Source organism: Xylocopa sonorina, chromosome 6, assembly GCF_050948175.1.
Source record: "Xylocopa sonorina isolate GNS202 chromosome 6, iyXylSono1_principal, whole genome shotgun sequence".
Lineage (NCBI taxonomy): Eukaryota > Metazoa > Arthropoda > Insecta > Hymenoptera > Apidae > Xylocopa > Xylocopa sonorina.
In genome coordinates, this window is record NC_135198.1 from 13,299,218 (window position 1) to 13,437,378 (window position 138,161).

General features: G+C 43.6%; 17 protein-coding genes and 1 long non-coding RNA gene across 23 annotated transcripts; 9 read left to right on the top strand and 9 right to left on the bottom strand.

Moving 5' to 3' along the window:
• Nucleotides 1-285: 285 nt before the first annotated feature.
• On the bottom strand, nt 286-8,050 carry LOC143424799 (uncharacterized). 3 transcript variants are annotated; one of them, XM_076897109.1, is made up of 11 exons: nt 7,713-7,946; nt 7,090-7,241; nt 6,295-6,361; nt 5,943-6,190; nt 5,515-5,824; nt 2,445-2,910; nt 1,845-2,162; nt 1,657-1,715; nt 1,102-1,274; nt 716-878; nt 286-628 (listed from the first exon to the last, which is right to left on the bottom strand). In XM_076897109.1, the coding sequence occupies exons 1-11, from the start codon at nt 7,809-7,811 to the stop codon at nt 572-574; spliced, it is 2,112 nt and encodes a 703-aa protein (XP_076753224.1). In that variant the 5' UTR covers nt 7,812-7,946; the 3' UTR covers nt 286-571. The 3 variants fall into 3 exon arrangements, 2 of the variants coding, with proteins under 2 accessions (XP_076753224.1, XP_076753223.1); XR_013101979.1 differs by lacking the exons at nt 286-628; nt 1,657-1,715 and having other exon boundaries at nt 738-878; nt 7,713-7,973; XM_076897108.1 differs by lacking the exons at nt 286-628; nt 716-878; nt 1,102-1,274; ... (1 more) ...; nt 1,845-2,162; nt 2,445-2,910 and having other exon boundaries at nt 3,566-5,824; nt 7,713-8,050.
• Nucleotides 8,051-9,873: 1,823 nt separating this feature from the next.
• Nucleotides 9,874-12,137, top strand: Def8 (differentially expressed in FDCP 8 homolog). Of its 2 annotated transcripts, XM_076897142.1 has the most exons (7): nt 9,874-10,137; nt 10,216-10,507; nt 10,575-10,745; nt 11,088-11,141; nt 11,243-11,484; nt 11,555-11,790; nt 11,865-12,137. In XM_076897142.1, the coding sequence occupies exons 1-7, from the start codon at nt 9,937-9,939 to the stop codon at nt 12,109-12,111; spliced, it is 1,443 nt and encodes a 480-aa protein (XP_076753257.1). In that variant the 5' UTR covers nt 9,874-9,936; the 3' UTR covers nt 12,112-12,137. The 2 variants fall into 2 exon arrangements, with proteins under 2 accessions (XP_076753257.1, XP_076753258.1); XM_076897143.1 differs by lacking the exon at nt 11,088-11,141.
• A 98-nt stretch (nt 12,138-12,235) lies between these two features.
• On the top strand, nt 12,236-12,558 carry LOC143424845 (uncharacterized). The gene is made up of 2 exons (XR_013101980.1): nt 12,236-12,337; nt 12,454-12,558. It is a non-coding gene; the product is annotated as an uncharacterized LOC143424845 (long non-coding RNA).
• On the bottom strand, nt 12,319-17,616 carry Su(r) (dihydropyrimidine dehydrogenase su(r)). 2 transcript variants are annotated; one of them, XM_076897086.1, is made up of 16 exons: nt 17,502-17,616; nt 17,051-17,161; nt 16,644-16,976; nt 16,258-16,566; nt 15,836-16,159; nt 15,546-15,756; nt 15,287-15,471; nt 14,976-15,191; nt 14,743-14,907; nt 14,507-14,659; nt 14,322-14,442; nt 13,988-14,250; nt 13,732-13,908; nt 12,892-13,116; nt 12,647-12,804; nt 12,319-12,575 (listed from the first exon to the last, which is right to left on the bottom strand). In XM_076897086.1, exons 1-16 carry the CDS (start codon nt 17,544-17,546, stop codon nt 12,491-12,493), a joined length of 3,081 nt encoding a protein of 1,026 aa, XP_076753201.1. In that variant the 5' UTR covers nt 17,547-17,616; the 3' UTR covers nt 12,319-12,490. The 2 variants fall into 2 exon arrangements, with proteins under 2 accessions (XP_076753201.1, XP_076753202.1); XM_076897087.1 differs by lacking the exons at nt 12,319-12,575; nt 12,647-12,804 and having other exon boundaries at nt 12,918-13,116; nt 13,737-13,908.
• An 806-nt stretch (nt 17,617-18,422) lies between these two features.
• On the top strand, nt 18,423-21,666 carry Yip2 (yippee interacting protein 2). The gene is made up of 9 exons (XM_076897154.1): nt 18,423-18,555; nt 19,076-19,242; nt 19,330-19,461; nt 19,566-19,830; nt 19,969-20,144; nt 20,234-20,434; nt 20,519-20,673; nt 20,766-21,186; nt 21,345-21,666. Exons 1-8 carry the CDS (start codon nt 18,537-18,539, stop codon nt 20,848-20,850), a joined length of 1,200 nt encoding a protein of 399 aa, XP_076753269.1. The 5' UTR covers nt 18,423-18,536; the 3' UTR covers nt 20,851-21,186; nt 21,345-21,666.
• Nucleotides 20,927-22,693, bottom strand: LOC143424843 (odorant receptor Or1). Its single transcript, XM_076897202.1, has 5 exons — nt 22,320-22,693; nt 21,701-22,239; nt 21,532-21,631; nt 21,356-21,463; nt 20,927-21,259 (listed from the first exon to the last, which is right to left on the bottom strand). Exons 1-5 carry the CDS (start codon nt 22,593-22,595, stop codon nt 21,002-21,004), a joined length of 1,281 nt encoding a protein of 426 aa, XP_076753317.1. The 5' UTR covers nt 22,596-22,693; the 3' UTR covers nt 20,927-21,001.
• A 448-nt stretch (nt 22,694-23,141) lies between these two features.
• Nucleotides 23,142-34,220, bottom strand: LOC143424786 (E3 SUMO-protein ligase RanBP2). The gene is made up of 10 exons (XM_076897059.1): nt 34,019-34,220; nt 33,275-33,500; nt 33,035-33,211; nt 32,633-32,945; nt 25,865-32,547; nt 25,538-25,774; nt 25,114-25,458; nt 23,859-24,214; nt 23,651-23,776; nt 23,142-23,583 (listed from the first exon to the last, which is right to left on the bottom strand). The coding sequence occupies exons 1-10, from the start codon at nt 34,088-34,090 to the stop codon at nt 23,530-23,532; spliced, it is 8,589 nt and encodes a 2,862-aa protein (XP_076753174.1). The 5' UTR covers nt 34,091-34,220; the 3' UTR covers nt 23,142-23,529.
• Nucleotides 34,221-34,349: 129 nt separating this feature from the next.
• LOC143424828 (RNA pseudouridylate synthase domain-containing protein 1) lies at nt 34,350-35,726 on the top strand. The gene is made up of 4 exons (XM_076897181.1): nt 34,350-34,829; nt 34,898-35,141; nt 35,211-35,487; nt 35,550-35,726. Exons 1-4 carry the CDS (start codon nt 34,623-34,625, stop codon nt 35,713-35,715), a joined length of 894 nt encoding a protein of 297 aa, XP_076753296.1. The 5' UTR covers nt 34,350-34,622; the 3' UTR covers nt 35,716-35,726.
• Nucleotides 35,727-35,732: 6 nt separating this feature from the next.
• Nucleotides 35,733-36,895, bottom strand: LOC143424831 (DNA repair protein XRCC3). Its single transcript, XM_076897187.1, has 5 exons — nt 36,840-36,895; nt 36,546-36,743; nt 36,301-36,431; nt 36,018-36,227; nt 35,733-35,942 (listed from the first exon to the last, which is right to left on the bottom strand). The coding sequence occupies exons 1-5, from the start codon at nt 36,853-36,855 to the stop codon at nt 35,733-35,735; spliced, it is 765 nt and encodes a 254-aa protein (XP_076753302.1). The 5' UTR covers nt 36,856-36,895.
• A 263-nt stretch (nt 36,896-37,158) lies between these two features.
• On the bottom strand, nt 37,159-39,264 carry Riok1 (RIO kinase 1). The gene is made up of 5 exons (XM_076897129.1): nt 39,167-39,264; nt 38,063-39,105; nt 37,760-37,971; nt 37,379-37,651; nt 37,159-37,298 (listed from the first exon to the last, which is right to left on the bottom strand). The coding sequence occupies exons 1-5, from the start codon at nt 39,220-39,222 to the stop codon at nt 37,197-37,199; spliced, it is 1,686 nt and encodes a 561-aa protein (XP_076753244.1). The 5' UTR covers nt 39,223-39,264; the 3' UTR covers nt 37,159-37,196.
• Nucleotides 39,265-40,212: 948 nt separating this feature from the next.
• On the top strand, nt 40,213-42,937 carry LOC143424803 (uncharacterized). Its single transcript, XM_076897124.1, has 10 exons — nt 40,213-40,334; nt 40,411-40,618; nt 40,720-40,963; nt 41,023-41,134; nt 41,211-41,377; nt 41,443-41,558; nt 41,640-41,859; nt 41,940-42,261; nt 42,328-42,627; nt 42,700-42,937. Exons 1-10 carry the CDS (start codon nt 40,235-40,237, stop codon nt 42,819-42,821), a joined length of 1,911 nt encoding a protein of 636 aa, XP_076753239.1. The 5' UTR covers nt 40,213-40,234; the 3' UTR covers nt 42,822-42,937.
• Nucleotides 42,938-43,154: 217 nt separating this feature from the next.
• LOC143424823 (glycerophosphodiester phosphodiesterase 1) lies at nt 43,155-45,038 on the bottom strand. The gene is made up of 5 exons (XM_076897160.1): nt 44,588-45,038; nt 44,179-44,354; nt 43,899-44,100; nt 43,571-43,800; nt 43,155-43,477 (listed from the first exon to the last, which is right to left on the bottom strand). Exons 1-5 carry the CDS (start codon nt 44,921-44,923, stop codon nt 43,336-43,338), a joined length of 1,086 nt encoding a protein of 361 aa, XP_076753275.1. The 5' UTR covers nt 44,924-45,038; the 3' UTR covers nt 43,155-43,335.
• A 795-nt stretch (nt 45,039-45,833) lies between these two features.
• Nucleotides 45,834-47,351, top strand: LOC143424826 (40-kDa huntingtin-associated protein). The gene is made up of 7 exons (XM_076897179.1): nt 45,834-45,978; nt 46,059-46,105; nt 46,183-46,385; nt 46,466-46,667; nt 46,740-46,842; nt 46,924-47,042; nt 47,120-47,351. The coding sequence occupies exons 1-7, from the start codon at nt 45,893-45,895 to the stop codon at nt 47,287-47,289; spliced, it is 930 nt and encodes a 309-aa protein (XP_076753294.1). The 5' UTR covers nt 45,834-45,892; the 3' UTR covers nt 47,290-47,351.
• Nucleotides 47,352-47,502: 151 nt separating this feature from the next.
• On the top strand, nt 47,503-50,346 carry LOC143424822 (UDP-glucose 4-epimerase). Its single transcript, XM_076897159.1, has 7 exons — nt 47,503-47,876; nt 48,749-48,998; nt 49,073-49,186; nt 49,253-49,429; nt 49,548-49,728; nt 49,829-50,110; nt 50,187-50,346. Exons 2-7 carry the CDS (start codon nt 48,753-48,755, stop codon nt 50,282-50,284), a joined length of 1,098 nt encoding a protein of 365 aa, XP_076753274.1. The 5' UTR covers nt 47,503-47,876; nt 48,749-48,752; the 3' UTR covers nt 50,285-50,346.
• Mettl4 (Methyltransferase like 4) lies at nt 50,329-52,168 on the bottom strand. 2 transcript variants are annotated; one of them, XM_076897156.1, is made up of 5 exons: nt 51,827-52,168; nt 51,383-51,747; nt 50,894-51,068; nt 50,637-50,808; nt 50,329-50,558 (listed from the first exon to the last, which is right to left on the bottom strand). In XM_076897156.1, the coding sequence occupies exons 1-5, from the start codon at nt 52,082-52,084 to the stop codon at nt 50,377-50,379; spliced, it is 1,152 nt and encodes a 383-aa protein (XP_076753271.1). In that variant the 5' UTR covers nt 52,085-52,168; the 3' UTR covers nt 50,329-50,376. The 2 variants fall into 2 exon arrangements, with proteins under 2 accessions (XP_076753271.1, XP_076753273.1); XM_076897158.1 differs by having other exon boundaries at nt 50,438-50,558; nt 50,631-50,808.
• Nucleotides 52,169-60,825: 8,657 nt separating this feature from the next.
• LOC143424809 (lariat debranching enzyme) lies at nt 60,826-62,930 on the top strand. Its single transcript, XM_076897138.1, has 5 exons — nt 60,826-61,203; nt 61,303-61,594; nt 61,671-61,771; nt 61,845-62,683; nt 62,766-62,930. The coding sequence occupies exons 1-5, from the start codon at nt 61,007-61,009 to the stop codon at nt 62,846-62,848; spliced, it is 1,512 nt and encodes a 503-aa protein (XP_076753253.1). The 5' UTR covers nt 60,826-61,006; the 3' UTR covers nt 62,849-62,930.
• A 326-nt stretch (nt 62,931-63,256) lies between these two features.
• On the top strand, nt 63,257-65,132 carry LOC143424837 (uncharacterized protein C16orf52 homolog A-like). The gene is made up of 3 exons (XM_076897195.1): nt 63,257-63,440; nt 63,608-63,820; nt 63,892-65,132. Exons 1-3 carry the CDS (start codon nt 63,338-63,340, stop codon nt 64,077-64,079), a joined length of 504 nt encoding a protein of 167 aa, XP_076753310.1. The 5' UTR covers nt 63,257-63,337; the 3' UTR covers nt 64,080-65,132.
• A 756-nt stretch (nt 65,133-65,888) lies between these two features.
• Nucleotides 65,889-70,078, bottom strand: Usp10 (ubiquitin specific protease 10). Its single transcript, XM_076897090.1, has 9 exons — nt 69,708-70,078; nt 69,062-69,248; nt 67,597-68,970; nt 67,316-67,514; nt 66,993-67,242; nt 66,831-66,917; nt 66,590-66,754; nt 66,287-66,515; nt 65,889-66,186 (listed from the first exon to the last, which is right to left on the bottom strand). The coding sequence occupies exons 1-9, from the start codon at nt 69,735-69,737 to the stop codon at nt 65,900-65,902; spliced, it is 2,808 nt and encodes a 935-aa protein (XP_076753205.1). The 5' UTR covers nt 69,738-70,078; the 3' UTR covers nt 65,889-65,899.
• Nucleotides 70,079-138,161: the final 68,083 nt, after the last annotated feature.

Here is a 138,161-nt window from a genome sequence, read left to right on the forward strand (position 1 = left end):
TTCGCGTGAAACGCGCTTGTCACATGGATCATTTCGTCGAAACGAGGCGATTTAATCGCAATTCCAATTAAAACATTAATTTCGTTTAAATTCTATCTTCGCCGATTCGAGATCAAGGGGTTGTTTTACGCGTGAATCTCATTATCGTGACACACGACCTATGACGCTCAGATAAAGTGTGTTGACTCGAAATAAGAGAATCATAATAGGATCATTTATCACTGTACGTATTCCTTGATTGTACTCCGTGAATCACTAGACGGAAAGAATTATATCGGTGAAATAACGTTTTACGAAAAAGAATCAATCATTTTATTATAACGTACTTCTTTCTGGACAATGCTTGTACTTGGAGACACGTATATACGACACGCACACGTACTTAATGATTAACTTTACGTTTTACTCTTGATACCCTTGGCCATAGCGCACGTATTATATCGGTTTCTTTATTCTGATTATTCTTCGTCTTGGGACCAACGAATCCCGTCTGTTTGTTTCTCCGTTCAACGCTCTTTCTTGCGCGAGGAAAAATATTTTTCTTCCCTCGTTGTATTAATGCCCCACTTGTTCAATGACTGACGCTTCGGGTGCTCCTGTCGTCCGCGATGCTCAGTGCTGGGGATTTCTGAAATAGAAGAAGATGATAATGAAATTCATCCTCGGATGTTTTTTCAGGACCCGAAAGATTCTTTAGATCCTATCAGATACCCACGACCCTCTCGATTATGTCCTCGGCAGCGTTCACTTTGGCAGGCCTAGCTGGAATTCCACGCTTCGGCTCTCGTTCCATCTTATGAATCATCTTATAGACACTCGAGTTCATTAAGTGATCGTAGTTCGGTAGATTCGTCTTCTCGTATTTCTTGAAGTTTACGCTACGTTCATAAATCACGAAGATTAGTAATAGTTTGCCTCGGGTAATTAATCATATAACGCAACTTGTACGGCTGTTCTTCCCCTCGCGATTGCTCTCGATAAAAAGCAAACGGCCATCGTGTTGTGTGCGCGTGTAAGTGTACGAAGTGATAGGGTTGGATTATTAAATTAGCGTCGCCGGGTTGCAGATGCATCAAATTGGTAAAAAAAAAGGGAACTCACCCTAGAGCTCTGCCTCGAATTACTTCCGCCTGGGAAGATAAAACCTCGGCAATCATTTCGTCATTGAAGAAATCATTCGGACACCTCCATCTGCGGCCGAGCGTAAGTTCGACCTGTTTAGCCTGGGGCCAAAGATCTTGCGAACGCTTCCTCCCTCGTTGCTTTACTCTCTCCTGCAATAGGTATATAAAACGTTATTCCGCGCTTCACGGCCATTCGAATGAATGTTTCTTCACGATCCAAGAATGCTTTTGACATAGAGTTACGAAGGAATTCTCGTGCTTCCCGTTTAGATCTCTCGGGAATGTGCATGGCACGAATAACTTCAACTTGACGAAGTTTGAGGATACAGTTGGGACAACAAATTGATACCCTTCGAGTGCATGTTACTGCGCTTTCGGTTCGAGTGCTTCAGGTATATTAAAATAAAAAGGAGACGCATTCTTTAATGCACAAACAACGATGGAATTCTTAAAAGTATATTGGGTGACACAGTGTGGGAGGACAGAAGTTACTGAACATTCAATTTACATTCCGTAGCATTCTCTAAAGTACCTGCAATTCCTGAATAACTTGATCTTTTGCCGATAGATTTGGATCTGGTTCGAAACTGCCTATAATACATATCGCATCGTTTCCGTTATCGTTCTAGAACGTTATCTATCTTTTCTTTTCTTTCTTTTCTTTTTTTCTTTGTCTGTTACAGATCGTATCAGAAGAGGAAAGCTTTTTTAAATATTTACCATAGGAAGGTGCAGGACTTGGTGATTTCAAAACTTTCGTCTCGTACGAGACGACGAATTTCTTCACCCTGCTCCCCTCTTCGCTCTTCACTGACAGAGTGCCTTCCAGTTCCTGCGTCTCAGTCTCTTCCTCTTCTTCCTCGCTGGGCTGGACTATTCGTACATGCTCCTCCGAACGGGCTGAGTACGAAACATCCTCGGTGTACTCTGTCACATCCTGTTCCTCTGTTTCTTCCCGTTCTTCCTGTTCCTCACGCTCGTCGTGTTCCTCGCGCTCATCTTCCGATTCTCTTACCTCTCCGTTCGTTTCGTTTGCCTCTGGAAAACGAAATTGATCATTCGTCACCGCATCGCGTGGTATTCTAGAGCAACAGCAATGCCGATGGAATTTAGCGACACGCGAAAGAAACGAGAGCAGCTGGTGGGTCGAATCGAACGCGGCCCGGCTCGTTTCGCAATGAAACGGTGCGGCCGAGGCTTGGCATCGCTTCAAAAGTCTGAAACGCGTGAAAATTGAAAATATGCACACGCGTAGGCTTGCACGAGATACCGATCGAGGTTCATTCGCTTGCAAAATATAATCTTAGCGAGCGAGCCTACCTCGCCTGGCCTGATCGTTGGTAGTGGCGCCGTTTTGGACGCCGCTCAGCTCCATGATCTTCTTCAGTTGCTCCGACACGATTCTCAGGTGACACTCGATCTCGCTCGGTAGTTGTTTCAACGAAAGCAGTTGTCGTTGAACGTTCTCCAGCTGCTTCTCCAGGTTAATCTCCGTGGTGACCAATTCCTTGATCTTCTCTTTGTCGACTTTTGCTGCGACGTCCGCCATTTCTTTCTCGATCTCGTTCAGAATGTTCTCCCGTGTGGTTTGCTCCTGGCGCGTCTCCTCCTCGCAAGTGTAGGCGTTCTCCTCGTCGCAGGGTGCTGTTTCCTCCGGTTGTTGCTCGGTTTCGCTTTCCTCTGGCTTCGAGTCAGCCTTCGATTCAGCTTTCGATTCGGGACGCGATTCGGGCTCGGGCTCCTGATCCGATCGACAGGCGGGCTCTGGAGTCGCCGATGGTGTAGCCTGAATTCAAACAACAAGCTAAAGTGTACATGGCTCGCGGAAGGATGACAGGGTGAACGTTTCTCTACTCTGTCGTGCAAAGAAGTGGCGTAGAAATGCATACGGAACAGAAATTGTCGTCTACCTTGCGCGAATACGAGCTACATGGTGTATCAATTGAATCATAATGGGCACGTAAACGCTATCACAGTTCGCTCGATTGCCTGTTACATATGCATTTCGAGTGATTCGTTATCGTTCGTATTCGAGTTAGTACTCGTTTACGTTTTTAGAGCAGGATTTTTAGGAGAACTATCATCCCGGATGAAACGCCGCGTCCCAACAGCATTGTTTGATATTAAAGGGTTATCGAGAATTTTAGCATTCGGTGCAGATATTTTATTTCGAATATCCTTTTCCTCTCGAAAATCCATCGTGAGTACAATTGACAATGAGATAACTATATGTAGATATTACATGCATCGATCTGCGCGTGCATGATAACGCGAGATTTCAACAATTTTGTTTCGTACTCTACACTCGTTACACTCGTCACTAGATGATAAGTGAAATCGACGTGCGAGTTGAATTTTTACAGGTATATACTACGTTACATGTACTCGCAGGGCCATGCATTTTTTTTTTTTTTTTATTTCGCGAAAGTCGTGATACGAAGTAAGAGATGCAATGTTACTTTCCATGCCAAGAAAGTTTCATTGCTCTTAATTAAACGTTTTTTAGTTAGTGGACGAATTTTTACCGTTTTTCTGCATAGGCCCACGGTCAAGTACAATTGCTACCTCTAGTCACAAGAAACATGTTACAGTTACACTGGACAGAAGATACAACACACATTGCTCATTCGAACGACGAACACTTTTTCATTTTTTTTATACGTTTACAGATGGTCCATGATGCTCTATCGTCTGTTAGGGATGTCCTAGAACAAGTGATGTGGTTTTTAAATCTAAACATAATCGTAATCATTAATAGTACCATCTGAACTGAACATATTTAGATAAATGAGTGTTACTTGTAGATGTACAACAAGATAATTGAAGTACAAGGCACAAACGCGTATGCTACCAATCTCGTGAAATCGACTCCTATACGATTCGTCAACTCCTCATACAGAATGGTCGGCACGAAAGAGAGTCTACGACCGTCACGATCGTTATCCTGAATGATCTTCTTGTCGTTAATCGTACGATCCGTTGATTCCCTGGCGAACTTCAGAGGCAGCCAATTGAACAGATAACTCCTCCAGATACTCGATAAGCTCCAGGAGTTTACAGAAACGCTACCTCTGGATGATCTTGAGAGTCGTCTGCTGCCACGGTGAAAAATCTCGGTTGAGATGAAATCTTTGAAGCAACGTATCAAATTGAAAAAGACACCGTCCTTCTTTACAGGCAAAACGCAAGACGCGTCTTCTTTTTGGCGCGCCTTCAAGGATATACAGCTTGAGCTAACGATGGAAGAATCGGAAATACTTTGGAGAACCTGGCAGCGAATGTAGCCTATGATTAGGCCGAGGGACTCAAAGTGCTTTTTAAGGATACGCTCGACGTAACGAGTTCGAACGAAGAATTTCGTTTTTGGCGAGACGACGTTAGAACGTCGTATGATCGAAAAACGATCGCTAAAATTATGCAAGCCAGGGAACGTGTTTTCGAGCAGATAGGTCTCCAAGTAACGACCTCTCATCTTGAGCATCGCCGAGCTCCTTCTTCTGTTCCTGCTGCCAACATCCTTCGAGGACACAATACCTTTGATACAATTTAACAGCCGGCCAACGTTGCGCCAGAATATACGTTGAAAGTAACGACCCTTAAAATATAGACGTTTATCGATCCGCGATTTCGATTCTACCGTGTTTGCAATTCGCATCGAGCATCCTTGCCCGATGCGCTCGACAATATCGGAACGAAGCCGAACCGCGATAAATTCTACGCTTCGAACGAGAATCTTCTCCGCGTAACGAGCCCTTCTCAAAGAGATCTGTTTGTTCGACAACAGCCTATCGAATAATTTACTCGAGGAAAAGGTGACAGGTTTTTCGAATAGCCCGTCGATCATGCGCCTCATCCAATTATCTTCCCGTTTCAAGTACGTTTCAAGGTAACGACCTTTGATCCTGGATTTCGAACATCTCTCGACGCTACTGCGACGCGAAAGCTGTTGAAACTCCTCCACGCTGCGATCGCTTTCCTGGAAGCGTTCCCTGAACGAGGGCTTTACTTTGACTGCCTTCTTAACGTCACCGCAGCTTCTCTTTCCGAACAGACACCTTCGGAAGTAATGAGCTCTAGTGTACAAGCCCTTGAATTTGCGCTTGTTCGATGCACGTCGCGCTAACGCAACGTTTTCTCTGCGCTTCGACAACCGTATCGGTGCAACGTCCGATTGCGAATTCGTATGAGTTTCAAATTCAACATCAGGATGGGATTGACTCTGGCAGGTCTCGATTAATGGTTCGAGAGATGGAGAGGACACCACGGGACACGTGATAGTCGGTTCGAGCGGTTGTTGCAAGCATAGACTATCGTCGAGCGGCGTCAACGAAACAACCGACGAAACGTCTTCCTCGATTTTCGTCTCCGTTTCGTTATTTTCCATGTTTACCTCGGGAGTAGGGGGTTCCGGAGTGCTTGCGTCCCCGGGTCTCAACAGGCCCCTCTCCAGCAGCCGATCGGTGACGCTCCTCTTTTTCTGCTTCTTTATCACGACTTTGTACGTCTCGCCTTCGTCCTCTTGTTCTTCGGGTTTCTTACGCGGCGCCGGTATCGGGCGCTGCGGTTTTTGCAGAAACACAGAGGTACGTCTCAGCTGTTCGACCAGAGGTGGCTCAGATTCAGCGAGGTTCCGGAGTTCCTCGATTACCTTCGACTGTCTCAGAACAGTGGCGCGAGGCTTGAGCTTTTTGAAGTTTACCCTGAAACATGCGAACGATAAGAACCGTCTCTGTCTTACGACTCTTCCGACACGCTGAAGCCTTTGCTTCTTTCGGTTAGTAACAAGACAAGTAAACAAAGATGTTGGCGAACGTGTACCCCAATACGCCTTTGTCAGTGAGAAGTTCTTCCTCCTCAAGGATCAACTGAGCGATTTCGTCGTCCGTGAGATTTTGATTCGGTACAATCTCGCTGTTGGCGTCTTTAGGTTTGTCCGGGAGCGGTTCTACTTCTGGCTTGATCTCCTCTTCGACCTGTTGTGTCTCGCACTTCAGCTCCTCGTATTGCTCGATTACAGTTTCCTCTTTCAAGATTTGCTCCGGGAAGAGGGGCGGCAAATCTGCGAGCTGATAAAGTTTGCTAACGTTTTTACAAATGGCAATTAACAAACAAGTGACACGCGTAAAATCGTTCACATTTTCGAGCAGTTTAATACTTGTGCGATACCTACAGGAATCTTGTAGGGGACTATATTTTCTTCGGACAGCGCCTCCAAAGCCTTGAGAGGATCTTCTTCTCTGTGCAACACAGTAGCGTTCGATTAATGCTTTTCGGATTGTAATTTCGTTCGATCGATCTGTCGCGCGTGGTCGGTACACTTTTCCGCGAACAACGATCTGTTACATGGAAGGTGACTGTTGCGGACGATTTTAACTTGCTTTTAGAAGCCTAGTGCTAGCCGGTTCACGCGCGAAAGGGTAATGAGGGATTGTGGAACATATGTGTGCAGTGTAAATGCCAGCAATAAAATCGCCAACCAATGATAAACAGATTTCATTCTGGGTCACCTATTTATAAGTGTTGCAATTCGTTACCACACGTTGCCTGTACGCCGGGATATTCTGGCTGCGTCGCGTTATTATAATACGCGCGAGGCGTGCAGGGACATCGCACTGTTTTCGCTATTTCTTTTTCTCCGGTACTTTTCCTTTTACCCGAGAAGATATTACCGATAACTCTTCGACTGGGTCGCTTCGAAATGTAAATTCCAGTTGCTTCGAAGAAGATCCGACCACGTGTCACCGCGGTAACCGAAATAAAATTCTTGCACTAAAAGTAGTTCAAGTCAAGCCTGTCCTCGACTCGGGTCGATTTGATGTAACGATGCAACGTGTCATTGACATTTGTATCGTATTGTTTTCATAGCTGACTCGCGAGTCGGCTTCCGTTTGAAATAAGGAAGTGGGCAACACCTCCTTCGAAGGCTCGATTGTTTTTACGTTTTGCCTCTTAATCGTGTACTTACCTCAGAACCCCCAACACAAAGTTATTCCCAGCTCGCATTAATTCTTCGTGTGCTTGACCGTGGGTCAGATTGCTGATGGGTTGATCGTTCAATCTGACCACAACATCGCCAACTTTTAGGCCCATGCATTCCGCCAGGCTCCCCTCTGTGACCTAAGAAATGTATCACCAATCGATTCCCTTATTCGTTTAATCATTCCTCTGTTAGAAACACGTATAACATATGATCAAATAAACGTGTTTCTCTTTGCATTAGTTGAACTTTACGATCGAGTATTCCGATTGCATTTGCAGTTGCAGTTGCATAAAGTCGATAACGTAGAAATCGGTGTAGTTGTTCTACTATATCGACATTTCTAGAACTGCACGCCTGTACGTATGCAACCCTTCGTACTCCCGAGCATTCACGTACATATTATACAAATATTTCTAATAAAATCTCAAAGTATATACAAAACCTGGTTATTAGACCTTTCTTATCATTCGTAAAAACATACTCAACTAATGGATTGTTATTCATTTGTTGTGTTTAACGTGCGTGCATTGTATTAACGATATGAAAAATAATATAGGATCACGTTTAAAATATTACGAACACTGCAATGATAATACAAGGATACGTACTCTGATAACAGTCAATGGCTGCGGGAAATCGCTTCCACCTGCCAGTCGAAATCCCCATGGTGTGTTGTCGAATTTTGTAAACTTTATGTTGATTGCCATGTTGTTCTACATCTGAAATTCATGTATTCGCGATGACGTTTGAACGAGAGCAGACACATCCGACATTGATAGCAGACCGTCATTGGTTTCGGTGAAACTAGTCTTGACGGCAATTCCCGTGTCGGTTCGAACCGATTATATAATACGAAACAAACAGAATTAGTTCACGAGCTTAGATTTCCCCGTGTCGTTTACCCGTTCTAAATGCACGAGCCGTCTAGATCGTTCTTAATAAAATCTAAAAGGATCCTCGCAGAGTATCGCTCACAGAGAAAATAGCAATTATTAACTTTTCATTACCGGCTATTAAGCTCTGTATCTGCTTTTGACACTGACATTTTCATATATCGTACGATACGCATATGTATACATATATGAAATGGAAAGAAGCGATGACGCGTTAAATATGAACTGTAACAATTTACGAATTTCTCTAAATTTCTAATTACGTAATCCTGAATTAAAAGGAGAAAGTGGCAAATAAGGAGAGACCGGTATTTTTGTTCAACACCGATAACATTTATCGGCAGAACGAATTCCCGGTGTACGTTTATTTTCGACATTCGGATCGAACGTTAAACTCTTTTGAATGAGTAAAAAAATAAGGAATGCGACGGCAACCGAAAGGTATTCGTAGTACGTACATACGCGGAAGTGGTCGCGCGTTGGCCGAAACGAATATAGTCTAGTTGGTGGCGAGAATTTACTCAATGATTCACGGTTACTTGCCAGTGAACCGCGCGTGAAAATCGCCGCAGGAACGTTGCACCACGATGCACGGTAAATGCACACCGAGGGAAATTATAATATCACTTGATTCATGGATCGAAATCGCTGTGCTACCAATCGGACCGGTCGATACAGGGAAAGAATCGATCGAACGGACCCTCGCAGCTATTCAACACGCACAAAACGGTGTCACGTTAATGTTTGCCAGAAGGCGATCGCAGCTACCGACTTGAACGCCACAAATACACAGCCTCTTCTCCCCTCGACCACCCGTCCTCTGCTCCCCTTACCATCCAATCGCAAAACAGTAGGAAGCAGGCTCGATCTATTTACTGATCGATTTATTTAGATTCTGGTCCCCGATTTCCATCGCCGTTACTCCTTCCTCGACTAACGCGATGCCACACCTCTCTAACCTGCTACGAAGCTGAACAACTTTTTTCGTAACTTCGCGCCGAAATCAGGCGGGCCGCGGATCGATTTAAAAATTGATTACGCACTACACCGCCATCTGGCAGTGATTTCCTACCGTTTAAATTCGATTCAGTGTACCGAAGCCGCGCGGTTTTTAAATGTTTACATTTTTCGTACATGTATGGATTCCAAAATTCCAAAAAGTATGCATTATAGTCAACGAGAGACCAATTTTGCTCCAGAGTAATTCGCTGCAATATCGATTATCGCCGTTATTCCATAAGTCATTGTAACTTCGTAGTTACAATAACTTAATGGAATTTTCTCTACCGTTTGTTGTTCCCCTGTGTTAGATCCTTCATCACGTTTGTCATTATTATTTCTTAAGTCTCGCTTTCATCACATTTCGTTTTACATACTGTGTTACTAATCTAACCTGATCCAAGTGTACATCAAGTGTAACAATTAAGGTTATGGTACTTCGTTTAATCTATTCTTTTTTCTCTGGATCATATATTATCGAATTGATTAATTCTGTCTAACTATTTGAAAACATCTTTCATATCTATTTCATTGAAGGAAAAATTCTCTATTTGCTTTAATCATCTGTAAATAGAACCAGATGATATTCTTATTTTAGATGGTAAACAGCACGCATGTGACGTTTCTATTGACAGATGTCAGTAGCTCTCAAAATCATGAATGTTCTAGTCGAACATGTTTTTGTTACGAGGAATATGTTAAAACGTATATATGCTGCATCAACGTATTAAGAATTTGTTCGAACATTAAATTCTATGTAATTTAATGTATTTACGAATTGAAATGCAATGATGTATCAAATATAAGTGCCACTCCTCTTCTAAGGACTTAAATGAACAGTGCTACTTGTGTGCCTATAACCAAGAATATTTTATAAGAAAGTAATCAACGCTAAGGAATACGTTTAGTGCATAATTTGCTATACGTACTGTTGTTAAAGATGGTAGATATAAAAAATAATATAAATGAAAATGATTGCAATCATGAACCGAGGATCAGAGCTGACAGTTCTGAAACTATGCCCTCGACACCTTCCTCTTCGTCTGATTATATGACAGGAGAAGCAGATGATAGCTCGGATAGCAAAGCTGCTATACCTTTTAGTTTAAAGTCAGTAGAAAATGTGCTTTCATTATCAAAGGTATAAAGCAAATCCTAAAATATTTTATGATGGAAATTTTCTAGTTACTTCAACTTATTAGTATTTTACTTTTTTCAGGCCACTTGCGAAGAGGATCTTAAAGACATGGTAGAAAAATGTAAGCATATGGTGTTGGAGAGTGCCGAATGTTCGGATGAAAGAAAGTGGCTTGTCAGGCGTTTAATTGAATTACGTCTGAGAGTGCAAGAATTAAGAGAAACATCAGAAGAGAATTTACTTGAGACCCAAGTAATTTTAGGGCATCACTTGGTGCCGCAAAAATATTATATAACTACTTCTGGACCTGTATACTGTGATCATTGCAGTGGAGCTATTTGGACTATGCTTCAATCATGGTACATGTGTAGTGGTAAGTAAATAATACAGGTTATCATTTATATGCAAGATCTCGTGACATTTAATACTGATTTTTACAGATTGCAAATTTTGTTGCCATTGGAAATGTTTGAATAACATATGTAGAATATGCGTGCATGTGGTTGCCAGTGAAGCGGGTGGTTATACTTATACAAAAGATATTTGCCCTGAACAAGGTTTATCAAATCAAGGATATAGATGTGCAGAGTGCAAAGTACGCATAACATTCAGTAAGTATACTCATTCAGTAATGACAACATATTTATATAAGTGGCATAGTGTCACATTAACTCTTTCCGAGCAATGTCCATTTAATTGGCAGTATTATAGTCTTACTTTTAGTCAAATGAATATGTATCAATTGTATTATAATTTAATAGTTCACTACTGTTTAATAACTGTTATGGATATATCCGTTAATAATTTCCAGAACTTGTCCTCAGTTGCGGATATATCCGTGTAAAGCTCGGAAAAGGTTAAAACAAGCTTAGTTCTTTGGGAAAAAGTAATATTAGTTTTTTTACATACAAAAGTTTATTTGGAATGTAGACAAACTATACTTTTATTACAAGCTTTCTCAAAAGGATTATCCTTCTCTTGCTTCGGCAGTCCTTTCAAGAATACAGGTAATATACATAAGAGGAAGTCTGGAAAGTGTAAATTGGAGATTAATAAATAGGATTATTCTATTTATTTTTTTTTCAATGTACTTTTTTTATGAACACAGAGTCAGCATGGATAGAACCACGACTTTGCGATTATAGTGGATTATATTATTGCCAAAGATGCCATTGGAATACTGCAATGGTGATCCCTGCAAGGGTAATTCGTAATTGGGACATGGAGCCACGTCTCGTATCTCGTGCCGCTGCACAACTTTTAACACTTTTAGAAGAACGTTCCGTTCTATTACTCGAAGAGTTAAATCCGAAGTTATTCACTCTAGTCCCTGATCTGTCATTAGTAAAGGTAAACTAAATCACAATTTTGCATTTAGAAAAAGGAATTATTTTACGAACTTAAAATAAATAATAAACAGAGAATGCGTGAAGAAATGCAGATGATGAAACGTTATTTAGTTCTGTGCCCAGAAGCGAATAATCAAGGATTACCATGGAAAATTGGAATACGTACACATATGATAGAGAATTCCGGAAGTTATTCTATTAAAGATCTCGTTGATCTTCATAATGGAATGCTTTTAGAAGAAATTCGTACTGCATATGACAGTATGCATACTCACATCACAGAACAGTGTGAATTATGTAAAGCAAGGTAAACTTTAATGAATAACAATAAATTCTGTAATATTTTATATTTAAGAAACAAAACTTTATTGAAACATACAGAGGTCATTTATGCGAAATATGTGGTAACGATGAGATTATATATCCGTGGGATGCAAGCTCGATTAGTTGCCATCAATGCTCGGCTGTTCATCATCGTGCTTGTTGGTCGAAACGTAATCATTGTTGTCCACGATGTACGAGACTTCAAAAGCGACGTGCTCTACAGGATCAACAGACTTCTGACACAGATGACTGTATCACAGAAGATGGTTTGGACACAAGCGAATCTCCAAACGATACAATATAATCAAAATACCAAATTACGGTTCGTCACCCTTTTCTCAAATATAAACGATCAATTTGTATGGTTTGTAAAATAGATTGGTGAGTAATATTAAAAAATATAATATTGTTTTACAGATTATCAAAAAACAACTAATGAACATGTTATATTGCTCTAAGGAATAAATTGGGATGGAGTTACAATTGAATGACTAATCATTACTCTGAAGAATATGATACCGGAAAAGACAGTACGTATTTAACTTTTATTTCGAAATTTTATCATTTGTTATCACTTTTATATGTTAAAATAGTTTTTCTAGTATTCAATTTTTGTAAAATATATGATATTTGCTATGTAAAATAGATTTATGACCATGTATGGAAGAAATAGCAGTTAATACTCAAAGAAGAGTTGTTGGTAATTCAAACATTCCTTTCGGCGGAATACCCCTTTTAATAACATGAGGTATCGTTTTAGGCACCATACTGAAAGATAATGTAAGATTATAATTAAGCTATTATGGTTCTGTCTTACGATGGATAAAATAAAAACATACGTAATGCAATCGATGATAGGGCACACTGAAAGACAAAGAGTACAGCCTGTACAGTCATCTGTTACTGTTGGGATGTGAGTCTCAAAATTAAATTTGATTGCCTGATAACCAGAATCAGCGCAAGCCATGTAACATTTTCCGCAGTTTATGCACATATCCTAATGTAATAAGTTATTTTCTACGTTAAAATTGATACAATAGAAACGTATAGAAATTGGAATGATTAAAATATAATTAAAACGTACATCGTCTATAAGCGCTACCACTTGTTCTTTATTGTTTAAGTCCTTAAACGTGCTAATATAATTTATAGCTTTACCGATGACATCCTTTATTGTTGGGACAGGCATAACAGGTTTCGGAGCCGGTCTCGTTATTTCAACAGTCTTATCGAGCGGATTTGAATTATTTTTTATTTCAGCTATCTTTTGTTCTCGAAGTTTTTGATATTCTCCGAAGTATGGTATGTTCTGAAGTACAATTCGATTATAAGCCAAAAAACACAGCAACATTTCAGTAGTTTTATCGCAATTTATTTGATATTTCCCGCTTTAGAAGTGAAAGAGAGAAAGATATATATGAAACCTATAAGAAAGAGTGAGACAGATATTGCCTACTCTACTCTAGAACCCGTGGCGCCATCTCTGCGAAAAGTGCTCAAACTGGTCGCACAGCGTTATCGACAGCGAAGTGAACTACTGAAGAGCTAGCGCCATCTCTCGGAGAAGCGCTGAAACTAGTCGGGCATTAGTTTCAGTTCTTCCCGCAGAGATGGCGCTAGTAGTCTTCAGTAGTTCACTTCACTGTCGATAACGCTGTGCGACCAGTTTGAGCACTTTTCACAGAGATGGCGCCATGGGTTCCAGAGTAGGGTAGGCAATATCTGTCTCACTCTTTCTTATAGGTTTCATATATATCTTTCTCTCTTTCACTTCTAAAGCGGGAAATATAAAATAGATTAGAATAAAACTTGAAATATACATCTTGACAACTCAACTTTGTCACAGTAAGAGACATGTCAGGGTAATATACCTTATTCTTATGTACTACTCCAACATGTAAATTTAACTAAAAATTGTACATACCTTACCAAGGGCATGATGTAAGGTAACCGGTTTTCCTTTTTGATGTTTAAACGTCGGTGGACTTTGTCCGTCCCAATCTTTCACCTGCTTCAGACTCTTCAAGTATAGCAAAGTTTTTAAACCAGTTACATAATCATTGATCAGAGTAAAATCTTGATTCTGTACAGCACTGCAAATCTATGCGTTGTTTAAAAGTAGTCCGATATAAGTAATGTATGTACAATGTAACGTAAAATTGGAGGATCGGTTATTATACCTGTAGAACGGATGCACCGCAATGTAAAAACTGGAGAGCAACATCTGCTGAATCAATACCACCTATTCCAAGTATGGCAAATCCGGGGATATTCTTTGCAATAGTAGAAACAGCTCTTAAAGCTTGAGGTCTAGTTGCATTCCCTGACACACCCCCGTAAGTTGTAGCCTTCTTAACACCAACAGCTGGCCAAGGCGTTGCATCAGCGTGCAATCCCATCAAACCTTGTACCGTATTTATGGCAGATACTCCGTCGGCATGACCTGCAATAAATAAAAAATTGTCTATTCATCTATTCATTGTACTTGAGTACCTATGTAAAGAGAATGAACACCTTCGTGAGCTGCCTTCGCTATGGAGAGAATATCAGTGATATTTGGTGTCAGTTTCGGGAAGAACGGTATCTTCACAGCTGCCCGAATCCATCTTGAAATATTTCTTACTAACTCGGGATCCTTGCGTAATAGATAATGATTAACAATAAGATATTGATACGTGACTTAATTATAAAAAACACACCTGACCGCAAGCCAAACCCATTCCAGACTCGCCCATTCCATGAGGACAAGACAAATTCAATTCCAGAGCATCAGCGCCAGCCATTTCGGCCTTTTTAGCCAATTCTGTCCAATCCTCTCTATTATATGTACACATAATACTTGCGATAATAATCTAAAAATCAATTCGATGTTTTATGAGTATCAGGAATGACAGTAATAAATTTGTGGAAATTGATGTAACTGCTGCTTTAAAACCTTAGTTGGAAAATCTTTCTTCAATTCTGTAATGCTATTACACCAATACGCTTCTGATTTTTCGGATATTAGTTCAATATTTAAGAAACTGCCTTGTTCCGGACCGTAATGATGTCGGGAAGTAACGCCTTTGATTATTCGGGGCGATACATTTGTGACAAGATCCTAAAACATTATACATATATCATCTTAAATTGCTCCTTAGAACGATAGTTTAACAAGGAGTTAATTACTTTATCCAGGCAAAATGTTTTTGTAACAACGAAGCTCCAGCCAGCTTCAAAAGCTCGTCTGATCATAGCACTGGATGTGCACGGTGGTGCGGATGCAAGACCAAAAGGATTTTCGAATTTTAGACCGCACATTTCGACAGATATATCAACGTCATCGATTGGAGTATGGAATTTAGGTAATTCCGGAGTTTCAGATACTTCCAAATTATAAGAATTCTATTAAATAACAAATTAAAAATTATTTAAAATATTCAATTATTTTTTTAGCAGAAATGAATAATATTGAATTAGAATTTTAGAAAAAATTTAACCTGAATGAACTTGTGAATATACCAGGCAGCTGTCTTTCCATCATTTACAGATTCAACGGTAGTATTAGCAACTCCAGCCAAATCTCCACCGCAAAAGACTCCAGGCACGGAGGTACTCATGTCCTCTACATTTACTTCCGGTAAGTTCCATCTATTCATTTTAATAGGTATCATGGCCCGCGTTACTTAAAAACAGGACTATTTTCATTATTTTTGTATAAAAAAAAAAGGAACAAAACTTTAATGAAAAATTGTTTACCGCTTGGATCTTGTAATCCTGATCCAAAGGCAGATATAACAAAATCTGCTTTCAGTCTGGAAACTTGTTCTTCATCCTCCACCCATTCACCATTCTCGTTTTCTTCGGTTCGATAGAATTCTATTGCAACTATTTTTCCATTTCGTGTGATAACTTGTTTCGGCGATTGAAAAGGAATAAATTCACACTTCTCTTCTTTCGCTAGATCAAACTAATGGTACCCAGAAATTATGTACATTGCAACAAGGTACAATAAAGACGCAAATGATCATTCATTTAATGATAATTACTTCTTCAGGGACTGCTCGAATATTATTAAATCCTTTTCTAAAAACGACGAAAACCTTCTTTGCTCCGCATCTTAATGCCGAAGTGGCACAATCGAAAGCCGTATCTCCAGCTCCAAGAACAACAACATTTCCACGAAGAGATGGTAGTTCGTTGCTTTTACAAACGCACATCCCTGGTTTACTACCTTTAGCTACTTTCGGTAAAAAGCTTTTCGACGTAAAGAAACCCATTTCCTCTGTAAGATCCGAGAAAATCGGAGCCACTTTTGCCTCTGGAAGACCGATACCTAAAAAGATCGCTTTATACCCAGAATTTCGAAGACCCTAAAAGGAACGATCATGGTTCCAGCGTTAATATCTTTCTTTGCTCGTACACTAGCACGTTTACTAATTACAATTACAAGTATATATAGTAATAACACCTGTATCGTTAAATCATTTTCAGATAACGCTCTACCCAGTTCAATCTTCACTCCTAGATCTTTGACAAGATCTATCTCGAAGTTAACAACATCGTACGGTAGCCGATATTGGGGAATCTCTGAGGAGCTCAAACCGCCGATGTAATTTTGCTTCTCAAATATTGTGATATCATCGTAGCCCAAACGTGCAAGAAATGTTGCACAGGACAAAGAAGCCGGACCACATCCCAGTAAACCGATTTTAGCATCAGCATGCGGAACAGTTTGCCCAGGGATTCTAGTTTGAGGTATATTCATTCGTTTGAAAACCTAGAGAATGTCGTTCATTTTATAAATTAGAATTGGACATTTAACGTATTGAGAAACGCGCAGAAAAGTTCTGTTACATCTGTGGCAAATTGCTGGAGACCACCGATATTGATTGGTCCCTCTTCGGATGCGTACAAGTTACATCCACCCACGCAAAGATCGCTTGTCGGACAAACCATACCGCAAGTAAGGCCGAGAGGATTATCGGAGAGAATCGCTTGTGCCGCACCGTAATAATTTTTATTCGATATAGAAGTGATGAAGGACTTGATGTCCAATTGCGTTGGGCATGATTTCTGACAGGGAGCATCGGCACATTTCAAACAACGCGCAGCTTCTTTTAATGCGCCACGCTCGCTTAACGTGGTGTGTTTGATGTCGTCGAAGTTTTTCGTTAACGGTGGACATTTCTGCAACATGATTTTAATAGGATAAAAATCTACTGAAAAATTATAATTTCACTCGACTCTGTCGTAGATCTTACGCTACACTTTTCGTTGATATTCCTCTTCCACTTTCTTTTATTCTCTTTGGTATGCGCCGAAGGAGTAAGGCTCGCGAATGGCTTCAGTTTTGGATTCAAATTCAAAAGATTCTGGAAAAATATAGTTTCCAATTAGAATACTCAACTCGAGTATTTTTTATAAATATCTTCTCTCTTATAATCACGTTTTCTTCAATCGTGGTATTAAGCAATAATACACGATAAGACACGAAGTCTTATAAAAAATATAAGACTTATAGATAAACTTATAAAAAATATAAACTTATAACAAAATGTTATGCCAGAAGAAACTTAAAACTCTTATCTGAAACGCTCTCCGATATCATGAATAATTATAAATATATTCTCGAGAGAATCGTTTTAAATGAAACGTGTACATTCGAAACAAGTCATAAAGAATTACGAACCTTTAAAGATTCGGAGTACTTACTTCGATGTCAGGTACGTCTTTACTGAGTATCGTGGTAGTTGCCATTCTCCTAAAGAATATTAAAGATACACACAAGTATTTTTTTCTAGTAGCGAGAGTATAATATAAATCTATATCTATCTACGAAATGTTTCAAACATGAGAACACATAAGTACTTGTACTATATTATGTATGAACCATGCAGTGTTCCTGCATCTCTATATTACATTTACATCTATCAATTTACGTACGATATCGATACGTAGAAACAAGTTTGATAAGATTGCTTTGGAGTGGGAATAATGTTGATAGTTAAATGCTATTTCACCATCATGTGATTTGATATACAAGACAGTCCAACCAAGTCACAACTGTGCTTATAAACTACGTAAGAGCTCGCATGGATTTGTTACCATTACAATCAAACGTCTAATTATTTAATTACTCATATCCGATCTCTGTAAACAATGCTCAAACTGCTCAAACAGCTTGAGCATTTTTCACAGAGATGGTACCACTAGTCTGTCGATAGTTCACTTCATTACCACTAACAATGTGCAATCAGTTTCAACACTTTTCGAAGAGATAGCGTAGCGAGGAAGAATCCAGTGTGACTTAATCGAGTTGACTTTAAACGGCAACCAATGAGTAGGAGCTCACGCAAACGCAATGTGTGTGGTTTGGATATTTTTGCACATATGTATGTATCACAGTAGATCCTACATAATCAATTAGGAAACGATGGTATAGAACTAATATTTCCGACTAAAATGAATAGTGTATTATAATTTTTACCTTCGTCTTTTAGCATTTTTCCTAAGCAAGCGTCCTGATTGATCCTGATTAAACTGCGTTTCAATCAAGAAGAATCCACTGTACGGTGTATATACATGTGAATATATGCATATATATATATGTATTTATCTTGGCGTATATAATGGGCGGCAGGCATGACGAGTACTTAATTCACTTGGATACTGGAACAATTCCATGCGATACATTAGTTCTTTTCTTTAGTACTTAATTTAAAATATCAGTCAGTTTTATAGTACACCATGTCTGCTATAACGAAAGGTAGGTAAAATTCTAAATATCCGTTATGTAGAAATGGAAATTTATTAACTATTATTATAATTTATCACAATATACTTTGCAATACAAACAGATAAAATATTTGGAACAATAGAAAGGAATGTGTTCATATGAAATGAAATATTATAATTAATATTTGGTATATATATATAAATTTGTATTTAAAAACGCAAGTTACATCATTAATTAATATAAGTATTTAGTTTTAATTAGCTTTATTTACATAATTAAATATAACTTTATATTTTAAATATTTTTTTCGACCTTTGGATTCAGATTATCAGTGATTCTCATTCAGTCCCATGCATGGGAAAGGATTAAGATTATTTGTACATATACATTATATACTTGATAAATCATGATTTAAATTAAATTTATGCTAGAAATTATTGATTTTATTTACGAATTACTATTAAACATATTTCTGTTGGTGTGTGTTAATAATGAAATAATTAATTCCCAAATTTTTGCAAAGCAATTTATATTATTTTTTGTTTCATAGGTATTTTTATTGTGGCTGCAAAACGTACCCCGTTTGGTACAGCAGGTGGGATATATACTAATAAAAGTGCAACTGATTTGTCAATTGCTGCTGCCACATCAGCTTTGCAGTCTGCCAAATTGAAGCCTGAAAAAGTAGATAATGTTATTCTTGGACATGTATTACCTGTATGTATTCAAACAATCTTTATGTTATCAGCTAATTCTTTTGATCAATATCTCTTGCTTTTATAATATTTATTTATTATCTGCAAGTTTTCGTCTGGTGATGGAGCCTTTGCATCACGTCATATTTCATTAAAATGTGGCATACCTTTGGAGAAACCATCTTTTGCAGTCAACAGATTATGTGGATCTGGATTTCAATCGATTGTTAGTGGTGCACAGGTATAGATTTATCTAAATTGAGCTACTAAAAAAATGAACTCAAATTTATTTATAATTATTATTTTAAATCTGTGTGAAATAATTTGTACAACTATTATTTTTAGAGCATCTTAACAGGAGAGTCTAAAATAGTTTTAACAGGAGGAGTAGAAAATATGAGTCAAGTTCCCTTTGTTGTAAGAAATGTTCGTTATGGTACAAGTTTGGGGCAGAAATATGAATTCGAAGATGCTTTGTGGGTCGGTTTAATGGACACTTATTGTAATTTACCAATGGCCATGACTGCAGAAAAGCTTGGATCCCAATTTGGCCTAACAAGAGAAGAGGTAGATAAATTTGCTCTAAGAAGTCAACAACTATGGAAAGCTGGCAAGTGCACTTTTTTCACTACATTAATTTCATTTGAATTAATTACTTTAATTGGATGCAGACCATTTTAACATTAATCACTTAAATTATTTTTAAAAATGAATAATAAAGATTAAGTTTAAGCTTCAATTGTTCCAGCCAATGATGCTGGTCATTTCAAGGAGGAGCTTGTACCTGTAACAGTAACTGTAAAAAGGAAAGAAGTTGTTGCTAATACAGATGAACATCCGCGACCACAAACAACACTTCAGAGTTTAGCTAAATTGGCTCCTATTTTTAAAAAAGACGGCTTAGTTACAGCAGGATCTGCATCTGTATGTTAAATCGTATCTTATTGAAACTAATTAAGTAGATATATTATAATATACATACTCCACAGCTTTAAAAACATAATTTTATTTAGGGTGTTTGTGATGGTGCTGCAGTTGTTATCTTAGCTAGCGAAGAAGCTGTTAAAACAGAAGGACTTACACCATTAGCACGTTTAGTAGGATACAGTGTTGTAGGTGTAGAGCCCAGTATTATGGGAATTGGACCATCTCCAGCTATTAATCAACTTCTTAAGATTACCAATAAAACTTTGAATGACATTGAACTTGTTGAGGTAGAAAATGAAAAATCTCCTATATTAGGATCAATCTAATTGAGAAATTAAATGATTACTTATTTATATTTACTTTTTCATTAGATTAATGAAGCATTTGGAGCTCAAACATTGGCATGCGCTAAAGATTTGAATTTAGATATAAATAAATTAAACGTAAATGGTGGAGCTATTGCTCTTGGACATCCATTGGGTGCATCTGGCAGCAGAATTACTGGACATCTTGTACATGAATTAAGGTGGGTTAATGTGGGTTATTGGGTTAGTGAAATGGTATATTAATGTATATTTAGGATAAATTGTTTATACATATGTTACGTCACTTCGGTAGGAGACGGAAAGCTGGGAAATTAGGAGTTGGTTCTGCCTGCATTGGCGGAGGTCAAGGCATAGCCGTAATGGTGGAAGCTCTTTAATTTTATCACGATGGAAACTTTGTAACTGCAAATAATTATATAAAATCTAAATATTTTCTAAAATATTTTCATATTTATATATATTTTTTAATATTTTTGTACTGTGAGTTATTGTAATAAAAATAGCAGATTTAAATAACTGTAGAGCTTTTCAGAACGGTAAAAATGGAGTATGACGTGCGTAGAATCTGAAAATGTACATTAATTTAATTAAAAATAGAATGTCATATCGTACGTACGCACATATACATACTAGAACGAAATTCTCTAAAGACAATTCCATAATGTTGCCTACGGTTAGGATAAGAGGACATTGAACTCTCGTCATTATAATGAGTAAGGCCCGTTTAAAATTTTTACTATTATTCCACCAATTATTCGCGTAGGCAGACAAACATACGCTTATACTCTGTATGTGCATATATATACATAAATATTATTTTTGAGTAATATTTTTATAATGAATTGAGATTAGACATAAGACATAGAGGCAGATATTACGTACATGAAAATACAGTTCATTCCCGTGCCAACAATATATGAAAATTTGGTATGTCATACAACACATGTACGTTAACATACCAAATAATTCAGATGGTACATAGTCTTTCATCTGTGAAGGTAATGAGTACAGAATGCGATCGCGTGCAACAAATAAAATTGTGATTAGTAATGCAATACCTGTGATATGTTGAAGGCTATTAAACAAATAATAATACAGTTTACTAGAAGCTGAAGAAATATTATGATACCAAACATATTTTGAATCTGTTTTAAGAAACTGGAAATATTAAATAAATTATATGAAAATTTAAAGGAACAGTTTCGAAATTTTTATTTTGAAGCTTACTCGAATATCATAATGCTATGTTTAATGCAAAGCTTTAAATCATCATACAACTCGTCGCTATCCTTTTGAACGAATTTTTCGGCACCGGCGTTATTACTTGAAATAATTTCTTCTTCTACAGTACAATTCATCGAAGAAATGTTACAACTTAAGAGCGTTAGTTGACAGCAGGTAGTTATTACAAGGCCTGTTACGAGTGTATCTATCGCTACATTATTAATGCAACTTAGAAGGCCGACCACAAACTGATACAAAGAAGTGATTTCAAAAGCTGGTGTCAATGTTACATTATAAGGATACCATCCCTGTGTCGGCAATTGTTTAGACGTTCCGCTTAATATCTGTATGATTGGAGTGCAACCCCAACAAACGATGGTTACTCCGCCAAAAGTTTGATAAGCGATATGATGAAAAATTCCTTGCCAAGTGTAATATGTTATAATACGCTCGTATTTAACGTTATCACGGCAGAACATTTTGCTGTTCGTAATATCTATAAGATCCTTGATACGTTCATGTCGACAAACAATATAAATTACCTATATGAAAACGTAAGAAAGATCTAATAAGCTAATATAGATGAATTTATTATTCTGATGTTATTGCATGACATACCTACCTTTGCAGCATATGTACAATTCGTCATAAGAAGAGTTAAGCCAGCCATTATTATCTCTACATCTTCCCAATTTACAATAATATACGCAATTTCGCTAATAATAAGAATTCCCAAAAAGAACACTAAACTGAAAATTGTATATAAATTATACAAATATGTATGCTTCACTTGCCCAGGCCATAAACCCATATAATAGATAATCGACAGACAATTTTGTAAATGTTTATTAGGTTCGATTTTCTTAAGATTCGTTTGTTTCTTCTCAAAGATATCCATTTTGTCAATGAAATCATTTGAATTGCAACTTCGTTCAAGATCGAAGTTTACCTTTATACTAAAAATAGTACGTTCCTATTACTCTATAGCTTGATGGAACTCTAACAGTTACATTATGGGGTTGTGCTATGCAATTAGGATTGCAAAAGATAATAGGATGATTTTACGATAACTTGTAATCATGTTGCGTGGTCCCTCTTCTATTTGAGTTTAATTAAATAGCTTTCGAAGGGAACAGTTTCATCTTGGTATAACAATGTTTGATGACAGGGAAGATATCGTCGGTAATATTTAATAGCAATCGATTAAATGCGATTCGGAAATCAGAATGTAGTACTGGATAGAAATTCTAATCGGCTATACGTTACTGTTCTTACTTTGGGATGAAGTTAACAATACTATCAAATATTGTGAGTTTGAAAATCTTGCGAGTGTCCAAGAAGCTGTTTGATTTGGTGTTAAATTTCATACAAAATGCAGTCATGTTACCTGTTAACACAATAGTAACTTCATTTTCAATATACCATACAAAAAAATGACCCTTAGTATATGCATGCACTTTTATTATAATAAATAACTTTATAAATATCAGTAATGTTTTTTTAAATATCACATGTCGAATTTGAACTTATAATTAGGTACGCGATATAGCTGATATAAGTAACATATTCTATTATATTAATCGAATATTTTGATCTATAAGTATTCTTTACGTTCTCTCTCCTTCTCTCTCGAAATGCATCAGACATGGTAAAAATTCACTTGTCTTTATAAATTCCTAAATAATTTGTACAGTTATGTGATATTAATTATTACAATTACATCCACGAAAACAACAATTTATCCTACAAGTTGAAATTGCACTAAAATCAATTGATTATGTTTACAGAAAATAAAATACTTCGTTATAAGAAACGAGAAGAGTCATTTCAATTTAGTCTTCATGGGATGGTTCACTGATATCTGAATGACAGGCGCATTCTACTCCCTGTTAAAACGAGTCATTGATCAATTTCAGCTATCTCATTTTTCACTTTAAACGATTATCAACTTACTATTAAAAAGTGCCCGTACATTTCTTGCGCAACTTGAACCGATGAGAAAACAGCACACAAAGTACGTTTCGTGTGCGGTGTCAGGGCATAATCAATCGCCGTCCAAATGCATTCCTTTCCATTGACCTTAATAAAATAAATACTTAGCATCACTTAAGTTTGTATTGATTATGCAGATTAATATATTATAATATTTGAATATTTTTACCTCCATCTTAGTGTTCATACTAATAATTGTATTGCTCACAACTTCATCTGTTTTGTCTGCTTTCAATATTATTCTTTCACCGAAAATATTCGAATCATAATAAATAATTAAATTTCCTAATGCTACAGGGTCCCACTGATTTTCTTTGTTTGTACTGGTGAGTAAAGTAGCCCTCTTTTCAAAAATAATGCAATTTTGATCATCGTCATCGTCATATTCCTCTTCTTCATCTTCTACTTCATCTACTTCTTCCACAACAACTTCACCTACTTCTTCAGCTTCTTCCTCATCTACTTCCTCATTTTGATCATCTTCAGGCTCTTCGACTATCGGGCTTTCTTCCGTATTCTTTTTTCCTAAATGTATAGAATAAACAAAAATTAGTATTTGTTTCTGCCTTGTGTAAATAATAAAAAATGTTATATGCAAGCAAAAACTTAAATAAAGTAAGCTTACTTGTTATTAACACTATGGTTACCTTACAACATAAATGTGGATGTTTTTAATATTTATAGAACGCATATAAATTTAATACGAATTTTCATTTTAAATGGTAAAGAAAGTTTCTTTTATGTTTGGTATCATATCATTTTATTTAATTGCTTTATAAGGAAAGTTTGCATTTGTACATGTTAATTTATGTAGCTAACATAAATATAGATAGAGATGATTCAGTAATTATTAACAGAAATCCATACTTATTAATGCAGTATTTTTTATAATCATACATCGACTTTATTCATCATAAAATATCAGGTAGTCATATTGTTTTCATCTTAATTATAAATATAAGTCAAAGTTACATATAATTTATTGAAATATCATGAAACAGAAAGAGAAAAAGATAGAAGAGAGAGAATGAGAGAGAGAGAGAGAGAGAGAGAGAGAGAGAGAAAGAGAGAGACAGAGATACACATAACAAGCAAAGTTTAAATTATATGTATTAATTGAAAAATATTTTTAAGAAACATAACTTTAAAAAAATAATAACACACTCTTTTGGAATCGATTTTTGCACGATTAAGTTTCGTAACCTACTTATGTTAAACGTAAATTATATTGTTCTTAAACAGTAATTACATTTTAAGAGTACAAGTAAAGCTACATTTTTTAATGTGTTTAACAATAAAAAAATATATGTTGTGTATAGTATGCGTGTAACATATAACAAATATACATGTACCATGCAGGCAGAAGCAAAAATCATAAATTGAGGAAAGCTTTGTAAATAAGTGGTTTTCATCTCATTCCTTACGGCTTTCAGTTAGCGTTTGTTGGATTTTGTCGACTACATTCTTGAAATTTGAAGCCACGTCCGTGTTTTTAAATTTAACTGCTAATTGCTCTAAACACGGTTGTTCTTCAGCACAGTTCATGCCTGCCCATATCCAAGCACGATCTGACGTGGAAAGTTTACTAAAATTGATATCTGGGGTAAGTAAAAAATTGCATACTACTTTGTAAACTTGATCTCGACGCAATAATAATCTATAAGTGTTATATTCTGCATGGTGCAAAATTTTCATTTCTCCAACGCCTCTTTCTTTCCATTCATGATCTACAGTGTCATATCGGTAGAGTTTAGCTCTTTCACAAAATACTATAAAAAAATACATGATCATTTAAAAAGAGAGTAATTAAATCTATATATATATATTTTTTATGATTTGAACGCATACCTTTTTCTTCGTCTTCTTCACCAGTATGCACTTCGATGATATCAGGTAAAGGTATGATAGGCTCAAAATGAGGATCATGATCTTGATCGTTTGCGTTTTGATCACCCTCCTCTTCATCATTTTCATTTTTCTTTTCTCCTGTAGTTTCTTTTGTTTCTTGTGCGGATTTATTTATTGTAGCATTTGATTTAGAACCAAACACGGCAGCTCCGGCGCCAGCGAAAGAGAAATTTGGATCTATGAGATGAATACGTGCATACACTAATTTTACCAGTTCATAATTTATTAATTTGTAAAACATTCTAAAATATGGGGCAAAAGGCATACCTATTTGAAAGGCTGGTTGAGAACTCTTAGCCGCAAGAGTTGAAAATGATACTTCTGTCGTTGGTAAAAAAGGAATATCACTCTCTTTCTGACCTTCGCTTGTCGTTGAACTTATTGTCTCAAAAGCATTAGTTGTCGTAGAATTTGACGTTGTAAAGGAGGATGCAGTTGTACGCTCGTCGTGGAATAAATTAAATGAGAACGGTGCAGTAGTAGTATTAGAAGATGCTGTGTCAGAAGATTTTGCCGATACATCAGGTCCGGTTGTAGTTGTGGTTGTTGCAAATGTAGACGAACTTGTAGTTGTGCTTTCTGAACTACCTTTTAACGTGGCGGATCCGAAAATAGATGTAGCAGGTCCAAATACGGGTTTTGGTTGAGTGTTGAAATTATTTGAAACCGCCGATTCGGAATTATTTGTACTGACACTAAGGGAACTAGGCTTAAGTAAACCAGCTGAATCCTTTTTCGTCGTCCCGCCGAAAATATTTTTTCCCGCATTATCCAATTTAGGCACCCCGAATATGGATGCGGTGGGTGTCGTAGATGTTGGTGTTACAAATGAGAAAGGAGTGGTAGATGCCACCTGTGCTTGAGTAGTGATAGGACTGCAGATTTTTAAACTTTCGGATGTTAAAACGTTTTCCTTATCGGCTGCGTATTTCTGCGTTTCATTTATGCTAGATGGAATTTGCGGCATCACAAATGAAAAACCTGTTTTATTATCATTCGACGTCGTTGAATCAGTATTTCCGAACGATATATTTGATATAGTAGAGAGAGTGCTCATAAATTGTGGTGTACTTGTATTGCACTGCCCAGACTTGAAAATAGTTGAAACAGTATTGGTGGTAGTTGAAACAGGTATAGTTTGAACAGTTGTGACCTCGTTCGTTGCAGTGCTTAAACCAACAGACTTTGAAGGGAATTGTATCATGGGTGTAGCAATTGTAGGTTTTCGATCTTCTGCAGGTGGTTTCACTACTGACGTTGGCTTCTCTGATTCTCTGTCTTGAAACAGTGGTACACTTGATTCCTTGCAACCTCTACATCCGGGACAATCCGGCTTTTGCGTATACGCAAAGAAGTTTTCTGGAAGTTGCAATCTCAATGCGGCTTGTTTCTCCTCAGGCGTTACTTTCATCTCGTACAGAACCTCGATGTCTTGTGCTGAAGAAACTTCAACTGATGTTTCTGCTACTTTGGTGTCAGTCGTTTTCTCAACAGGTGGAAGTTTTTTCCTTGATTCGTCGATAATATCTTTAAAACCATTTGCAATATCGGGTGTTTTAAAGCGGCACGCGAAAAGTGTGTGCTCAATTTCTCCATCGCTATAATCAGCAGCATTCCACATCCATGTCTTATCGTCTTTTGGCTTCAATTCCATATTGGGGAGCACAAAATGATTTAAACACAATTTCAATACTTGTTCCCGTCTCATTACTAATCTCAACTTGCCGGTCTCTTTGTGCCGCAATAATTTTATGTCTCCCAAGCCACGTTCTTTCCATTCGTTTTTATCAAACCTAAACAGCTTTGCTCTATGACTGTAAAGCACTTCTTCGTCCTCTTCGCCTGTCTTAACTTCGATCTTATCCGGCAACGGAATTAATGGCATGAAATGAATATCATCGTTTTCCTCTACCTCTTCCTCGCTATTTTCGTCACCACCAGATTTTGTTGGAGATGACTTTGGCACAAGATTAAACCCGAACGATTTTCCTGGGGTTCCAAAGACGAATGTAGAATCTTTATTCGTCGGCGTGCCTGATCGTTGCTGCATTCCAAACACGAATTTTGCGCCCGATGTGTCCACTTTTGTATCAATTTCCGTAGTTATCGAGGACGCAGATTTAGGATCTGTCGAAGCATCATTAGAGGTGGGAAAACGAAACGAGAAGCCAGCTGATTTAGGAGCATCCTGCGGAATACCAAAGCTAAACGTAGGTGTAACCGTTGAGGAACTTGTACTTATCTGGAAACCATCAGTTTTTGGTTTAGGTGGAAGAGATGGGTCCTTTGGTGTGTCACAGGCGACGCAGTAATTACTTTCAGCCGCGTTAACTATTTCGCAACATGTACACTTCCACGAACCAGTAGGCGGTTTAAACATCTGGGAAAGAGGTATTTGATTCGAAGCAACTGTACTTGAAGCACTTAATTTAGTTGATGCGGAGGGACGCGACGTCTCGCAAGCTATACATTTTGTATCGGATGCGTCGTTCCTTGTGTAACAACTGCTACATTCCCATGATCCAGCAGGCGGTTTAAACAATTGGGAAAGAGGTACTTGGGTCGAGGTGACTGCACTTGAAATGCTTGATTTGCTGGTTGCAGAAGAGCGTAGCGTTTCGCAAGCTATACATTTCCCATCCGATGCACCGTTTCTCGTGTAACAAGCATTGCATTCCCATGAACCTGCTGGTGGTTTGAACATTTCCGACAAGGAACCCTGAGTTTTATTCGATTGCGCATTTTGAGCTTCCGGTTTCTTCAAGTTTTCCGCAGTAACACAATCTTTCACCATTTTCTGTTGGTTACTAGTGATTAGATTATAGAATTGGGAAGCTTGGGAGGACATTTTAAATGTCGCTGCGAACATTCCTGTTTTATTGTCCGGCCCGTATTGAATGCTCCAATTGACGATTGTATTGCTACCGTTTTTAAATGAAAACAGTAACTTGGCTAGAACATTGTAATTATAACATATCTTTGAACTGTTCTCGTCTATCATAAATAAGCGGATTTTATTTGACTTTGAACTCCATAAAATCTTCATCTGTCCGGTACCTCTGTTCTCCCATTGTTTTGTGTCATTATTATAATATTGAAGATTAACTTTTTCGTTGAACAGCACTTCTTCGTATTCAGTTTGTGTAGCTGACTTATCTGCATCCTGGACACCCACGACGATGCTTGCAGCTGGCGCAGGAGCATGGGGCCTTCGAAGCGTGAACTGTACATTCTCATTGGCAACAGTTGTGGTACTGACTGGCTGCGAGGATAAAATCGATACGTTGTGATTACTAACGGTAGTTTGTACTGTTGTTACGGCCGACTGCAAAGGTGTGGTTGTTTTCGCGAAGGAGAATGTAAATTGAGACGCAGGACTGGTGGTTACAGTGGTTACACTTTTCTGCGCCGCGCTTGTGAAACTTCCAATGTTTGTTGTAGTTTTGTTAAACGTGAAACCAGCAAACGGGCTGATCTCCGTTTTAGGTGAAGCTTTCGCTGGTTCGATAGTAGTTACTTTTTGGACAATCGGGTTTGAAGTAAATGAAAATCCGCCGATGACCGTCGTAGCCGCAGTGGTCTTTGATACATCCGGCGTAACAGTTTCCGTAGTTGCGATTACCTCGGTAGATTGTTTCTGAACAGTTGGTCCAGAAGCGAACAGTGTTTGCTCCGCAGGTTTCGTTTCTGGCTTCGTCTTTTCCTGTTTCTTAACACTATTCGATGCAATATTAGTTTTCGTTGATGTTCTGTCGGTAGCTTCAACTGTTTTCTCAGGGGACTGGACTAAGCTTGCTTTAGCTTTATCGAAATGTTCCTTAAAAGAAATTCCCTCGCTGACGGTTTTGAATTTAATACAAAACTTTTCTAATTTCAATTCTCCGTCAGCGAAATCGTGTGCAACCCAGAACCACGCTTTTTCATTATTCGCTTTAGCAGTTAATTCCATATCCGGCACAAGATAATGGTTTGCGCATACTTTAAACACTTGCTCCCTGCGCATAACTAAACGAACCTTTCCTTCCTCGTTCTTAAGTAATTTAACGTTACCTATACCGCGTTCTTTCCATTCGTTTTCCACAAAACGATAAAGTTTCGCTCTAGCGCAGAAGAGCAACTCTTGACCCTCTTCTCCGGTAGTAACTTTAACCTTGGCGGGTAATGGTATAACGGGCTTAAAATCTGGTATCGGGTCATGTTCGTGATCCGAACTGTTCGGTGATCCAGTCGAGCAGATAGCAGCATCTTGCTTCGGTGTTTCCAGAATAGAAATATTCGCAGGTGTAGTCGTGAGAGTATTTGATAACGGTGGCAAGTTTACCGTCGTTGGTATAGTAGCTTGAGAAGGCATAGAAATCTGATAGCAATGAGGAACAGATTGCTCCGTGGTAATCGGTGTAGAGGTACTTCCTTGCCTAAAATGTGGAGGAATCGTTACGCTGAGCGTTGGTTGAACAATCGGTGCTGTAGTCGGAAGAGTGTCAGAAGTGGTGATAGCAACGTTAACTGGTGGAACTTTATTTACAGGTGCATCTTTTATGATTGTCTCTGATCTTGACGTTTCTACCTTTTGCAGCGGTATTTGCAACGATTGGTTTGCTGGTGGCACAAATAGACCTTGTTGGAGGATATTCTCAGGCATTTTCGATCTAGTATTAGGATATAATACCGGCATTGAATAAATGTTTGGAGGATACAAGGAAGGAATACTTTGAGCGTTTGGATCACTAAATGACATTCCTGGATAATATCCTTGGAAGGTAGCAGAAGGATATACGAACTGAGAGTACGGATGCCTATGAGAGGACTGAAAAATACTTCCGGATATCGAGGACGCGGCACCTGATTGATTCGCATTGTAGTTCAAATCGTTGTAATCATCTTCGCTTAAAATGCATAAATCTTCTTCTAGATTAGGATTAACATTAACTGTTTGAGTACGCTGCTTTTGAATCTCTTTTCGTAACTCTGCCACTTCTTTTGCTAATTTCTCGACCTTCTCCATTACTGTTTTATTTAATTCTAATATAGCCTTATTTTGTTCAGTTATCGACTGTATCATGCTATCCTTCGAATGAATCATTTGATTTATCGACCGAATTTGAGCGTCGAGACGTTCAGGACTCGGTCGTGCTTCGGAACGATTCCGGGATAAATCCAATATATCTTGATGTTGCGGTTTATAAGGGGTACTAGACTGCTTCGGTGTACGATGAGCATTCTTTTGCGGTGTACTCAGTGTATTAACTGAAGCACTTAATCCTGTTAGTGTTGGTAAGGCCGTGTTTGTAACTGCTTGATCAACAGCACTATGAGCAGAGGAATAACTTTCATCCGACATCCCATCGCATTCGTTCCTACTTAAATCGCCTCGTGATAAATCCAAATCAATCCTTTTCAATTTATTCTCAATATCTGTAATGTGAGTCGACAGTTCTGAATTTAGAGGATGTTTTGGATCCGTTCCTGGACTACGCAAACGATCCAACGTTAGATAAAAACATTCTCTTGCTTTCGAAAGCATAATTATATGTTGCGATCGCATTTCAGATGTTAAATTCTCCCTAGGTATAGAATTGACGATTTCATCTGCAAGCTTCTCATACATCTGACCTTGTTGAAACGAAGCATCCGGACACTTCAGCGCTTGTAGCGCACTTATCGCTTTCTCATATTGTTTGCTGCGTACGAAACGTTGAGCTAAGAGCAATTTACCTTCTTCTAGAGCTTTCGCCAATTCTGCGTTATTCATATCCTTTCCTTGGAAATTGAAAAATTTCGAATTAGTTATACGAATAACTTGATTGTTTTGCAATCTTTCGAGAAGTGGAATTGCTGCCGACCAATACATTTCAGATCGTGCCTCTAAATCTGGTATGTCGCTGCTCTCGTGATCTGATTCTCTTAACGTATCAGCTCTATAATGAAACATTCTTGCCAAGTGAACTAAAAGAGTAGGATGCAAGCCATGATTTCCAAGACAACGAATTACTTCTAGACCTCTTTGCAATTCTAATCTCAAATCTCCAAGATCATCGTCGAACGGTTTTTGTTTATCCATAGTGTACACTTTATACGCATAAGACCACCACTGTTCTTGAGCGACAGTACAAAGAGTGTTTGTAAGATCTGCCGGCAGTATATGTAATTTGTCAGGGTTTGAAAGTCCACCAAATTGTTGCTCTTCAATTACTGAAGATGCACAGAAAATTGCAGCATTTAAAAATGCATCGATATCAAGGCGGCTTAAACTGTCGGGGGCTGCTTGATGTAAATTGTAAACGGAAAATTGTAATTCACAAAACACACGCGACGTTCGATTTGGATGAGGTTCGTCGTCTTTATTTTGTGAGCCATAAGGTCGAGCTCTTAAACCAAGCCAAACTTGATGGTGAAGCGAATCTGGCCACACTTCTTCCGATATTTCATCGAATCGTCTTAACTCGTTGTAAGAACATAAACGTAGTGGTGGATTCGCTACCGAAGTATTTATGAAATACGATGTTACTTTACCATCTTGATATAATCGACCGATAAAGAGTCTTTGATATAGTCGTTCTCGCCATGAACTTGTACAAAATTTGTCAATTTTATCTAGCAGTTTCTTAGTATTATCTCGAGCATAATTTTGAAGCACATGACCAGCCTGGCTACATCTGTACGATCCTTCTCTGTACCATATATGCACTTGATTTTTTAGTTTATCCTTCAAATGCATAGTCCATATAGTAGTTGGGTCTATAGGTGCTACATGTAATGCAGTTAACAGGAGAGGTCCGCACAACCTTCCCGCTTCTGACCAACTATCTTCACCTGCCTTAGTTTTTCTTAAAATTAAACATGCCAAATGAAAATGTAATTGACCCCACATGTGCAGTAACATGTGTTCAATAAAGGCAGGATTATTAGAAAAGTTTTTTGATTTAAATTCGGATAGGCTTTGATCAAAACTGAAATATAAATTCTATCAGTTTAAGAACATTAAATACATACATTTCTCTAATGAAATACAATTTTTATTAAAAATATACTTACTTAAATACTGCTTGTGTGGCATCTATTATACTCTTTTTTACAATGTTACCTTGCTCTTTAAGACAAAGTGCTGCATATCTTTCTAATACCGAAATATAAAAGATCCAAAATGTCCAATCTGACTGTTTACTTTCTTTACATTTTACAAGCAATTCACTTAATGACTGATACCAAACAATGTTATTTCTATGACTATATGTCGCTTCTATTCCATCAGCTTGATTATATGCATCCTCGAGCCTATGGTTTCCTACATAGTGTTTGAGTAACTTAACTTGCAGATGTACATCAGTTTGTCTCACTGATAATTCAGCTAAAAAAAAAAGATTACATCCTCACAAGTATATGTAATTATATTATGCAACTTTTGTACAATCATAAAATAAATTTCTACTAACGTACAGGTAATAAGTTTTTCTAGATCATCATCATTACCGTTTGGTTTGTCTAAAGTTAATATTTTTTCCTTTAGCTCAAAAACTATTGGATGATGTGGAAATTTTTTATCAGCTCTTTCCGCCCAATACTTTACTTTATTCACATCTACATTCACAGCCATATCAGACAGTAGTTCGCATACTAAAAAAACATTAGGAAGCAACTTAAAACATAGAACAACAGATTCATAATATCGAATCATACCTTTTAGAAGAAGATCATCTTGCTTTGGTTCTAATTCAAGAGATATTTTGTAGTGCGTGAAAGCTCCTACTTTCTGTCCCAATGCTTCAAAGGCTTGACCCAGTAACTTATGAGCCGCTGCGGATTTATCTCTTATTTCCAAATAATTAGAAACATACTTTTTCGCAGATTCATAATCTCCAACTTGATAATATAATTTTGCGATATTATAACACCGAAGGTTTTTCTACAAATTAAATTAAACGTATCTAATGTATATTAAATATATTATAGTGTGATTTCGTAGTGATATCAAGTAACAGTCAAGCGTCATTAAACAGAAACAAAAATAAATAGAAAAATACTTATCAGTATGATTGGCAATTGAAATATGATTAAAAATATTTGAGCACATGCGAACTGTAATATTCAGTGGGAAATGTGACATAAAATTTTATTTCTTAATAGAAACTAACTATTTTATACACTTAATTTACGAAAAGCCGCCAAACACCGTTATATAGAGGTTACTGCATGTGCATGCCATGTATCGTATTCAGAATCAAGTCAAGGCCTTCACTACTATATGATGCTCTTGACATTAGACAGAAATATGTAATTAAAGTTAATATATAACTAAACTGTATTTAAAGTGAACGTGAATTTTCTAGCAAAAAAATCACTGGATAATTCGACGTAACAAATTAACAGAGGTATTCGATAATGATTGGAAGTAACGACTTCTTCTTCGAAAATTAACCTTACCTCCTCTGAGCTTTTAAGCTTGATAAAAATGTCTTTCACGTGTCGGTCAACATCCTTTTTTGATCGGAACATTTTCACCTTTCTTTCAACAATCACTAAAGGAATTAATGATCGAATACTCGTTTTAAATGAAACTAAGAACACCGTTATGTGGTACGAACGCCACGATAAGACTTCTCCCGCATCACAAAATTCTTTCAAACGGTCTCGTCGAAATCAGAAATACCAAGTTAGGTGCTGCCCTCTGCTATACCTTTCGAATTATTGAAAACAAATGTAACTTTCTTACAAAATGTAATTATCGCACAACAATTGTTTAAGTACTTATCAAAAATCAAATTTACTGTTTCATACTTTGCATCTTATAAATATTGTCGTGAATTATGAAATTAATGTTGTCTAGTAACTGGAATTAGTGTGAAGTTAGAAGTAAAATTCAAAATACCAAGCAGACAGCCAATGCAAAGGATCGAATCGTACATTGTTTACAATTTTTCTTCTCTTCGTTTTTGATTGCATCTGAGAAATAATGTTTTATAGTTTTGTGTATAAAGTACACAACCCCCGATGATTTTATGATATGTTAGAATTAATACCATAGAGAATGTGTATAAATAAAGTATTGCACAGTTGGAGTGTATTTATTTTTAAATTAACACAAACTTTGAAAGCATTATTAAAATTGTATCTAAATAATTTTATTCGAATTAAGTATGAAAATAATGTAGATATATTATATCGTAGTAACAATTTCTTGGTAGTCTTTAAGCCGTATGATATGTGCATTAACAGTAATAATCCTGAGAAAAAGGTATACACAGAACAATTCCATAAATAAGAAGTACTGTTTGTCAGTTTGATATATATACTTGTTTTTAGGATACATTACAATATGAGATAAAGAAAATTTTACCAAACTTGGCCAATTCAAATCTATATCATGAGTTTCATTTTGTACACCGATTAGATTATGTAACAAGCGGTGTAATATGTATTGCATTAAATAAAGAAGCAGCTAGAGCTGCCTCTAATACATTCGAGACCAGAACAGCCAAAAAATTTTACTTAGCATTACTCCATGGTCACATTCATAAGCCTTATCTTATTATAGATAAAGCAATTGGTTAGTGATTAGAATAAGAAGTAAATAATTGGAGAACTATTTACAAGCATAATAATTTTATGTCATTAGGAGTCGATGCGAGAGAAAAGAAGGGAAACCATAAAATGTGCATTGATGATAACATATTTTGCGAAAGACCAAGAAAATCTTTTACAATTCTTGTAGTATTAGAAAGGGGCTTTAGAAACGGAAAACCAGCTACCAAAGTATTATTGTGTCCTGGTACAGGTAGAAGACACCAATTGAGAGTACACTGTTCGCATATTGGTCATACAGTGATAGGAGATTATACCTATAGTGAAAGGAAAGATGTAGAACCTTATAGAACATTTTTACATTCCTTCAGGTACTATATTTGCACATACAGATTATATGTACATGTATATTTACATTTTCTTATTTTTTAAGGCTGATACTGAATAATGATATTGAAAACTTAGATGTAAGGAGTACAGATCCATTCTTAGCTTGTGATCCAAAAAATCAGTGGTCGCCGACGACTGTTGTAAGAGTGTTAGATGAAGATATATTTTCTTATATTTATAATCTTATGCAAAATAAAGTAAATTTTTAGTTTTCTTTCAATTCAATTTATGCTATTGCCTTCAACCCAGATCCTTGTATTTCAAATGAAATAGTTATTTCTGATAAATGCGATGACAATTTAATACAAGCATATCTTAAGGAATCTATTCTATAAAATTCTATGGAATTAGTTATCATGCTTAACCAAGTTGTTCCTAAAGCTGGTTTTGCATTCAAATTGTCATTAAGCACATTACTATGTGCTGTTCCTGTTACCTACATATAAATTTTTTGTAAATTATGTAAAATTAAATGATACTCGATAGTGCACAAGAAGTTTGCTCTTTTTACCTGATTAATACAAATTACACAGATGTTACTTTTGCATAACTTATGTAATTGTTGTCCAATTGTTCTTAAACTCTTTGCTCTATTATTAGATACATCTTTCCAATCCTCTATCCTATATGGAGCAGCAATTGAATCTACAACTATTAATCCTATCTTTTGTGCAGACATTAATATTGGTATTCTATGAAGCAAACATATTTCTAATTGCCTCTACAAAAATAAAAAGCATTGTATATTATACTAGTAAGGTTGGTAAATTGATTTAAAAGTAAATTATGATTACAATAGTTGAAATATGCTCCACAAATACAGAGTCACCGTTTATTTCATATTTTTTAGCAATTTCTAACTTTTGTATCAATTCTTGCAATCTTCTTGATGGAAATACAGACTCGGTACAAATATATACTGCACCTATAAATAATTATTAAAAAATATAGTTAGAAAGAAGTGTCAAAGAAACAGCAAAGAAATGGAAAGCATTAATGTTTATTCATGGTGTAATTAAATGTCTAATTTGTAAAGTACCAGCGGCAAAACCACCCTCTGTTTCAGGTAACTGTACCGTTAAACATAATTGTAAAGCTAATTGTGTTTTTCCTGTACTTGCGGCGCCGTAAAATTGTGTAATTCCGCGAGTACTGATACCACCTTGAAGTAATGCATCAAACTTCGAACAACCAGTTGTGAGATACTTTTCACATTCCTTTATTGTTTTTGCATTTTCTTATTTAATAAAGCAAAATGAAAAATAACATAATTCATTTACTATTTTAATATTTATACACATATATATATATACATAAAATGAAATGTTAATACCAAAATAGTCTTCCATTATATTTTTAATCTAACAATGTTTAATGGATGTTATTATTAATAGATGTTATATACAAGCGTGTTAAAAAATGATCTTATTGTGTTGAAGAAGTTCTACATATATAGTACACTTATACCGTAAACAGGAAATAGATGGCAGCTTCTACAAAACACTTAAATAAGAAACGAACTAAACTTATAGAATTATTTTAGGGATACGTATGCAAGGAACAGCATGTTTCTAATTGTATTGAATAAGAAACAAACATTTTTATTATTTTTCTTTTTAATTTTTGAAAGGTAAAATACACAAGGAACCATATTTTCCTTATATTTAATATTTTAATGATACTTTAATCATTATTTCTTTTTTAAAACTTTTTCTTTCCTCTTCTTTACATATTTTTTTATTTTAGTTTTCCTTTTTTCAGCCTGCTGCTCTTTTACAGCCTTTTTCCTTGCCTATAATTAAATGTATTGCAGATTATGTTATGTAATATATTATATATAAATATTTGCATTGTAAAGAATAATTACATTACCTTTTTACTATCTGGACTTTCATTTCGCGGCCGAGCTGAGTTAACGAACTTTGATTCACTTTCTACTACATTTTCATCCTCTTCAGAATTGCTAGTCTCTTCAGATGAATCATCTGACTCTTCAGCACTAACTGTTTCCTTAGAATCTTTAGACAAAATTTCAGGGGTGTCTATTGGTGTTGACAGGTCTGCTTTCAAACCAACAAGAGTTTTATATATCAAATTCTCTTTCCCAGATTTAGCAAGTTTGATGTCACGTTCAATATCGATAACCTAAACATGCTCATATTAAAATGTATACCTGTGAAAATCAATATGCATATACCAGTTCAAATATACAACCTATTTTATGTGCCTACATTTATTGTTTCCTAACATTACCTGAGTTAGATTTTGAGGAATATAAGCCTGCTTGAATACTTGTTCTTCTATTTCTTCTTTAGGGTTAGCCTCTTGCTCGTTCTGTTGCGTCATTTGTTCTGATATTGCATCTAAATAGCTGTCCATATTTTCCTCGGTTACTGTTGGATCTGTTATAAAATCGAATAATGCCTTGACAGTCATCACGCCTACTTCATTCTTCTTGAAAAACTCTGAAAGGAAAAAGAGTCCAATATTATAATTTAGAAAATTATAGTGAAGTAACTTAGTAATACTCTAGTAAAAGTATTTATTCTTATTTACCAGTGATGTTTGTACAATCTTTCCGTAGGAACTCAAGTGCCATAGGATGATCATGTTCAACCGCTTGAGATACATCTATTATTACAATAGATCCATCATGATACAGCATGTTATATTCACTTAAATCAGCATGAACAAGCTTGCACTTGTTATACAATCGCCACATTGTTTCAATGCATTCTCTATACAATTTTCTTGGTTTAGAAGCGGTGAGAACTACATCTTTTAATTTTGGAGATGGCCAACCATTGGTCCCTATGAAGTCCATCAATAATACGTGACTACGTAGAAGAATTGGTTTTGGCGCATTTACTCCACCTTGCTGAAGCCGTATCAAGTTTCTAAATTCTTTCTCTGCCCATGTTCGTACCATTTTCCGTGGATTATGACGACAGTATCCATGGCGAAAACGAAACTCTCCAGTTACATATTTGTCTCTATCCTTAAATTGCAAAATTGATGTTTTGTATATTTTTATTGCAAATTCTATTTTTGTCTTTGAAGTTGCATGATAAACATTAGCTTCCTTTCCAGTCGAGATACACCCATTAATTTCTGCGATTATACCTTGATTTAAAAGTTTAAACAATATCATTCTTGTACGAGGATCTAACACCTGTTCAACGGTTGCACGATCATGCTTGTCTTTTGTTCTAAGCCTATCTTTCTCCGCCCGTTTGTCATTTTCAATAAGAAGGTTTGCAGCATGTCCTGGCAATGATGATGGACCCTCATACTGTTCTATATTAATTTTGTTAGCATAACGACGAAATAATTTATCCGATGGTTGATAGTTTGTAATCTTATTAGAAATATTCTGAGCATTAACACTTTTTGCCTGAATATTTTTCACAATATCCTTTGTACCAGTTCTTTGATCCTCATTCCAAATAAGATCATCGTCTTCTAAATCATCATCATTATTAATGTCATCATCTCCTTCTTCTTCTTCTTCTTCTTCTTCGTTATTCGAAATACGTAATTTATGTATATCTTTGGAAAGTTTATAATGAAATAGTGGTTGTCCTCCAGAAGTTTCTAACCTGTAGTCAAATGAAAAATAAAATTAATATAATGAAAAAACTGACTAAATAACATACACACCTTATCTCAGTTTCATCAGCATCACTGAATTGACCTTCTTCATTATGTTCATACATAGCGAAATTCTATTGTTCTATATTTTTCTATTTTTTAATAAATATATGTACATACGTATCTTATAAATCACCTGTATTAAGATACTTTTCGGGGTTATAATCAAGATGTTTCTCTGATGCGAAAAATATGGAATGAAACATAGGATGAGTATGTACGTATGTATATAGATACACTTATAATTATGATATAAACATTTCAACAATTTTACCAAATGATATATTATTCAATCTAGAAATTTTCAATAATTTTTTTAATGTTTTACATTTTGGCATTCCTTCTTAAATACAGGTAAGTTTTCCATGGACTCTCTACAATTTATATTATCCATGATTAACACGTGAAAATATTTTGTTTACACGTATCACTATTTAAATTGTAAAACTCTTTATATATACTGCGATGACAAAGTGTAACATAATAATTCGAATTTTTCATCCGCAAATGTAATTGCACTTTTAATTTAAATAATATAGAGTAACAGAAATATGTATGTTGTATTACAATGAGATATTTAAAAGTTCTTCTCGTGTTTCGTGAACGTTAAATTGTCACATAGAAAATAGATAAATTATAAAAGAAAAATATATCAGAATAATATATATATCTGATTTTGTCTTTTGTATGAGAAATTAATACATATTATGACATTAAATTTTATACTGTAATTAAAAATTTCTTTTTCTTCTTTATAATAGGTAATATAAATGATACAAGATTTTTTTCAGATTTTATAAACGCTTGTTACCCTGTGAAATCATTTAAAAACATGATTACTGGATATAAGTATTATGTTTCTTTGTTCAGAAGCTATAAGAATTCTTTACCCTTATAGATATTGTTGATTAGGACTTAGTTGATTATATACACTGTCATTGTCTTTATTTGTTTGAAATAAGTAAGAGATAAATAAGTAATAATTAAATGTTTGGCAACATTGTATGAAAAGTTAACTGTTTGTAATAATTCACTTTTTTCTTGTAGGCAGCGATTTGAAATTTTAAATATACAAAAATGCAAAATATTATGCAATCTATAGGACAGTGTAATGCTATTTGTTATGCATCTTATAGAACTGCAGCAAAGATGCAAGTCCTGCACACAGAGCTCAGTAGTATGTCTAAATTACTCTTATTTCCTACTATTATTAATAGATAGTATATAATATCAATGTATTTTATTTTTTATAGTGCAGTATGTTCAGTTAGAATTAATTGCTGGAGTCTTTGAACGTCACAGGCTTTCAATTACAGAAAATTGTGTAAATTTAGAGCCAAATGAGATCGAAGATGTTCTTTCCGATATCTATTTTGCGGCATGTAAAGAAAATAATACCAATTTTGATATTGATCTTGCGACAAAACTTGCATTGTACTATATCTTGACTGCATTTGATAAGTATGATATTTTAAATATATTATTACTCAAAAGCTGTTAATTAAAATTGAAGCAATAGGTAATATTTTATTATTATCATACAAATATTATAAATGTTATAGACAATGCACTAGGACTGTTTCTGTATTTTCTATGAAAGTTGCTTTAATATTAATCAGCTCTGGAAGATTACAAGAAAAATATGGATATCTCTATCAACAATTAGCTGATCATAATGCATGCTTATCTAGAGCTAGCTTACATACATTATTAACAAATATTTGTAAAATTGCGGAAATGCTTGGAGAAAGTGCAATATATGGCCCTCAAAGTATTCAGTCACATATTGATAAGTGTTTTTCAAAGGTATAATTAAATTATATATATATATAAATTTACAAGTAAATTATAACATCTTGTAACAGTCTCAAGGATGTCTTGGAGTTACTGAATCTGAATTTGCAATATGGATTATGGAGGAGCCTCCTTTGCTTGTTTGGTTAACAACATTTAATCGCATAAAATCAGCTGAGCATAGTATGTGGATATTACAATCTAAAAAATTCAAAAATTAAATTGGTAATATAATAAGTACCTTGTTTCTTCTTTTCAGTTGTACATAATGTAAGATGTTCTTCCTGTAAAACAACACCAATTCAGGGACCACGATATACATGTTTAAAATGTACAGGGTATCATCTGTGTCAGAACTGTTTCTTATATAGTAAAATATCAGGAAAGCACAAATTGAAGCATCCAGTTCGTGAATTTTGTACCAAGGTACGATGATATGGATGTACTTAATTTTTTTCTCGCATAAAACATTATGCATAACATTTTTTTAGACTTCAAATCGGGAGATAACAAAGTTAATTATTGAATTAATAAGAAACAAATTAAGACTGTGCCCTGCTAGATCTATTGAATTAAATATTGATGATCAAACTCCGCATATAAACAGGTTATTAATTGTAGTCAGTATTATAATATACAAATGTATTTTATAAATGTTATGTTCTCTTTTCATAAAAATCTGTTTCAGTGAAGTAATACATACAGAATGTGAATCAGTAAGGAGCACAATGAAAAGACGAGTTCTAAGTGATCCGCAAAAAGAACTTCAAAGTATAATTACACATCTAGAAGAAGAAAATAAACAACTACAAGTTGAATTGCTTGATATACAAGGAACTAAAGCAGAAAGACTTCAGCGACACAGAGCTACAGTTGAATCTCAGCTACAACGTTTAAAACTGTTAAAAGTATTTCATTGTCTTATAATAGTTGTTGTTATCATAAGTATCTGATAAGATAATCTGAATATTCTCTTAACTTTTTACAGAAATATTTATTTACTGATAAAATTTGTATGCAACAAGTAATTAATCACATGCAAAGTACACCAATGATTCCTCCACTTTCATCGAGATTGACATCTTTACCTATCAATTTTGAATTAAGTCCAATTATTCGTCAAGAAAATACAGAACAAGTTTCAAATGTAAATGATACAGACATGTTACAAGCAAATAATTTCAATCCAACTGAAGATTGTATTAGCGAGGAAAATCGTGATGTTATTGATTCTGAAGAAGCATCTACCAGCTTAGGTACCAGTAATATACTAGAACCTACTCAAATAGAACTGAGTACATGGATAGGAGGTATGTTATATTATTATTTTTTATTACTTTTATAAAGCTTCTATAATATCTAAAATTATACATTAGGTACAAAAAGATCAGAGATAAACCCGTCTGATAGTGGTTTCTCTCAGTGGTTGAATACTAATAATGCTGATTGCAAAGAAGAAAAATATTCAATGAAAGCTATGGCATCTAATACTGAAAATGGATCACCTTTAGTTGTATCCGATTCTCTCATAGGTATACACAGAGATAATACACCATCTTCCTTGCAAAGACCTGATAAACATTCACAACATAGTAGTTTACAAAATATTCAAGGGGATTTAAACGATATATTAGATAGATTACAAAATATGGTTACAGATGATCGTTTACTTGATGGTAAGTTATCATATTTTAAATGATACATAATTCGTTTTTACATGAATACTTTCATAAAAATACATTTTCCAGATCCCTATGTAGCTAGCGACAATTGTAAATTGAAACGCGCCACATCAGAAATGGAAGACTTATTAACGGGACTCATTCAAGGTATGGAGTCTCGCAAAAGTAAACTTACTACTATTGTGTGATAAATTTATTAATTATAATTAGTATTTTGAAATCTCAACGTAAATAGTTACAAAATAAATATTTCCGTCCATATTTTTAATTACTCATAATTAAGTGAGGTATTACTATCAATTTTTAATAAATACGTAATGTAAACGTAATCTATAAAAATAATGTACAATATAGTAACATTAAAGCAACATTTTTTTACACATTCATAAGAGAATGCGAGTATTTAATTTAAAAATATTACAATTCTTATTTTTAATTTATTTTAGATATAAGTTTAAAAAAAGAGAGGGGGGAAGGTATTTGCGTAAGATGAACATATAAAATATTGGAATATGTAGTAATGCTTTTATCTATTCTTTGTTGGATTGCTTATCAAAATAAGCATTAAATCTTTTGTAAAAAGATATATAAATATGATTCATCTTTTCGATGAATGGACTAGATTATTATTTAATATAATAGTTTATATATTAGCAGTATAAAATATGTTCTATTAGACCTTATAGTGTATGTAATACATCATTACATATCTTTCTCAACTAATAATGTATCTGTTAAATAAGTAACTTTAAGTAATCGCGAAAAATGTGATTTCTCCGATGGTAGGTTTACAGTCCATGCCAGTACACGTATGTTACGGTCAGACCATTCCTGTATAGTATGCCTAAAAAGATAATGTGTATAGTAAAGATTTATAGTAATTAAAACATGTTATTATTTAACATGTTATAAGCACTGTAAACGTTTATCTACATACGGATTTAGTGCATCTTTATGTAACAATACAGCTGATACACCCACAACATAATAAAAAAAATGGTGGAACATCCAATCGTAAATATAATCAAGTATACAAGCTGCTAGATGTTTAAATATATTCCTATATTTCTTTAAAGATGGGGTATCCAAAGGTGAATATATTGTTCTTGAAAAGAATTGCGGTCTCCATGTTAAACCTGCTACAATTTTTGGTTCCTTTCTTCTAATCTGTAACAACAGAATTTACAGATCAGTTATTAATCATATTGATATACATACTTATTACAAATTGATTTTTCATTATCATTATTGACATTTCTTTTTACCATATATACAACTTTAGGATTAAAACTGGATACAACTGCTCTTTGATACATCTTTGGATATTTTTTGTATGTATCTAAAACTATTTGCACCATCTCTGCAGATGATTCTTTTATATCGATGATCATTCTCTGTTCATTAGATAAACATGTCTCTACGGCTTCGTGAAACATTGGAATTTTTTCACCATTGACAAATTTGTGTCTGCAATATATGTGTAAAATTGCATTTAAATATGTTTGAAATATTTTAGAACAGAAGAAGTACTAGAAGTTAATTTACTGAAGTGGATGGTTGTGGGTAATATCTAATTGCTTTAATTGATCCCAAGTCATATCCTTAAGAGTTCCAACTGTACCAGTAACTCTGTCAACTGTTGCGTCGTGAAATATTATAGGCACATTGTCTTTTGTAAGAGATAGATCAAATTCAATCGCACTACAGCCTCTCTCTTTGCACTACAAAGTATTAATTATAATCGATTGTTGTTTTATATATAAAAATATGTTAAAATATATTGCATAAAATATATTGCAGTAAATCTCTTGTTAGTAACTACTATATTAGTGTCTACCTAATTCAAACTAGTTAATAATAGAAGGAAAAAAGAAGGCAAATGAACTTGTTATTCTTTTTCGGGAACAATTGCTTAATGCGAAAGCAAAAACTATTATTCTATATAAGATTTTACGTTACGAAAGGCTGTTAAGCTGTTCTCAGGGAAATCATATCCTCCACCACGATGAGCCACCACTCGCATGCAATATTGTTCTCCATTACCATGATTTTTGGACATGGCATTATCTTTTTTTAATGAAAGAGGATTTACACCGAGTACTTCTTGTGCAACGCTCGAATTTGGTTGTGGAATCCTGGCTATCTTTAATCCAATTGCGATAATGAGAGAACCCCAAACAATCCATGGTGTGCCAAAATCATAAAAAATACTTATTAAAATGTTCCAAATAGTTTGTAAAACCATCCACAATAAAGCGCTGTTCAAAATTAGTTCAACAGTTCCATGCATCTTTTAAAGAAACTCTTTTTTTTTTAGTCTTGTTAACGGTTTTTTAAAAGGAAAATGTGAGTCAATAGCTTTACACATACAAAGATTTCAACTGATATTGCTCTATAACACACTTAATTACTTGACATGTATATGCTTGCACATTCTTGTAAGTACTCTTTAAGCTTCTGAATATATGTGTTACATATATGCAGATAAGTCTGATAACGTTTGTTTATACGACAGTATCAATATCTAATAACGTGATAATTCAATATCTCAATATTCCTGAAACATTAAATATTTCTTTAATAAAACATATTCTCTCCCTTGATGTAATTAAAATCTTAGTTACTACATGTTATCCGAATTTTAGTAAATTATTAATTAGAATCATTATCCTATTCATTTTATTACATTTTGTAATATAATTTCGATAAATGCAAGTGACAATTACCAAGTTATATGTATTTAATTAATATGAAACTTGGTTAAAAAAATGTTAATTCTTTCAACTACAAATGTTTTCACAACGTGCGATCTAGTGTTAACATTTTTATGAAAGAAAAGTTATTTATTAAGAAATGTTTGATTTTGTATAACAAGAATATATAGGTGACGTATTGTATTACACAATGTAATCGCGTATTGGTACTACTGATGCTCAAAACACACTATTACCAATTCTGTAGAACGTGTACATACATAGGATGTCTGAAAGAGACGCACACCTACCCATGTATATGTATTTCTATGTAGAAAAATTATAATTTTTTTACTTTTCTTTTACCCGTCATTACCATGGAACTGAAAAAATAAAAAATAACATTAAGCAACGAATGAAGTAAAGTAAAAGGAATTCAGTTGTTTAATGTATATAAGCAGTATTTTTGTGTTTGGTGTTATATTGAAAAATGATTGTATGCTTTAGGATAATAAGTATATTGTAAAGTGTAATCGATTACACGAAGATAAATTATTTAAGCAGAAATGTCACATTTAAATCAAAGGCAAACAATGGGAGATTCGTTAGATTTTTTATCAAAATATCATAGTATATCTAATAAACTGAAAAAGTAAGTATTTTGTTATGTATTTTGGTACGTGAGCTGTTATTTTTAAACTATTATTATAATCTCTAATATTTTCATTTTAGGAGATTCTTACGGAAACCGAATGTTGCAGAAGCAAGTGATCAATTTGGTATGTAATGCGGAAATTGTATGAAATATATCATTGATAAAGTAAGAAGAATGTAGTGCTGTTAATTATTTTTTTAGGGACGCTGGCAAATGAATGTGAACAAAAAGAGTTATGGCAGTATGCAGGCTTGTGTTCATTAGCTGCAGCCAGATGCCAAGGAACACTTGAGAACATTTTTTCAGAGTTAAACTTTTTAGTAAAAGCTGGCAGAGAATTCCTTGTGGCTGATAAAAAAGATAAAGATATAGGATGTCCTTCTATAGGGCAGGAAAATATACAGGTTTATCATTTTTACAAATGTGATTTAAGAAGTAGTTAAATAAATCTGTCAATCATTAAAGTGGCAATTGCTTATATTAGGCTGCAATAAGTTGTTTCGGTCATGCTTTAGCACGTTGTCACAATCAGTCAGGATTCAATACAATGTCGGCTGGATTAGCACTAGAATTAGCGTTAGCTTTGGGTCCTACTCCTGCTGGTACACAACAATTATGTAAAGCTATTGATATATTTCCTACTACAAAGGCAATCAATACATTGGTGTCTTACCATATCAAGCAAGGTATTATTTAAAATTATTTATAAAATTTTATTTGAATCAGATCTAATGATTAAATAGCAAATATTTGATTAGGTGATTATGTATCTGCTTTACAAATTTTGAATGACTTTGTTGAATTTATTGAAAGTTATATTAATGCTGGAGCCAGGGGCAATTATAGTATTATATTACACAGGTATTATAAATAATTGTAAATATAATTTATTTTTATGAGTAGTGATAAGAGTCTTACTTTTCTAATTTTATTAATATATAGGTGTGAAGTGACTAGAGTACTATTGTTACTTATACTTCAACCATCACCACAAAGATTAGCACCTTCTTTAGCACAGGTTTTGGAGAAGTATGCATGGGTGGAAGAAACTACAGATAATGGTAAGCAAGTGCTGGCATTTTTGTTTCAAAGTAGCTTAAGTGGTTGCAATCATATTGTAATTAAATATGTATTACAGATTTTAATATGAGCGAAGATGAACTGTTACTGTTACAATCTTTGGTATTAGCGTGCCAATCACATGATTATCAAGCACTACTGGATTTAGAAGGTGAATTGTGGCTCTATCTAAATGCTGAACAGAAGGAGTTGTTACACAAATTAATTCAAGTATTAACAACACAATAAATTTCCGATGTTACGTTTCAAATACACGAGCAATTAAAAGAATGGTCTAATTTATAAACAAAGTATTTTTCATTTAATTGTATAATTAAGTTTATTCACGTAACATCCCGAAAGAAATATTCCTTTTACATTTTTGTTTTGATTGAATCTTTTTCAATTTTTCGTAACAGACTCTGATATTACTTTCGATTATCTGTTATCTAATTGATTCAATCTGTTAAAAATCATCTGATGATGTAAGCGATAACTGTAAGTGTGTGATTCACGTGTATCTTCCATCGTTTCTCCTGTTCTTATCAAGAAGGCAAGTGAATAGGCGGATGGTGTCTGTGTGAAAGGAAGAACTTGTGCAGTAGAAAGGAAAGACTGTAGAGGGTCGAAGTATATAGTATGCGTGTGTCTACAATGATACGTACGACAGTGTGTATAAGAGGGGACGCATTCCACGAATATACTAAACTCTACTTTCCTATACCAGAAGACGACGCACGTAGCTGAAGCGGAGTCAGTGATTACGCGGACGCGTCCTCGAATCCTTCTGCGTTAGTCTGACGTACTCGTTACACGTGATTTTACATATAATCGAGGTAATAAATAATGTTCTTTTATAAGCGTAATATAATGCTATAGGAGATAAAAGTCCTAATCTATCATAGTATAATATTAATTACTATAAATTATAAATATTGAAAAAGTGAAATAGACATTGCCTTTTTTGTATTTATTACTTTTAAATTGAATTATAATGAAAAGCTGTTAATAAATTTGGAAGTTGCAAATGGTATCCTTGAAAAGCACTTTTTTATTTCTATTTTATATTACATATAAGTAAATAAAGGGATGGTTAAATTTTAATGTTCGTTACACGCACTTTTGTTGTGTAAAGCAACGTAAAAGTTTTCCTCGACGTAGCAAGTCGAAAATTTATACTATTTGAAATGTGTTCAATTTAAGAAAAATGCTGTCCACGTTTAGTTACTGTACGGTAATTAAATAGATAATCATTATGATGATGCTAATTGTTTATATCAATATAATAATAGTAATTTACTACGTGTTTTAACGTCCTTGAACTCAGTTTGGCGCAGGTGAATGTCCGAAACACCTGTGAACTTTACCTTGTACTAGAAATCACACCACTACCTCTGCTTGTGCGAACGTATGTATTATGCATACTTTGTTCGTATTTTAGAAACATGCACTAAATGTAAAATAAAAAATTATAATTTAAAAATTGTAGATTCATATATAAATTCTTTCGAAATCTAGTTTTGAATGAGAACGTGTGTGATGTAATTAAGAAGAGAGAGATTTCCGGTCATATATGTATACCGCATCGATTTGCATAATGTTTGACACGATTAAATTATAAATTCATGTATAATAACTTGAAAAACGATTGCAAAATATTTTGGGAAAGTATAAAGTTTAGTAATTATATCCTTTTTTTTTTAAATAGAACTATGCCCGAAGATTGGAGAACTATTTTTGTAACTGGAGGAGCCGGTTACATCGGTAGCCATTGCATCGTCGAACTTTTGGAGAACGGATACGAGGTTGTTGCAATAGATAATTTTGCTAACAGCGTAACGGAAAGTAGTGGCGAATCCGCAGCTCTTAAAAGAGTGGAACAAATCACAGGGAAGAAAGTCACATTTTACAACTGCGATCTTGTCGATCGAGATAAACTTGAAACAGTTTTTAATAAGGTGCAAAAGATGTAAAAGAAAGGTAGATTTAGAAAACATTTTTACTTTGTTTCTTATATCACATTATATTTCAGCATAAAATAGATTGTGTAATTCATTTCGCTGCAATAAAAGCAGTTGGCGAATCGATGCAAATCCCACTTCATTACTATCGAAATAATATTATTGGTGCCATCAATTTGTTGGAGGTAAGCTAAGATAAATTTTTATATCCTCGTTGTACGGGGGAGATATAAATTAAATTTTTGTTCAAGGTAATGAAAGCCGCTGGCTGCTTTCAATTAGTCTTTAGTAGTTCTTGCACGGTGTACGGAGAACCAAACGAGCTCCCAATTACGGAAGAACATCCGACGGGTGATATATGCAATGTCTATGGAAGAACAAAGTATTTTATTGAAGAAATGCTTAAAGATATATCGAGAGCTGAAAAAGTGCGTATACTTTATATAATCGTTTTAGGTTTATATTAATCGAGAAAATAATTTTTAAAATTTACTAAAAAAGGAAACTATACGAAATACTTGTCAAGGTGTTATTTTTATTTAACAGAATTGGAATATAATTTCTCTAAGATACTTCAACCCAGTAGGTGCTCATCAAAGTGGTTTGATTGGGGAAGATCCTACAAAGTCGTTCACGAATTTAATGCCTTACATAGCGCAAGTAGCTTTAAGACAGAAATCGGAGTTAGTTATTTTTGGAGGCGATTACCCTACGAAAGATGGTACAGGTATATATGCACCGTTTTGTATAATGTTTTTTAATGATACGTTATTAGAATATACTGTTTAAATGGAATCGTTTTCGAAATGTATTTTCTTTTTTTGTAGGTATACGTGATTATATTCACATTATGGATTTAGCCGCAGGTCACGTAGCAGCTTTAAATGCTTTACATAAACGACACTTGAGGCTAAAAATTTATAATTTAGGCACCGGCAAAGGTGTATCAGTACTTGAACTAATTAAAACTTTCGAGAATGTGACAGGAACAACAGTACCGTATGTTATAAAAGATAGAAGGGAAGGCGATATAGTGTCCACATACGCTAATACAGATTTAGCGGAAAAAGAATTAGGATGGAGAACTAAGTATAACGTAGAACAGATGTGTAAGTAGAGTAATATTTTTACACTGTATATTTATAATGAATATAATAATCTTTTAATGCAATTTTTTTAATGTAGGTGAAGATTTCTGGAGGTGGCAAACGATGAATCCAAATGGCTATCGCAGTTCGGTAAAATATGGTATTAGCGAGCATATAAATGGAACTTCGCACTAATATTATTTCATTATCATGGAATTATGATTAATTTATGATAATAATAAACAACAGTAACGAAACATTTGTTATTTTTCTAAATTTGATACATACTATTTATTTACATTTATGTTAGTACTGTTTTCACTTTCTTTTATTTCTTCTATTATTGTATACAATGATACGTGCTGAAACTTCAATACTTCAAGACCTAAACTTGTCCAACCAGGAAGTAAGTATCTTGCAAATATTTCTAAACATTTTGGTTCATTTGGCAAATAGTCCTTCATGACTTCTGTAATTGGTATTAAAATGACGATTTAATAATTTTAATGATTTTTACAATGTACAATTATTGTCACATAACATGTACCTGCAAGTGGTGGTTTATGAGAATGTACAGCACTTGGTACACTTATTAATAATTTACCATCAGGGATGTCTACTCCAGTTCTATTTAATACAGATCCCAAAACTAATAATTCATAAGGCTGTTTACCAGGTGCAAAATTAAAATTACATATTGTATTTCCTGCTTGAGTAATCTGAGATATCGCCAAGCATAATTTGTATTATTCATAGTTCTACAGGCAATTTTCTCATAAATATTTAGTTACAAGACATACTTACTTTAACCCAATACCATTTTGCTTTGTACGTAATACCCCAGGATGGGAATATATTATTGAAGATACTATGTAAATGACTCGGTGCATTGGTGCACCATATAGCTACAAGTCCATTGGAACATAGTAATTTCCCAATTGGTATCTTGGCCAATTCTTCGTTATACATCATTTTATAGCTGTTTAACAAATAAATATAAAACACAATTTGCACAACATATGATGCACTATTTGTTACAAATCATTATTAAGAACGAAAATATCTTTAAGTGTAAAAAATACAACTGATCAATATAACAGAATTGCAATGATTATAAAATATTACAATGTGACAATCTTTTTATGGTAAAAAGTTGCATCCAAAATTTTATTTACCCATATGCTCACAAAATTAAGAACAAGAAAAACTTATACCATTATCAAAGTACTTGTCCTCATTAAATTGTTCAGAGAGCTTTCTTTTTTTTTTTTTTATTGAACCATACAAGATCACCTAGCTTTTGAATATTTGGTTTTTTTCCTTCTTATGGACTTGTTCCACCAAGGAGGGTCCAACAATATAAAATCATATTGGTTATGCAGATCCAATTTGTCCGTAATGTCTCTCACGTCACAGCAATAAAATCTACATTTTTGAGGGAATACATATTTTTTCTCCTTCAATTCTGATGTGATAGCTACAGTTGTATCGTTACAACCATAAAAATTCTTTTCTTCGTTGTAAAAAGTATCTTGATAAAATTTTTGTGATGCCAAGCGTGCCGCTTCATTATTATCAGACAACACTTTAGTAGAAAATAACCCGTCCGCTTTTGCAATTGAAATTATTTTGCTAAATGTTTGCTTGATATTATCTATCTAGAAATAAATTATGCTAATGAGAATAAATATTCCATTAGGTAATTAAACAGTTAAATTCTGTATGTATTCTACGTACTTCCTTCAAATCTTCATCTGGTAAAAGTTTTGATCGTTTTCTTTTTTTAGTCTTATTTTGTAATAACATCCCTTCATATTGATCTGACTGAATTGTTTGATTTTGTCGTAAATATTGAGAGTTTATTTCAAATAATGTTTCGTCAAAAATTAGTTTACATTGCGTTTGGCCATCTTTTACGTTCGTGTAAATATTATTAAGATACTTTAAGTGGGATATAATCCATCCTTCCTCCGTAGAGAAAATAAGACTCATCATTCACGTAAGTGCACTGCACGATACGCGTTAAACGTAATCGTACCTTTAATCTACTTGTTCTAATTAAATTTCTTACTTTCTCTCTTGCACACGCATAAAAACGTACATTAGTTTCAGTACTCGCCTCGGAGATGACGCTAGTAGTCTTCAGTAGTTTACTTCGCTGCCGATAATTATATGCGACCAGTTTGAGCACTTTTTACAAAGATAGCACCAGGTGTTCCAGAGTGGGGTCGGTAACATCTGTCTCACTCTTTCTTATAGCTTTCTTATATATCTTTCTCTCTCTTACCTCTAAAGCGGGAAATATACAAAAAATTGCAATAACACTAGTGAGATATACAATAAATCAATACATAATGGACTGCAATATTCGCAATTAACATTGTATAGATAATAAAATAATATGTAGAGTGAAATATTATACATGTTATATGTGTTCTATACGTCTAACATATAATGTTTTTCTGTACAAATTATCTAGGACAATATATACCATAACACAACAGTGCGCACTATTCTCAGAAAAATACGCACGAGAATTTTCCTGGACCTCGTATTTTCGAGACGTGCCTCTTGTAGTAGATTTTCAATTAGCTGATTTGTTTACAGTTGAAGCAGATAGCGAAATACCAAGGCCACGGATTTCACGTAGTAGCGTAGTTCGAAAACTACGTTCGAGCGCCTTCGACCGCGCTCGGACGCCTTCGTTCTCGCTCGGGCGCCTACGGGCATGCGGCGAGCGGCACCGACAGTCAGTTCGTGTCGGCCTCGACTGGTGGTAAAATGTGCGTGTCGTCCTCTGCGGCGAATAAAACTTTTTGAGGTACGTTCACACTTACTTTTCGACTGCGTAGTATTCTTAATTACTATTCTATTACACTTTTATTTTATTATGAACATTGATTAATTATTTATTGAACATTATCATTATAAATACGAATTTATCTTTGCTTTTCTTTTTATTATGCGTTTCATTGTTCGTAGTTGTTCATAAACTTTGTTTGAACTTTGAAAATATGATTTATGAACTCGTTTACTACAAAATCTTAATATAACTAATTATATCTTTGTATATTTATTCGAATTGTTTTGTTTCGTTCTGTTACAGATTTTTAATCAGTTACATCTTGTAAAGGATGGGTATACTGAACGTTCAACGTATAGTATAAATTTATATTACGTTTTTATTCATCGTTTGGTGATATTTGATATATAATTCATGATGAACACATGATGTATGTAACAAGTAATGATTTATTACGATTATATAATATAATTCGTTGATTAGGAATATTGAATATGCTTTAAATTTTGATAACAAATAATCGTAATAGAATTTTTACACATCAATCATAAATTCTTAATATGTTCGTAAATAGTTTATAATATTTGAATATATTTTACAACATATTCAAATTTTATAATCTATTTTATTTATATATACGTATTTATATATGCATAGTTCGATAATTTAAATAGAAAGTAATATTTTTTAGAACAAACGCTCGATCAGGAAAGATGAAGAATAATACGAAAATAACTTGTGTGTTGTTTTTATTTACCCCTTGTCCTCCCCCTAACAATGTTTTTCTTTCAGAATATTTTGGTGACCGCGCGCAATGCGGTCGGTAGAATCAGTGTTTGTTACGATAAATAGTTTTAGTACTTTTTAGAGCACAGCTGCTCTAATTTTAATTACATTTTTTTTTTATAATATTCATACGCGAAAGAGTAGAGTCAGTGTTTGCTTCGTAAATGGCAATAGTATTGTAGTCTTTTATTTATATATTTCTTTTTCTTAATTTTTTGTTTAAATACTTGCTGCCTCGGTATTAGCTTCATTGCTGTCTACCTAAAGGATGTAGCTGTGCTTCAAAAGCCAAAAATGTAAGTATCTTTCGTACTTTACTAATAATTCCAAATTTATTAAACTTTTAATCTCTGTGATTATTAAATTAACATAATTGTGGTTAATTTATTGTAAGCAATTACAAAATTAATCATAATGAAGTAAATTAATACTTGAAAATATTAACAAGAAATTTAAAAGACCAAATTATAATAATATGGTTTCTGTTAAAGATTTTCAGCCACTTCTACGATAGATTCATCTACCATATCTACTCTGACGACAACGTTCACGATGTCCTGCTAGAGGTAAGCAACATTTCTTAATATTTTTTCTTAACTAATTGATTGTGTGGTAACATGAATTTTAATTCATAACATGACATTCTTCAGGCATTTGCCATATCCTCGAAGACTACACTGAAGCAGCAGCAACAGCAGCAGCAACAGCAGCAGCAGCAGCAGCAGCAACAGCTTCTCCAAACATCAGCAGCAGCAGCAGTTTCTCCAAAAATCAGCAGCATCCTCGATGACTTCCTCCAGACATCGGTAGCATCTCCGATGACTTCTTCCATACACATGCGATCGGTGAGTCGCATGCCTTTAAGTTCCTCTGGTCACTCAATCATGTCGTAGGACGAAAGGTCCAAATCGGCATGAGTGACTGGTTGTAATTACGTAGAATTCTTTCAATGAGCATAGTGACCATGGATATAAAATTATATCCATGAGTGGTAACATTTATTTTGTGAGTGTTATTTATTAGATCAGGCTAGGTCTTCTTGTACTTCGCGCTTTTAAGTGTCATAATATAATAGCAGAAATACTAATAGTTATTAAATAACTAAATACACGTATTACAATAGTTATGATTCATCCACACATAATAAGTATATTTAGAAAGTTTAAAAGGAAGTAGTATACTAGACTCGAATATGTATAGAAGTGAAATATTCTTATGAATATTAATAATTATATACATGTATGAATATATATAGATACAATTTATTTCTATAAACAAGTAAGTAATATATATTACAACTGCATTGTTGCATTAGTGCATAGTGATGAAGTCGGATACCCTCCGACTTCGTTTTTGCGATAATTATAATCTTTGTGTAATAATGTTGGTGTGGATGTTGTAAATTGAATGTATAGAATAAATCATATATATGATAAATATCATATATATGGAATATACTGTGAATATATAGTATAGCTTTCGTTGTAATAGAAGTTGATTTGCTTGATTGTCGAAACTATGTCATGTTATATGTGCAAGAAGACATTTTGCATCGAGTAGATTTTGAAATCAAAGCATCGAGCTTGAATATTATTTTCATAGTTTAGAATGATTGCTTTGATGAGGGGATCGCTCGAAATTAGTACATTTCTTGTAAAATTTAATTCAACTGTATAGTTATATTACATTGAATACTGATCGAGACAATGATGGAGACGCTTACCAATTCCTTCTGTCATTATAATGTACGGAATGTAAAATAATTGATTTTAAATTTAATTTTAATTTCGAATTTAACTTTGATTTCAAATTTAATTGTAATTTAAAGTTTAACTTTAAATTTACTTTTAATTTAAAATTCAACTTGAATTTGAAATATAACTTTGAATTTAAATTTAATTATTCTTATCAGTCAATAAATGAACTTTATGTTCAATGTCGAGTAGCGTTGTGTTACCACTATAGCGTCCCAGTATTGGCCTCTATCCCGTTGCGTAAGGCCCCCGGATTATTCCGACGGGCAGACGGGGTAGTCCGTCACCCCCACCGAGGGCATCGGTAGTGGTGGACTGCGTACTGAGATTACTGCACTGGGTTCACTGCCGGCTGATTGGGCGTATCCCAATCCCTGCCTCAAGGAGAGGTCGTGCCTGGGTGTCACCGTAGGCACCTGGTCACGTTAAACATTTCGCGGACGTGAAAATACGTCAACTGGTACTGGTGGCTGTAGTAGTAACCTCTTATGGGTTTGCTTTGCTCCTTCGTAAGATCTCATGAGGGGTGGGTGCGCTTCGAAGGAAGGGTTACATCCCAAAGGATGTCGATCATTTTTTAGGTTGAAGAATCTTTCACTTTGTTCGCGTCGCGCCGCGCCCTTAACTCTGTTCTATACATTATAATATTATAATGAATTGTCAAGTTTCTTTCTCATTTCTCGATCATTATTTAATAATTGATAGTTAGTTACTCCACTGCATAGAGCATTTCTAGCTTCGTGTCTGGTTAGTTCATTAGTTTTCGCTATAGCGTCCCAGTACGGGCGCCCTGCCCCGTCCGTAAGGCCCTCGGCCATTCCGAAGGGCAGACGGGGGAGCCCGCCACCCTCACCAAGGGTATTGGTAGCTGCGGATCTCGCTTAGGGGTTCGTGGCGCGCTGATTGAGCGTATCTCAATTCCTGCCTCAAGGGAGGCCGTGTCTGGAATGTTACTCGATGATGTTCTGGCCACGTTAACCATTTTCGCGGACGCGAAAATGCGTCAACCACGCTGGTGGCTATAGCGGTTGAGTACGTTTATTAAATTGTTAAAACTCTGTGCAGCGTAATAACTATCAATGAATAACTTTTCACGAAGCGCTAATCAGTATATTTAGATCAGGATTTTCAGGTTTAACCCCTTCCGTGTTCATTGCCAGGACCTCATTCACGTGCCCAGGTGCTACTTGGGTGGGGAAAAGGCGATGAGTGCGATGATTGTATAATAACTAATCAAATGTTTTTTTCGCGGCTGACGTGCTAGTGTATCGTGCACGACGTATCTTCCACGTTGTGTGTGTGTGTGGTTAGGCCGTGGAAGTGCGTCGTTTCCGTAGAAACAATTAACTATCACTTATAAATGGTACCAAATTTATTCTGAATCACGACAGAGGTACCAATCGCAATAACATTTGTATCACTAATAGAACTTGTGTGTTTTACGAAAAATACAGATTTGTTGGACGTTTCAAATGTCACATAAAATATTCAAATGTAGATAAAAACGCTTTACTGGCGTTGTACGCAATGGTCGCTAGTCTCGTCAGCCGATTACAGCATTGGTACGTACCATTAGAGTGTGCGAGGTGTATGCCAAGCTCGGGTGTCGGAGGCGTCCCGGGGCGTTCTCTCTAGTGTAGGATTTTTGCGCCCGAGTGTTTGAATGAGAAATTTCCGGGGGTTGAACGAATGTGTTGGTGTGAATCTTTTGCCTTTTAAATATAGGGTTAGGTAGGTAGGTAGTTTACTTCTGGTATGTTTGTCTGTTAATAATAAGTAGGTAGGGCCGGGCAGGTTGACCACAGTCACCGATCGGGCAGGCGCGTTTTTCGCGTGGTTCAACTTGTTTCAGGGAATCAGATTTGAATGATCGACGGTATAGCTGGCGCGAACAGGATATGCTGTTCGCCACTGGCTTTACTCGATCCATCATTCGAATCGACCCGCGGTCGCGGTCGCGATTTGACGAAACGAACGTTTCTTTCTGCTCGAGGTTTGGCACGTTTGTACGAGCAACGATTCTTTGCAATCGTTGCTTGTCTGCGTGCGTTGAGAACTTTCGCGATTTATATTTTTATTTCACCTTTGTATGTTATTTTTTGGTTTGCGCTCAGGGAATCTCGAGCTTAGATATAAGTTTCAGGATTGATTCTAGGCTTCATGCCCGAAGAAAGAAGAGGCTATATGCCGAAGAGGCCCGGAGAAGAGGGCAACTACTAATGACTATGCATTCAGAGGCAGGCAACCCTCTCGATGCAAAGTCATTGCTTGTTACCACTTTGTCACTATGCTCATATTTGTGTAGTATTATATTCTAGCCAGCAGAATGCTGGGCAAATCGCGGTTTCCATTGTAGCGTTGCGAATGATTAAATACGGTTCCATTTAGTGTTGCGTATAAATCCATATCGCGATTTTTCTTAGAGTTGCGAGTATCTCCAGATCACGGTTGTTATTAGAGTTGCGATTACCTCCAGGTCGCGATTTTGATTAGAGTTGCGTATTAATTAATATATCGCGCTTTGAATTAGAGTTGCGTAAAAATGATAATCGTGTTGCACTTTTAGCGTTGCGAATCATGAGATCGCGATTGTTTGCTGTACCTATAATTATTGTTTGCTAATATTTGTTTCGTGAATAAGATTAAATTGTATTTACTATTTTAGTATGTAGTTTGTACTTTTCAACTAGTTTTATAGTTCAGTCTTCAATTCCAATTAGTGTTGCGATAATGAATGATCGCGGTTCTCACGATAGCGTTGCGACTAATAAAATGCCCAAATGTTCCACTTATTCTGTGGAAATATCATCATCACCGTAGCCAAAGGAGCTACGTCGCACGAGGGTGCGATATCGTATCTATAAATTCTTCCATTTGTGTTATGGAAGTGTAATCTTGCATAGAGTCACCACAGTAGCCAAGGGGCTACATTGCACCGTGGTGACATTGCACCTATGCAGATCACTGTTTAAAAATCTCTTTTATTAGTGTTGCGTAGTTAAATGATGGGTGTATAAATTAGCATTGCGAATTAAGAAAAGCGCCCCGAAGTGGCTGCTCGCGTATTGCTTTTTTTCTGACACACCCCGCGAATTAGTGTTGCGAATTATGAAGAGTGCCACAATATGGCTGTTGTCGCGATTAATTTTGAAGTATTCTTTATTTGACGTTATAATAAACTGACACGGAAAAGAATGAATACTTCATTAACGATATTTAATAACGATAATAATGAGAAACGACGGAGTCCTTTTGTCTCTTCAATTCTCTATTTCATATCTCTACTGATCGAGCGTTTGTTATAAAATATTACAAAATGATACAGTTATTTTCTAGGAATAGATACTCTCTGGTTTTTACCTTTCATTTAATATTGATTTATGATTGATATTTAAACATTCCATTGCGTGTTATGTGTATCAGAATGCATAAGCATTAAAATTCGCAAAGTACATTAGAATACAGATTATCTGTAAAATTAAAGTTAGATCAATGTACATTATAAGCAAACATATTGTTTTTATTACATGTTACATACATTATTTTCATGATGCTATTTCAATAAAATGATGCTTTTCTATATCTGATTTATACTGTTTGTTCGTCAAATTTGTGTAGGGTGTTACTAATCCATTGTATAAGTTTTTGTTGCAGCTTACAGTTTCACAGACGACGTACATTTGATCGAAGTAATATAACATCAGGATGGTGATATACGTATAGTAAGTGATGCAACGAAAACCAAGGTATAATCATACATATATAATACTAATTGTTATGATTAATTATTACTTATTATTATTTATTTATTGTGAAACTTGTTAACCTGTATGTTACTATTCTGCTTGTTGTACATTTCTGTTTTAGATATTGCAGCGTTTCCTGTCCTGTTTATTTTATTATTATTATTATATGTACTTCTAATTATATTTACCTTATATTTATATTTATTGTATATTATATATTATATATTATATGTATTTCATCTTGGGTATATTTCTTGTGTACATCTGTTCCAGATATTGCAGTATTTCCAGTTTTATTTTAGGTGTTCCAGTGTTTCCAGTGCTGTTTTAGGTGTTCCAGTGCTTTCAATTCTGTCGTCTTTTGTCGTTACTTATATGTTGTCTCGCATCTCGTAAATTCGATCGCTTCTGTTCATCTGTGCAAAATCTTGTATTATATTCTTCCTTTGTTACTTCAGAGCTTTTCATCTGTTGTTTGCTTTTGCAAACACTTCGAATTCATGAATACAAAGTACTTCATGTACTGTGTTCTTTTCGATCTTTGGATACGTAGGGTGAAACATCTTCAGACCTCTTGATAGGTAGGAATCACTTCTTTTAAGTCGATGTACATTCCTAGTTAGGTTGATTGGTTTGAAATTAAAATCAATTATTGGCCAGGCAGGGTATTTGTGTTTCCTTTCATTTGTAACATCTTCCTCGCGAAAATTCTTTATAAAACTCCTTCCATTGTACGTTTGCATAGGGATCGGAGATCGAACTTGTTGCAAATGTACATTGAAAGGAGGTTTTGTTTAATAATATCTTGTATAAAAGGTGGGTGGATGGGACGCGGTTAGGGTGGGTCTCCATTCGCAGCAACCTCCACGTGGTGAGACCCGGGTTCTATTTATTTAATATGTAATTATTAATTGCATCATACAGTGATACAATTAAAAAATATTGAATAAATAATTAGAAGCTAATGGCTGCCATAGGTTAGTTTTATTTAAATTGATTTAAAGTAGTTTTAATTAAATTAATTTAATTGCATCGACAAGAAATATTATATTACAACTATTTGTATTACATAAAACTTAAGTTTTATTGTAATTTATTGTATATTTCAACAGTTTTACTGTAATTCGTTGTTAAATAAAAATAATTTATTGTAATTTATCGTATATCTCACTCGTTGTGTAATTTTTCGTATATTTCCCGCTTTAGAAGTGAGAGAGAGAGAGAAAGATATATAAGAAAGCTATAAGAAAGAGTGAGACAGGTGTTACCGACTCTACGCTGGAACCCGTGGCGCCATCTCTGCGAAAAGTGCTCAAACTGGTCGCTCAGCATTATCGACAGCGAAGTGAACTACTGAAGCACTAGCGCCATCTCTTGGAGAAGAGCTGAAACTGCTCGGGCATTAGTTTAAGTACTTTCCGCAGAGATGGCGCCAGTAGTTCTTGAGTAGTTCACTTCGCTGTCGATAATGCTGAGCGACCAGTTTGAGCACTTTTCACAGAGATGGCGCCAGGTGTTCTAGAGAAGGGTAGGCAATTCTATCTCACTCTTTCTTACAGGTTTCCTATATATCTTTCTCTCTCTTACCTCTAAAGCGGGAGATAGAACCTTCATACTAAACGTTGCTATGGTAACGTATACAGATATAGCTATGTAATAATATGGCGTATGTAGTGAAGAACTTTTAGGTTAAAGTATGTCATTATTCTATTTGTTTTGACTTCTTTTATTATCGAATTGAAATTTCAATCGTGTAATTGCGTGAGAAATAGGTGAATGTGTTATTTATTTCTAAGTAAAAGTATACATATATAAGGAAACAATAAAGATGAGGATTGCCGTAGAAGGTTGTGCACACGGTGAATTAGATATTATCTACGAAACTATTCAAGAAATGGAAAAAGTTAGTGGGAAGAAGGTAGATTTGCTCATTTGTTGTGGAGATTTTCAATCTACGAGAAATTTAAGTGATTTAAATTGTATGGCTGTACCTGATAAATATAAAGACATGTGTACCTTTTATAAGTAAGTCTGACAATTCTGCATCGTTAAAATCAGGATATTTAAATAAAGTTGATTAAATTTAAGAATTTTTAAAGTTATACGTACATGTATATATTATAGATATTACTCTGGAGAGAAAATTGCCCCAGTGTTAACAATATTTATAGGAGGAAATCATGAAGCTTCCAATTATCTTCAAGAGTTACCATACGGTGGATGGGTAGCTCCTAATATTTATTATTTAGGATATGCTAGTGTAATAATGATAGGGGGTATCAGAATTGCAGGTTTGTCAGGCATTTATAAAAGTCAGCATTGGATGCAAGGACGTTACGAAAAACCACCGTATAATGAAAATACAATTAGAAGTGTATATCACATTAGAAATTTAGAAATATTTAGATTAAAGCAGGTAATAAAAGAACAAATTTCAACTAAAAAATATTCATTGTTCATTACTTAGTTTTTTATAATTTTTGTAATTATAGCTTACTGGTAATATTGATATTTTCCTATCACACGATTGGCCATCGGGTGTAACTAAATTTGGAGATGAAAATATTTTATTAAAAGGGAAACCTTTCTTTAAGTAAGCTACCTGTATACATATGCATATAATTTTTGGAATTGAGCCTTTACAAGTGCTCAAATTTTTCTTGCAGACATGATATAGAAAATAACATGCTTGGTAGTCCACCAACTATGGAACTTTTGGAACATCATTATCCAAGTTATTGGTTTTCTGCTCACTTACATTGTAAATTTGCAGCTCTTATTCCTGAAAAAGGAGGAACAAGAGTGACTAAATTTTTATCATTAGATAAATGTCTTCCAAAACGAAAATTTCTTCAAATACTTGAGCTAAAGCACAATTCAGATATACCATTGACGTTACATTATGATTTAGAATGGTTAACAATATTATATCTGACGAATCACTTGCTAAGCGTTAAGAATGGAATTCATTATATGCCTGGACAATATGGTAATACCAGATGGATTTTTACACCAACTGAGGAGGAAAAAGCTATAATTTTAAACAAATTTAATTGTGATTTACAAATTCCATTAAATTTTACACAAACTGTAAAACCATATAACCCTGATGCTACAGATATTTCATTTGACTCACCACGATTAATAATAAATGATCAAACTACGCAATTTTGTAACACTTTGGGTATTGATGATCCATCTGTTTTACTGCAGTTAACAAGTAATACAAAGGAATCGAAATCCAGTGAATTATTGATGGAAACATCCTGTGATCAAATATCAAGTACTCATGATATTTCTGCTTCGTTTGATGAAGATAATGTTTTAAGTTCCACATTTGATGGAGGCATAACCGGTAATACATTTAGTCGGACATCACCATTAAATGTATTTCCTAAAAGCGGTAATGAAGAACAGGAATCAGAACTAAGTAATAGTAAAAGTGTTGCAGATGAAAGTCTTAATAATTTATCATCAGCAGTAAATTATGATTGTACAGATGATAGTGAGTAATATATGATGATTTAATTCTAAGGTATACATCATTATTTTAACTATCCAGTAAAATTGCATTGTTTGTATTTCAGGTAATAATCATTTCATACAAACTGAACCGAATTGTAAGAAATTCAAAAGACGAAATTATTCTATGTATTCAAATACACTTTAGCGATAAATATTTTATTTGCCAATTAATTTTGAAATCTTTTATTTTCAACTAAAATAGCATATATTTAAATAATTTGATGAATTATGTGACAAAATATATACATGTATAAAGATTTTTATTTTCTGCAAAAATTGTGATTTTTCCATTTGTATAGAAAATTAAGATAATGTTATACAATATTATAATTATTTTAATTTTTTTACTAAAATAAATTCGAGAGTTAATAAACATCAGTTTAATATTTACTTTTTCTTTTAACTCATTTCATTTGACGTTTGACAGAACGCATGCGTATATCTCACGATACAAGGCTGAGGTTAGAAAGTTGTAAACAACAGTAATACATACGTACGTAGATGTTTAGACACGCAAAAACTTGTAGTTTACTTACAAGAGTAAAAAGTAATAATTCAAATACAATGATGTGACGATGATTTTAATTGTTTTTCGTATACTAACATGAAATTAATTGTTCGTTAGTAAAATAAAATGGATAAATTGACAATTATTTCGGGAACACTGTTTCTCGCTGCCGATGTATTTGCTATTGTCAGTCTTGCAATGCCTGATTGGATTATTACTGATGTTGGCGGTGAGTGACTATAAATTATGCATCGCTTCTATTAATTTATTCCAATAATTATGCAATTCAATATACTGTTGGTATTTATGTAATTACTATAAATATATGTAGACTCAAGTACAAATTATTCTTTAAAATTTTATTCGTATTAATTATTTGATCGTTTCCTTCTTTAGGAGATACGAGATTAGGATTGATGTGGTCATGTATGACATTGTATAATAGACCACAAGTATGTTACAGTCCAGATTTACAGCCCGAGTGGTTCATGGCTCTTGTTTGTATTTTTGTTGGTTGCATTTTAATAACAGCTACCATAATACTATTAGCTAGCTCTCATTGGGATCGTAACGTTATACCTTATGCAAGATGGGTGGGATTTACAGCTAGTAAGGATGAATAATATTGTTTTTCTAATTGAAACTTTGCGTACACTTAACAGTACAAAATTATATTTCAGTGGTGTTGTTCTGCTTGGCAGCTGTTATATTTCCAATGGGTTTCCACATTGATGAAATCGGTGGACAACCATACCAATTACCGAATTCACACCAAGTTGGTATCTCTTATATACTTTTTGTCTTAGCTTTATGGATTACAGTAATTTCAGAATTATTTGCGGGAAAAGTCTGCCTCCCACATTTTTAGCATATTTCACTTGCTGAAAGTATTTCTTGTATCTGTTTATTATTGGGAATGGTTGTTACATATTTTTTTTATTGCATTATATATTATAGTTTCACAATACATATAAAACCAACTTAATCCACCATCATGATCAGTTAAATTTGTAGGAGTATTAAAAGAATCTTTGTGTATATATTATTTATTTATTAAAAAATATATCATGTAATTGTAATTTTGTATGAACTTCAAACGGTTTTATAGCATTATAATAGAAAGAAGTAATTATAGTTATATAAGAAATTAAGTGCAAATAGTTGAAACAATAAATATTTTATAACATAAGCATAATCAAGTTTTCATAACATATATACATGTTTTTATTAATTCTTGTAAACCTTAGGTATATATTTATAAATATATGTATATTTATATATATATATATATTTACAATTCCATAGGAAGTAATTATTTTACTGAGACTACTTCTTATCTACATTATCTGCCAAACAGAGTTTAAATAATATGTTTTGCGATGGGTTTCTATATAACTTTATCGCTATTTCAAATAATTAAACTCACGCGTAAGTATATATACTATCATACTTAAAATACAAGCAGTTATAAAATACGAAATGAAAAAGAAAGAACGGGAAAGTTACAAAAGTATACACGCGTTGACCCAAAGCAAAACAAGACAGCAAACACGCACATTAATAAGTATCTTAAAGTAATTTAAGTATTTTAATAGTAAAGTGAACAATACAATAAATTGTTTCTGAACCGAAGTTTACATTTCTTAAACGAGTTCATTCATAAATTTGTTACAAAAAATAGAAAATGCATGTTTGTATGGTTGAACATGTACAAAGTGAGAATACATGAATATAGTTTCCTTTTTTAAATAACTGGAATTAAAGACATAAGTTTTTTTTTGACACATACAATGTAGAGTTTTGTACACAAATTTTATGTTCGTACAATCTTCCTCACTAGAAATGTTAGTATTCCATCTTACCAATTATTGGTGATAGTAACAATTCCTTTACCCTGGAACTTATATACATGTTCATTATTTTTTTAAATATTCCTTTTTTCATTTTTTAAATTTAACTCTGTATAATAAGTGACAGCGATGTATGTATTTATTTTGAATAGCTTCCCAATTATTTTCATTGAAACTATAAATTATCTATTTAATTAACGCATTACAGTAGTAAATAATTGGTAAGTTGGAGTATTATAAAGGCGCAGGAAGGTTATATACAAAAATAACTTAACGCATAAGATGTATCTTTTTTCAGATATATATAAAATTTGCATTTCGTAGAAATTTTGTCATTAAAGTAGAAAAACTTTTCTCTATTTTTGCTTCATTTTCTACAAGATTATTGTGTATACTTTGTTTTTTTTTTCCTTATACATTATATATTTTCATAATTAGAATAAGAAAGATATGTACAAGAGATCTCGACATTTAATATTTTGATAAAATGTAATGTGTAAGCGCTCATTAACTTCAATAGAATTATGAATGCCAAAATCAAAACTCTTATTTAACTTCAACTTTAACTATTATTTATTTCGCGTACCAAGAAAACTATGCATAAAACTCGTAACAACAATCTTAGTACAAATGTTTCATGGAAGTACAGCATGTTAAAAAGGAAATATCTTTCTATTTTTTTTTTGTTTTTTTTTTAATGGTATTGATTAATAAACATTTTCTGTATTTAGATACAAATATCAACAAGAACCACAAAACTGTAAAAGCTATTCCCTCGAGTTGCCTCTTTAGACTCAGAATATAGATTCATCTATAAGTTTAATTAATATTTTTCGTTTTAACGTGCTTTACCACTATTTGACTGGTTATTTCCGATAGTGTCGCATCTTCGATAATATAGTAAATACGGAACTCTCGGAGGAGTGGGTTTTAATACATTACTTTCAGAGACACCTTTTAAAGAACTGTCATCATACCTGACCCAACCACCATATCCAACATGAAATGCATCTGTGACATAATGGCCCTTCGTTGCTTCTTTCCCATCATGATAAGTGACTGCGAACAATTTATAATGTTTTTGTTTTGGATTTAGTTTCTTTACAGCGTTTGGCGATAGGAATTCTGTAACAAATAATTTTTATATTATATTAATATTTTTTTCATTGATTTAAAATGTTAGAAGCACAAGAAAAGGAAAAAAATCGGTAATGTTACTACTTACTGCTATCTAATTTCAGATCAATCGGAAATTCGACACTTTTCACAATCTTTGAGCAACCATCAAGTTTGTAGTCAAACCACTTTAGGTGTAATATGAGAATGACGGGTAATTCTTCCAAAGTAACTTGCTTCCAAGCTTCTATTTGTTGTTTCGTTTTACTGCACGTCATTCCTTCTAACTGGTCTTTCCCAACGAGAATTTCTAGCGCACCTTTTACAGATTCTGCTTTCTGAAAGTGAAATGTTTTACTAATATGTCATCGCACTGAAAAGTCTTATTGGATTTTCATAAAAAAATCCGCACTTCAATGTCAAGTTGTAACGTAAAGAAAGGTTGGACGTTGTCTGTTGGTTGTTCTCCTGCTCGTGATACTCTAGATCTTAATTGTCCGCGAAATATATCAGATAAAGGCGTTCTTCCAAACTCCGTACAGCGTGTGATAGATCCTTTATTTTTTGGACCCATAACCTACGAATATTTTTTATTAATGATTCTCATAGATGATTAAACCAACTGTATCAGTTAGTAAAACGTTATACTTTACCTTCCACTCTTCTTCTCCATTGTTATAATTTACATTACTTTCAATATTACTTGTAACGTTTTGGTCATTATTCACTAGTTTAATAAGCTGAAATAAATGAAAACGAAATTTATATTGTGTCATTAAAATTGAAATTGGAATTGAATGTTATTATGATCTCACTTCAAGCATTTCGTCATTGATACCGTTCAGAAGGCACGAAAGGAATTCTTCTGCATCTTCTTGGCGTCCCTCCACAGAAAATACACCCGCAGCTGACGTGTTTTTTAACATTGTATATACATAAAAAGGTTCAAAGGCCACTCCACTTTGTATATCTACTACCGTGTCTTCTCCTCGTTTATTTGCTCTATCTTTTCTAGCCAATCGAGCACCATCGGATAAAGGTGTGAATTCTTGTACAAACTTGATCCTGCATAGAAAACGGTCAAGCGTTTATACAAATTTATACAAATTTCAAATAAATCTCTCGACTCTTTACTTACATGTTATCAATAAGTGGAGTGGAAGACGTTTTACCGGGATTTTTAGAATGTGGTAAAGCCATTAAAAGATTGTAAAAAGGTGGACAGGCAAGCAATGCTTGCAATATACTATTAATATAACAATAATTACTACGATTTGTTAAACCTCTGGGTAATAAACTTACAGTTTGTTTATCCATCTGATAATTTAATAAAAATTCTGAAAAAAAAAATATTTAAGTATAATTTAACGATAAAATATATTTGTATCGGTTAATTTTATGCACGTAAATGATACTTACCACCCATTCGAAAGGCAATAGGATCATTATAACGATTTTGTAACGATTCTACTTGCAGAGTTTTACTTTCGTTTACAATACTTTGTAAATTGGATGAAATATTTTCGTTTGTAAAAGCTGTTGTACCACTATGTTGATCTTTCTCTGTTGGTTGGAACTGAATGTTGGAAGTTATATTGTTTTCAGTGATCGGCAAAGGATTAATGCGTGCTGTTGGTTTGTAATTTGATGGGGTAGACTGCGTTTCTGCGCTTCCTTGTTTCAAAACACTAGCCCAAGATTTGCTACACAAAGCTGGCGATGATGTAACTGGTACAACTATCGGAGTATTTATAACGGATGAGTTACCCGATGTTTTAGTAACCACTTCGTCTTGTATACTTTTTATAGGAGTATCTTCTTTATGAACTTCATTCTCATTTTTAGAAATTGATTTCGATAATGTTTTAACAACAGTGGTTTTGATGCTAGAAACAGTTTCATTCTTGTATTCTTTATCAGTTTCTCCGTTTTGCTTCACTTCGATACTACTATTAATATTCACGCACGGTACATCATTTTTCTCAGTTCCATTACAATTTTCATTTACAGTGGACACAATGTTATGCTCTATTTTAACATTAACAGGAGGTACTTTCCCATTTGTGTTTGAATTCTTTTTATTGGCAGTATTTTCGTCCATATTATCAGTGCATTGCTCTACTTTACTGTTATTTACAGTTATTACTGTAGTGACTATATTGGTCTGTGAAGAATTTTCTTCTTCGTTAACCTGATGAAAAGGTTGCTTAACAGGCGTGTAAACATTTTGCACTCGTTTCTCATGAGACTTTGTAGTTTGTACTTTTGTACATTCTTGAGTAGGTTGAGAAATTATAGGTGCTGCTTGTCGAATGCATCTCATATTTCCTGCAGGATGATGATACGGAGGGTATCCATAAGCAGGTTGCGTATGAGGATGTGTGCTTGTATGCGTGTGAATATTTGGTTGATATATAGCTAGTGGAGGATAGTGAACATGGCTGGAAAATTGTTGTTGTTGCGTTTGATCTGGATACATAACGACAAAAGATAATGGTGGATGAAATTGTCCTTGTTCTCCCATGTATCCTGGTTGTATTTCATTCGCAGGATTTATTCCACGATTAAAGTTATCTCTCCTTATTCCTCTTCCTCGATTATTTCTTCTATTGTTTTCTCTGTTGCAGCTAACATCGTGAATTTCTCCTGGAAGATTGTATCCAGGATGGGTGTAAGTCATGGCGGGCATGAATGGTTGTATATGAGCATCCGTGGGAACTGGATAAATTGGTGGTCCCTGCCAGTCGCTACATATTATTTGTTGTGTATACGAAGGTGGTGGCGGTGCCATTGCTAAATGGGGACAAAGGTCAATGTAATATAATTTTATCTAATTATAGTAGACATATTGAAATATACATGAAGTTTTATATAAAATTAATACCATTGTGATACCACTGATTGTGAAGTTGTGGTATCTCTGCTATAGATGTGTCGATATCATTACTGGTTTCAACTGTGTCCCATGGCAATTTTAAGGTATCATTAGCAACATTTGATTTTAAAATGCCTATCAAATGATTCTTATCATTATCATTCAAATCATGTAAATCTAGAAATTGGAAATCAAGCTGAAACAAAATAAGATGGACAACATAAAATAGGTATATAATATTCACAAATAGTTTTAGGTCGATCAATAAACACTCACTAGTGTCAGATTCTATTTTTAATTCTTTTTTATTAAAAGATTGGCTAAAAACTTACATTATCATAATTGCATGAAGTTTTAATAATTTGTTATTATCAACACATGTAAATACCAATGTGAGAAAATCAACTTAAATACAAATTAATACAGAATATACAAAATAATTTAAAATATATTTTATCTACAGTTACACATTTTACAATATTATCATTAATTAAATAACATAATCCATTAGTTACAATTTATGATCGATAATAGTTTCAGTTTTATTTTACAACTGCAAACCTAACCTCAAAATCTACAACAATCAAAGAATCATACGAGATAATCTTAATTCTGTATGTCGTAAAAGGTAAAAGTCTGTATAGTTATATCATACCTCATTTCGAACGTCCATGGTTAAATCCATACACCGTATAAAACATTAAAAATAATACCAGCAGAGAAACATGAGGCTCCGGTGATTTGTGTCGGCAATAAAAAGGATATTACTAATTTTGTTTTTTATTTATATGAAAATTATACAAAACGTGCACACTCTCTCTCTCTTTCTCAATTATGAAAACACAGTATCTGTATTACTTGTACGGAACAATAAAATAGAGAAAGGGGATACAAACTATTAACAAATTACACAATACGAACGATCATATTTCGGCAGTTGTATAGTTAAAATGGGCTAAGCACGTTGCTTCACTGCTGTTTCTTCTGTTCGCAGGATTGGCGTCGCCACCATCATCGCCTAGTGTTTCGCTGGAATACCTGACTTTCCCGCTTTCTCCTACCCTTCGTTTTTACATTGGCTGACGTGAGTAATAACGATATCTAGTCACTAAAATATACCAGAATACAATTACAGTTTTATTCGAATTTCTCACGTGCTTCTACGATGTCTAAAAAGGAGAATATTTTTTCTCTATTAGAAAGTGTCCCGTTTCATTTTCTTTTGTGGCCGATCGTTTGTACTCGCCACTAGTGGGATTCTCAGGATAAGTTTTTTACTAGTCCTCAGGTAACCATTTGAAACGTGTTCCAATAATACATAATCTTGTATACGTTGATCTGTTTCGAGGAAAATCCAAGTACGTTATCGAATGTTAATTTTTCCGAAAACTTATCGTTTAAACATTCATATATTATTATTTTCTTAATATTAAGAATATATTATCTATCAGGTGGCGCTGCTGGCGTGTTACCAACCTCTAAATATTTCCTTCCGCGTGCAGTGCAACCGGTTCCTCCGATTCCGAAAAGCTCATGATTTCGTGGGAGAAGAAACAAGAATATTGTTTAGGTAAAGTATTTCATTAGTATTTTTATTCCTATGGATGGTTGTAACGAACATTCTTTTATTAAGAGTTGTGTAAAATTTCAATTGTCATTATTGTTAGAGTATCAATTTTACTATGCTATTCGTACAAACTGTAATACTTTTGCTATATTTAAAGATTTCTCATTGCTGTCTCTTGATCTGTAAGATCGTTGGTGTTAACCTAACGATGACGTCCAAAAGAACTTCATCGGCATTTCTCTGAGATATTCTACTTATCTCTCGTATATACTGGTAAGTCGCATATTTCTACATGTTTGCAATCATCCGTACGATTTCAAATCGTTCGCTGAATCGGTAACACCGAAACCGACCGTAAAATGGTAACATCATACTTCCAAAGTTCACCACCCTGAATCGTAGAGGGCTGAAAGGAACCTCTGTTTCGTTGCACGATCGGTATTTCAGTTTATACGGTTCCTCAAGTTCCTACGTAGATCTCTTTGGCCGCGGTCATAATTTCGAGCGAAATTATTCTCCAGATTACATTATGTCGACTCGAGGAAAGGTTTGAGAATTTCAAATATTCTTCCGTCACGTGGCATCACTGAAATTTTACCGTTGCACGTTCGTTTACAACTTAATTGTCTATATTTTTTTTTCTTCTTTCATGGCCTACATGCGAAACACTTTTATGCGTCATTTACGGTATTTATATTATGCACCGCTAGCAACTATACGACCTTTGTATACAGTTAATACCCTTTCGCGAGAAGGTGTACGTAAAAAAATAGCCACATTTTTTATTGCGCGATCGTATCTGCTGCTTGTGGCACGCACCGAAGATTGTGTTGTGAAACGACATGCTCGCGAAATAATGGTTTATTTAAAAAAAAAAAAAAAATGATGTATGCTCGCGTAGATATATTTTCGTGAAAACGTATCGCCTCTGAACGAACTCTTTGTTTTTGAAAGAGAATAGTTTCGCTGATAACGGTAATGGTTTCCGCGCGAGGGAATTGAGAGTTGGGATAGTTTCATTTTGTATAAAAATATAGTCCATGGTACATCGTTCGCTATTTACGGTAATGCAAGCTGAAAAGGGAGTTGTTAGTTTTACGGGTGAAACGCATTTAAGGGCTGCGTTGAATGACAAATAAATATGGTAATGGGCATTTGAGAAACTTCAAATGCCGCGCATCTTAGCTTTTGCACCGCATCGAAAGAAGGGAAGTTAAGTTAAGTTAAGTTGCTCGGTACCTCCGCGTTGTGCTTCGAGGGAAGTGGCCAGGGTTCGGCAGCGAGGAAGGAAGGGAGGCATCGAGGAAAGGAGACAGATAGGATCGAGGGTGCGAGCGCAGAAGATGGAACGAGAATTCTCTTAAATAATAGAAAATTCAGAGGAAGTTGATAAGCCAGGGCGCGTTCAAACTTTTCGCTCGCCGCCTTCCATTTCTTATTATAATGAATGCATATCGGCTTACCCAAAGCTGGAAAGCTACGACTATAAGAACCCTTTTTCTCTCTCTGCGGCCCCTGCTCCTTTGCCTATCGCGCTCCGATGCCGTTGCTTTAAACATTCCCATGCATCGCACAATAAATAAAGTTTGCCTTCCTCCTAAGATCTACGGGGGAGACGGAGAATTTTCATTCCTGCGGATTCGAAATTAATTTCACCAGTGCCGATGTGGGGGCGATCTTTGACGAGTTTCATTCGAAACGTCAATGGCAGATTGCGTTCGTCGAACCACATGTCGCCAGCCGACATCCCACGAAATCGTGCTCACGACCACGCATACGACGAACAAAACCGTCGAATATTTCGGCTATTATTACTACCGTGACTAGTCTGTCCTTTCGTGCGACGGCTGCACGTTTGTCGCCCAGAATGCGCGCGCTCCACCAATTTTCATCCACGATCGATCGCTCGATTTCCCGCGGAATTCTTCTCACCGAACGATATTCGTTTCGATCCTACGATTTCCACGGTCAAATGTCGACCGAGAAGTCGTCTTTCTAGTCGAGCGAGCAAGTAGAATACCGTCATCGGTGAACGATTCGTTATTAGTGGACGCGGAAATTTGACGAATCGCGAATACCCAAAAATTGGAGAATGGATCTTCTCGCTGGGACGAAGATACTTAAAGTCACCCCAGCAACGGTAAAGTTTAACAGGGTTGCCCGTTTATTAAACAGCGGGCAAGAAGACGACACGATCCGCGGAGACGAATAGCGTCGGCGACTTTAAATCATCGCGGAAAAGTTAGTAATTTAATAAGCAATTTCATGGAAATTCTGTGATCGTTAACGTAACTACTTTCTCGATCAAATTTTGCCAAGATACACGTTCCTCTCTCTCTCTCTCTCTCTCTCTCTCTCTCTCTCTCTCTCTCTCTCTGTCTCTCTCTCTCTTTCTCGCGTTTTCTAAAGGATACGAGGAACGCGTTCAATCTCGTTACGCTTTTAATTCGCCTACCAAAAGAGATCGAGACCGTTGTTCGTTATCCTCGCAATTCTTTACATCGTTAGGATGCACGCTCGTTCCGAACGGTGTCCTTGATTCGACGAACGTCTCGAAGATGATACGAACCGGATAAAATATTCGCTGGCAACGGAGGGTGAACGTAAGTCGGTTGACAGGGATCGTCTTGAGGTGAAGGGACACGTCTTCGAGGCGAGATGCTCGTTGATCCTTCCTTGATTCTGGTTTTTATCCCGTCGTATCGATCATTCGTAGCGGGCGTCGCTCGGATGATATTACCAGATGTCCGTCCACGGGAATTCGCACGACGCGTGTCACACGTTGCCGCGGACGAGATCCGAATACGATCAGCTGCTTAGTTAACCGCAGTTAGTTGGGATCCGCGTAAGATCGCGCGATTTATCGGGATTTAGTTGGAGGGCGGACCAACCGATTCAGAGGTGGTTGGTTTCAGCTCGGTTCCGTCATCCTTTTCGCCGAGCGAGCCGCCGTTCATTCGGCAAGGGGCGATCGGTATCGATATTTATTCGCGTCACGGTGCGGCTCGCCGCATCGGCGATGCTTTCAAAAGCTCAGAACGCGTTATACGGCTGTAAGTAGGCCGTGGTATGTGTACGTGTACACATTAGACGCGCGTGGTGTGCAGGCGTTGGTGTGTGTACGCAGCCGAGCCAGAGGGAAAGAGGCAAAGCCTATGGTTGTATAGGTGAATATGCGGAGGACAGCGTGCCTCTTTGCGCAACCCCGAAAGCAATATATCGATGTTTAGCAACCAATAAACGGATCCCTCAAAGAGGGCTTTTACCGTAAAGCGGCGGTGCTTCGACGTCTCGTTCCTTTCATAGATGTTGCCGCTCGCACACGCTCATTTACCCGGTTCTGCCCTATACGCACGTTCGAATTGTGCGAGTGTACGTTAACGGTGGCAACCGAAGCACGCCGCTTTTATGGCTCAAAGTAAACGCATTTATAGAGCCGTTTTGCCACCACCGCTTCGGCGTAACCTCGCGGCCGACCATTTAACGCCGGTTTTATGATAATGTTATCAATAGCCCGACCCTCCTTCCTTTCCGCGATCACCTGCCTCTATTTACCGATTATTTACGACTCCCGTCTATTATTCACCTGTTTCGCCGAGTCCCCCGTGTTTACGATCGTCCATTTTGCCTCGAAACGCGCGCTACTCCTCCGCGCGGAAAAGTCATCCGAACGATATTTAACTGCATCGATTTCTCAGCCGTTGATAAGCGGTCCCGCGATAAATATCGCGTTCCCCTTTCGGAGGGAATTTTTGCGTCGAAATTGGGACGAGCGCACGATCGCCGCTTTTCACTCTTCGCAAAAGCAAACGCTCTCTTACGCGATCGTAACGAGGGGGGGGGGGGGGGGGGGAAATAGATGGTTCGCGTTTTTATGCTCGTAGGTGTAATAAAATTCTGTATACCGAGCGAAGCGGGCAACGATAACAGCCGGGAAAGAAAGGTAGCTGTCGAGGACTACACAGGGATCTTAAAGGCCGTTTTATATTGTCTCTGGCAACAGGATGTCACTCGCAGCTTCTTCATAATTCTTCTCCCGTGAAGTAGTGGAACGGTTACGATGTCTGGCGCGAGGCGATCTCAGTCTCTTGACTTTATTGCAAGATCGCCGCGGGGATATTTTTCTCATCGCCTTGACGAGGAATCATTTGCCGCGCGTTCCATTTTATCCGTGAACGCCTATGTTCTAATTATACCGGAACCATCACGGAAACCGACGCCGCGAGCTTTATTTTCACGATGCAACGGATCGTTGGCAATATGGCAGTCCCGACGTAGCCAGCAGTCCTCCATAGCGGCGGCCACGTACGTAGACCAGAAGATCCCGGAGGACTTGGGGAAAAAGCGAGTAAAAAGGCAGACCATTGTACGAATCAGCTTCCTGGAGGGATGAAGGGACGGCAAGAAAGAAGAAAGACGGTCCGGATGGAAGAGTCGGGTAGTCGAGTAGCTCTGCGGGGAGAGGGGGTAACGAGAAAAAGAAACGGGACGAAGGAAAATGGGGGTTGCTGGTGAAATTCCGACGGAACTCTGCTGACCAGTGGGCAGCGGGCTTGACGTATGTGCGTACTCGCAGGGAAAAGGCGACGTGCACCCGTACGATGTTCTAGGTTCGCCCACACCCAGGATTTCGGGGGAGAATCCTTGAAAACCGGAGACCAGGACGCCATTGGCCGCTCCGAAAGCACCGTCTCAGTTCGGCCAATCGTGGCCCGAGCTGATAACGGTGGCGGTTCTTCTCTTCGTTCCGCCTCCTCAAGACGGAGCGCTTTTGGCACGCTATATCAAGCCTGGTATATATCGCTCGACCTATATCGTCCACTTGTACGCTCCTCTATATGGATCGACCATCTTCTTTTCTCTGCTCGAGAAATTTCCCGTTTACCTCGGGTCACCCCCCCGTCCGAGGTCGTTCGCTACAGCTCTCTTCCTTATATACCCTCCTATCGAACTTCCCGCTGCACCCGCTTCTGTCCCCTTTCGAACATCTTCGTGCCCGAATTGTTTTTCGTTTCCCGACAATTCCTGAAGTTTATACGCCCCCTCCCCCCCCCCCCCCCCCTGCCGTAGAAACGACGTTCGAATTAAACAAGCCACGACGTTACCGAGTACGTCCGTTGCCGTGGTATTGATCCGATCTGGCTTTTTCTTGATAAAACTACGCGACGGAATGATGAATGCGCGGTAAAATAGGAACTAATGTCCATAGATTACATATGCATAACTAGAGTTACGTCCACGCTGTAAACATCCTTGTCGGCGTGCAGCTTTATATGAAACCAGGTGCGCTAACTGTAACTTAATTGCACCGCTTAAATGTACAATTAAGATTTTACCTGTTATTCTCGCATGGTACGAAATGTCAACGGCAATTATTTAATACCATCATTCCTGGCTCGACGGGCCGACGATAAAGGTTATAATTATTCTGTTAAGCACAAATTGTTCGGAATGAGGGCTCATTTATTATTTTCACACGAACTAAACCGATTTCTTTTTCTCTTTTCTCGTCGGCGGTACGGGCACGGTGAGCGACGATCGAACGGTAGATCGTGCGATTGATTTTTAATTGACCACCGGGTCGATGCCGGCGGGGAAATAAAACCGCGACGATCGCGGTGGCTCGCGATTAAGGCTGCCAGTTTATCAACAAGTTCGATCGCAGGTGGTATCGTTCTTGTCGGTAACATCTTGGTTCGCGTGCTGGTTCTAGTCGAGGTTGTTTAAGCTGGTACCGTCCTCCTTGGAGAAGAGGGTGAGAGCAAGTCGGTGCCCCGTAAGTGGCGTAATGGGACCGGCCCTTCGGTTGACAAGATAAAGGGCGACGATAAGACCGTTTCCCTGCGAAGGGACCCCGAGGTAGGGTGCGTGATCGTAGCGTACCGCGTGACGCGTGTAATAACCGTAGCGCGGCTTCTTGCACGCACCCCATGCTAGAGAACCTACTAAGTGCACGTTTACTACGTGGTATACCTGGCTACGTGCACCTTGGTTACAACACGACAGGTGTCCATTGCCGAGGATTCCCGAGGAACAGGCCCACCGAAACGAACCCCACGCCCTTTTTCACCCCGCGCATTTCATACGTTTTCGCCAGTATCAGCTCGTTCCGCTGGCCGCGGCGTGGCTGAGACCCTCAGTTTATGGGAGCGTTAAAACCGTTTACGTCGAAACGCTACGATCGTAGCAAAGAGGAACGCGGTTGGAACGATGTCGCTCGGGGTGATCGGTCCGGAGGAGTATCTCGGCGAACCGATCGTCACGGGGTATCGTTAATTTACGACGGACGGAGATACGGTTCGCGTCGCGCAAGAAGCACAATGACGAGTGTTTCTCGTATTAGAGGCGGTCGATGCAGCCGGAACAGTTTGAAACGATCACGGATCATTTGCGACGAAATCAGAGTCCACCGGAACGTAAATCGCACGGATATTTTACGGCACCGCGGGCAGATTACAGGCGCAATTAGCATGGGACTACATAATTAATAACTCGATTAATGCGTCGAGGCGGAACGTCTGTCCATTGGCGCTCGTCAACTCGGCCGGTCCGTCCGCTGGTTCGTTTGTCCCGGTCACGATTTGTGATCCTCCCTATTTACGTCGGGCTCGCCGTTACGTCGTAATCGATTATCGTCGCACAATATCGGCGTCGATCGCTTATGCCCGTCGTTCGCTATACATTCTCACGGGTCGGTAACGGTTATGTGTGTTTAGGGTGGCCGCCGCGGGGCAAAACTCATTAGCGGGTCATTCCATATTCCAGGAGGGAAGTCAGACCGAGCCAACCCGTGCACGGTTCCACGTTAATTCCGGCCCGTTGTCGCGGACCGAAAATCTACCGGGCCACTTGTCGGTAAAACGCGCTAACGATTAGCTTCAACATTGGTAAACGATAATTATTCGCGTGTCAGGGAGAGAGAGAGAGAGAGAGAGAGAGAGAGAGAGACACGGCAGTGTCGTCGGGAATGTTTTCGACGTACGGGGGAAGATGAATCTTCGCGATGATATTTTCTGGTCGTATTTCACGGGTGTACCGATCAGAGAAACGCATAATACGTTATGCAGAAACGTAGCTCGCGCATGCCAGAGACGTCGAACGGTGATAAATTTCTGAGAGTAAGATTTTTTGGTCGCGAAGCTTTATCGCTTCCTTGCTCCGACAGAGCGTCGAGGTCGACGGGGAATTAGAGAGACGGGCGTTCGTATACAGGTAGTCTCGGTATCGAACATTTATCAGCGGGCAAGACGGGGAGGCTGATCTCGAAAGACAACCGCGATTGAGTTACGTTGATTTTATTCCGCATTATTCCACCCAGCGTGGAGCACGCCGCGTTACCACGGAACCGTTCCTCGGCCAGATCAGTTTTATTTTCCGGATTGCGGTGGCGCGAGCGGCAAACGCTACCACGCAGCGGGATTAACGTCATTGCGGTTTTTAAGCAGGCAATTTCCTAATTCGGTTGCCACGGGATCCCTGATTTATCGCGGTTTTGCCAGTTATTCCGCGGTACTGTCCGTGATTTACGACGACGCTTCCGTTCGCGTTCGCGTTCCCGTTCCCGTTTCTGTTCCACGCGGTTCCTCCTTCTTACGCGCCGCGCCTTCTTTTCCTCTTCTCGCGACGCGACGCGCCGCGCAGCGCCGCGCTTCAGGCTACCTTCGCGGCGGCATCTGCCTCTTTCGCGTTCCCGATTTTTATCATCCTCTCTGGGTGTGTATCCATCATCCACTCCTCGTCGCGGTTCGCAGGGAGACCCGGGAAAGAGAATCTCCCTCGGCTCGGTTCTCCTCGGCGGGTCGACGAATCGTTTAGAGGTAAAAAACGGTTCAACGTACTTAACAGATTAATTGAACACGAAACGTTCGCGATGCGTGCTACGCATCCGCGTGAGAAATTTTAGGTATTGTGCGGGGAACTCGAGCCGAGGGAACACCGCGTCGGCTATCTATCCCGTGTTGTTTAAGTCAATAATTAGTTATAATCTTAGTATAATCGTGGTACGCCGCGTATTAACGGTTATAATCAAATCCGTTATCGGTGAACGTAATCGCTGCATGGTAGCGGCAATTAGACTGGCTAGAAGTAATGCGAGACAGACAATGAGCGTAATGAGGAACGTCTCGTCCGCGTTTCCTGGAGTGTACGCGTTTTATTTTTAGAGTAATCGCGCTGTGAAACGTAGTCACCCTTGCGGTGCGTTTAGAATCTCATTTGTTGCTTACGGTGCGAGAGCTCTTCGGTTTTAATGACGGCTTAATTAGAGGCGAGCACATCGACGACCGAGGGGAAGAAAAAAAGGTTGATGCGCGAACGCGCGTCACGCGGGGGTTGCTGCAATTGAAAACCAACCAGCCGAACCTTTTCCGGATGCGTTCCGCCGCGGCTCTGTTTAAGGTGTTCCCCGACCGTGGCTTCCACTTCGTGCTCGATCGAGTGCGCTCCGATTGTATATTTTTACACGGCCACGGCGAAATGATGCTGCCCCGCCACGGCGGTTTTAGTTATGCGGTAGAACACGAGGAAGCTGTTGTTCCACTACGTGCAAAAACAGAAGGTACGCGGGCGGTTCCGATTCACGGTGGACCGATCATCGCGCGAAAACACGACCGGCTTGTTTTTCCAACCGGGGTACTCGTTCGTGGTCTAACTCGGACGGAATATTCCGCTGCTACTTGTAAAAACATACTTAGAAGATAGTTGGATCCGTTTCAGCGCGAATGTTTTTTCCCCATTCGATGCGAGAGAAGGCGACCAGAAGAAATTAGAAATTTCGCGAGAGGATCGCGGGGATACGACGTGTAATGTGGGCGATGCGAATGAAGAGAAAGAGAGAGAGAGAGAGAGAGAGAGAGAGAGAGAGAGAGAGGGAGGGAGGAGCAGTTGGATCGTTTCGAGGTTAACAAGGAGGGCCGTGATTCCGGCTGGATAGTTGGAGAAGACTGCAAGGGTGGTAGGCGCAACGGATAATGGCGGGGACAGCAAAGGCAGCGGTAATGGTAGCCCTTGGGACATTGCTCGGATTCAGAGGATCGAGTCTAGTAAGGGAACGCTCGTTAGCACCTTCTAACCGTCCCAGGTCGCAGGAGCGTTTATGGATCCTGTCACGATAGCCAACCTCTACGTCTCTTCGCCGTCGTCGTCGTCGTCGTCGTCTTGCTCCGCACTTCGACCCCTCGGGTCTATCCGTTCCCCGAGCTAATTGTATCTATCTTGTCGTTAATTGACGGCCAGCTCGACACTTGACCGTCGCAATTTTATTCGGTTCGAACCGACCGATCCCACCGTCCCGCGGGAGAAGGGAATGGGGAATTCGAATTTTCGGTCTGCGCGCCGCGCCCGCGAATTATGAGCCCGATAAATAACACCGTATCCACGGCGAAATTATAATACCCGTAAACGTCGCCCGCTTTATGCGCGGGGACGATAATTTATAAAGAACGTTGACTCGCGCTTAATTATCCACGTCCCGTCCGCTTTTCCATTGTAGCTTTTAATTAATTTTCCAGGAACACGCCCACTATCGAACATCTTCGCCCGTCGATCGCAGCGTTCGCAAAAATAATCCCTCGCTCGCTTCTGAGACGATCACGCGCGCGCGCGCTCAAAAAAGTATATAAACGGTACAAATTAGAGAACTCGGGTGGTCTTGATTTACGAGTTCGTCTCATTGATGGTGAACAGAAGAAGCGGAAAAAGCAAAGGGAAATAAAAAAGGGACCTTTGTCCTTTCTGCGCGGCGTTCCACAAGTCGAGGTGATATCAAGCGATGGTCGTTAGATCGCCGTTATCGCCGTCGCCGTTAGTTACTCCACCTATTGTAACAATTTCATAGAGGTCCGTGCAGGGTGTGTAAAACCCTGCAACGGCCTCGCGTGTCGGAAGACGATAGTCGTCACAGTGACTGTTATATCAAACGGGGTCGAGATTGCGATAACGACTGGAACATACGTAGGATACACGGTTTACGTACCTACACTCGCACGGTGTAGTTAGCGAGAGCGTACTTTCGTTCTACGCACGAGAGGGTGCAATGTCGTAGGACCGTTTTCACCCTCTTTTCCCTCGGCCCGTACTCGCGTACACGCAATTAGCCTATTTAATTGTTGCGCACACCATGCGACATTAACAAATCGTTCGCGGGAAACCTTTCCTCGATAGCAGGTCTCGTCGTTTCGCGACTCGTCGAATAACTCGGTTGCTCGTGTTCGATTCGACGTTTCCGTTAAACCGTAGTCCCGCGTTTCGATGTACGGGGACGCGAAACAATGGCTGAAACTCGAACGAATCTCCACGGCGGAGGGAAAAGATTTCTACGCCAGTGGTCGATAGGTGGTACGTATGTAAAGGAAGCCCCAGTTCTACGTAAGCCGTTCCGGCAGTGTTCGTGGTCGAAGCCAATCTCAGTCGACGCTGGCCATTTGGCGTTTCCTCGGTCGTGCTGGTCGTGCACACACGAGCTTGCCTTTTATTCCGTTTAACCCCTGCCTCCGAGCACCGGCTCACCCTCGGCCGCGCGGCTCGCTGCGGAGAGGCCAGGCCAGCTTCCTAAATGATTAATTACCGATCTCCATCGCGCGGAGGGATCCCGCAGGAAGGCGGGTCGTTGGACGGCCTTAAAGTAAGCTCATTTCTAAAACGGATATTCCGTGTTCCGCGTGCCATGGAACGGCATTCGGTGGCCCCCAGCGTAGCTGCCACTTCGCTGCCGACCGCGTCACCCCCGTGTATCGCGCGCGAGAGAGACCCCCCTTAGTTGCGTAAGACCAACCGGCGGGGTTCCCTCTTCGCGTGGTTGCCGACTTCCCAGTGATTGCGAACGCGATACCGTCCTTTCCCTCCCCCTCTTTCTCTTTCTCGCCCTCTTTCTCTTTCTCGCCCCCTTTCTCTTTCTTTGGCCCTTCGCGTAAATGAAATGCGCTACGTGCCAGAATAAAACTTGCTACCCCGTTCCCGCTGATCGATGGGCCAGAAAGTTCTCGCGGTTTCCGCGGTATTTAACTGGAACGATCTACGTACCGCCTGTACCTCGGTCCCCGTGGCTCTTTTCTTTACAAACTCGTCGTCGACCACGTTCACCATACCGTTGAGTAACTTGTATCGCACTGTTCGTGACATATAATACATTAACGACCAAGCGAAAAATCGTCTCGCGGAAATCATCCAGCACAAGAAAGTGGCTGATCCTTCGCGCGGAATCTCAACGGGCGACGATTCTCTTTACTCTCTGGTACCCCTCCCGCGCGTTTCCCGTTACCACTGTGTCTGTGTGTGTGTGTGCGCGCGCGCGCGTTTTCGTGCGATACGCTGTGTTATCGTTTGCATTGCAAATGGCACAACCCACCCCGCCCACATTCAAACACACTGGGACCGAGGAGCGTGCACGTTTTATGGCGAAATCGGGCGCGTGTGCGAGCTCGCCGATATATCGAGAGTCCTACGAGGATGAGTCACGGGAATCGGAACAACCCTAACGATGCCCTCTTAAGGGGGTCCGATCCGCCGAATTTCGACACGTTTCACCGGCTCTTGAAATTATTTTTGTACCAACAACAAGCCCGCGAGGGTGATCAGCGGAAACTGTTAACGAACAGGTTACACCACCACTGTGTTCGATCGTAGAGCGATAGGTGAGCACGCTTTCTCCACAAGTTGCGCGAACGGTTCGCAAAATATTTCGCGTTATTTCGCCGTTGTTGGCCGCTCGAAGTTGGATCGAAGGGACCGAGAAAGGAAATACTTTCTGCCGCGAAACTTCAACGTTAGATCGGCCTCTTTCCCTCGGTTCGTATTTTAATTCGTCGCGCATGTTTTCGCGTAGCGAACCCCACTTTCTTCCCGCAACTCTCGTCTGGCAGGACTTATTTTTTCTCTTCTTTATCCCGAGCCGGGTTTACTTAAGATATTAAAGTACTCACCCCCCTTTCGGCTTTCTTTCCCTCCTGGCTTCCCTCTTTTTCCTTCTTGCGCCCTCCAACCCGCGAGAGTTAGAGGTTCCGCCGTCTTTTGGAAGCATTCCCGAGGGAGTTCGGTGGCTCCGACACAGGCTCGCTTAATTTGTAAGCGGATTTTTGCACTAATCAACGGATTTAAGAAGGACAAGCCGAAGAAAGACGGCGTGGAGGCGGAGGATGGGTGGAGGAGAAAGACGGCGACGCCGAAGACGGGGGACAAGAAAGTCATTTGAATTTATTTTAATTATACTAACGAACAGGCCGCGGAACGAGGGCCTAACGAATTATTTGCTCGAATATGATTGCGCGGAATTTCTAACGAAGGATCGACCGATCTCTGGCCCGCGCCTTTCGACGGTGGGGGGTTGTTATCATCATCCGTTTGAAGGGCATCGATTCGTGTCTCGAGCAATCGTTCCTACGGATCTCCCTTGAAGTCAATTATCCGCGACCCCTTCGCGGTGGAACAGAAATTTTCGCGAAACAAAGTAAACGTGATGTTGCATTATTTCTGCGGCCGCCAATAAATCATTTCGTTAGGGACGGAGACGTTAAAGAAACTGACGCGTGATAATGGATCGCGCGATTATTCACGGATCTCGTATCGATCGCGAGTGATATTGCGAGTGACTAGCGTGACCGGGACACGGAACGCGCGCCCGCCTCTTTCGCATCGGTCAGGGGGAGAAAGAAGGTACTCTTGGACGGCGATCGGGAGCATACGATTCCTCTGATATCCGTGACCCGCGCGCACTCGTAAAAAACCTTCGCGGATATTTCTCCCCCCGCTGAAAGATGGAAACGCGCAAATCTTCACGGTTCGCGAAGTTGCGCTAACAACCGCCCGGTACACACGGGAGTTTATCGTGGAACACCGTTGGATAATGGGACCCGCGAGCGTTTCTTCTCGTGGTCCGCGAAAATCTCCAGCGATTCAGGAGTTCTTGCCACGGCGGTATATAAATAGCCTCGTTTTCATTTGGGTCCCGATCAAATTTAAGAGGGCAACGCGCACTTTACAGTATACGGTCGATCGTATTTCTTTCGAGGCGAGGGGGGTAGGGGGTGGGGCAGCACTCGTTAAGGCTGAGAACATCAGCGTAGAGAAAAAGAAAGCGGAAGAGGGAGAAAGGGTGAAGGGGGGGAGGCGGTGAAAGGGGCACGAACGGGGTGCCCCTTCGCCCTTCGAAAGACGAAAGGCCGCGGGGAAGAAAGAGAGAACGGCGAAAAGAAAGCGTGGTTTCCTTAATGAGAAGTACAGAGTAAAGCTTTCTTTGCGCGTCCTTTTGCCAAGGAAGCGGTCCTTTGCCCTCCTGCGCGAGCTTCCACGGGCGTGTTGCTCCGGCTCGCCGCGAAGAGTCGAATCGGATTCGCGGCTCCGTGTAGACTTTTTTTCCAGCCGGCCGGCCGCGCTGAAATGCTTCTTGTGTAAGTAAAAATCTAAAGTGACTACTGAGATCTAAGTTTTAATTAGTTTATCTTGGCCGCGTGGCCATTGAATATTTATGAGCTATCGCGCGGCCGCCGCTGCGACGAGGGAGAGAGACGGCGAGAGAGAAAGTCGAAGAGGTGCGGACCCTTTTGGCTCGCAGTCGGGGATGCTGCCAGCAAAGGGGACGAAGAATGAGATTCCACCGTCCATGGAAAGGAACCGCCTGTGGTTACGTGTCATCCCATGGGATTTCGCTTTCGATGCTTCCACCGGCAGATACCATCCTCCTGGATATAATTGCACGGCCAAACTGTACCGTATTGCTCCGGCAAAAACACGTCTCTCTTCGCCGGGAATTGCCCTCGGTAATAGCAATTATCGTGACGTAATGAGGATGGAATTTCGGATGAACGTTCCACGAGGATATTCTTCCCGTTTCCGGTGCCCGTAGAGAACCGGCCGATGGCGGAAAACACAGAGGAAGGCAAAAGCGTCCACGTAATTCGCAGGCTGAGTGAATGTTAGTGGAAAGCTTTGGGAATCGAGGGAAGGATACGAAGGGTTCGGGGTTGGCTGCTAGTCAGTGCAAGATTCCACCTCCGCGAAATCCAAGGGATGGAAAAGAAGCAGGAGAAAGAATCTATAAGTCCATAAATCTGTAAAGCCAGTCGACAGAGAGAAAAAGAGAGATCGGGAGCGAGCAACCGGGGGGATGGGAAGAAAAATTTATGGCTGCCACCGTAAAAAACAGAAGCAGTACGTTGAGGAATTTTTATCTCCAGCAGATAGTCGAATAATATTCTCGATTCGTGGCAACGAAATCTTTGGATTCCCTTGATTTTCTGGACAACCGTTGCTGAAAGTAATCGCTGGAACGCGTCGAATCGTAACGTAAACGCGATACTAAAGTAATGTACGCGGGCGCGTCGTCGATGGCCTATAAAAATGTTCAGCGGGACGCTGTTCCCCGTTCTACGGTGACCAGATAAAAATTGATGGCGTTATTTATCAATTCGTTCGAATCGGCGGGGTAAAAAGCTCTTTAGCCGGAGGTGAGATCGAGCGTAAAAAGTTGAGCGTAGCAAACGTTGACGTTGCATACGGTTACGCGGAATTGTAGACGATAAAAAGTTGGTGGAAATAAGTTCCCCGTCGAGCCCATTTACGAACGTCATCGCGCTTTCGCGAATATTCGAGGCACGTTTATCTACACGGCAGCGCTCACGTGCTTAACGCGACGCGCTGGGTTACAGATTGTCGATTCATATTTACATTTTAATAACTCTTCTCTTCTACCTTGTCACTCTCGTTCTCTCCCGACACGGTAACTACGACGCACATCCACCACGTGGATACCGCAAAGCTTTTCCTATTTCACCCTCTCTTTCTTCCGTCGAATCATAATTCCGCGTGGCGCGTGTTAACGCGCTTCCTGCCGTCCCATTAAAAAAAAAGAAAAAAAAAAGAAACGCCGCATTTTAAAATCGATATTCCTTGTCAATATAAAAATCACAGGCAATTACTACGTGTGCGCAGGGTGATTATTAAATTTTCTCACTCGTTCATCTTCTCTTTTTTTTATTTCCCTTTTTTTTTTATTAAACAAGGAGAAATATCCGTGGGACGTGTACATGATAATGCATACAATCTATTCTTAATTTAATGCACATGAAATTTTCGGTTTAATAAGCGTAGCTCGTAGACGCATTCTACCATGTAACTCTTTATAATTATATCATCGAACAGCGGAGGTTACGCATCCCCCTTTCCCTCTCCGTGGCTTGCTCATTTTTAATCGCGCGGCGTAATTATAATAATTCGAATTTCAAATGCGATCCGTATCGGAGCGCGGCAACCGTGCGCGTTATAGGCAAATATTTTTCTGGTCATTGGACATCGCGCGGCAAATAATAATTTTTGATACGTTCGTATTACTACAGGTTCAGCGCACATTTTCGTAATTATTACGGTTATATTCGTGCGCCCGCTTATTATTACGTACAGAGTGAAAATTTTATTCGTTTCAATAATTATTACAGCGTGAATACGCGTCCGATCTTTCACGGACGTTGGAAAATTCGAGCGAACGGGAAACAACGGGGCGGGCTCTGGAAATGTTGGAAAATTGTCGTCCTATTCTATATCCTATTATCCGGAATACAATAAATACCGTATTATTCGACCGATAGAAACGGGAGGTCGGCGATGGTTTTCTCTGGTGTCCTCTGGCGTTTTTTATTACTATCTTCGCGACATCGGCGCAAGCAGTCGCTCGAAAGAAGAATGCACGGCTGCTCTCGAGCGGGGAGAACATTTAAATTTAAAAGGACCCAAGTTCGAAGTTTTAAGCGGACTAAAGAAGTTCGTTGTCCCTTCTTCTGGCCCGCATCGAGCGTATTTGCATGAGAAAAGTGTTCTACGATTCCTTCGATTACACACTCGCCACCACACCGTGGTCCCGGAGATGGCTCACATTCTAGGAAACTCTTTCAGGGGATCTTTGTAACGATGAACTTTTTAGATAGATGCGACACCGTACACGTGTTCCATTCACACCAGTTGCCAGTTCCTTCATCCCTTTTCTTCGGTATTCAATTTTTCGTTCGCTATTCCCTCGTCCCTGCGTCCTCCTCGGATCCTCCGCGCCGTCGATGGTTGGACCCTAAAATGAAATTTTTGAACCGTTCTCAAAATTGTATCGCAAACAAACGCGATTGTTACGTTCGGTCGCAAGAGACGCGCAACACCGTAAAGCACACAGCGCCGGCCTTTCTCTCGCCTGTTCTTTTATTTTCGGAAACAAATAAGCATTTCGCGCGTGTTTCCGCGTAATCCTTTGCCCTCTTCTCGAACATAACGAGCCACGCGTTTCCCAATGGAAGTTGATATTGGCGGTTGATTATCAATTTTCTACCAATTTGGTTCCACTTGTAGCGGCGCCAGCTTTTGTCCCGCTAATCACCCCTTGGCTACCGCTTTCACCCCCCGCTGGGTACATCCGATCCGCTTTGCATATTACGCCACGATATATCTCTACTATTCTACATCACTTGACGAGTCTCACCCTACCAGGGTCCTCCTCCTTTCTTTTCGCCCCTCGGAAAAAAACGTTGCTCACCCACCAACTGGAAAGCGCAATTGGAAAAAATAACTGGCAGCTCGTTTCTCCGGCGATACCAATCGTTGCCACGGGAACGAACGATTTCTCGAATCGAAAACACGTACGAGCGCGTAATTGTTATTCCTCGGAAAGAAACCGGAAACCCGTTGCGTAGCGTGACGCGTGTTTCTGCTCGAGTCGAAGAATGCGGTTCTAGTTTTTCGCGAATTAACCGGGAGGCAGGCGGACGCGTTCGCAAAACAACAGAGGGATCAAACGTGGACGCTTATGGGATCAGCGATCTGAAAACGTTGTGTTGTTTCAGGTGAGCCAGCTCTCACGCGCCACACCCCGTTTTCCACGCTGTGGATCCTCCCTGCCACCCTCCGGACCGCGTTCCCTCACCGCGGCCGATCGGAATTTTGAAATCGCTCGGTCTAGCGGCTAACAAAATTTTTATTCCCCCCCGAAAAATACGAGCGACGCGCGCGCTACGCGCCATTCCGAGGATCGACAAACATTTCCACGGCTCGATTCAAATTTCACGCGGCACGACGGACCGAACTTTCTCTATTTTTCGTTTTTTCTCGTTTTTTTTTTTCCCTCCCTACCATCTCTCTTTCCCATTCCGTTAACTTATTTTATACAACCTCGCGTTGATCGCGATGGAAGCGCGACCGCGCGACGTGGCCCGGTCAAATTCGTTCCCATCAAACTATTACCGGCTGTTTATTTATTTTTTTCCTTTCCGACGGCCATTAAAATTTATTCGCCATTACGCTCGGGGAACGGAGGGGTAGAACGGGCGGGCTATGAAATAAAACGGTGTATCCGGAGCGCCGTCGAGACTGCTGAAAATTCCAGGCGTCTGTCGGCAATAAACAGTGTATCACTGTTTCTGGGCACATTAAACGCCGCTTCGCCCGGCGTTTTCTCAGCTTAAGCGAAATGAATCGTAGAAGTTGCGCGATAGCCTAAGCCTTCGCGAATATAAGTATCATTTAGCTGTATTTATTCGCGAAAAAACGGCACGCCAGATAACGGGAGAGCGGGCGATGTTCGGGAAACGTGTTTAAAATATTTCACCGGGCGATAACGCAATCGGTTGTTTCGCAGAGAAGAAGGGAGCAACGTCAATATCCAGCAATGACGACAGAGGTGCGACAGAGGAGCAGAGCATGATCGTTTGTGACACCGATGACCAATCGACGCTGGGAGGGAGGTGGGCGCGGTAATGGGAAAGCCATGCACGCCGGCCCGATTCGCCACTCGCATAAAATTAACCAGTTCGTTCGTTCGTTCATTTTAATTAACGAAACACCGAGGGCATCGCGAGCGCTATACGTCTATCTCTTCGACGTGGCATGGTGGCACGTTTTACACGAGGCCGTGCGAAAAACCGGCCTTGCACGATCTCGACTCCGATCGTACCGTGGCGAGGCGAGGCGAGGCGACGGCGACGACGACGACGCCATGCGACGTTTTCTCCGCCGCGATAACTCGCGAACAACCGCGAGGAATCGCCGGTTTTCATCGCGCGGTGGACGCGTTCGAGAAGAATCGCGAGGTGGATCGGTTTTCGCGAATTTACTCGCGCGAAGCTACGATGCAGCATCGTCCCCGCTCTACGAAGAGTTCGTGCATCAGCGTGTTCGTGCAGGAGACGCGACGGAAGAAGGATCTTCTCCTCTCCGTCTCTGTCGCTTCTGTGGCTCAGCACCGTATAAGGTTAAGGTGTAGAGAGCGGGCCGGTGGCACGATGATGTCTCTATCTACGACGGAATAGCGGTCCGTTAGGTGTGCGAGCCGATGCAACACGTGTGCACGTACGCGGACGCGTGTATGTGCAAGCACACAGGCGCCATCGAAGCATGCAACGAGCCCAGGGTCACCCGGGGTCAGCCAGTCACGGAGTTAATTAGACGCCGTGCTTCGGGAGCTCACGTGGCAGCATGCTCAGATATCAATCGCTTCTCTGCTCCTGGATGGACCCGTACTCGGTTTTCTTAAAAGATTCTCATCCCCCTTTGCATCTACCTTCTCTACCCCCTCGACGAAAAAATGGGATACGGAATAGATAGGATCGTGCTTAGAACGGGGTCCCCCGATACAGGATACTTTCTTCTCTTTTTCACGCCGCGCCGTCTAATTAAGCTCTAAGAGAAATCGTCGTCGTTCGTCTTTGTTTCGAAGCGGAACTTGCCCGTCTAGAGCCCGTTCGAAAAGTCATCCTCGTGAAATTAATATCGGAGCTCGCTTCCGTCCGTCCACCGACAGTTTCCTCCGTTCCCGTTCGCGCGGAGCCTCGCCACTTTTACGCAGTCGAAGAAACAAGCTTTAATCGCCAGTAATTTCTACCTAACCCCCTTTCCACCTTCCTCCGCCGGCTTGATTATCCCGGCTAATTTGACTTCCCCATTTCGTACAGAGATAGGAAACCAGCTAGTCCCTCCTTCCTTTGTTCTTCGTCCGTCAGGAGACGTAAGACCAACCCTGGTCTTACCTTTCCGCCGGCTTCTTAACGCGCATCGCCGTGAAACTGACTATCTGCAATTAGCCAGCCACATTTATACGACCCGATTACGCCGCTCTGCCAACTACCTTTAATCCTTCCGTCGGATTTCTGAGCAAAATCAGTGGAAACACCTTGCCAGGCTTTCTTCTCGCCTCGCCGCGGAAACGATCCCCTTTTTTCCACCCCCTTCCTTTATCCAGCGTCCGTATAAACGCGAATAGCGCGCGTTCCGTTAATTTTCTCCCGTATTATTTTTGAAACTCCGCCAGATTATTTACAAGCGGAGGGGACCACGCGAGAGGAGTCACGAGGAGGGGACAGTTCATTAAGGTGTAGGATGATAACGAGGAGGAGGATTCGGAGAACGTCGAATGCTCCGCTCCGGTTTCGCTTTAGCGTTAAGGGTTTCGCTTACGCGGTTCGACGAGAACGTGCGAAGTCTCGGTTCTCCACGGAGATACTCGTGGCGAGAGAGGAGCCAGATAGAGATGAAAACTCGTGGAATCGTGAAACGAGAGGAAGAGGTGGAGGGCGCGGCATGACGGAGGGTTCGGGTGTAGGTCCGCCGCCCCTGCTGCCTCGTTGGAGATGGAAGCAATAGGGATCAACTAGTATGCAAATCGCATGTAAATATCGTTCACTCTCCCGGTACCGAACCAGCTAAAGCCTCTTTCTCTCTCTATCTTTCTCTTGATGTCTGTGTCTCTCCGTTTTCTCTCTCTCTCTCTCTCTCTCTCTCTCTCTCTCTCTCTCTCTCCTTCTCTCCCTCTTTCTCTCTTTCTCTCCCTTTCGCGCGTCGAGTACCGAAGAGAAGAAATCAAAGCAGGGGACAAAGCAAGCGCAGACGAGATCGTGACGGAATTCTTTCTCGTTCTTCCGCTACCCACTCCCTTCGGCTGAGCTGGCAGCCACCCCCTCGAAGGTATTTGCTTTTCTCCATCTCGAGTCCCCAACGATGTGTTCCAGCCAAGTGGGTGTTACCCCAGCCCCGATTGCGCGTCGTTAGTTGTTAATTAATTTATATTTCCGCCGTCCCTGCATCCGCCTCGAACCTATCCGGGCGTTTTGTTCCAAAAAGAGACAAGAGGGAGAGAGAGAGAAAAAAAAGGGGGGCAGGATATATATTTCTCTTCCCGTTGTCGAAACAGTGGAGCGAAATCGAACGGTTTGATGCTACCCTTTAATAACTTCCGCGTGCGGCGGTGTACACGGTATAAAATTGATTTTCCATCGCATTATTGCGCGCTTGCGAGGGTATCCCGTAACGCAACCGACGAAACGTCAAAAGTTCATGGAAATCTTTAACGCGGAAAAGTTCTCACGTTTCAAGGTAAATTTCCGACAGACTAACGGAATAATCGAGCGATATTGTAGGTAGGTTTCCCACTATCGCCAATGGTAAACGTGAGAGCCGTTCTCGGCAACTGTGACATAATGTCCGCCGCGGTGATGTTCGAGCAATCCCGTCGTTCGTGATGTCGTCGGTATAAAGTTTCGCACGATCATCCCCACGGGATCCGGAATAATTTCGTCCAGGCGCTCTTGCGAAATCGTCGATCAACTTTGTCGACGACTAACACGGCAAACGTTCGTTCCAGAGGCTTTCGGGCAGGGAAACGTGCCGCGCGATCGTGTCATCTGGTGACCGACGAAACCGAAGAATTTAATCCTTGACGCGTTCAAGGTGTAACCAGCAGTGCAAACACGAAACGATGAACGACCGTGCGTTCACTGGCAGGCTTTCGCGTTCTATAAGCGAATAATCGGCCGTAGGATGAGGCTTAATAGGGACGAGCATTAGTCGGGGAATTATATGAGGACTTCTGTCTTATTTAGAGGGTGACGTTCCACCGATGGTGGAGAGCAGGCCGTGGAGAAGAGGTGGAAAGAGGGTGAGACAAGTAAGACCTCTCTAACTCCAGGTATTTTCATCCTATATTCCTCGACCTCGGGTGCCGGCAGCAGGATTACTCGGAGAGACCCTGAGAACTTCTCCCTTTCTTACCTTCCAGAAACCTCTCGGCTTCTCCGCGTCTTCCTTTTCTCCCTCTGTCTCTGGCCTGTGCTTCCGCATTACCATTCTCAAAATTCTCGATAAACCGGGGCTTCCGCCCGTGACGTTTCGCCTCCACCGCGCTCTCGCAGCCTCCGTGTTTTCCGCGAACGCCGACGGTATAATCGAGATTCCCTCTCCGACGCGATGCTGTTTGGTACTTTTGTTCGTCGGATCGTTGGGGACTCGGTTTCGATTATGGGGCAGCTGCGAAAATTACTCTTCGAACGAATTAAATTCCTCTCGACGGAACCGAGCGACGGCTGCACGGGGGGGTGACGAAGAATTTGTGGGCAGCGTAAATTGTTCAGCAATGGACCGGATGTAATCTTTTTGTCAGCCAGCCGGAGGAGAATCGGCGGAGGAAAAATTTCCATGCAAAGAGGAACGTTGACGCGAGAGGTAGCGGACGGCGAATGGAGAACGAAAAATAGTGACTGGGACCAACGGAACTCCGCCTTCCCGACGAAGATGTCGGAATCTTTGAACAGCGATACTTACAACTCCGGATTCGGAGGAAGTAGCGGCATTTTCTATGCAAAAGAGTTGAAAACGTAGCATGGTCCTCGCGGCGAGAGGGTGAAGAGTTGGCGGAGACAGTGGGATCGGTGGGGTGGGAAATGTGGGGTAGAGAGAGAGCAGGAGGTGTAGCGGTTGCAGCCGACGGCACGTTTTAATAATGCTTTCCCTTCAACGACGAAGAACGAGGAAGAAGTTTAACGAAGATTGTGCCAGATACTTTTAATTGCTATTCCTCCCTCTGCGAACGCGCGCGCGCCCGATCCGGGAAAATGAAGGGAGGGTTTCGTGGTCCACGGAGCCTCCTCTCTCCACCCTTTCCAGACCTCTCCTACCCCCTCTCACTTTACAGTCTTTTTATCCGACCGTCCCGTGGACCCTCGTGATTTTATCGTCCTTGTATCCTCTCGACTCCCGTCCGTCGAAGAGGTTTGTTATTCCACCAGCAGATAGACGACAAAGGAATTAATCGGGTCGTCTCTTCCTACTCTCTGCCTCTCTCGAACCCAACCTCCTGCCTCTTTGTCGTTCGAGTGCCGTCAATTAAATTGAAACGTTAAAAACCAGAGATAAATTGAAACCGTGCGAATGCCTCCTGTTCCCTTTCGTGATTTTCCATCGAACCGCGATGCTCCCGCGGGAATTTTTAGACGCCGCGACACGCGTTCCACTGGAATCACCAGCCAGCTTACCTCGAGAACGCTCGCTCCCCGCTACGAATCGTTGCACGGTTATTTTTCCGCGTTTCGAACAATCGCCGACGGAACCGACGCGACGGGTGGGACGAAACGTCGAAAAAGATCGATTCGGATGCCGTTCCACGGGTGGTGTCCTGGCAGAATCTCGCGCGCTTCCTGCGTGCCGCTCGTCCGTTATGGATGATATTAGAAGAGAGAATGGACCCCGGCGGCGGCGTGCCGCGCGTGCACACGGTCCGCACAATGCGGAGGAGAGTCTTACGAGCGACTATAATGCGAAGTCTAAAAATCAAAACACATTAATCTCCGCCACGTGGCGTGGATCGCACGCTGGTACGACAAAACATTATCCACGTCCGCCCCACGTGTCTAATACGAAAGTAGTCGAGAGGCGGCTACTTTCGGCGACACTTGCGGCACCGTTTACGTTTCAATACGCTCGCTATTAAATCGTCCACCTCTCTCTCCCTCTCCCTCTCTCGCTTTTCTATTAACCATCGCTGCCACTTTATTTATTTGAATAAGCCGCCTGGTAGCCATGTTTCCCTTGGCGAATTTATTTACAGAGCGAAGTGGCTATTGAACGGGACCAGGCTAGACAGGTAGATCATTGTGCCGTGACTCGAATCGTACGAAACGCGTGTGCGTCTCTACGGGGAATACGCCAGGACGATATTCGTCTATCTATCACGTAGGCGTTCGAGCGTTTCTTTCATCCTCCTCGGATGACTAATCGACGTAATCCGTCAGCGATGATTAAGAGTCGTGGCGTGGACGAGCAGAACCGATGCGATTTCTTCCGTACGAGAATCTCCCGATGCCTCCTCTGCGCGCTTGTGTATTTCCGCTTTGTGAAACACCCGACGGCTCGCGAGGGCCCACGGCCACCTTTCAATGAAACACGCCACGCATCGGACGTTTGAATAGAAACGCGGTCAGAGGCGGTCGTAGACGCGGATAAAAATGTTACGAACGATTAAAACAAAGTCAGGCGGAGTGGCGACCGCGTCTGCCTCGACGAGTTCCTCCGGGCGGCAGCACGTACGTGGAAGATGATACATGTAGCCGCTTATCTAATTCAATTTGGTAATATCGTGCCCAGCGAGAGAATAAATGATTACCGGGAAGATATGAAGTTATCTGGCCCCGTGGGACGCGTAAATTGCCATTACCCGGTGTTCCCGCCGGAGCGGGGCGAGAGAGTGATGCCCGCGGCTTTTTAGGGAGCCCGGTTCGAGGATCTTAATTATTAATCGTTCTCGTTAATCACACGAATCGGCGGGGATCGACGATCGCATCTCGTAAAATATCACGCCGAAACGTTGAGCCGGTGAAAGCGATTTCTCCGTCTTCGAGCGTATCTCGCTCGTACCATCTCGGTCTGGTTCGAACGCATCGCGCGAGTATGCTCGTTCGCGAGCATAGAATCCTTCGATGGACGTGATCCACGAGGAAGAGGTACCGGACGGTGTTTTCGCGGGGTGTAACCGGTCGATTGGTAGCTGTCGTAGACTCGAACGGACGAATATATATATATACGTTGCGTGGTGATCACGAAAGCTTGGGGTGACGGTGACGAACCCGCGGTGAGGGGTAGCATCTAGAATCGAGGGGTGGAGGTTGACTGTACGCCTGGATTTCGAGGGGTGCCAATGGAAAATCGTGACGGCTAGAGGGGGCGCGAACAATGCGCCGGAGATTTAGCGTGACACCGTCGGTGCGAAATCAGTCTCTACGACGAATCTTCCTATGACTTTACAAGAATCCTCCTCTACGCACGCTTTTCCAAATGTACTTATCACCGAATTGTGCCCAGAAATCGAGTTCTCGAAGCGAACACGCCAGCCACCTAGTATCGTACAATTCCACGGCTGTCTCGCGATCGCGCCAGCGACGATTCTTCGCGTCTACGCGAACCGAACGGTAGTCGTCGCTTCTAGAGGGACACGAACGACGCACCGATGATTACGATCGAAGAGATTTACGGAGCGAGAGATTCGAGGATCGGGCAATTTTTTGTTCTTTATCCCCGCGCGCGACAGTCTGATTCACAGATATTCTCCGCTAAGTAGGGGGTTCTGGCCGAGTGAACGAGGGGGTTGGTGGCCCCCCCGGCATCCCGATGGAGCGTGAAAAACAGAGGGGTCCATTGTAACCTCGTCCTGTGGCTAATGCGACTGTCGTCGGTGTAGAAAACCGGGTGCAGTAGGTCTCGTCTACGGCTAACATTAGCCAACGGTCGGTTAGCTGAAACGCGGGGCACGTTCTTTGGGTTCCGGCTCGTTGAAAGCGGATTTTTTTCAGCTGCGCTTTCGCACGGAAGTCGAGCACCTCCTCGAATCCACCTCCGCGTTCGACGATCTCCGCTTCTAATTGTTTCCATCGTTGCAAAACGCCGAGCGGTCTGGTTTCCCTTTCCAGATGCCTAGCCGAAATCGCGCGTACCTCCATCCATCTTTATCTACGCAGTCGCTCGTACCTGAAAATGTTTCCCACGCAACCAGACGCTCGGTGATAAGCCGCGGGACAGCGATCTAGATGATCGCGGAAGCCAACGAACCGAGTCGCACTTTCTTCAGTTCGCCTTCGAACACATCCTCCACTTCTTTTCCATCGGTGGACGTTTGCTCAACCAGCGCCTAACGAGCTGGCTGGTTGATACCATCTACGGTCTACCCGATGCAAATCTGCACCGCGGAGATAAGAAATTCGCGCGTCGTAAACTAAGCCGCAATAAACATGTCATCGTCCGCTGTTACATATTATTTTTATCGCCGGCGCGCAAAAGGGACCGTGTGTAAGTCCGAACTATCTGGCTTTGCATCGGCGTATAAGTCTACCACGGCCAGGAAGGATTGTCTGGTGTCCGATCTCCGTGGGAGCTGGCGCACTCTAGTTAAGCCGGCATAGTTTTCCGCTGGCCCGACTATCTATACCAATTAATCCTACCACTGCCACTACCGTTGACGTCTCTGTACGTTCGCCAGTTAAGCCGATTCCGTTTCGACTCGTTTCGCGACGGGCGAATAATATTTTCTAACATCCGACTTCCATTCCGGGCCCGGAGACGTTTCTTCGCGAAAAATGGCGCGAGGAATCGGTGGAACCGGAGCTAATATAGCGGGAGCTCGAAGATGAGAAAGGGACGAGAGGGTGCCGAGTGATTGCCAGTGACCGATTAGCTCGCGTATGCAAACGCGTGGAGGGTATAGAATTTCAGGTACGTCGGTACACGATATGAACACGTAAAGGGAATCTGATCAACGAGCCGATAAATCAGCCGGTTAATCGTGGTCGTGCACGCGTGTTGCCGGTAACGTGGTAAAGCGCGTCTCTCGAAGGAGTCACTTTTCCTTGGCGCACGCTGCTCGTGGGACCACACCTGGCGAGGAGCAGGAAGATCGCGCGGAGAACCGCGAACTTTTGCTTTCGAGTATATCTCGCGGTGTCAAGCGTTTGACCCGCGTGTCGTGGACTTTAGTCCGAGCTATTTAAGCGTACGTAGAGAAAAGAACGTCACCTTCGTTCCGGGTGTAGTGTTCGATAGAAAGAGAATGGGAGATAGAGAGAGAGAGAGAGAGGGAGGATCGAGATGGAGGGGGACGTTGTTCTTTTAACACGGCTTTAGGGGGTCCTTTATGCTGACACAAATATCGCTTATGCCGGCGTCGCGCCGCTGTTTTGGTGGAGCCCATCGAGCATTGTGCCTTCCAAGGCCGTGTGTACCAAACACCGAGCTCTGTGTACCCAGCAAACACGCTCGTCACGTGGCAGCCGTGATCCCTTCCGTAGTCGCGAACTCCCCTTTACGGATTTGCGCAACGGGTCAGCCTATTCCCTTCGGAGCTGCCTATGGACGACCGAGCCTCTACCCATTACGCTTGATACCGAAACCTTCGTCTCCTCGAGAGATCCTGTCTGTCGCTCCGCTCCGTTCCGTTCCGTTCCGTACCGTTTCGTTCGACTTTGTTCTATGTGGACTTCTCAGCAGGGCACCGCGGGTACCAGCAAACACACGTGTCCGATACTCGCGTCAGCTTTGTTTGCTGCCCGCACCCATTTCAATGACGGACCGATTCTACGCTAACGGGATCCGCGCGGGCTCTTTTTTTTTTTTTACTTCACCCTCGCGCCTCATGAATACACGCTTCTATTCCCCCTCGACAGTTTCGCGGCGAGACTGTTCACGAGTCGGTTCATAGATCGGGCATCGTCGAACGATCAAGGAGGTGTCTCTTCTTCTAGCCTGCGTCTCCTTTGTTCACGGGCATACCAAGGATACCGCGAATTCAGATCGCGTGTAAAAGGTTCGCAATTGTTCCGGTCGTGTTCACGCATTTAGTAATCGAGATACGGCGAACAGTCCTCGAGGTCTAGGTCGGCTTTCCCGCAGTCCCGGCGAAGATAAATCGCGAGACTCGGTCGTTGCATCTATTTGATCGCGTGTCAGACTAATTCGTGTCGGGCTTAATTATAGAGACGTCGAACACAATTGACCGGAAGAGTGTCCTTAACGCGGGGTGAGCTTTATGATAGATAAACGTCCACAGCTCGTTTCCTCCCCTCTGTTCTCGCGACGGGTCTCGAGGAAGGGTGTCGGTGGAAGTCTCGAAACTTCACTGGAAAGTGATAAATAATGTCGATGCTGGGCAAAATCGTCCGGAACGGAGGGCTTTCGAAAGGGCACACGCCATTACCTCCGACGTGTTAGGAAGACGGTCGCATCGAGAACCTCGTCAACAACGACGACGACGACGACGACGACGACGACGATGCTTCATCGACAAACGTATCTTTTGGTTGTACGTACGGTAAACGTTGGCATCAGGCTCAGAGAGAGAAAAAGAGAAATAGAGAGAGAGAGAAAGTGGGGAAGGGAGGCAGAGAAGATAAAGAGAGGCGGGTTGAAAAGCAGAAAGGAACGGGGGATGAAGCTTTACCCTTCGAAAATGAAAATTGTATTGTTGGACTCCCTTATGAGGGAAAAAGCCGGCATTATGTTCGCGTTAGCGAGTGTTGCCAACGCTGAAGACAGCGGTCAGCGCTCTTTCACGACGGTCATCAATGCGCGTCATCAATAATCGCGCCCTGACAGCTTTTCCCGACCTAAACGCCCGGGATATCTCCGTGGATTTGGATCGTTCACGATCGTCGACTCTCCGTCAACGCGCAGCCACGATACAGTTGTTGCCGAAACGGTCACAAAGGAAAGATTATTCAGGAGGGGAGGGAGGCAGCAAAGTTGAAACGATATCGTGAATGATACGCGAAATTTATTAAGCCTTTCTTCGCCGTATAACTGCCGGGCCGGAGGAAAGGAAGACGGTGAAATACGGGAAGAAAACTTTTGACAGAAACAGCTTGACGATCGTATTTCAGCAACTAGATTCAAAGTCGGTAAAACTGTAGTTCATCGAAGAACTCGAACGGAAGGATACGCGGAAGAGAGGGAAAAAAGCAACTTGATTCTCTGAGCGAACTCGGCTGTTTTCACCACTTTGAGACCGCCACTCCCTCGGGTAGTTCCTTCCGTTCCCGCTGGAAACTTTGGCAATTTATGCACCTTTTTCGCACGACCTCGCGTGTCTTCTATCAATACGCCCGACCCATTGAAAGACCAAAGAGTTTTCCCAGGAAAATCGTTCCGACAGCCGTTCGAAAGGAAAGGAGAGAAAGCAAATGAGAACCGCGGAAGAATTTAAAAACCCGGCACCTGCCGCGCGTTTCACGCAAGATCCTCGCGCACGTGTCGAAACATATTAAGTCGCCGGGGGTGGTGCGCGGATACGAGGTGTGTAACGACGACGTCGCGGGGGCGAAAGAGAAAGGTCGGATGTGGTGCGCGATGCGTCGCGTACGCGGCATCGATCTTCATCCATCAGCCACGCCTTCGGTTTTTCCCAACGGAAGATTCCTTTGCGGTTTTTCCGGTCCACTGGCAGATGTATCGCGCGCGATGCACCAACTTTTCGACTGCGCGCCGCGCAAAACCCACCCCTCGATTCATCATCGAGATACTTCCTCGCGACGAGTATCGGTTCACGCGTGATCGAGTCGTCGATTCGTACGCGAAACGCGCTCCGGATCCCCCTTCTGTTTCCGGCTCGAAGATCCAACGAGAGAAAGGGAGAGAATCGGTAGGAACCGCAAATCACTGGCCGCCGGACGGCTTGACCAATCGTGACGAATGAGCGACGATGATTTTGCTCGGAACCGAGCGGAGGGCAAATGTAAATCGCTAATGGAGCAGAAAGTTTGTTTCTGCAAAGAGTCGCTTTTGTCGGACGATCGACGCGGGGGAAAGCCGCCGCCACGGTGAACGGAATTCAGATGAAACCCCTCTTTCTTTGGACTGGGAGCACCAAACAAGGGAATCGTTCGTTAGACGGCCGCGTCCTCTCGCTTCGTGAAGAAGTTGATGAGTATTCGGCGCATTAACGAATCCACGAATCCTGGAATTCGGCAAGAACCCGGGGCACCCGGGAAAAGGTTAGAACCGAGCCGCGAGCACGCGTTCGCCGATACAGCAGTCGAGAAGGAGCGTACCCCGCGTGGCGATCTCATTAATTTCCGGGGATAATAAAAACGGGCAATGGTATATACACGGGGTTTTCGGAACGCGTGGGACAGACCCGCCCACGGGCCGTCCCCCAGGTTCAGTAGACAAAGGGAAGAGAAAGGAGAGGAAGGAAAGAATCGGGAATAAATGGTTTTTGGTATCGGCGGTGTTGTTTGCCTTCGGTATTTCGGGGTGGGCGTGGGGGGCGAAAAGGGCGCGAGAGCATGTCGATCGTCGGACGATGGCTCGAAGTCGTGCACGGCAGTCACTCTCGGTGGCATTGTGCAGTCGCCGGCACGTGCCGTCAGAAGAGAAAACGAGCCCGAACGACAGCCGAGGCGTAGCCCTGTTCGGGGCCCTAGTCACCGAGAAAGCGGTCCACACCGCTCGATCACAATGCTCGATTCCTCTCCGCGCCAGATATATGGACGGAATTAATTGATATCGCGTGCACCGGCATCGTGCAAGGGTTGCGTAAGCACCGTGGAAAAAGACCGGCTCTCCTTTCCGTCGGTGACGAACACTGGTTCGTTGGTTGGCTACAGCCCGGCCTTTAAACGTTTCACCCGTTCCTCACGCTTCGTTGCCTCGCTGATCGACAATCGGCTGACGATCGGGGCGACGCGTTTCTCGTATCGTGCCCTCGTTAGCTATATCCGCGCAGGTGCATCTCGATCAGTAATTACGCACGCGGCGTCGCGTACGTGCGATCGAGAATCGAATCGAGGCGCCGCGACGGATGGAAGGAGAGAGGATTCTGGGTACGAGGGGCTGCTGCCAACTCGCAGAGCCAAGTTATTACAAAAATAATCCAAGTTTCCCGAAGCGGAGCCGTGGAGAGTGGGTCGCGGAGGAACGTTCCACGGGTCAGGCTCGTTTACGTCACGGCGACGCCGCCGCGCTCATTACGTTTGACGATTATGCGTTAATTTGCACCTAGCGATACTTCAAACGATTTTTATTCATCGCGCGTCCAGGATGAGTTTCGCTCTTCTAACTGGAAGTCGTCTGTCGTTTCTGGTAGCTGCTCCGTAGTAGACGTAGGCGCCGAGATTCTTCGAGTTTTATATTTTTCGAGTCTTTCCCACCCGGCGAGGATCTTGTCAAAGGACTACGGATATGATAATCCCGGCGCGAGCCTGAATGCGTAACGAAGTTTCACCGGCGACGAGAAGTGGACTCGGCTTCTGATTAGCTTTGCCTTTACGCGCGTCTCGGCCTAAAAAGGCGTCCGGTTTCGTTGGAAATTTTTCAGCAAATATCTCGCAGATTGCCTCGGCTACCGCGAGCGACTGGAAAAGTAGAAAAAAAAGGCAAAAAGAAAAAAAAAAATATATAGTCAGAATCCGCGCCCGCGTAATTGAACGCGGTGATCGAACCGAGGAGAGCAGACCCCCCGCGTACCAACGAATCAGGTGGTACGAATAAATATATTCCCCGGAATCGGTGAAATCGGCCCGATAATCTTCCCCATTGGTCTCGAGGCGTAAAAACCTAACAGATTGGAAACCGCATTCGGTTAGACGGCGACCTTTTATCCGGCGGACAGAGGATCCTCTCTTTCCCTTTCGCATTAACGCGTTCCCCGAGCCAGCGCCTAGCGTTGTCCTATTAACTAATGCCCAGCACCCCTGTGTTAAACGCAATGCCATACGCGCACCAGCCAACCAGCGAACCAGCTAACCAGCTAACCAGTCGACCATCCAGTCGGCAGTCAGCCAGGGTGCGGAGGACCACGCTGGTAGGACATGCCTGCTACGACGGGACAGTTTAAGCCCTGATATATCGCTCGCCGACACTCCCAACTTCTGTCGCCCGTTTCTGTAGCGCTTTTTTGTCACGGCGAGCCACGGTTGACCATATGTCCACCGAAACCGAGATCCCCATCGAGAGTGTCTGCGCCTCTGCCACGCGCTCTTCGCCGATTCTTCGCTTTCTTTTATCGCGCGCCCACCAATTTGTCGAAACGATAGCCAAAGGTCGCGCCGATCGGCCTCACCGAGGACGAGAATTGCGCGCGAACAGCCACTGGATGGTACTGAGCGAGAAAGGGAACGCTTTCGTTAGTCGCGCGATACGAAACGTGTTAAGCGAGCTTAGATAACCCATGAGCCGACAGGCGCACCCCACTTTGCACGTAACAAATGATGCCACATGTTCGAATCTTAACTCGATCGTCCTCTCTCCCTCTGTCGCTCTCCGTTGGCCAGTAACCCGCGGGGCACAGAGAGCATTCGGTCTCTGGGTATCGAGGGATATGGGGTCCTACGCTCGTGTAATTTGTACGGTTAAACGGTCGCGCAAAAACGAGGCAGCAGCGACAGAGGGAAGGAGAGACTGTAACGTAACTGCCGCACTGGGAGCATTTACCAGAAGCACGAGTCGAATCGATGCTACTTAGCTGTTAATGGAACCTTATGCCAGTTGCCAGTGAAAAGTTTCCGTCGAAACGATGCCCCCGCTGGAACCACCGCCGTCGCTGTGCATCGAGACGAGAAACAGAAATAGAGAATGATCGAACGGTTCGAGAAAGGAAATTCCTCGGGATAAGAGAGTCTCGCTGCGCGCGGAGGACCGTGACCGATGTCGACGTATGTACGCCCTCCCGAATTCTCTTCCTGGTCTTTTCAGCTGATTGACGGCGGTCGTCCGAGTGCCACCGAGTGCTGCAGGTGAGTGGCCCGTCGTCGCGCCGCGTTTAAAAAGCTTAAACGATTGCCGGCTCTTTATCAACCACTTTACGAACGCTTGAAAAACTGGCCGGGTGTCGGTGAGGTCTCGTCCTCTTCAGGCTTCAACCTCGTGATTAATTCTGACATATGTCCGCATCGCTCGTAAAGGCCGCCGATCCTATTCAGATCCAGCTCTGTGCCCGCGGAGGAGGACTCGAGGCTTGCACGCCGGTTAGGAAAACGCGACAGACACCGACCACGGGGACGTGCTTTTCGTCGCATCCTCGAGATAGTTGTCGAACCGACACGCGTATCGCGCTCTTTCAACGGTTCCACATTCGTCTTTATTCGCCACGGTCGTTCGTCGTCGTCGTCGCTCGCTTCGCTACGTGGACGCGTATACCAGCTCGAACGAGTCCAACTTTTTACTTATTCATCCGTTACGTTATTATTAGCGGCGTTACACGAATCGACGGGGCGGACCGTGGTCTTCCACGAAAATCAATCGTTAAACGGATGTCGGCAATTTTTTCTCCAACCTAGCGAGACCAAGTATCCCGTGCAGGGATAATAATAAGTTCAGACCGCGCGTCTCTTGGAACGTGACACATTGTTTCTTCTTACCTCGTCGATCCTCGTGGTCGCTTCTTCCTCTCACGATTCGAGCTTTTGCCGTCCATCTGCAACAGAAATGGAGTATTTTAAAACGCGTATCGGCCCACATTCGCCGCGTGCCACTTATTAAACGAAACGTCGCGGCGCTCGGTCGCGATGTGACAATGTGGGCCCGAAGAATTTCGTTTCGTTGACAGGCGTGGTCGTTTCGAATAACTTGTTCGCGATCGCGGTAGACACGAGTCGATGTAACCAACGAGCAAACGGGAAACAAATAATTGTGTTATATTTGTCGGATAATGAAAGGGTAACGATGAAACCGCGACAGAGAACGAGCTTAGCTCGCGGACGAAGGTGGAGAGCGAGAGGAGCTAGGATAAAGAAACCTAACATGCCGTGCCCTGTCTCTCTTCCCCTGTCATTAATACCAGGCGACTGTTACATATGGATGAGAAAGCTGGGTTAGGCCAGGACACAGCGATGCTACGCGGCGGAACGAGACGAAAGCGAAACGGGATATAGGGAAGCGAAACTCATCGACTAAAAGCATCCACGAAAGACCAAAGTCGTTCCGTTCTCATCTCTCGTATCTTCGCTCCTCTCGCCCGTCGAGAGTCCTCTTCAGAGCGAGCTGGGAGCGAAGCCACCTCGATAAGGTCGCCAGCGTTTACCTACGATTTAAATTGTCTCCCAGCCCTAACCCCGATTTCACGGAATCTGCGCGTTACACCGGATCCCTTTTCACGCGCGCTCGCCTGTCTAGCTTCTTTTTTTTCCCCCTCGTTTTTTCTCCGCGTACACCGCGTTTCTGCTTTTTCATCCGCGATGACATCGGCGAAAAGTCGGCGCATCGCACCGTCGCCTCGAGTCGGCGAAACGAGGTCAAGTTATTTTCGTTCCGCGAACCGTTCCCGTATCTTTTTATCGCGACGGAACCGTACGCGATTCTACTCGACGCGAATCTGCAAGCACCCTCTTGCACCGAACCAGAATTTATCCCGAGTCAGGGTCGTGACTCCTATTCTCCGCGGATCTGTTTCGTCCGCAGCGGCGATAAATCTGAACCTAGACTACCCCTTACCCGGCCACATCTTCCGGTCAAGGGGAGTAAACGCAATATAGGTAATGTTCTGGCCGGCTACTTAACAAATTGCTACAAATTGCGGCGAGCGTTTAGCCGTCGGATCCGTTCGAATCTGTGGCCTCTCCTATATCCCCGTCACCTCTTGCGGTCGCTTCGGCCAGGGGTTCCCTCTCCGCGTTGCTCGTCGAACGATACGGTGGTGACCACATGGTGCTCCCATATGTCCGCGCCATCACCCTAATGTCCGCCCACGGACTGTATCGGAGCCACCTCGATGATAGAATTGCCAGGACTCGGAATGAAAAGGATACGACAGGTTTACCATTGGTTTCTGTCCCTTTGTACAACCACCGACGTTTACTCACGGCCAATGGATTGTTTACTCCACCGTCAAGGAGATTAATTTCGCGCGGACGTTCGGTTCTCAAAGTCGAATCCCAAAGAAATCCCTTGAAATTCGATAAAAAGGAGAAAACGAGGAGGAGGAGGAGGAGGAGAAAGAAAAAATGAAGGAGAGAGAGAGAAAAAAAAGAGATATATGATCGCCGAAGGAGGATGATGCGTTAGCAGAAGATTTTGTTGTAAGAGATGATGGCTCGGTTGCGGACAAGTCATTAATCAATGGTTTCGGAGCGGAGAACGAGGTGGTGCTCTCTAATGGCACTTTAAAGGCGATACCCTCGAGCCAATCAGTGATCGCGTGCCGCGCACGGATCGTCCGAGTTAATTTCACGGGTATTTAACGCGGTTTCGCTTAACAATGATTCAATCAAACCGGATTTATTTGGCCGGGATTCGCTGGTCGCTGCTGGCACGAGGCGATCATTAGAGGGCCTCTCGTCGGAAACGCCTCCAAGCCTTTAGCCTACTATACACAGGATCCGTGTGACGTCTCTCGTTAGCGAATTCGTTGCTTACGGACCGTTGAACATATCCTTTGTCTCTCTCTCTCTTTCTCTCTCTTTCTCTCTCTATGTCGTGGAAGCAAAAAATAACGGGTCTCTTCTCTCCAGGCATTCAGATCCTGCGGGCAAACCGATCGCGAGCGATACGTGCGCGTTTTGCATCGTAAATCGTAGCCGGAAGGGAAAGAAAAGATGAATCGTCGGCGCGATTAGAACGACGCGTCAAGTTCGTCCGGCGTAAATATCGGTGAACACGGTCTCCCGTCGAGGGAAGGGGCGGGTAGGTGTAGGGGGATCGGCAATTCGACGGCCGTGCGAAATGTTGTCAGCCAATTTTCTTGGCCAGTGCCTCTGAATGCCGCAGATTTCCATCTAGGTCCGTCCTCGATGGCGCCGCCGGTGTATACCGTTGCTGGGTAAATACACCCTTTTCCATCCCCTCGAGCGGACGAACGTCGTCGTCGTCGTCGTCCTCCTCTTCCTCGTCGCTCTCCTCCGCCCTCCTCTTCCATAGTCCATCTCGATCCACCCACCCTAGCCGCATGAACCACAACTGTGATTATAATTCGCAGTCCCTGCTGACAGAACCAACCGCCATCGTCAGCCCCGTTTCTCCGACGCCGTTCGTCCCCATCTAACGGCGGCCGCGTTAGCGGACGGGGATCGGACGCTGTGTAAAGGATTATGCACGCGGATTTAACTGATGAATCACATTGTCGTCTTGATTCGCGGTGGCGTTAATTTTCAACCGGCGCTAGCCAGGAGGTTCGCCCTCCCGACGAGAGACACGCGCGCGTCTACGCTCGCTCGAAAAGGGCCGAAAACCAGTTCCTCGCGTCGTTAAGGTGTTACGAGAGGATAAATCCGTCCGCGAACTGTATCGGCCGCGCACGGCTAATGGCGTAGCTACTCCCGCTAATGGGCCGCTGGTTGTAATTATTTCGCGTTGTCCGGGTGATGCGAGGAGGATCGGCTCGTAAATGAACACGTGTACCGGCGATTTTTTGGCTCGCCATCGAGAGTAAGGGGGGAAAGAAAACTGGTATCTAACGAGACGCGGGGAATCCATTATGGATAGAACGGTGATAAATCAGTATGCGACAAATTACCGACGGCAATTAATCGGCAGAACGTTCCTCGCTTATTTGGAGAAGTTGTCCCGCTTAAGCGCAGTAATGAGCACTCGAGATTACGACAACCGCAATAATATATGACCGATGGACGCTTCTTTGGTGTACGTTCGCTCGCGAGCACGAGACATTGCCGGACCCCTCTCGTCCCCGGTTGCGAACAGCAACCGAGAGCAAACAATTCCCATTCGTACGGAATGGTTTCTAATCCGCCAGCATCGGGTCCACGGGCAAAGCCAGAATTAACCACTTCCCATTTCGAGCCACCGCGATCACGGGGCTTATTAATTTTGCCAATAATGCCGGCGAGAGGGTGCCTCCTTCGCACAGATGGCGTATCACGAGTCAATATACTTTTCCGCCGCGAAACCGCCCCCCTCGGACAGCACGTGACGGCCTTCGAATTTTCGCTACGCTAATCATTTCTTTGACCTATGGTTTCCTCGCATATGGTCCCGCAACCAGTCGCTCTTCCACCCGCTCTCACCCTGTCAGCGATACGTTTTCCGAGAACGGGACGCGAGACGGTTTCCGGCACTCGATCATCCCAAGAGTTATCGCTCCAACTAAACACACCCGCCCCCGAAAAGAAGTTATTTCACGTCGGAACCCAGTTTTCCGAGATTTAGTGCCTCTCTCTCTCTCTCTCTCTCTCTCTCTCTCGTAGATCTCTCTGCGTTCCATCTACGTAGATATCGTGGACGAACGTAGCACCACCCATTTGGAAGAGTCCGAAGAGTCGAACGATTAAAGTGCGACCGGTAGAAGTACGGGCGCAAAGGAAGCAGAGGACGGTGGCGACGACGACGACGTCTGCGGTGGTCGAGAGCGAAGAAGACGAGGACGAAGAGGAGGAAGATGAAGAGGAAGAAGAAGAAGAAGAAGAAAAGGGCAGAAAGGTGTAGGAGGTGGGGAGGGGACACGATGGTTGTGCCAGAGTCGGGACACGATCGTGGAGCATGGACCGACGCAGAGAGAGGAGAATAAAGTAAGCCGAGGTTGTAAATGTGTATGTGCGTCTGCACGAGCGCGCGCGAGAGAACGGAGCCAGCGGACGGAACGAGACGAACGCGAAGGAGATTGAGAGAAGGTTCGAGGGAGAGAGGAAATCGGGACGAAGGTGTGGTGGAGAGCAGCGCGAAGAGGAGGAACGAGAAAAAGAGAGAGAGAGACAGGGCCAGAGAGAAAGACGAGGAGGGAGAAAGGAGAGGACAACCCCCTCTTCTTCGCGGGTTGACTAGAACGCCGGCGATATCTCGACCAATCAAATCACGCCGCGGGCTCCGCCTTTTATCATTATTTTACTTGTTTTCCCTTTACTTCACCCTCATTGGATGACATTCTCTGGGCCATTTCGCGGTGTAAAAAAGTAACTCGCGCCCAACCGAGGACTCCATGCTTCCTACGACGTCCTTCGGGTACCCTTCTGGTATCCACCTTGGTTCCACGGACCACCTCCACGGAGATTCCTCCGCTCGCGTAGACCAGCCGAGATCCTCCCTTTTCGTTTTCCATCGGATTTCCACCGCGGATCTCGACATGTTCGTCGCGTCAGCTTTTCTTACGCACGACGCGGTTTTTCTTCGATTCTACGGGGACAAGTAGAAGTCGTTGATCCGGTTCGTTCGATAGAACAACCGTGCCGCGGCGTACGGAAGCATGGTCGATGGTCAAACTTGTGGACGGGGTTTGGCAATTTTTCGTTTTTTTCTTTTCCCCTTCGCGTCGATACGCGAAATCGTGGGAACGGACGAACAGTCGAAACACAAGAGCGCTCGATGTCGAAAGCGTGCTCGATTCATCGAGTTCGTGATCCGAACGAGAGCGAATCAACGATGAAAGCGTCCGCGGGAGTAGCCGCGGATAAATTCGTATCGATTCGTCTAGCGCATCGAGGCCGTGATTGACGAGGTTCTCTCGTCAAGGATTATGCGGTTCGTTGGTTGGAACGAACGGCTTTGGGGCATGAGTGCGTAGACAAATATATAGGTATATATCGGCAGCCGCGTACCACCGACGCCCGATGGACACTTCCCAAACCACGAGACCTCAAAAACCGCCGGCGGCCATGCGTCTGGAAAATGATCGCTCTCGAAATGAGGAATACGTCGGAATCGCGTATCCGATCGATAGCCTCTCGACGTCGGGAAATGAAACGGCGCGCGTTCGGTATCAACATCGAGAATCCGATCTTATCCATTCCCGTTTCGTACAATTTACGCGTCGGCAATCGACAATGGCCATTCGATGCTCGCAGCGTTTTTTCCGACTCGTCACCGCCAACCTGCCCGCTATAATTCGCATTCCCGAGGCGCGCGTGCAGCGATTGGCCCGCGCGACTCGCGGACAATTAAGTACGGTCGTCTGGAAGCGAAATCTACGGGGTTTTCTACGGCGAACGGTGACACGATCCGTCGTGCCTCGCATTCGCCTCGCACCCGCCTTCCAGTCGTTCTGACGGAACACCCGGGTACCTGTAATTCACCGAGATCCACGTTCGTCGATTCTCCGGGGGTGGGACGAGATTCCTCGCGAGCGACCAAACGAAAAAATGGAGAAAAAGAACGGAGGGGAAGAGGAAAAAAAAAGCAACGACACTCGGTCGCACCTACGTACGTTTGATCCGGCATTGCGCTGCACCGCATTGTATGTATATGGGCCGGTGTAAACCGCGGTGCAAGAAAAGGTGAAAGAGGTGAAAGAAGAGCAAGAAAAAGAGGAGCAGCAAAGGTGGCAAGAGAGAGAGAGAGAGAGAGAAAGAGAGAGGGAGAGAGTCACGTGGATATACGGCTAAAAGAACAACGCTGTCGAAGGTGTGTTGCTCGAGGAGGAACGCCAAGGGGGATGACGTTGGCCGTGTAATAGCGTACGGCGTAACGCGAAGGGGACTTAAGGTCCGGCACCCTTCCGCGGAAGATCGTACCACCGATGACGACGGCTACGACACGATATTTCACCACGCTCGACACGCACACACGTTCTTATCACGCGCGGTACCGTGAAATATCAAACGTCGCGTCCTATGGCGTCGCGGCGGCGTCGTGCCCGCTCGAGGTGCTCGTGGCGGTGGTGAAATTTTGAGCAGCAGCAGCAGCAGCAGCCGACTTGCCGATAGCCGGATAGACAAAAAGCGTACGAACCGGATAACGATTTGTTCGAAAAGCAATATAGCGGGGCTATCACCGTGCTCGAGGAGGGACGAGACGAAGGAAAGCGAGAAGGATCAGAGGGAGGATGGGGGAGGGCGTTCGCGTGGGGCGCCCTTTTCCTGAAATTTGCATGAGGTATTAAAGCGCGGTGGCTGCGTTCACCAGTGGAGTTCCTGTTTGCCGACACCGAATGCCGAGGATCAAAGGACCTCCCTTCGGGATCGAGCGCGCGCGACGCGGCCAGCCAGACAGAGATATCGGGATCGGATGAGAGAGAGAGAGAGAGGGAGAGCCGTGCCTCCGAGGAGAGGAACTCTGCGACATCGAACTTTGGATATTCCTGGTTCTAGGCCTTTGTCGTTACAATCGTCGAACGTTCGACAGGCGGAGTGTGATTTTCCTCGTAGCATATCGGCCCGGTTAGCACCGACGGAGGTCGCGTCGCGTTTCTTCTTCGAGAACGAATACCAGACGTAGAAGGTGTAGATGGTTCGCGCGATAATGAACGATCCGGCTGGAACGAGGAAGGAGCACACGGTATCCTCGCGTCGGCCGATTATCATAATTGCGAGTTAATTACGAAATTTATGCGTTCGCGTATAGCTCGGCTCTGAAACGGCGCGCGATCGTCCGCCAATTTCACGCGTAATAAAGTCGTGGGAGGAATTTAGGCGAGTTAGCCGACGACGCGCGTAACTCGGCGTAGCGGCCGATCTTCCGATACTTATGACCGCGAGCCGCCTCGGCCGGCCGATATCCCTCCTCCTGGAAAAAGACGAATGGTCGACGGATCCTTGGACGCAACGACCGCGCGGGGTCCAACGATATTCCAAGAATGTTAACGCGCGTAATCATATTCTTGCTCGCATCGTGCCCCGTAAAAACGTTAGCTGGCAGTGATGTATGCCGTCGGGGGCACGCATCGCATAAGTAAGGAGGGCCTTGGGCCCATTCATCAGCTAACGGGGAAGGAGGAGAACGGGGGGTAGCGGGCCCACGAACCGCTCCGCGCGTCCCACCGTAGACCGGCGTCGTCTCCCTTGTTTTGCTACCAAGGGACACCACTCTCGTATCCTTCCTTCCCTCGGTTCATCATCGCGGATAACAGTATCTCTTCTTCGTCTATGCTCGCGCTGCGAACCTCGCTCGAGAGGACGAGGAGAAGAGGAGAGAAAAAGGAAGAAGAGAAGAAAAATAAAGAACGTCCGAGAGGCCAAAAGACGAGACACGCGAACGAGAGAAAGAAACGGGAACGAGTTTCCTGACAAATAGAATCGGCATCGGTTCCCTAAAGGGGGACGAGAGGAGGACGACGCGTTTCGAAGGGTGTCGCGTTCCCGAAGCACCGACGGGTGCCAAACCGCATTTTAGGCGAGCTATCCATACCATAGGTGAAGCGTTCGGGTTCCGTAAGGATATCATTCCGCTTGGAACAGCGTGTCTGGGCGGTGGCGCGGGTAGCGAGCTGCGTACAGCGGCGGGGAATGCAAAAAGGTCGCGGCCCGGGCCGGGTTGCCGCGTTTTACAAATTATTCAATTAGCCCCGCGAATTAAGGTATGCATATTCATCGCTCTCTGATACGCGTATGTGCGCTCCGCGGCTACATCCACCGCGCATAAACAATTCGGGCTCGCACACGCGCGTTAGACGCTCTAACGAACTCGCAGCTGCATCCGAAATGCATCCGTTTTGCAACGATGCGGACAGGGGGGCGGCCGGCTTTCCTCCGTGTCCGCGGCGCGGTTGCACGAGCACGCTGTCGGATATGTACGCCAAACTCTGTCCAGTATCCAGCAGAGTCGTTTCGCATTTTTTTTTTCATTTTTCCCCTTTTTCTCGCTCCGTCTCTTTCTCTCTCTCTCTCTCTCTCTCTCTCTCTCTCTCTCTCTCTCTCTCTCTCTCTCTCTCCCTCTCTCTCTCTCTTCTCTAGGCCAGCAGCGTATCCGCCACGCGAAACGATCGAACGGTTAATTCGACGCGGTGTTCCTTCGGAAACGGCGCAACGATCCTCTTCTCCGCAACGATCGCGGCCGGTTATCGGGCGCGTTTCTCGCCGGATGGTATGCGGTGAAATCCGTGGACGCGGCGTGCCGTGTAAAATGGTAAAAAGCGGAATTAATTGGCAAGACAGAGCTCGGATTAAACCCAGGGAGGGCGGCCAGGGAACGAACGAGGCGGCCGGATTATTATTTCTTCCGGTAGATAAAGCGGGCGAGCGGAATAGGGAAATAAAACATCGCGGAGGACGCAGGAGGAATATAGGCCCGCGTGGCCCCGGCCACTGGTAACAACGGTAAGCAGGGGCGCGCGACCCGGCCAGAGAGTTACGGGTCGTGGCATCTGGGCCGGGGCTTTTGCGTTTAAAACAACGCCCGAGAAATGCACATTTTAATCGTATCGCTAATAGCCGGACGTTTATAAGCCTCGCCGTGTCTCATGAATACGCATGCTCCTGCCGGTGACAACGGTACAAAATTAATGCACACGCGGCAGGATGTATACCTACCGCGACCGGGACGTGTCCACCGTGTCGGGAGAGACTTTCGTTTCGCCCAACGATTCTTCTTTCTGGACCGGACCAACGGCTCCGCTAACGGGCCTACGCCTCTAAACATTTTTTTATCCGCGATCGAATTGTCTCTGAGAGGTTTCCGTATAGATGGAGATCGTCCCGTCGGACCGAGAGAGATTATCGCGTTCATAATCGGGCGAATAATGCCGGTAATAGGCCACGGTCGTGGTAGGTAATTGGTACTCGCAGGAGCGTTTACGAGGCTACCAGCAGCGGGCTGAACGCGTTTCGCTCGCCTCGCATTTCCATATCTTTCCCGGATTTCGGCGTCCCGTCGCGTCGACCACGCGCGAGAGAGACGCGCGCGGCACGCGCGCGAACGTTAATTAACGCGTCTTCGAACTGACGCGAGGCGAGACGATTCCGAGACGGATCAACCGGAATAATCGGGTGGATAACCTTGTCCCCCTCGCAACACCCCGCACTCCCATTTACCAATGTAAATGTATTCCCGATCGGTCGATCAGATAGTTTAATATTAATAATAGACCGTGCTCTCGAGATTATCGGGGGCCTCCTCGAATTTGTCGGCTCTGTGTCACGACGATATGCATCCCCGATATCGCCAATTACGACCGGATTGAGTCATAACGATTCTGGTTATGTTAAACGCGAGTTTCTTGGCCGTTTTCGTCGATACATCTCACGGTTCGATATAAGATAGCGCAAAAGTATTCTGGTTTGCCTTTAATTGGATACTTGTCTCTCTCTCTCTCTCTCTCTCTCTGTCTCTCTCTTTGTCTATCCCTTTCCACCTCTCCCCTTTCATTCTCTCGGCTGGCTTACGGGAAACGCGACGTGTATCGCGCGAACACCGTGCACGATATCTGCTCCCCGTCTTCAATAACGGCCGTATTACATAAAGCCGCGTCTTCGTCCTGGCTGTTGCCACGGTTTTTCTTCCCATAAAGTATCGCGGCATAACTCGCGACCGCTCGCGCGACCGGCATTCTTCTTCACCCTCTTGTTTACGCGTCCCGACTCGATCGTATCATCGATCGCGCCGCTAGAATTCACACGGAATCGCATCGCGTTCGTTATCGTGGACGGATTTCGTTGCGCCGCGGAAAATATCGATCGACGACGATCCGCGCGATCGAGATCGCCGAGTAAAAAGAGCAGTGCCTGGCCTCCTGTCTCCTCCAGTGATCTCCCGCGCACCCGCCGTGTGCTCGTATTTCTTCTCTCGACTTTAATACGAGCTACCCCGCGCAAGTAGACGCTGTATGGAAAATGGCAAATATCGGAAGGGCTTACGGCCGCGTTATATTATATTAGGCAGCGGCTTTATTGCGCGAGGTTCTCCAAAAAACAGGAGAGGCAAGAAAGGAGAGCGAACGGGGAATGTAATAGAGAGCGAGGAGGCTCGACAGAGACCGGCAGATGTCCAGGATGTTCGTCCTCGGAAGTGTCTACGCACCGCGGCTATTCCGCTGCTTATAACCTGAACGGAGTTGGGCAGCAAATTTTAAGCGTCACCGAGACCAGCGAAAAATGCCAGCCGTGCGACTATCGAGGATTTAAGGATCGTGCGATCGTTAGGAAGCGGTGTACCGTGAAATCTATCCACCCTCGAGAGCAGTACGTCTTCGAGGACGTGTAAAATTCCAACGAACGGATTCATGGTAAAAGCATTGGAACGCGTAGGTTCGCGCGAATCAACGATAGAGTCCCGGTGGTCGTCGATGCCCTTTAAGGATCGCGCTCGATCGCTGGCAATAGATCCCCGTCCCGGCGCTACGTGATCGCCATTTTCGTCGATTAACCGAGAGGAAAAGACGCGGTCGATTTCGAGGCTCGAGCGTCAGGGATTCCCTGTCGATTTTTATCGCGCAAGGAAAAAAAGAATGGAAAGAGGGGAGAGAAAAGAGACGGTTTGGAACGTTGGGAAACGACGTATCCGTGGAAGGCGATTCTGTCGGTGGCGAGGCTCGAGAGGGACGATCGAACCTCGACGCGCGAGCGACGGGAGACGACTCTGGCATGAAAAACTGCGATTAGAGAGACCACGGCGTGCGTGTGGAACGGAACGGTTCCATATATCTAGCCAAGCTTTGCGCAACGTTCCAACGCGCTTGGTCTCGGTCTCAATTAACGCAATTACCCGCTCCCTCGTCTAATTACCTATCAAACGGAATTGCTATCGCGTCGGGGCGCGCGCGCGCGCGCTCGCTCGCTCGCTCGCGGCCCGCGTCCGCAAGCTCGTCTCTAATGAACGTTATTAATTGCTTTATGATTTTTCGATAAAACTCGCCGCGTAATCAAGTTATTATCCCACGTTGCGCGTCCTCGTTTCTTCTCGTCTGAGTTTTCGCGTCTATTCTCGTTTCGCGCGTTCACTCGCGTTCTCGATCGACGAGAAAAATCGGGGCCGCCACGGCAACAGACCCGCGCGTCGCTCGCGAATCGAGTGACATCCGCCGGGTAAACTTCACGGTGGCCCCAGTACGCGGTTTATCACGTAATTTATATGCGCGTTTAACATCGAATCCCCGACCGTGGAAGAAAGGTCCTCGTCGTTTCGCGAGAACTTTCCCGGCTGATTTGAATACCACGCGAGCAACTTTTCCAACGGTCCTCGCGTATCCATTAGACGCAGTATCGCGACACCTTTGCCACGCGATCGTTCGTCGCGTTCGACGCTTCTCGATCACCTTCTCGGGAGTCTGCTCATCGACACGGAAGGAAGGAACGCGCTCGTGTCAGGACTCGATAAAGGCACGCGTTACCACGGCCTCGGTGTACCGTCGTTCGTCCAGAGAAAGTAGAGTGCCGCATATCGTCTGGCGTTATCGAGGAGATCAAAGGAACAGGTCGACAGGGGCTGAAGGAAAAGGCGAGGGGATAAAAAGTCGTTAACATCGGGGCTGTTGCGATAAGTCGTCGGTGAAACGGGAGAAGGAGAGAGAGAGAGAGAGAGATTGTGATGCTGACGATAGTCCCGGGCGTCGGTGAGAGTAGTCATTTAGCGTGTCGAGCAGGTGAGATTCCGAGGGAATTCAGAGCGAGACGGCGGGGTGACGGTGACCAAATAACAGCCGGGGTGTTCCGTCACGGATGCCCTCTCGCCGGTTCCCCTAATTTCTTATCCGCCAGGCCAATTTGATAGATCAACGATAGAGAACGAGCGGGTTCTATAAAACGAAACGAAACGAAACGAAACGCAGCCTGGACGAGGGACAGGTGCGTTCACAGGAGGCGCGGCGAGGGATAGTCGCACCTGACCGCTCGTTCAACGTCAGACGGGGAACCGAGGATATCCCCTCGTGTATCTCTATTACCGTTAAATTAGTGGAAAACCACCACCGTTTCGGCGGAGATTAAAACGCGGCCATTAGTTTAAACGCCGGCGAAATCGGGGTAGTTTAACGCGCGCGTTTAGATCCGAGCGCGACTCTTGGCCGTTGGCGCGCGCCGTTTCCGTTCGACCCCGGACGAAGACGGGGTTCGACGTTTCCGTCGAGACTCGCGTTGGAAATGTATGCGCGTCTGGCCAAAGGGAGAAAGGGTACAGCAACTCCGCGGGGCCCGGGTAGTTGTCGGCAGCCGGGTTTCGCCGGAGGAAGAAAACTTAGAAAAGTCGTGTCCCGAGTAAACCCGGAATCGCGGGATTATCCGAGATGATCGCCTAATAGCTTTAGCAAAGAATCGACTGGGGCGACTACTTAAAATTAGCATAAGCCTCGACTCTCCGGCTAACGAGCGGAAGAGACGAGAGACCCCAAAAGTGCTGCGCGACCAGACAGCGAAAAACCGGTGTAAAAAGCGACGTGTACTAGCGCTGTGTCCCTCGCAACCGTTCTCTCGTTTTCTTACCCTTTTTTTCAGGTCTTTTTTTCTTTTTCCTCGCCGGCGATCGCGATGACCGCGATCCGCGAACGTTCTCCTATTTAACTTAATTGACACCTGCGTGACAGCCGCGCGTCTGGCCCGATTAAAGGTGTAATCAACGAGAGAGGGGGAACGGATTATTTCCCATTTACGTGGGGCCGGAGAACGCAGACCGGGGGTTGAAACGCGGAGAAGGCGCGTTTATCGCGCGCAGCGCGCGTTTGTCACGCGATACGGAATTGGTTTCGCGTTCGTATCCCGCGGATCGTGGTGGTGTAGACACGTGGATGTAGTTAAAACACGCGCGCGTGGCATACAAGCGTGGCGCGCGGCATCGATTCTTCCGGGTATCGTTAGGCTGTTACCGAAGCGTCTAGATTTCTTCTAATTTAGCGCATACCGCTCCCTCACGCATTGTCAGTTTTAATTGGCTGCCCCGAGTGATTTACGAATTGAGAAAAGAAAGCGTTTCGTCGTGCTCGCGCGCCTTTTCGCCGTTCGGATGAAACACGATCAGCGTGGTTAAATACGATTTTCATGGAAATTATTAATTATCCGCGGGCGAGAATCCAGCAAACGGCAACAACGACAATGGCGCCCGCCGCAAACCCACCGGTATCAGATGCGAGTTTAACGAAGCTCGTCGTCGATAAAAATCTGACAGGAGATTCGAATCGCGCGCGGCCTACAGAGAAGACGAAGCGCGGCTCTCTTTCTCTCTCTCTCTCTCTCTTTCTCTCCCTTTCTCTCTGTCTCTCTCAGAGAGAAGTAGAACCCGCGGGGCGGCTCGGCTCCGAGCTTTTTCCACGGGGCACACGCACGCGCATACACACGCACGAAACAGCACCGAAAGTCGTAAAACGTCCAGCACCCACGTACGAACTTGTGTCACGTAGACACACGGTGGCCTGGCTCTGTGCGCTCCTCTGTATATTATCGCGTACGCGTACAGTCCGTTTCATCAATCACGAATCTTTTCGTACGCGTTAGAAAAGTTTCGTTCTTACCGGGGACTATCCGTCAATGTCGACCGATTAAATTGCAAGCGAAACAGTCGGTACGCGTACGTACCGGGCAGATTTTTTCCAACGGGACAGACGATCGCGTCGCGAGATCTCTCCCGCTCTCGCGTTTCTTCTTTTCTCTCTCTCCCGTCGCGAAGCTTTCCCCTCGAGACGACGAAACGTTCGATTTCACCGAGGAGGAGCAGCAGCGTGTGCGCGCGCGCGCGAGCCGAATCGCGCGCCGCGAGCGAATATCGCTCGAGAGCATCGCCAGGGGCCGTTGAAAACTGGCCGTGGAACAATGGACCTCGGGATCGAAGGAATTCCTGCCGGGGACTGTACGATGCACGTAGAAGTCTCGGTTCTACGTGCCTGTCGTCTGTTCGTCATGAGTGCGTGCGCGAACGTCCGGCCTCGTCCGCCTCGAAGGATGCTCGGGGCCGGCTCCTCCGGTTCGCCGGTTCCACCGCGCTTTGCTCGATCATGGGACAGAAACGGTCGGCGAGGCGGCTCGACCACGTCCCGTGGGAACCCGAGGACAAGTCACGCTCGCTCAAAAACCGTATTCCACCGCGTGCACCGAGCCCCAGCTCTCGGGGCCCCGTTTCGGTTTCTTCTAATCCGACGGTCCGTGGGACGAACGGGAAAAGAAAAGCGCCCACCGCCGCCGCTAGAGCAGAGTGGAGCCGGGCCCTCGTTATCGCCTGGTATCGATGCGTGTGCCTCCGGAAACGGTTCGATGGAACGTTAACCAGTTTGATACCAATTACCGCCGGGATAATTAGGTATTTGATCGCGTTATTAGATTACGTCTTACAACACGACAGTGTTACCAGCGTTGCTGATCCGCAATTACTCTACAATGTTCTCCCGGCTCGTTATTATATTAGGCAATAACTTCTCCCCCACCCGTGGCCCGCGGAGTAACTGTGCATACGGGCCTCGGCTGCCTCGTTACGATTATTCTTCCTTTATTATCGAGAAAACGCGACCTCCTCTTATGCTCGGGGTCGCCGCACAATTAGATTCTCAGGGTATTACGAGGGCTCTATTACTCGACCGAGCGCGGTAACAAGAATCGCTAATTTGTTCTCGTCTACGCGCGTCTACGGAGCTCGGAGGAAAAATTTCCGCTACGGAAAACCACCGGGACTCGCTCCCGTGCTCTCGAACGCAACGCTCGATCCTACGAAACGACGTGTCGCGGCATCTTCGGCTGCAGAGAACAACCGAGAGCGCTCGAGGAACCGCGAACAACTCGTCTCGCGAGAAGGTGGCGGCAGTTTTCGCGGAACCACCACTGTAACCAGGCTAGGAGCACTTCGACGATGGAACAGCTTTCCGGTTGATTTATGCTTCCGACAAGCGTAACGAGCTCGCCCTCGTCCTTACCAAACAGATATAAAGAATCGATAACGAGCCGGCGGTACGGTTTATTGGCAAAATGGAGCAGCGCTAGTTTTACCTCGTCCTTGGTCTCTGCCGTCGTTTCGATTTCCTCCATGATTTTCCAAATCCTCGATCTTGCTCGAGGAGCGTAAAGGGAGGCGAAGAGAGCGCGCCGCGGCGAGACGAAACACGGGTCGAAATTTATTCGTCGGGTCTCGAGAGATGCTCGCGGAGATAGGTATATGAACGGAGATGAACAGGAAACGCGGCAGACTCGTTGACTATCAATGAAATAGTGTTTCGACCCGTGGATCGTGGCTAGCAGAGAAACGTTATTTTCATCCAAAGTGTACCGTTCTTTTTTTCTTCCTCTCTTTCCTTCTTTCTTCTCGTCTCTTGCCTTCTTTTTTTTTTCGGAGCCGTCTACGATTCCTTCGACCGAAACGAGGCAAAGGCCAATCGAGGAGAACCGATCGAGAAGCGGCGTGGTATCATCGGTGGTAGAGCGTAAGCAAAAAAGTATCGCGTCTACTAGGCCCTCGAACGTCTGGCTGGAAGGGACGAAAACGTGAATGGAAGAAGGCCCGTCGTGGGGCCCGGTCGAGCGAGCAGTCGGACTTTCCGTCTGGTTGTCATCCTCGCGGTTGACGTACCTTATTCGAAGAAGAGTCGCTCGAGGGAGGAGGTGGAGAAGGTGGAGGATGAGGCGGGAAGAAAGGGACGAGGGGAATGGGATACATCCGCGGAATACTTAACAACTTTTGGCGGTTGACAGGGACGGCTGTGGTGTTGGTGTGGTGGGGCGGAGGCCCGGCTGCGGGCCCCGAAGACTCGCCTTGCCCGGGCAAAGAGAAAAGGCCCGCGAGACCAAACGAGAGAGAAAGAGAGACAGAGAGATGGAGAGAGAGTGAAGTTTTTTGCGGCGTAACCTCCCTCTGTCTCGGCTTTTATTTGGGCCAGACAGGAATTCGGCTAAATGCATTGATTAAACTGCTGACATCGTTCGGACGGCCCGGTGGCCACCGTGTCTCCGCGGATGAGTTGGATCTTTTTTGCCCTGGCCCCTACCCCACGAGCCATCGGTAGAACGAGGGGGAGGGCACGCACGGCGACTCTCTTCTCGGGCCTCCCTTCGTTCGCCTCTGTATACTCCTCTCCCTCTCTCTCTCTCTCTATTCTGGATCGCGCGATTCGAATCCTTATTTCACGTACGACGACGTGTTCGACGAGCGGCTATCTACCGTCGCTCGGGTTGTCCGCCGCGGATTTAACAACGAGGAGGAGGACTCGAGAGCCGCGGAGACGAGTCGGTCCCGATGTACCGGCTTTCTTGCGGGGAAAGAAACCGGACGGAGTGTACACGGTGTACGAGCGGCCTGCTACAAGCGGCCCTAGCGAGTTCGTTAACGATCGATACACCTACCTACTAGCGATCCGAGGGAAATAATACCTTCGAGCGAGCGAATCCCTCCGCCGAATTTATCCGTGTCGTCGACGATGGCGATCGACGCAGCGAGATCGTAAAGATTGGAAATCGGTCGTGTGTCGATTAATTGAACACCGCGGCGGTGGTCGTTATCTAAACGGATCGAATATTCCCGATGGTGTCCCTTATAATTCGCACCTCCGCGATTAATTATAGCGGCGCACGCATCGAACGGAGCTGTCGTTGCCGCGGTTCGGATACTGCTCGCCACTCGGTGAAAGTGATGTATAGAGTGGCGCGTTTTTTCGCCCCGCGAACCGACATAAATTACGGTGTTTGACAGAGCCGGTAAGAAGAGGCGAACGGTGTATACGGGTTTGGATTAAATCAATAAACGGGGCGCCGTGCGTCTCGGGACAAAACGGGAACCGGACGGAGGAGAGGCGGGAAAAACGTGCCGCTGTTGCTCGGAACAATTAATCGCGGGACATCGCGGCTCGTTACCATATCTCGGCGGCGGTGAAAACCGCGGTGAGTCTCGATCGCGAGGAACCGACGGAAGGCGGACTTGGCAGAAAGATAACGCGCCTTTTCGCAGGTTGTTCGGTAGGCAAGGCACGAGGTAAGTTTGGCATGCATCGCTCGCTCCTTGAAGCAGCCAACAGCCATCTATGGAATTACCCCGATGATTAATGGTACGGCCGGCTGGAGGCACCCTTCGAGACGTTCCTTCCCCCGGCCTCGTCCGCCCTTGGCCACCGCCTCCGCGCCACTGGCCCTTTCAGAAGGGCCCATCGGCTCGCCTCGAACTGTTCGGCCACGGTGTAAAAAAGTCTGCACTATGTTAAACCCGTCCTACCTGTCCGACTCTCTCTCTCTCTCTCTCTCTCTCTCTCCCTCGTTTTGCTCGTCGTCGTCGTCGTTGTTGTCGTCGCTCGTCGTCATCGTTGACTGTTTTTCTCTGTACCGATTCTTGATTCTCGATTCTCGATACCCTCGATACCCTCGCGATGGCTATCGACGTTTTCTGTCAACGTCCGCCCGCCGCCACGATGGCTCGGACACGATTCGGCTCCATCGTTTCCTCGAACGAGGATACGCCGACGGAGGCCGCGCGGGAATCGACGAAATCGCCCGCGTCGATGATCGGTCTGTAATTCTTAACGGTGAATAGAGAGGAACCGGCGGGAGAGCGTAGAACCGAGGGGCAAAGTAGAACGAGGGGAACGGTAACGGGAAAGAGCCGCTGGCAGTGGCACGATCGGCAGCATCGCGCGCGCGCGCGTTCTTCCAAACGAACGAGAGAGAGAGAGAGAGAGAGAGATGCGAGACCGAATTCGGGATTGCATGTCGGCGAACAGTAAGACCTCCCAAACAACCCCGACGGGGGCATCTTCCCTGGGAATAGCAGTGATTCCGGGGAAATGTGCAATATCTTCCGTGATCGGGTATTATTACCTCGTGATTACGGGTTTTGATCTAGGCTAGAAGCGTCTACGACTCTACCCCGTACCCCCTTCGCCCCTCCGCCCCGTTGCTCTCGCTCTCTCGCTCTCTTCGTTTCCTCGAGCGTATTTTCAATGGCGTTACACGCCGCGATGCGCCTTTTCGTCGAGACGAAGAAGCTCTCCGTCTCCTGGTCGTCGCCATTGTCATTTCTAGTCGTCCTCGTCGTCATGCGATTCGTGACGAGCGCCGCTGGAAATCGCCGTGGGAAATAACCTGTCGTTCCCTTCTCTCTCGATAATCTCGCGTACCACCGACGGAGTAACGAACGGGCCCCGGTGCCGCAATGCCGTTCCTCTTAATCTCGATATCGTCGTTAACTCGCTCCCCCATCTTCGTCGTTCCGTCTGTCGACGTGATCGGCGGAATAATCTCGGCGGCGAGCGAAACTGACCTAACGGTGTCGCGTTGCACGCGAATCCGTGCTCTCGGGCGCAGTTTCGATCGCTAATCCGAACGGAATCCTCCCACCCTCCGCTAAAGAGCGAATAGCCCGTTTTCTGCCGCGCGAACCCTTCAATTACCGGCGGTGATGTTCTCCCGGCGAAAAAGTAATCGGCTCGGTCGCCGACGGGCAGAGCGGGATCCGAGGAATCGGTGCGCGGCGGAAACCACGAGGTCGAAGGAAGCGAGCGTAGGTGCCGTAGCCGAGAGAGAACGAGGGGGTAGGAACGCGTAGAGGATAGCCGCCAACCCGTGCCCGCCTGTCTAATGACAGGTAGCACGCGAGCTCGGTAGATCGCGGCTCGCATGTAACTTCGCACTTTAGGCCTCTGTACGGAGACATTACCGTTGGCGACCGCGACCGCGAGGACGAAAGGGCTAGGAGAAACGAAACGCCACGGAGAGAGTAACGAAAAAACGGTGCTACGTCGAGGAAAAGGTGAGGACGATCGGGTCGACGGAGGAGAGAAAGAAAAAGGGAGAGAGAGAGAGAGAGAGAGAGAGGGAGAGGAGGTGGTCATCGGCCCGCATTGCGGAACGATGCGCAACAGCTGCACCTGACACGTCATTTGCAAGGAACTCGTATCAGCACCGGCGATGCCTAATTATTATTCCACGTGCGCGAGTGCGTGCACGCACGCTTTATCCTTCGCGCAAAGCCGAGTCTTTGCGCGCCTCCCCGTCTCTCTCGCCCCGTCCCGACTTTGTTAGCCATCCGTCTTGGCACTTGGCGACGTCCACCCGTCCATCGGATTCGCGCTTCTCTGCCTCGCACCCAAACAAGGCCCACGGCCAGCCTTCCGCAGGATTTATTCGGTTTCTAAGTCGGCGCGCACGCGACGTGGTTTATTCACGATCCACGGGAATTCTCTCTCCTATCGGTATTATCTAATCCTGCGCCGATCCGGCAGCCAACCGGGGAAAGTCCTGTGCGCCCCGTCTAATGTATTCCCATTCGAGGCACACCGGTTACACCGGCCGCCGCCCGACCGTTTGATTTCTTCATCCTCAAACCCGACCTCCTCTCTCCCTTTACCCCCCTCGCGAGAGTGCTCGATGCCAAAACACTTTGGAATTTGCGAGTAGTCGCGCGCAAACGAACCTTCTCTTCCTTCTCCTCTCGCTGCAACTGCCAGACCCCGGACGAGGGGCTGCGCCTCTCCGACCGATCCGATCGCCCTCGTCGAGCAAATTTCCCGCGTACCACGCACGCGTCTTCGAGTCAAATTGCCCGTCTAATCTCATCACGCCTGGCCCGCGTTTAAAATGATGGAAGGTCTCCCAGGGATAAGAGCGGGGCTCCCAGCTCGATCTTAATAAAGAACGTCACCGACCGAGGGGGGAACCCCGTCCGTCGCCACCTCTCGACCGCCGTTTCGCCGCCGTTCCGTTCGGACTTTCGCGCGTTTCGCTCGGACCAGCGAAAATGGGGAAAAGTTTCTTTAGCGTTAACAAACCGATTCGGTAGTTAACATTCCAGGCTTATCGCGAGGCGAGGCGAGAAGCTCGCGCTAGCGCTCGCGCGCGCGCGTGTTCCAGGTTCGGTGTAACCCGCGGAAGCCATTTGCCAGGTACGATGGGTAATTAGCGCGCGGAACACCGATTCACCGAGATACCGCTCGGCCTTCCTCTTACGTAACAGCTAGCCGTGCGCAAAAAAAGTATCGACCATCCACCTCTATCCCCGCTGGTTGCGCGTACCTGCGATCCATCTAGCCCCGTGCGCGTACCTCTCGAGGTGTACGTCGCGAGGTTCATCAAGATACACGGCTGCCTGTACCACCCGCCAGCGCGCGGTTTCCCTCGTAGAATCACCCGGAAATAGGAAAACTCGGGGACGCCTCTGCTACGATCTAATCTCGAGCCTACCGTGCCGTCTTAATTACCGACTTCCTTCGTATCGCCTATCGCTTATATTTCATTTTTTTTTTTATACCGTTATACTTGCATCGCTTCTGCGAGACGTGCGAAAATCGTGCACACCCCCGAGATCTAGCTCGAGTCGCGTGGAAATCTCTTCTCCGCGTGTTCGAGGCCCGATCACAGATAAGAAACAGACGAATGGACGAATAACGGTAATAAAGCAGTCGAGGATCGAGCGTGAGCGAGCGTTTCAATGAAACGGCCCCATGGGTGACGGCGGGAGCACCCCACGACTGCGACGTGATTAAAACTGTCTGGTTGAACCGTCGTTACCGAAGCCACGGGGGGCTGATTGTCGGAGGAGAGAAGGGTTCCCTTTTACCCTATGCTTGGACTAATTTATCGGAACGTCCTCGACGGCACGGGAACTTTTCGAAAGGTTCCGTTGCCGTTTTCGCGATTAACCACCCCCTCGCCCTTGTCCTCCTCTCCCGGTTCTCGGTCCGTCCACGTGCTTTTTGTTTTCGCCGACTCGTCAATGCCGCTCCAATTCTTATCGTACGCGTGTCAGAGGCTCGCAACGGCCTGATTCTCCTTCTATCTTTTACCAGACCGGAAAGTAAGTTACGCTTTGACAGTATCGTGGACTTTATTGAGCCGCGTTTGACGTTCCCCGATAACGCTCGAATCGTCCTCGGACCTTGATCGCCTATTTTCGCGACGTTCGCCAGGCTACGCGCAGGTAGGTACCTCCAAGGTGCTCGCGCCCCCATGTTTCGCGTTTCGTTTCTTATCGTCGAGGCACGCGTACGTAGAATGCGCTTGTTGTTGCCGACTGGCGACCCACTTGCATCCGCAATTCTCTCTTTCCTCTGCTCCTTGACGTGGCGATCCGACGATACGCACTCGACCGATATACGGTCTCGGGGAACGGGCATTTGTCAAACTATTCGCTGGAAATTTCATTCTTCCGGTGCACGCACCGCGTTTATTTTTAATTACCGCGCGCGCGATTGCGAATCCAGGTCGGTACTCGGAACGAATCGGCGGGTATATCTCTGACCGTCTCTCGCGGCTAACGTCGACGAAGAGAAGAGAAGGGGTAATAATATCGGGGCGACGAGGTACTGCTAATAACGAGGGATAATAATAAGTCGAGGAACGCGCGGGACATCGCGTGCGACGTGAAATCGGGCCGGTGGACGGACGAATCGGCCGGCGTCGCTTCCTCACCCTCGGCGTCTCCTTGACAAGCGGGTGTTTAATTGGCGTTGAAACCACCGGTGTGACGGGAACACCGTGGCCGTGTCGTCGGCCGAATGCCCGAATGCCTCTAGCCTACAGGATTCAGGGGGATCCGCCATCGCTGGTGCGTTACCACGGGGAACCCGGTAATTACCTGCAACACGCAACTATATACCTACGCTACGTGCATTCCTACCCTTCTCCTCGCCTCTCCTCGCCTCTCCTCGCCTCGCCTCGCCTCGCTCCGTCGCAATCGAACAGTGTCGCATCGCGTCCTTTCCTTTCGTTTCGTTTCGTTTCGTTGTGCAATCGGTGAAAGAAAAAAAAAAAAAAAGAAAAACAAGAAGCGAGAGAAGGAAAAGAAAATGTCGCGGCGATCCCCCGCGTTTTCCACGGGTCGGTTAAATCCACCATTTTGAAGCAGAGTGACAGGAAGCCGGATAATTACCAGCAGCGTAGAAGCAAAGAGAGAGGCGCACGGAACGATGGCGGTGGCGATGGCGTCCGTCGGGCGTCGCTCGCGCGACACGCGTCCCTCCTACGCGGCTCGTTCTCGCGGCGATAACTCAACTCGGCAAATAACCGCGTTGGTGGTATCGGGCCGCGTCGATCAAACGTCGCGCGACTAATCTACGCGCGAAACGATCAAACGAGCCGACAACTGTCCGCGATACTTTCGATTATCATCGGGGATCCGGCAGCGACTCGCACCAACTCGCTGCGCGGGTTCGACTCTGGCTACGCGCGTCGTTAAGTAAAAGGATCGCGAACGCGAGCGCGTCGTTGGCGCGTCGGTGATTAGTCTACCGGTTGCTCTCTCGCATTTGCATCGGTTCATGAATTCAATCGTTACCGTTTGCCTCGGAGCCAGCTCGCTCGTAATGGGAATCCCTCGAGGTGGTTCCCGACGCGTGCAAATCGCCAACTATTCAATCTCCGCATCCTCTATATGACATCGCTTTCGGCTTCTATGCAGCTGTCTGACGTCTAATGAGAAACGCGAGCGCGCGCGCGCGCGCGGTGTTTTGCGTTTTTACATAACAAAGGATTTCAGAGAGCCGAGCGACGTTACATTACGCTGTACGCGCATCCACGCGGTCGCGCGCCGACGGGTTTTGAGACAATCGAGTTTTCACCGCGGTAATCACCGCGGCGGAATGAACGCGATGTTCCATTTCTTAACGAGGATAATCGGTTTCAAGGCTGCGCCAGCTCCTCATCCTCGATCGACCGACTCGCGCGTGGCTTTTTTCTTTCTTTTTTTCTCTTTTCTTTTCTTTTTTTTTTTTTCTCTCCCGAACATCCCTGGGAAACGCGTGCCTCGCGCCGCGCGCAAATTCACGGCTAATTATTCGTTCGGTCTCGCGGTATCGTAAATCTTAACGAGAGTCTACCCGTGGCGAATGAAAAACAAAAACGGCGATTATTTTTATGGTTGCGCGAATGGATGTTAAACTGGTACACCCGCGGGTACGTGCGCGTTGTTTAACCTCTTTCACCGGCGAGCTGTGTTCCTCTCTCTCGTTCTCCAAAACGAAATCGGATCGGATCGGATCGTTTCGGAGCCGGGGCCCGCGCCAGCCGGATAAAAAGCCCCTAAATAAACGTTTCGCCGCGCGATTCATCGCGAATCCACGATACTACACGGTACTCCCGAACGGAATCCGTGTGGTAAGAAGAAAGGTGCGAGTCGCGCAACGTGGACATTAATTTACCGGCGCACCGAGGCCTGCCGTCGGCGGAATTCCTCGGGCCAAAACGGGTGCAGACGCTCTTTTGTACAGGGACGCGTCCGTACGTGAAACCACCGAACGGATACCATACCCTATGGGGACCCGTCGCGTCTCCGTTCTCCATAAATCTCCCCTAAGAAAGTGCGCACCGCGACCGCTAAGTAGGACGTTAAATAATCCGAAGAACCTCGGCGAAAAACGTGGAATCGGCTACTCGAACGCGCGACTATTCGAACGAACCGACCGGGGGAATCGCCAGTTTCTTCTTCTTCTTCTCTCTTTTTTCTTTCCTCTTTTCTTTTTTTCCTTCTTTCTTCCCCGCATCGCCACTCTCGTTCTTTGCGCCTCGCAGTGCGATTATCTAGTCGGCCTATTATTCCGTCATAAATTGTAATTACCCAGTCGGCAATGCGATGCATTTAACTAATAAATTCATTGGCCAGTGTGCGCAAATTAATGTATGGTAATCCGGTAGATTCTCTGCCAGAGGCTGAAATTAGATTAGCTACCCGGAATGGATGATGTTTGACGAATCGTCGAGAAAAACTGGTTAACAGGCTTAGAGAGAAAGAGAGAGAGAGCGCGTCCCCGGAATAATGGCCGACGAACGGCAGCCCGTACCGTTGCGAGAGGAAAAGCAAAGGCAAAAAACCCGTGAGAAGAACAAGGCGATTAAACGAAAAGAAAAGTCCCTTCGAACGCGATAATTCGTTACGGTCCACTTGTAACGATAGCCGTTCGCCCGTTATCCGTCCTGATCTCGTAGTAGATCTTCGAGCCTATTAATTACCTTCGCTCGGGAAGGAGGTTGGGGGGGGGGGGGGAGGGTGGTCTGAGCGGCGCGCGTTCGCCGGAGAAAAGGGGGTGCTGGGACACGGGGGTAAAAGGCACTTAGAGTAAGAGTGTATAAAGCTGGCGCACCCTCTGCTGCAGGCGAACGAACAACAGACGGGTGGCCGCTCTGTCGGGTAGAGTGGGGAATATTTAAAAAGTAATATCAATTACATTTGCATATTCACCACCCACCCATGACCCGCCACCGTCCGCCAGAGCCACCCTGTCCTCCTCCGTTCCGTCCTTCTCTTTCTCCTCCGTTAGGCCCACCCCTCTCTTACCATAGGGGCTGTGCACGTTCCACCCTGCCGTGGTTATCTGTTGAAAAACTACCTGCACCTTTTACTCGACGCTGGGAACCGCGTCCACGATTCCCAGCGAACGACCGAAAATACCCAACCGAGTGGTACAACTCCTGGTTTCACCCTTTTCCCTGCGTTGCGTTCGCCAGTCGCTACCGAGCGGACGATCGCGACTCGATTCGACTTCCGTCGGCCGAGCGACGATCGCGAGAGGTGGCGAAGATCCTTCTAGACTGGATACGGGGACAGAGAAGCGGGTAGGTTTTTATGGGAACCGTAGGAATATTAAAGGGAGCGCGGCTCTTCTTCACCGTCGGAGCCGTCTGCTCGCCGAGATTTCGCAAGAGGGCGAGCAGGGGTTTCGAGAGCTGTTGCTCTGCTCCGGGAGCTCGGTTGTATATCGGTGTAAATCTTTGTTTGCACGAATTTACGTAAGGGCAAAGCAAGTCCCGGCATCGAGGCGCCGCAATACGATAATGCGATAACGTTTCCCATCCCCTCGCACCTTCTCTCTTCCATTTCTCCGCTTCCACGGTCCACGGAACCGCTCCCCCGTCCACCCCTCGTCTCTCGCTTCTTCTCTCGCGACGAGGATTTCGCTATTGTGCCCGGGTGCCGATTGTTACTTTGCCCACCCGTTAACATAACAATACGCAAACGCGCCCGGACCTCTTTCCGTCCTTCTTCCAAGTCCTCGCCGCACCTTTCCTCCCGCTCATCCCCTTCCGTTCTCCGGCGTTTTCTACGCTCGTCGGTTCTCGTTGGAAACTCGCCACGTTCCCGAGGTGTTCACCGTGGTGCGAACATTGAAATTTTACGCGGGAAACTACGGAAGTGCCGCCCGGTAAAAAAATACTAACCGCGCATCGGCAAGATCGCGCGATCTGTTTAACTGGCGGTTGCTTTTTCCTCCATTTTTTCCGCCCCCCCCCCCCCCTCCCCCCGGTACCCACTTTTTTTTCGCTGTTTTCTTTCTTTTAATTAACCACCGCGGGAGACGGCGCGCAGCAGAGAAAATAATAGTCGGAGCGGAATTGTTTCCTTTCTTGGACGGTGTCGCTCGCCCTTCGGCTGAGGTCCGGGAAACCGGGGTGAGTAGACGCGATGCGAAAGGAAGGGGGAGGAGACGCGAAGGAGCGAGCTGGAACGAGAAGTCAGAGCACTCAGCGTGGCTAATTGCTCGAATCATTAAGAAAAAACATGAAATCTAAGACCCCGGCGTTCTGCCGCGCGAGCTACAGTGGGAAGCCGTAGATAGCGATCGCTCCGCGTACCGTAATGAAAATAATCACGGCAACCCGGCAGCAACGATAACTACGTTTTAGCGGCGAAGTTATCGCGGTGTTCCCGCGATTCCGAACCGGAGCCAAGAGGGTGGCGCTGCTCCTCGAAGCGGCGAGCGAGACGGGGGTTGCGATTCCGCGATCGTCTCAGTGGCGATCGTCGTCGTAGGTCGAGGCGGTTAAGGAGAGATGATTAACGGGTATAATTAAGCTGGTCGCGACTGGTCGGGTGCAACGGTGGCCGATCGAAGGCGTGAGTACCAAACAGCCGGCTCGAATGACGCTCCCGCGTCCGCCTGCAGGCTCAGGTGGCTTCGCTCTTGGAGTTTCCATTGTGCGTACTGGGGTGCATACATTATTTTCGTCGGTCTCTTTGCCCTTCGCGTGGCACCCACACCGGGCAGGTGTTACCGCGCGCCCAATGCTCTCTACCCGTCCTCCTCTTTCAGACGCGATAACTCCGCGGCCGAATTTATCGCTTCGACTAACGATTGTCGTCGTCTGGTGAGGGCTGCGGCGGTGCAACCTTCGCGGGACCACAGTCGGACGCGACAAATCGTTCGCTTTCACCGAACCGCGTCAGGGTGTAACGAGAACTAATTACGGTACGTAGGTACGCTCCCATTCCTCCGAGTGGCAGCTTTGGACGGAGGCAAAAAAATGTCGACTCGACGCGAACCACTCGAACTAGATAGCGGCGGACGAGCGAGCAAGCGAGCGAGCGAGCGGACTCGTCGAAGCAAGAAGCGCAAAGAATAAAACGGGGCAACTCTCTCACGGGCTCTCGAGGCAACCGCGTTCATGGGAACACAATTTGTGGCAGCCGCGTGCGTATCGCCGTGTACGAAGAGCCGCCGGTTTATTTAGATTTTATTTGAGTAAAAACCTCGTCGCGTACGTGACGGCACGTTCGTACGTAGGTACATAGGTATCGCGCCGGCACCGCACCGTGCGGTCCGCCTTCGATATCGGGCTTCCCGCGCTTTGCCTCGCCTTTTTCCTCCTCGGGCCCAGGTTTCCTCGTCGCCGCGATATCACCGTGCAGATATCCTAAACGCGTTGCTAGTCCTTCCAACCCGATGGAGAAGAAGAAGAAGAAGAAGAAGAAGTAGAAGAAGAAGGTCCGAGGGCGAAGACGCGAGGCACGAGCTGCTAGCCTGCTCGCGTGCGCAGCTGCGGCTGTTAATAGCAGAGGTAGACACACCTTCGCGATAAATCCACAACGATCGAACCATCTAAAACCTATCATTTGCGAGGTACGAAACGCGGCTGACGACAGGTAGCGATTAGTCGTAATATTCGACCGGAAGATTCTATCGCGATAGCAGACCAGAAGGGATCGCGTCCGCCGAGTATCGGTGACGATAACTCGCGACCAGAGAGAAAGAGAGAGATAGTGAGAAAGAGAGCGTTCGTCGCGTAAAAGTCGAAAGATAGAGAAGGACTGGTCGACGATTCACCGAGTGGAGCGCGAACGTCGAGAGGCGGCAGAGAAGAGAAGAGAAGAGAAGAGCAGAGCAGAGAAGAGAAGTGGAGGAAGAGGTGGAAGGAGGAGAGGCCTAATATGGCCGCCATCCTCTGTATTCCGGTCGTAGACGGAGAGGCAGGCAGGCAAGCAAGCAGGCGCGGCCCCAAAGGCAGCTTTCAATGCCAGTCATCTCCCGGAATGCGCCTCAACGGAGCGTGTACTTTGTATTCTCGATCCGCGCGCAGCGCCAAGACGAGAAGGCCTTCGCGCGCGATCTCTTTGAGGACACGGGGCCACGACTTGGCTCGCCACTCGGCTCCGTCCGACGACGACCACGGAACCTACGCAGAAGAGCCTCGGCGACGAGACGTCGACGAGTGTGTCGCGATCTTTTCGCCGCTTCGGTTCCCTTCTTACCACTCCCTCTATTCCGTTCGCGTTCGCGTTCTTTAACGCGGCCATTTTGACTCTTGAAGGCGCCACCTAGTCCGCTTCTCCGCTTCGTCTACCGTGACGCGTGCATCGCGCACTCGCGGTATCGTCCGCGGGTCTTCCTCTCGATTCGAGGCACCGCCGCCGATCGAACGATCGCGAAAACCTATCCACACCTAGGTAGACCTAGGTCCTACCTGCCTACCTACCTTCGATCCTCCGATCCTCCGCGGCAGAGTATCATCACCGGGAACCGCACAGCTTAGAGAGGAGAGCACGTGGCCGGTTCTCACGGGTGGCGGACACGTGATCCACGCGAGACGTACTCCATGGAACCACCAACACCGACGAGCACACAGTCCTCGCGTACCACGCGAAGCGGAGCCACTCTAGATTCGTACCACTAAGCGTGGAAAGCGCGCGGAAAACGTCGAACCGCGAACCGTATCTCGTCCGGCTACCCGGCCACAGAGAGAGGACGCCGGGGTTCCTGGCAGACAGGGAGAGGAATACGAACTAAGGGTTCTATATCCATCCGACGAGCGACGAAGAGCCGGGCCGAGTCGAGCATAGCATAGGGAGCAGAGCAAGGAACACTGGCACCACTCCTGGTAGGGGTAGCCGACGTCCGTCCCGAGTCTTTCCTCATCTGCAAGTCGTATAACCGAGCTAATTATCAAGTTAATATGGCCATTCTGTATGGAACCCCGCGAGAGAGTGGGTGGAAGCGAGATGCCGGCAAGGGGTGGCGCCCGGTGTGCGAGCGAGACGGCCAGAGGTACATTGATATTATAAGTTGCTTCAATCGCTGTATTCATTTGTAAACTAACCAGGCTAAATGTATTCACCACCGCGAGGCGGCGCGCCGATAGGCGGAGCCACGGATACCCGGGCTACGACGGCGCCCTTCCTTCCTTCCTTCCTTCCTTCCTTCCTTCCTTCCTTCCTTCCTTCCTTCCTTCCTTCCTTATTCCTTCCTTATTCCTGCCTTGCCTCCCTTCGTTCTCTTCTATTTACATGTGTATCCTCAACCTACCGTATCGTTTACGCTTTCGCCTTCTTTCGCAGCACCCGACGACGTCCAACCCGGTTCTGCTAGGGACGATGTTTCTTTCGATCTCGAAAGAAAGAGGAGATTGATCTAGGACGCATGCTCGAAAGATCGTCGTTCGAAAGGGAACGGAACCTCTCCTCGGAGTGGCTGCGAGCCACGCTCGTCATTACCGTTTCATGTATTCAGATTTTTTTCCACGAGCAGCCACGAGCTGTCTGTATTATTATTCCGGAGCAACTTTACGCCCACCGCCCTCTTTTTCCCTCCCTCCGTACCAAAGTCGTTCTCGTCTTTCTTGTCGCACGTTGGCGGTGGTACCATCGCGCGCGCCTCCGTCGTTCTCCGCGAAAGACGTCGAGGACGGACGGCTTCTTACGGTGCGCCCCGGGACCAGGGACCACGGAAATATGAATGCATAAATGCATAAGTGCTCCCACCACCGGTGTCGCCACCACCACCTGGTTTTCCCGCCTACTTCGTTCCAGTCCTGATTCGGGATTCTTTTCTTTGCCGACGCTTTCCGCCCTTTTGCCTGCGCAGAACCAAATCCACCTTGATCGCACCTACGATGACAAACGCATTTCGCCCGACGAGCCTCTTTCCCCGAGCGACAACCACCGCGAACGGATCGTCGCGACGGCGGTGCGCCGTTCAAAATTCCTCAGGATCGATGAACTGGTTCGAACCGGTACGTGCTACGACACGTTCCAGAAAACGCAATCTCGCGTTGTTCTTCGTTATAAAAAGGTTAAATTACCGGCGCGTTCCCGCCGAGTAAATAGCACGCAATCTACGCAGATTGCGATCTACCAGACGAGAAGCCCGAGAGCCCGCGACTCGAGCTCCGGCCCCGCTCGAGAGGGAAGAGGGTGTTGTGTAACGTTGGTGGCAGGACGCGAGATTAAAAGACAAATTAGCATAATGTGTGCACGCGCGCACCCCGAACCCGGCTTCCTCGTAATATCTTCGCGACACTCTTTCGAGACCGCGTTCTTTAGGGACCCGGTCTTAATCTCTTTTTTATAGATTCGCGTGTATCTACCGCTCGATGGAGAGGATGAAACGATCGAGCGCCGTATATAACCTGCCTGTCGATTTTTTAATCAGTAGTTTAAAGGGTAGTTTGATGGCGAAACTCTGCGGCGGGGAAAAAAAAAGATAAAAATAAAAGGTCTCGCGCGCGAGATAGAAAGGGTGGGCGACGAAGGGGTGTCGACGATGCAAATAGCGCGTTTAATAAAGTGTCGCACGGCTGCCATTTGAATACCGTGGCATATTCACTTTTCCTCGCCCGTGGCTGCGAGGAAAACGGAGACGAAAAAAGAGATTGCGATCGACAGAAGAGAGAGAGAGAGAGAGGGGGGGGACTCGAGATGAAAAGCGGTCGAGACTCGAGAGCGGAGCGGAAAACAAAGCAACATCGGCGATCCGCGCGAAACCTGGCGAAACTTGAAAGAGCCTAGGTGTCTTGACGTCAGACGGAACCGAAAGATAGCCCCCTCCTGGATTATCCGGACGTTCTCTACGTGTGTACGAATAGAGGGAGGGAGGGCAGCAGCTCGTACAAGAAGGTGCCGGATCGCACCTTCGCTTCATGCATGATTCAGCCGCAGTATCTCATTTCATCCGGTGGCTTCGCTAAACTATATCTCCTAATGGTAATGCTATTCCGCGGCACATATCTCTTTATATTACGTAGGTTGGCTGGGTGACTGGCTGGCTCACCGGAGGGTGGTCGGCGAGTTTCGTCCAGCCCCTTTCACCCTCTCGACGGATCCTGTCGGATCGAGAGAGTCTTTCTCCTTTTCCACCACCTTCCGAGAAAACTACCCTTCCGTGCTCGGGTCTCGTCATCGTATGTACGCGCACACGTGCAAGGTGGAAGGGCGCGCTTGTGTAGGTGCGCTCTCGCCACGTCGAGGTGGCGTGCCTTTGCTCGCCGTCTCGAGCACGTGTGGGTGGTGGCTGGGTGCCTCTTGAGCGCGGAGCATCGGGGAAGAAATAAAGAAAGAAATTGTTAGTTCTCGCTGTTTTAAATTACCATTTATTACGACACATAAACCCGACCGGGCCCCGGGAAGTCCTACCACAGCGGCCATCTTGTCCCACCCATGGCCGATGCCACGAAGCGAGGAGTCTACATCACCGTCTTTTACTTTCGACCCTCTTGCTCGCCACCCTTCTCGTTCTCCTCTCCTCTCCTCTCCTTTCATTCTCGCTATACCTCTCTCCGCGTACCCTTAGCGGGGGTTGAAGCCCCTGGTAATGATCATTACCTCCGGTATAGTGACAAGTGAGACCGGGGAACCGACGTCGGTACGGCTGCAGGAAATGGCCACAGATAACGCTGTCACGGGCATTTTTATATTATGACGAATGGATCATCTTTCTTTCGTTAACTTTGCCCTCGACGATGGTTGTTCCGCGCGCGCGTCCGAGGGTTGCACGCGGTGATAGATTCCTCGTAATTATTTGCGCGCTCTTCCACCGACGTCTCGACCAAGAGGAAGAAGAGCAAGAGTGTAGGAAGGAAAAGAAAGTATCGGAGATATATTTTTTACGGAGCAGGTGAGGGGTTGGAGTAGAGAGGGTGGAAAGACGATACGGTTAACGGTCGAATCGAAGGCAAAATAGAGAGAGGGGTATATATATCGAGGCAGCTTTGCCACTGTGAACGGTGCTCGTCCGTCGTGGTTGTACACTTTTTTCGCGAGTTTCCCGAAGGGGGTGGCGGCGGCGGCTATCATAAAGAATCGGAGAAGTATCCAGTTGGACGATACCCTCGGTTTCGGTTGCAGAGGCGCCCCGTGGCGCGTACGGGCTGCCCTTTTTCAGCTCCCTCGCGGCTGGCCACGCGGCAATAACGGTACCGGCCAGTCTTTCATATCGTATCGGGCCAGCTCGTCTATGTGGAAATGCGATCACTTAGAAGCAGCCTCGAAGTATAATTCGGCGGAGAGCAGGCTCGTCGGTGTGCCGGTCGGTCGCGTGCGTGTGCGCCAACAGATCGTATATTTTTTATTATTGGCCGATGAAGCCCGGTCCCCGGGGGTGGAACGGACGTAGCAGGGCGGTGACGGTGGCGGTGGCTGGGTAGGAGGTTTCGATAGCTGACCACTCGACTCCATACGCTCCCTCTCCTCCCTCTAACCTCCCTTCTTTCGCTCTCCGCAACAGAAGAAGCCGAACGAACGAACGAACGAACGATCGGCTGCTCCGTACCCGGTAAATGCGTTCTCGACCGAGTGCTCCGAGTGCGGTTCGCTGGATCGCGTATCTCTTCCCCGCTCGGGCTCGTTTTATCGAGTGTGGACGTCGCCGAAGCGGTCCTCATGTTTTTACATCGAGGCAATTTTTCCATCTCGCCCCGTTTCTCCTACGGTCACCGGTTACGCGACCAGAAACCAGAGGGGGATGTTTACCTCTCGGATCGTTTGCCCGGGATTAGCCGTCCAGGAGAACCGCTTCGATGCTCGAGACCGTTTACGCTTTTCCACGGGAATCTAATCGTTCTCCGTGATCGCGAGACGGAAACGGGACAGGCTCCTCTCGTTTAATTGGACCGTTCGTTATTAAGTTTGACCGCGAAAGCAGAGGAGAGGCAGGGCGGAAGATCGACGCGGGAGCGCCTAGAGGAACCGCCGCGAACCCAGGCGGAATCGTTGTTCGAAGGAGCGTATCGAAAGCCGCTCGATCCGGAAGACTCTCCTTCTGGAAGGCTCCTTCTCGAAGCAGAGAATCGCCGGTTGGCTCGCCCCCGGGACGGGGTGTTCGCCAGGAAGCCCGGGGATTGGTCTAGGACGTTGCTTGTCCGTACTCTCTCTCTCTCTCTCTCTCTCTCCCCCGTCTCTTCCGCGGTGGCTTCATTATACGTTGACCTAAGAAAATCAACCACCCACCGCCGGCACGCTGTGTTCCTCCTCGTCCTCTCGGCCTTCGTCCTCTCCTCCCGTGTACACCCGGCAACCAGCCATCGTCGTCGTCGTCGTCGTCGTCGTCGTTCGTTGCAGCATCCTGGACCAGCCAGCCATCGGCTGAAGAGAGGAGGAGTGCTACGAACAACCGAACCAGGTGCCCTCGCTCAACCCTCGCCGTATCCCGGCTAGTTCACCCTCCTACCTACCTTCCTTCCTTCCTTCCTTCCTTCCTTCCACCCATCCACCCACCATCTTTCTTCCGTTCATCCGTCCATCCTACCGAGAGCTCGCCCACCTTCCCATCGACTCGAGGAAAGAGAGGAAACCAGAGAGGTAACTCATCGCTTATGGATACTGATGACTCGCGCAATGAACTCAGACCGCGCGCTAAGGGTGGTGGTGGTAGCGGTGCGGTAAACCCATCGCGTTCCTCTCTTCCCTTGTGTCTTTCGGGCTCCACCCCCCGGATTCGACTCTCTCTTTCCCCCATCTTTTTTCTTCCGACCGCTGCCTTCCGGAGAGCGCCTTCGTGCGCTTCAGCCAGATACTTCAATAACATTTTCCCTGTTTTCCCCGCCGACCAATCAGGGGGAGGATGCCCTGGAACTCTCTGGTGTCTTACCGCGTACGATGTATATGCCTGCCTCGGTTCACGTACGAGCTCGATTAGATACCGCGATGCGTTCCTACTGCTTCTTCTACGGGAAACGAAGATTCGCGTTAAACGTTTGCTCGATGAATCTCGACTACGCCTATCCGAGAGTTTTTATCTGACGTCTGGCCGAGATTGGTCAGTTGCGAAATTGCAAGCGACAAACAACGGTAATTACTCATTCACGAGCTACGGCTAACAGCATTGACAATGAAACTAACTACGATTTCGAGTGCCACCGTGGTTACGCGAGTGACGTAAGCTAGATGTATTCGCATAGCGATAGGTATATTGGCGTTAATGTTCAATTTACCGTTACATAAATCTACCGAAGAAAATTGAAAGCGTTTACCGTGTTTCTTTTTTTTTCTCTCTCTTTCTCAATTTTTTCGTTTTGTATAACTTGAAACGCTGAAACGACTCGATAAACGGTCCGGTAGGAATGTCTCGGTTCAAGAAGATCCCCGCGTTACGTAAGATCCCGGTTGTAGTATCCATTTTCGGCCCCGTCCACCCTCCCGCTTGGGCCATTCGTTTCTATTACCCCGCGTTAAGGGCGACCCAACGGCCGACCGAGCCGGAGGTTAGATTTATTTTCACTCGCCGGGTATATTCTTTTTTACGGCCCTAGCCGCGCGGTGGAGGGACCGTTTCGCGCGTCCAATCCGCGGCGGTTCGAGCGGCCGCGCGACTCGCACGACACTGAATCATCTCGAGCGTGTACACGCGGAGTAGCCGCCACCGTCGACTTTCTCGCGGCATCCTCGTGCGGGTCCGCTGTATAATAAACCCATAAACACCCTCGCCGCCGCTGCGAGGGACCAGAGAAGCGGAGAGGAACCTCGTGGAAGAGACGCGGAACTTGCCCACGGATAATCGGGGACATTTTCCGGACTTGGCGTTCCTCTGATTTCTTTTTTCGCTCGCGATCGTAACGATTCGTTGCCGTCTCTGTGTGCGTGTGTAAGAGAGAGAGAGAGGAGAGTTGCACGCGTAGGCTCGCAAACGAGACGACCTTGTGATCGCGCGGCGCGATGCGCGAGGTGCATATGTAGAGGAGGAGAACGCGTTACGTATAGCGGATACATAGTAAACAGCACGGCGTGGGAGAGGCCTCGCGGAGAAAGAAAAGAGCGAAGAGAGGGAGAGAAAAGGGTACACGGAGGCGAAAGGGGGAGGTTGCGGTGGCCAGCGCGAGGGAGCGAGAGAGAGAGAGAGAATTCCTAAGCACCCAGAGCGCGATGCTTACCTGCGGTAACGTTTAAGCGGTGGAGTAAGTACAAGACCTTAGCGCGCATCAAGGAAACAAACAGCTGGCGCGCGCAATATGAATTAAACATGCTGATTAATAATTAACAAGTTGCCGCGCTCTCCTCTCGCGCGCTGCTACGCCTCGCGGCAGCGGCGGCGGCGGCGGCGGTCTTCTACGTGGGTGTATCTACTATCCGCCCGCGTCTTCGTCCCGTTCGCTTCGACGCCGATCCCTTCTTCTTTTTATCCGCGTTTTCCTCCCTCTCTCTCTCTCTCTCTCTCTTTCTTTCTCTCCCTCGCGACTCGACTCACGCGAAAAACAGCTGTTCGCTCGCGATACCCCTCGCGTGTCGGTCGATTTAAAAACGCTTTTACTTGGACCACCACCGCCGCCGCCGCCGCCACTTGGCCATTACGTAAGTACGCTCGAAATTAAACTCACCCTCGCGTGATTTACGCGCGATCGAACGCTCGCTCCCATTTGCCAGTCTTTCTCGATTAGAAGAGACAAGAGGAGAGAGAGAGAGGGAGAGGAAGAGAAGACCGCGAGGAAGTTGGCAGGGATAGCAGGGGCCCTCGCGCGGTCGCCTCTTCATGTTTATTAATGTCCCGTACGTACGTACGTACGTACGTCCGTCTATCGATTCGTCGTTTCACTCTCGTTCCTCGCGAGATAATGATACTGACCTATGCCAGCTGTCGCGTACCCGAGGGCTTAAGTGGCTTAACAACGTTGCGGATAGCTGAAACAACGATCGGCTCTCTTGACACATTGACTGAATACATTATTGTAAATGTCGTCGGGCACGTTATCGGCCGTGCGACGATCGGAGGATGCTGCTCGATGGACGCTCGGCTCGCGTCTGCCCTCCCTCTTACCCCCGGGGGACCGTTCTTCTCCGCGTATCTAATTCCACGGAACGTTTTGTCCTTTGCGCCGTCCCGCGATC

Coding starts and splice junctions, on each gene's coding strand:
- LOC143424799 (XM_076897108.1), bottom strand. CDS start 7,811: ATGGCAATCAACATAAAGTTTACAAAATTCGACAACACACCATGGGGA. Junction 6,362..7,089: donor TTTGTGTTGGGGGTTCTGAG/GTAAGTACACGA, acceptor TGTGTTGCACAG/AGAAGAAGATCCTCTCAAGG. Junction 6,191..6,294: donor TAGTCCCCTACAAGATTCCT/GTAGGTATCGCA, acceptor AAACTTTATCAG/CTCGCAGATTTGCCGCCCCT.
- Def8 (XM_076897142.1), top strand. CDS start 9,937: ATGGTAGATATAAAAAATAATATAAATGAAAATGATTGCAATCATGAA. Junction 10,508..10,574: donor ATCATGGTACATGTGTAGTG/GTAAGTAAATAA, acceptor TGATTTTTACAG/ATTGCAAATTTTGTTGCCAT. Junction 11,485..11,554: donor CTGATCTGTCATTAGTAAAG/GTAAACTAAATC, acceptor AATAATAAACAG/AGAATGCGTGAAGAAATGCA.
- Yip2 (XM_076897154.1), top strand. Junction 19,462..19,565: donor CGATTGTTAGTGGTGCACAG/GTATAGATTTAT, acceptor TATTATTTTTAG/AGCATCTTAACAGGAGAGTC. Junction 20,145..20,233: donor TTACAGCAGGATCTGCATCT/GTATGTTAAATC, acceptor AATTTTATTTAG/GGTGTTTGTGATGGTGCTGC.
- LOC143424843 (XM_076897202.1), bottom strand. CDS start 22,595: ATGGATATCTTTGAGAAGAAACAAACGAATCTTAAGAAAATCGAACCT. Junction 22,240..22,319: donor ATTGTACATATGCTGCAAAG/GTAGGTATGTCA, acceptor GTTTTCATATAG/GTAATTTATATTGTTTGTCG. Junction 21,632..21,700: donor CATAGCATTATGATATTCGA/GTAAGCTTCAAA, acceptor TAATATTTCCAG/TTTCTTAAAACAGATTCAAA.
- LOC143424786 (XM_076897059.1), bottom strand. CDS start 34,090: ATGTTCCGATCAAAAAAGGATGTTGACCGACACGTGAAAGACATTTTT. Junction 32,548..32,632: donor GCCACACAAGCAGTATTTAA/GTAAGTATATTT, acceptor TTTATATTTCAG/TTTTGATCAAAGCCTATCCG. Junction 24,215..25,113: donor ACAAACGCTAACTGAAAGCC/GTAAGGAATGAG, acceptor CTATACATTTAG/GAAAAAAGAATACGGAAGAA.
- LOC143424828 (XM_076897181.1), top strand. CDS start 34,623: ATGTGTATAAATAAAGTATTGCACAGTTGGAGTGTATTTATTTTTAAA. Junction 35,142..35,210: donor TATTATAGATAAAGCAATTG/GTTAGTGATTAG, acceptor TTATGTCATTAG/GAGTCGATGCGAGAGAAAAG. Junction 35,488..35,549: donor ACATTTTTACATTCCTTCAG/GTACTATATTTG, acceptor TTATTTTTTAAG/GCTGATACTGAATAATGATA.
- LOC143424831 (XM_076897187.1), bottom strand. Junction 36,228..36,300: donor TGGAGCATATTTCAACTATT/GTAATCATAATT, acceptor TTATTTTTGTAG/AGGCAATTAGAAATATGTTT. Junction 35,943..36,017: donor GTGTAATTTGTATTAATCAG/GTAAAAAGAGCA, acceptor ATTTATATGTAG/GTAACAGGAACAGCACATAG.
- Riok1 (XM_076897129.1), bottom strand. CDS start 39,222: ATGTATGAACATAATGAAGAAGGTCAATTCAGTGATGCTGATGAAACT. Junction 39,106..39,166: donor GCTGATGAAACTGAGATAAG/GTGTGTATGTTA, acceptor ATTTGACTACAG/GTTAGAAACTTCTGGAGGAC. Junction 37,652..37,759: donor TTCCTCAAAATCTAACTCAG/GTAATGTTAGGA, acceptor GAGCATGTTTAG/GTTATCGATATTGAACGTGA.
- LOC143424803 (XM_076897124.1), top strand. CDS start 40,235: ATGCAAAATATTATGCAATCTATAGGACAGTGTAATGCTATTTGTTAT. Junction 41,378..41,442: donor TTCGTGAATTTTGTACCAAG/GTACGATGATAT, acceptor ACATTTTTTTAG/ACTTCAAATCGGGAGATAAC. Junction 42,262..42,327: donor ACTGAGTACATGGATAGGAG/GTATGTTATATT, acceptor ATTATACATTAG/GTACAAAAAGATCAGAGATA.
- LOC143424823 (XM_076897160.1), bottom strand. CDS start 44,923: ATGCATGGAACTGTTGAACTAATTTTGAACAGCGCTTTATTGTGGATG. Junction 44,355..44,587: donor GCTTAACAGCCTTTCGTAAC/GTAAAATCTTAT, acceptor AATACTTTGTAG/TGCAAAGAGAGAGGCTGTAG. Junction 43,801..43,898: donor ATCCTAAAGTTGTATATATG/GTAAAAAGAAAT, acceptor CTGTTGTTACAG/ATTAGAAGAAAGGAACCAAA.
- LOC143424826 (XM_076897179.1), top strand. CDS start 45,893: ATGTCACATTTAAATCAAAGGCAAACAATGGGAGATTCGTTAGATTTT. Junction 46,386..46,465: donor TAGGGCAGGAAAATATACAG/GTTTATCATTTT, acceptor TGCTTATATTAG/GCTGCAATAAGTTGTTTCGG. Junction 46,668..46,739: donor GTCTTACCATATCAAGCAAG/GTATTATTTAAA, acceptor ATATTTGATTAG/GTGATTATGTATCTGCTTTA.
- LOC143424822 (XM_076897159.1), top strand. CDS start 48,753: ATGCCCGAAGATTGGAGAACTATTTTTGTAACTGGAGGAGCCGGTTAC. Junction 48,999..49,072: donor TTGAAACAGTTTTTAATAAG/GTGCAAAAGATG, acceptor ATTATATTTCAG/CATAAAATAGATTGTGTAAT. Junction 50,111..50,186: donor GTATAACGTAGAACAGATGT/GTAAGTAGAGTA, acceptor TTTTTAATGTAG/GTGAAGATTTCTGGAGGTGG.
- Mettl4 (XM_076897156.1), bottom strand. CDS start 52,084: ATGATGAGTCTTATTTTCTCTACGGAGGAAGGATGGATTATATCCCAC. Junction 51,748..51,826: donor CAGATGAAGATTTGAAGGAA/GTACGTAGAATA, acceptor ATTTATTTCTAG/ATAGATAATATCAAGCAAAC. Junction 50,809..50,893: donor CAAAATGGTATTGGGTTAAA/GTAAGTATGTCT, acceptor GCGATATCTCAG/ATTACTCAAGCAGGAAATAC.
- LOC143424809 (XM_076897138.1), top strand. CDS start 61,007: ATGAGGATTGCCGTAGAAGGTTGTGCACACGGTGAATTAGATATTATC. Junction 61,772..61,844: donor AAAGGGAAACCTTTCTTTAA/GTAAGCTACCTG, acceptor TTTTTCTTGCAG/ACATGATATAGAAAATAACA. Junction 62,684..62,765: donor TTATGATTGTACAGATGATA/GTGAGTAATATA, acceptor TTTGTATTTCAG/GTAATAATCATTTCATACAA.
- LOC143424837 (XM_076897195.1), top strand. CDS start 63,338: ATGGATAAATTGACAATTATTTCGGGAACACTGTTTCTCGCTGCCGAT. Junction 63,441..63,607: donor GATTATTACTGATGTTGGCG/GTGAGTGACTAT, acceptor TTCCTTCTTTAG/GAGATACGAGATTAGGATTG. Junction 63,821..63,891: donor ATGGGTGGGATTTACAGCTA/GTAAGGATGAAT, acceptor ATTATATTTCAG/TGGTGTTGTTCTGCTTGGCA.
- Usp10 (XM_076897090.1), bottom strand. CDS start 69,737: ATGGATTTAACCATGGACGTTCGAAATGAG. Junction 69,249..69,707: donor CCATGGACGTTCGAAATGAG/GTATGATATAAC, acceptor ATTTTGTTTCAG/CTTGATTTCCAATTTCTAGA. Junction 66,187..66,286: donor TGATCTGAAATTAGATAGCA/GTAAGTAGTAAC, acceptor TATTTGTTACAG/AATTCCTATCGCCAAACGCT.